Raw genomic sequence first — 144,179 nt, 5'->3', positions numbered from 1 at the left:
TGCAGAATGACTACAGCAAGCTAATTCACATATGCATTACCTCACATAGTTATTTCGTGGTGGAATACTTACTATCTAATCTCTTAGCATTTTCCTAGAATACAATATATTATCTATTGCACAATATGGTAACTACTGTTCTTTTGAACTTCTTCCTACTATGTATCTGAAATTTTGTGTCCTTTGACCAAAATCTCCCCAATTCTCTCCCCACCTGTCCCAGCCCCTGGTAACCACCATTCTACTCTCTACTTCTATTGAGTTCAACTTTTTAGATTCCATATACGAATGAGATAATGCAGTATTTGTCTTTCTGTGCCTGACTTATCTCACCTAATGTAATGTCTTCCAGGTTCATCCATGCCGCTATAAATGACAAGAGTTCCTTTTTTTTTTGTTAAGGCTGAATAGTATTCCATTGTGTGTATATATACTGCATTTTAATTATCCTTTCATTTGTTGATGGTCACTTAGGTTGATTCCATATCTTGACTATTGTGAACAATACTGCAATAAATATAGGGGTGTAGATATATCTTCTAAACACTGATTTTATATCCTTTGGATGTATACCAGTAGTAGGATTTCTGTAGTATATGGCATAGTTTCAATTTTTTAAAGAACCTCCATAGTGTTTCTATAATGGCTGTACTAATTTACATTTCTGTCTACAATTGTCCAGGGGTCCCGTTTCTCTCCATCTTACCTAGCACTTTCATCTTTTCAGTAATAGCCTTTTTAACAGGTGTAAGGTGATACTTTGTTTTAATTTGCATTTCTCTAATAAATAATGATGAGCCCTTTTTGGCTACTTGTTGGCCATTTGTATGGCTTCTTTCAAGAAATGTCTATTTATATCTTTTTTGCCCATTTTAAAATCAGGTTATTTGGTCTTTTGCTATTGAGTTGTTGGAATTCCTTATATATTTTAGATATTAACCAATTTTCAGATATATGGTTTATAAATATTTTTCCCATTCCATAGGTTGTATCTTCACTCTGATAGTCTTTGTGGCTGTGTAGAAGCTTTTTAGTTTGATGTAGTCCCACTTTTTTTTTTTTTTTTTTTTTTTTGGAGACAGGGTCTTGCTCTGTCTCTGGGCTGGAGTACAGTGGCACCATCCTGGCTCACTGCAACCTCCACCTTCTGGGGTTGAAGTGTTTCTCCCACCTCAGTCTCTAGAGTAACCAGGACTACAGGCACATGCAACCACACCCAGCTAATTTTTGTATTTTCAGTAGAGACAGAGTCTTGCTATGCGCCCAGGTTGGTCCTGAACTCCTGGCCTCAAGTGATCAACCCACCTTGGCCTCCCAAAGTGCTGGGATTACAGGCATGCTCCATCATGCCCAGCCCCATTTGTCTATTTTTACTTTTGTTGCTTTGTGTTTTTGGGGTCCCACCCAAAAATCATTGCCCAGACAATGTCACAGAGGTTTTCCCCTAACAGGGAAACACAATGGATTTATGTCTGTAATCCATGTTGAGATGATTTTTATATGGTGTGAGATAAGGATCTAAATTTATTCTTCATGTGGGTATCCAGTTGTTCCAACGCCATTTATTGAAGACTGTCCTTTTCCCATTGTGTGTTCTTGGCATCTTTGTCAAAATCAACTAATTATAAATGTGTGGGTTCATTTCTGGGCTGTATTCTGTTCCAGTGGGCTGTATGTCTGTTTTTATGCTAGTATCATACTGCTTTGATTACTATAGCTTTGTGTAGTAGGCTTTAAAGTCAGGCAGTATGATGCCTCAAGTTTTGTTCCTTTTGCTTAAGATTGTTTTGGCTATTTTGGGTCTTTGCTGGTTCCATATGAATTTTAGAATTGTGTTTTTCTTGTTTCTGTGAAGAATGTCATTGGTATTTTTGTGGAGATTTTGTTTAATCTGTAAATCACTTTGAGTATTATGGACATTTTAACAATATTCTTCCAATCCTTCAACTTTGAGTATCTTTCATTTTATGTGTCCAGTTTTGTTTATCAATGTTTTATAGTTTTCAGTATACAGCTATTTTACTTCCTTCATTAAATATATTCCTATTTTATTTTTTGTAAGCTAGATATTTCACTGTTAGTGTACATAAATGCAATTTATTATAAGTTGAATTTTGTATCCTGAAATTTTACTGAATTTGTTTATTTTAACCATTTTTGGTAGAGCCTTTAGGGGTTTTTAATTGCTGTCTACAGATAGGGACAATATAATTTTTTCCTTTCTTGTTTGGATGCCTTTTGTTTCTTTTACTTGCCTGATTGTTCTGTCTAAGACTTCCAGTCCTATATTGAATATAAGTGGCAAAAGTGGACATCCACGTCTTACTGGAATGTTGGCTCTTAAAGGATAAGCCTTTAACTTTTCCCCATTGAGTATTATGTTAGCTGTTTTTTGGTCAGACATGGCTTTTTTTCATATTGTGTACATTCCTTCTAAATCTAATTTTTTTGAGAGTATTTAGGAAAGAATGTCAAATCTTGTAAATACCGTTTTTGCATCTATTGAGTTGATACTATGGTTTTTGTCCTTCATCTGTTAATATGATATATTACATTTATTGATTTGTGTGTGTTGAATCATCCCTGTATCCCTGGGATGATCTTGTTAATGTGCTATAGAATTGGGTGTACTAATATTAGGTTTTAGATTTTTGCATCTATGTTCACCAGGAATATTTGCTTGTAGCCTGCCTCCCTCCCTCTCTCTTCTTTCTTTCTTTCTTTCTTTCTTTCTTTCTTTCTTTCTTTCTTTCTTTCTTTCTTTCTTTCTTTCTTTCTTTCTTTCTTTCTTTCTTTCTTTCCCTTTCTTTTCTTTTCTTTTCTCTTTTCTTTCTTCCTTCCTTCCTTCCCTCCCTCCCTCCCTCCCTCCTCCCTCCTTCCTCCCTTCCTCCCTCCCTCCCTCCCTCCCTCCCTCCCTCCCTTCCTTCCTTCCTTCCTTCCTTCCTTCCTTCCTTCCTTCCTTCCTTCCTTCCTTTCTTATGCTGTTATCTAATTTTGGAGAATAATTGATAGTAGTATTTCTTTAACTGTTTAATGGAATTCAGCAGTGGATTTACCGGGTCTTGGGGTTTTCTTTGATTGGGAACATTCATTACTGATCAAGTCTCCTTACTTTTTTTGGTTTGTTCAGATTTTCTATTTTCTTTTTACTCTTTAATCTTGGTATATTGCAGGTGTCTAGGAATTTATTCATCTCTTCTAGATGATCCAAGTTGTTGGTATGTAATAATTCATAATAGTCTCTTGTAATCCTTTGTATTTCTCTCCTATCAGTTGCAGTGTTTCCCCTTTCATTTCTGATTTTATTTGATTCTTCTTTTTCCTTAGTCTGGCTAAAAGTTTGTTGTATATTTTTTAAAAATAACTCAGTTTTGTTACTTTTCTATTTTTCTAGTCTCTTTCATTTATTTCTGCTCTGATCTTTATTATTTATTTTCTTAATTTGGGCTTAGTATTTTATTCTCTTTTGTGTCCTTTTGGTACAACATTATTTATTTGGGATCTTATTGTTTGATGTAGTTGTGTATTGCTATAACGTTCCCCCTTAGAACTGCTTTTGCTTCATACCATAAGTTTTGATATGTTGTGTTTTCATTTTCATTTGTCTCAAGAAATTTTTCAATTTTCCATTTAATTTCTTAATTGGCCCATTGGTTGTTCAGGGGTATGTTGTTTAATTTCCGTTTGGTTTTGAATTTTCCAATGCTCCTTCTGCTATTAATATCTAATTTTATACCATTGTGATTAGGAAAAGATATCTGATATGATTTTAAACTTTTAAAATTTGTTAAGACTTATTTTGTGGCCTAACATATGATCTATACTGGATAATTATTCATGTGTAATTGAATAATGTATATTTTGCTGCTTTTGCACGGAATGTTCACTATATGTCTGTTAGGTCCATTTGATCAAGAGTGTATTTTAAGTTTAAGATTTTCCTTTGTTTGTTTGTCTGGATGATCTGTCCACTGCTGAAAGTGTTGAGGTCTTCTTCTTTATTGTATTGCAATCTATCTTTCCCTTCAGATTTATTAATATTTGCTTTTTATATTTAGATGCTCTGATGTTGGGTGTATATCTATTTGCAATTGTCATATCCCTTTAATGAACTGACTCCTTTATCAACATGTATTATTGATTATAGTCAAAGACCTTTGTCTTTCTTTGCAGTCTATTTTGTCTGACCTAAGTCTAGCTATTCCTGCTCTCTTTTGGTTTCTATTGGCATGGAATATTTGTCTATCCTTTCACTTTCAGTCTTTGTATATACTTACAGGTGAAGCAAGTCTCTTGTAGGCATATTTAGTTGGATCATGTTTTTAATCCACTCTATCATAATATGTAATTCCATTAGATAATTTAATTCATTGACATTCAAGGTAATTATTGACAGTAAAAATATATGCCGTTTTGTCAACAATTTTCTAGTTGTTTTGTAGAGCCTTTGTTTCTTTCTTCCTTTCTTGCTATCTTTCTTTGTGGCTTAGTGATTTTTCTCTAATGGTATGTTCTGATTTCTTGCTTTTTATTTTTTGCATATCTATTACAGGTTTTGTTTTGTGGTTACCATGATACGTACAAAAACATAGTTAAAACAGGTTATTTTAAGCTGATAACAATTTAACTTTGATCGCAATAAAAATTTACACTTTTACTGCACTCCTCCCCCAATATTCTGAATATTTTTTGTCACAATTTGCATCTTTTATATTGCATATACCTTAATCCTTTTCTTATTTCCCTGAGATACTCACCGGCAGTGCTCATGGCAGCAGAATTATCCAGAGATGACTTTGCCATGATATATCTTGTTTTTATTATTATTTTCACATTGTTCTAGTATATCAACTTTGGAAACAAAATTCTATTTTTAGCATTCTGTTTTTAGTAGTGGTATTTTCATTTACAAAATAGAGTAATTCTCATTTGCTGAAAATGTCAAATGCTAGAAAAGACAGCATTTCTACACGGGATGTTAACATCGTTCTCGAACAGTTCTTGGCTGAAGATTCATTTTATGAATCTAAGTTTTCCTAAATAGATGATTCAGATGATTCTGCTATTAGTTCTGTTTAGAAGTGACTTCAAGAACAGTTTTTTATATTTTATTTTCACATTGAAAGTCAGATTTGCTTCAGCCTCAGAGTGTGTTTATGTAAAATTAGCTTGGCAGCAAGCTATACTCCTTTTCTAAATGACAAAAGGGTTAAATTATTCTGGCTATTATTTTTAATAGTTGTCTTTTAACCTTCATACTATAGATATGTGATTTATACACCATCATTATAGTATTATTCTAAATTTGACTTTGTAGTTAATTTTACCAGTGAGTATTGTACTTTCAGATGTTTTAATGTTAGTTATTAGCATTCTTTTCTCTCAACTTGAACTCCCTTTAGAAATTCTTGTAAGACAAGTCTGGTGGTGATAAATTACCTCAACTTTTGTTTATATGGAAAGTCATTATCTCTTCATTTCCAAAGGATAGTTTTGCTGGGTTCAATATTTTGGGTTGACAGAATTTTTTTTTTCCTTTCAGCTCTTTGAATGTATCAACTCACACTTAAAAAAACTTATAATTTCAGGGGTACAAGTCAAGGTACATAGGTAAATTTGTGTCATGGGAGTTTTCTGTGCAGATTATTTCATCACCTGGGCATTAAGCCTAGTACCCATTAGTTACTTTTCTTCATCCTTTCTTTCCTCCCACCCTTCACCCTCTGAAAGGCCCCAGTGTGTGTTGTTCTCCTCTACGTGTCCATGTGTTCTCATCATTTAGCTACCATTTAAAAGTGAGAACATGGGGTACTTGGTTTTCTGTTCCTGTGTTAGTTTGCTAAGGATAATGATCTCCAGCTCCATCCATGTCCCTTCAAAGGACACGATCTCACTCTTTTTTTTATGGCTGCATAGTATTCCATGGTGTATATGTACCATATTTTCTTTATCCAATCTTTCATTAATGAGCATTGAGGTTGATTCCATATCTTCACTATTATGAATAATACTATGGTGAACATCTGCATGTATATCATCTCACTCTCTCCTGGCCTATAAGATTTTTGTTGAGAAATCTGCTAAACATATTGGAATACCTTATACATTATTTACTTACTTTCTCCAGCTATTTTTGAGATCTTCTCTTTGTCTTTGATTTTTGACAATTTGATTATAAGTCTTGGGTTACTTTGGATTGAATATGATCGAAGATCTTTAACCCTTCTTTACCTGGATATTTACATATTTCTCCAGGTTTGGGAAGTTTTCTGCTATCATTTTCTTAAGCTTTCTGCTTCTTTTTTCTTTCTTTTCAAACTCCTATAGAACTGTTTTTCCTACCCCATTCAATTCAATTTTTCTTATTTTGCTACAGCCAGATTCTGTGATCTCTCACCTGATTTCCTTAGTTCTTGTGAAGGTATTTTTGTACATGGATAGTTGTTCAAATTAATTTTTTGTGTGTAGAGGGATGATCCCTAGGGAGTCCTTTTCCACCATCTTATTTCACCACTCTCCTATATCTAGGTTATATTTATTTATGTTACTTTATATCAGGTAAATGTTCAAACACAGAAACCTTAACTTTTATTAGAGTGGCCAATTAGATCTAAATTAATACTCAGTTTTACCTTTTCTTGCACATTGAATTCTGAAGTAGGAAAAAATAGCTACGATTAAAGTTGATCTAGTATTAACAATATTCTAATGGCATAAATTTAGAACTATATGAGGAAAACACAGTTTTTCCTTTGATTATTTCTTGGTAAGATCAAGTAATGTCAATCAATGTTTATCAAAATTCTGATCCTCTTATAAATGCAAACCTCCAGTTTCACCCTAAGAGTCAAAATGTCAAAAATAGACAGTCAGTCATAGTGACGCACAGTACATAGTGCTATAGTGAATTTTAGGGATGATTGGGACAGTTTCTCCTTATAATGGATATATTACTTACATTAAAAAAATAAGAGGGAAGGTTAAGATTGGCATCATGTCAGAGGCAATGCCGAAACTGAAATGTAAGAAGAACACACATATCAGAGAGTGATTTGTGGTGTTGGGGTTGGCAGATATTTGAGAACCAAACAAATTGTAAGAAACAAAGCAAGCCAGAAAATTGACCCAAGTAACCAATATCAACATAAGCTACTCACATAAGACACTTACACTGGTTCGAGGTAAATGCTTTTATCCCTAGTACTTAGAACTGCACTGTCCAAGATTGTAGCCATTAGCCTCATGTGACTATTTAAATTAAATGATACATTAGAAATCCAGTTCCTCAATTGTAGTAACTACATTTTAAGTGGTCAATAACTGCATACAGCTAGTAGCCTCTTATTGGTTAGTAGAGATATAGAGCATTTTAATCATTATAGAAAGTTCTATTACATATCACTGGCCTAGAAATATTAATTGATCCCATCATCAAACCTAATCTAGCATTTCCAGATTAAAGAAAAAAGCTCTGCTGGAGTAGTTCTCTTCTTGTCAACAATCATAAAACTAAACAAGATATATGAAGCAACTGTATTCAGGCACTGCACAACAGGCAGTAGAAGAGTGCAATCTTTGAGAGCTGGAAAACTGAAGGTGAGCTCCATTACCAGACCAGTTATCTTCCTGGAAATAATATTCTGACCACAGCACAGTGAGCCAGGGTCCAAGTAGAGCATGGCAGTCATGCTAAGCTGAGAAGTCCGCTGTCAAGAGTTCATGACAGCTTGAGTTATTAGAATATATGGAAAGAGACATATATAATAGCTGCTTTAAATTCTTCTATTGTTACACTAGATGAGTTATTTATGGGTCTTCTCTTGAGTTTTCTTTTTATAAATGTGTTCAAAGAAGGAGAAATATACTCTTCATAAATGAACAGAGGGAATATCAGCAGATTAAAACCATATAAAGAAATAAAAATTCTAGAACTGACAAGCAGGCTTGGAAGTTAAAATGAACTAGAATAACTAAAACAATTTTTCAAAGAAGAACAAAGTTGATTTCAATACTTTCCATAAGACTATGATAATTAATATACTGTGTTATTGGTGTAAGGGTAGACTTTAGAATCAACAAAACAGTAGCTTTTCCAGAAATAGAGCCACATACACAAGGTCAATGTGTTCTTGAAGACGTGCCCAAACATGTTAATCAATAGATAGCATATATATTTTCAAAAGATATTGTAAATGGGCGACCTATAGTAAGAGAAGAAAAATCGCAACCCTTCTTCAAGCCAAATAAACATTAATCTGAAATGGATTATAGACTTAAATACAAAAAATAAGACTGTAAGAATTCTTGAAAAAATAAAGGAAAATTGTTGTGGCATGAAAAAATAGCAATCATAAAAGAAAAATCAAACACTATAAATTGTACTTGATCAGGTTAAAGCTTTCTTTTCAAAAGGCACCATTAAGAAAATGAAAAGGCAAGCTACAAAATAGGAGAAAAATATTCACAATAGTCATATTTTTAGAAAAGGACTACTTTCTAGAATATCTAAAAACTTCTATAATACAATAATTAGAACATCAGCTCAAATTTTTAGAAGGGCCTGAAATTTTAAGATGGTTCTCCAAAAAAGATATATAAATGGTCATTCAGCACAGGAAAAGATGTTCAGTATGATTAGTCATCAGCAAAATACAAATTAAGACCACAATGAGAGACCTATGCAGACCCACTACTTTTTTTTTTTTTTTAATTTACAGTATCAAATAGTGTTAGGGCCTTGGAACAACAACAATTCTCATATTGCTGGTGGGAGTGAAAAAGGTACAGATACTCTGGAAAACAGCTGGGCAGTTTCTAATAGTTACATGTAAACATATCCCACGACCCAGCAGTTTCACTCTTGATGGTTACCTAAGTGAAACAAAAGCATCCCCCCACCACGCCCCGCAAACTACTTGTACACAAATAGCAATTTTATTTATAATAGCCGAAGAGTGGAATCAATTCAAATATCCATCAACACGTGAATGGATTTGTTGGTTTATGTACTTTTGGAAGTAGATGCCAAAATAGAGTATTGCAAGAGCGTATTGGGGGAAACACCTGTAAAAGATGAAAAGGCAAGAGAGCTGGAATTAGATAGAAAAATCTTTAAGAACATGATGTGGGCCTCACATCTGTGAAAAGCTAAGCCCTAGAATACAAGCTGTGTTCAGTCATTGCCCAGTGCCACCCAGAAAAAGGATGACTCATCTCAAACACTGAACAACTTGTAAAGAATTGCAACTTGAGGCTGTCAGTTCCCTGCACTCCTCACATTTGCTTGTTTCCCGAAGGGAGACTTGAGGAGCATACCTCCATGGCTGCCACAATGGATCAACAAACTGATATATTCATAAAACGTATTACTATTCAGCTATAAAATTTACTTATATGCAATATCATGAATATAAACTGGAAAACAGAAACACAAAAGAATGATATTCCTGCTAGTTATAAAGTCTTCAAATAACTACATATAAGTTACATATACATGTTAGTGAATTTCTCTCATTTGTATATTATACATAACAAAATGTAATTATTATACATAATGCATATGCATTATTTTGCTTGTCCGTTTTAATATTACATTAGAACCATTTTTCCACATTCACAAAATTTAAAGTATACATTATTTATGCAACAATATGTATCTAATATGTTTCAAAATTCAAGAAGATACTATCTACTATAAAAGTGTTTAGAAATAAGTGAGGCAATATTATGGGGTATTTAGGTTCCCCCCACATTTTTTTGATATTATAGATAAAGTTATAATGAACTTTACACTTAAGTCTTCATATTTCTGATAGTTTCCTTAGGGTGGGTCTAGCAGTATAATTCCAGACATGAACACTTATAGGTCTTTTGATATATATATTTTTAAATTGCTTTTTAGGAATATTGTACCAGAATAGCTGAGTCTGCATTATCATATATTCCCCAACTTAGAGGAATCACAATATTTTAAACATCTTTGCTACTTTGTTAAGCTTAAGAGTATTAAGTATAGAAATCTTAATTCTTTGAATTTCTTTTATTTTTAGTAAAATGGAATGTTTCAAATGTTCATTGGCTATATTTCCTTTTGTATGGAATATTTCCTTCTGTATGGATTATTTCCTTCAACTTTTTGCCTATTAGACTATTTTGCTCTCTCGGGGTCTTACAGTCTTACTGCTTTTCTGATTAATTTTATGATTTTTTAATATACTTTATTGCCATGTTTTATCATATGCTACATTGTAGGACATTGTTTAAAGCTATAATTCATGTAATTCAATATCCTTTGGGCATGAAAACAAACATCCATTTATTTTTTGACTTATCAGTTAGTCATTACTTAGTATTGCTGTTTTTATGATTTACCCATAATTTTATCTGAATGCCTTTACTTGCCATTATTTCACATCTTTTAGGGATTTTTATTATACAGATATCTAAATTTATGGCTACCACTCGAATTTCAGTGGCACCTCAAATTTTATTTACTTAAAAATATACTAAATTACTCTTCCTTCAACATTTTTCTCTCTCTAAAGCCCAGCTTTCCCTATTATCCTATATCCAATCAATTTATGTAATGTTTCCCAAAACTGTTCTGTTCTGTCTTGTCCTTCTACATTAATTCAGGCCCCCATTACTTTTAATCAGAATCCTATCATAATATTCCTACTTCCAATCTATTCTTTTCCATAATGTTCTATTTCTTTCTTTCTGGATTTATCTTCCTAATGTACTCCTTAAATTATTACAGAAGGAGGTTCAAAGTCTCTTTTGGTAAGAATTCTTTGAGACTAGGTAGTGCAGCTTTGGAAGCCAGATGACAATATACGTTATATAAGCAGGAAACAGCTGTTGTTTCCATTTCTCCAAGGCATTTGGCATTCTGAATGCTGTAGGGAATGTCTTATGATTTGGTCAATTCAAAGATTTTTGAAGTCTTTAGAAGAACTAAGCGACAACACTCCAGGCAATAAGGTAATTGAGTACCTCACTGAGAGCACTGGTGGCAGTGAGGTGCTGTACTCAAGTGGCTTGTTAAGTAGTAGACGTTTAGGATCCCTCCTTTCCCATTACCTACCAGGCCCCTCCTTCAGGGGAATTGTCTTCCATTTATTGTCAGACTATGATCAAAAGTCACTGAAGCCTGAAATTATTGGTCTTGTTATGGTAATTAAAATAAAGCATTGAAGATGGTCTGAATGTTGAGAAATGAACACACAAATAAAAATATTAAGAAAAACCAGCTTCACCTTAGAAGCAGAATAAATGCAAATATGCATAGATTTGTTTAACACACAAAACTGTTGGTGAGGCACAATAGAAAGGGAATATCTGATCTCTATAATGTAACGAAATAAAAATTGAAAGAGCCACAGGTATAGGTCAAATACGGCCTTAGGATGGAAAATACTGTGGAACCATATTAAGTGAGATTTCGGTAAGGGATTGAGGGAGAGTAGAGGAGAAACTTAGGAAGAGGGAGCTTATGATCTAAATTTAATTTGCAAATCCAAATCTGTATGTCTTGAAATTTTGGAGTACTAACCTGTCATTTCTTAAGTGGACTCTAGTTAGGCAGCTATAGACGTAAATCACAAAGTTGTTGTATCTACATTGCCTCATCTAGTTTATTCAGCATTGTTACATGAAAAACGGGATATGAAAATGAGGAATGCCCACTTTCTTGGTATACTGCATCAGACTTTAATTTGAGTACTTGAGAACAATGCTGCTTAGAGTATGGTCTATGGATTGATGAATACAACCAGCTCTGTTACACATCTGCAAAAAGATAAATGGTATACTTGAGAGTAAGCATTTGGATATTTTTAATAGTAATTAGACATTATTGTGACAACCAGGAGAATAGCTGGTGGATTTCTCCTTCTGAACAGGATCTATACCAGTTCAGCTGTTGAATTCATGGTACGGTTTTCATATGGTACAAACAGCATACTACTATGTCTTGTAAGACAGTGTTCTGAGATGTGATGTTTTCAGGTTAGTCTGTCATCTTGCATTCAAAAGGTACCCGAATATGAAAACAATGTAAACATTTATTTTTGAAACTTAATATTTCATTACCAGTTTGATTTTTGAATAATCAGACATTTTCCCAAATTTATTGTTTGCAACTAGTAACTAAGGAAAGAAGTTTTGAATTATTTATTTTGAACGATTTGTACATGGCAAAGCAAGCTTCATTGGAATCTCTGTCAAGCAAAGATACCCCTTTCTGCATGTAGCAGTAGTAATAAAGCAAGGAGTAAAAATGGAAGTGGTTCTGAAGGAATAGACAAAAAGATTTCATATATTTAATTCCATTTTGTAAATATATTTGAAGTGAGAAAACTACAATGTATTATTTGTAGAAATTGACTGGCTAATGAAGCAATGAAATCACCAAAACCTAGGTGGAATATTTATACAAAACATTATAAAATAAATTCAAACAAAATAATTTGAAAGAATAGGTAGCGAATTATGAAGTCAATAGATGTTTAGTGCTTTATATGTGAATATTAATAATTTAAAAGGCATTTCAATGAATAGTTTTTATGATTCTTCCCATTTTTAATGTATGATCTGATTTTTTATAATATTCTGTTTATTGCATCTAATAAAATAGAGATTTTATATATTTTTATATTGATTTCTATTGTATATTAGTGGCATTAGTCTATGATTGTCATGAATAACAAATAATATCATTTGATAATTTAAGAAGCTCTTCTTTAAGCAGCCTGTGTTTTAGCTTAGTGTTTCTCAGACTTTAATATGCATAAGAATCACCTGGTGAATCTTGTTAAAATCCACATTCTGACTCAGTAGATTTATAAAGCCTGAGTTTCTGCATTTCTAAAGAGTTGACAGATGATGCTAACACTGCTGATCCACATAACACATTTTAAGTATCAAGCCATTATATTTCTCTTATGTACTATCTCACTTTGCTAATATGGAAGCATTTCAGTGTCTCCAGAAAACAGTAGAACAAGAAACCAACAGATGATGAAAGTTTTGAATGTGGATATCTTTAATCTAATTTCACATAGGAATACTATCAGGAGATTTCTGGAATAGGGTCAAGATTCTGCATCAGCCCAAAAGGACATGCTCTTATGTTCTTCCTTTGGGTAGTCAGTAGCCTGCTCTGTCCAGCTATGTTAAAACTTTGACCTGTGAATCAGACTCAAGGGCTGGCTCCTCTTGACCTAGTGAAGGAGTCTCAGTATCCCTGGTGACTGCTAGCTAGCTGCTCCCATCTGTAAATATCTTCCTCTAGAGTGAAACTGTGCATAAAACAAGAGGCAGATCCAAAGGCTGAATGACAGCTTTCCATAGTGGTCACTGATTATAATATGTGATATCGACACACACAAAAGAAATGGTAGAGGGGGCTTACAGATTCCAGTAATAGCAATGTGGCATGGTCAGACTAAACCTCTAGCACAGACAACAAACACTAAGATACCAGATATAAAATCTAGGATATATGTGTAAAATCACCAAACTATATGAATGTGCTAGCTAGTGGTTAAAAGCTGGCAGAAACTGTGGAGGATTGATTCTTCATTTGAAAAACAGGAAAGACAAGACCCTAGTTACATGTGTAAATTTAAAGCATTTTTGTCTAGTACATTCCCTAAAGTCCCCATGGCTCAGGGCATCAGAAAACTGAAAATACTGTATCTTTTTTGGGGGAAATAATCATTTAGGATTGTTATGTGTTCTTGATGGATTGACATGTCTATGACTTTTTGTCAGTAGAAGATAGATGTGAGACTGGCAAAGCAGATAAAAATTAAGGGGCAGAGAATCTTGTAAGAGGTCATATAGGTAGGAGCTCCAAAATCTGCATGTGAAAGTCACCAAAATTCTTGGCTAATTATTAAACTATGCAATTGGAGGAAGAAATAGCAAGGTCTGCTGAAAACTCAGAAACTTGAAGCTGAAGAGGTTGAGCAGAGATTCTATCTGTCTTATTGGAATCTCTGTCATAGATATAAACAGGGAAGCCTGAATTTGAAGTTTGAATCCAGCCAAGTTAATTGCTTAGTAAAATGAGAATTATTCTTCAGAGGAAGGCAAAATTCAGAGTCTTCACCATGTATCCTCCATCAATGTACCCACCATGATGTTCAGTGTCCGAAAAGGGAGTTAAACATTCCAATCTTACACTTACAGGATTTTCAGAGACTGTGGGACAAAACCTTGTCCCTCATGAAACACTTTGCATATAATTTTATAGATAGGTTAAAAGCATTGAGAAAACCCCCTGTTAAATACTAATCAAAAGAAAACTTCAGTGGGTTTTATTAATATCAGACTAGTCTTCAGAGCAAAGATAATTATTAGGAATAAACATATCAATCCATCAAGAAGACATAACAATCCTACATGATTATATACCAAATAAAAGATCTTCATAATACATGAAGTACAGATGTGTAAACAAAAAAAAATGGATGTAACTAACAGAAGTCACAAATGCATGATTATAAGTGAAGACTTGAATTACCTCTCAGTAATCTATGGAACTAATAGAAAATTTGCAAGGATATAGAATAATAATACCTTCTACCAACTGGATTAAATAGATATTTAGAAAATATCCCATACTACTTCAGCAGAATGCATACTCTTTAAAACTGCATGTAAAGCATTCACCAAGGTATATCTTGAGTCATAAAACTAACTTAAAAAAATTTAAAAGCATAGAAATTATATAAGTATGTTCTCTGTGATAGAATTAAACATTAGCACCAAAAAGATAACCAAAAAACTCTCTCTTTTTTTTTTTAATTTTTATTGTAGGTTTAGGGGTACATGTGAAGGTTTGTCGTGTAGGTAAACTCATGTCATGAGGGCTTTTTGTACAGATTCTTTCATCGCCCAAGTATTAAGCCTAGTACCCAACAATTTCCACTCCTTTCCCTCCTCCCACTCTCTACCCTAAAGTAGACCCCAATGTTTGTTGTTCTCTTTTTAGTTTTCATGTGTTCTTATCATTCAGCTCTTGCTTATAAGTGAGAACATATGATATTTGGTTTTCTGTTCCTGTATTAGTTTGCTAAGGATAATAGCCTCCAGTTCCATCCATGTTCTTACAAAAGGCATGATCTCATTTTTTATGGCTGCATAGTATTCCATGGTGTGTATGTACCACATTTTCTTTATCTAATCTGTCATTGATGGGCATTTAGTTTGATTCCATGTCTTTGCTATTGTGAATAGTGCTGCAATGGACATTTGTGTTCATGTGTCTTTTAATTTAAACGATGTTTTTCCACATAATCTATGAGCAAAAGACTTTTCAGTGAATTATTATTTGTATTGAACTCAATAAAAATGAAAATTCAGCATAAAAATCTATAAAGTGCTGCTAAATCAGTGCTGAGAGGAAAACTCATAGCACTAAATGTTTATATTAGGAAGCTAAGTTTCAAATCAAAAAATTAATGCAGTGTTTGGTATATGTTTTCTACAAAGGGCCAGATTGCATTTATTTGTTTGCTTTTTTAGCCATATAAAGTCTCATTGCATACTCTCTGTATTTTGTTTAATAACTTTTAAAATAAAAAGAAATTAGCCTACAAACAATATAAAAATATTTAAGATTTCCCCTCAAGACTCAAGGTAAAGTGCAAAATAAATTCAAAGCAAGCAGCAGGAAGGGAATAAATGTAATACCAGAGATCATGAAGTTTTTGAAAAACAGAAAAACATTAGAATCAATCAAATCAAAGCCAGTTCTTTCAAAAAATTAATAAAATTAATAAACTTCTTAGAAAACTGACAAAGGAAAAAAAAAGGAGACCGTATATAAATTTCTACTGTCAGAAAAGAAATAAGGGATATAACTACACTTTCCATAGACAGTTAATAGATTAAGGAATACTAAGAAATATTCTACACACATGAATCTGAAACTTAGACCAATTCCCTGGCTGGGTGTGGTGGCTCACACCTGTAATCCCAGCATTTCAGGAGGACGAGGTGGGTGGATCACCTGAGGTCAGGAGTTCAAGACCAGCCTAGCCAACATGGTAAAAACCCATCTCTACTAAAAATACAAAAATTAGCTGGGTGTGGTGGCATGCACCTGTAGTCCCAGCTACTTAGGAGGCTGAGGCAGGAGAATCACCTGAACCCAGGAGGCGGAGGTTGCAGTGAACCAAAATCATGTCACTGCACTCCAGCCTGGACCATAGAGCAAGGCTCTGTTTCGAAAAAAAGAAAAAAAAATTAGACCAATTCCTTAATAATTGCAAACTTCCAAAACTAAATTAAGTAGATAATATGTGTAATCCTATAGCTATTTAAATTAGGGCAAAAGAAGTCAGAAGTCAATTAGAATCAAAATCCTTTCCAGAAAGAAACCACCAGGCCTAGATGGTTTCACTGGTACATTGTACCAGCATTTAAACAATTTCAACTCTCCGTAAACTTTTGCAGAGCACAGAAGAGCATTCTGCCAACCAATTTTATGAAGCCATCATTACTCTAATACCAAAAGCAGAGAAAGTAAAATAAAATGAAAACCACAATCCAGTATTTCTCGTACACATACTTACAAAAATCCTCCACAAAATTTTTAACAAATAGAATCTAGTAATAAAATCTAAAAACCCAAATTTTGATATTTATCCCAGGAATGCAAAATTGGCTCAATATTCAAATTTCGATTAATGTACATCTTAATAGTCTAAAGAAGGATAGACTCATTACTAGATGTAGAGAAATATTTAAATATTTATGGTAAAAACTCAACAAACCAAGAAGGGAAATTCCTCAAACTGATAAACAGCATAATAAAAATCCTACATCTAACATAATATTTGATGGTGGCAGACTACTTTACCCATAAAATCAGGTATAAGGCAAGAATGACCACTGTTTCCACTTCTATTCAACATAGTAGTGGAAGCCTTAGCTAGCACAATAAGGCAAGAAATGGAAACCAAAGGCATATGGAATGTAAAGGAAGAAATAAACAATGCTCTGGTTTGTAGATTATCTAATAGCCTATGTTAGACTATGACAGTCTGTAAAGAATCTCCTAGAACTTACAAGTGATTTAGCAAGGTCAAAGGATGCAAGGTCAACATACAAAACAATCAAATTTCTATACATTAGCTGTGAACAATTATAAATTAAAGTTAAAAACAATACCATCTACAATAGTCCCTCTCAGATATATAATATGTAGAGATACATAAAATAAGTACAAAATACATAAAACAAGTACAAAATACATAAAGTACAAGATGTACATGCTGAAAACTCAAAGTAGACTAAAATAAATGGTGACTAATACTGAGTTTATAGATTGAATGACTCAGCATTTAAATCTGTTAATTCTCTCCAAATTACATATGTAATGCAATTCTAATTGAAATCCCAATAGGATTTTTTTTTTTGTAGCCATAAATAAGCTGATTCTGATGTTTAAATGGAAGGGCAAAGAAACTAAAATAGCTAAATCAATACTGGAAAGAAGAAAGTTGTAGGAATCATGGTGTTTTCAAGACTTACCATAAACCTACAATACTCAAGTCATGATGATATAAAAATGCAGACACACAAATCTTGAAACAATGGAGAGTCCAAAAACAGACCCTTACAAATATGGTCAATTTTTAACAAAGTTATAGAATAAAGCCAGTGGAGAAAGAATGTTTTTTTCAGCATATGGTGTTGGAACAATTAGATACCCATATGCAAGAAAATCAACCTGAATATAAATCTCATACCTTACGTAAAAATTAACTGACAATGGATCTTAGCTCTAAGTGTATAATTTTCTTGGAAGAAACCATAATGGAATATCTTTGTGACCTAGGAAACATCTAAAAGTTTGCAAGTGTGACATTAGAAGCACAATAAAATTGATAAATGCAACTCATCAAAATGTAAACTTTCTGATCATCAAAATTCATTAAGAAAATACATAGGCAGGCCACAGACTGGGAAAGTATATTGATGCAGCATATATCTAAATGTACTGGTATGCAAGTTATACAAAGAACTCCCACAATTCAATATTAGAAACAAAAAACTGGCAACATTTTAGAAAAACACTTCAATAAAAGTATGTACATGAACAGAAGTTCAACATTAGTTCACATGAGAGAAATGAAAATTAAAATCACAATGAGATACTACATACTTACTAGAATAATTGAAAGAAAAACAACTTGCATAGGAATGTTTATGGTACTTTATCATAGAGCCAAATACTGGAAAGAGTCCAAGTGTACAGCAATAGGCGATGGATAAACCGATATGTTCATTCAATGAGCTACTACTTAGCAATAAAAGAAATAAACTATTGACTTGTACAACTACATGGATGAATCTCAGCAATAGTATGTTGAGTAAAGAGGCATTACACAAAAGAGCATACAGAAGCCCCTCCTTATTCACGGCTTTGCTTTCTGTAGTTTGTTACCTGTAATGAACCACAATCTAAAAATAATTTTTAAAATTCCAGAAATAAACATTTTTAATAGTGTTCTGCTCTGAGTAGCATGTTAAAATGTCCTGCCACTCCACTTTGTCCCACATGGGACATGAATCCGTCCCTTTGTCCAGTGTACCCACCCTGTACATGTCCTCCACCTGTTAATCACTTAGTACCTGTCTAGGTTGTCAGATGGAAAAACATAGCATATATGTGGTTTGGTGCTATTTGTGGTTTGAAGCAGTTACTGGAGGTCTTGGAATGTATCTCCCATGGATAAGAGGGGACTATTATATCCTGTGTGATTCCATTTATATAAATTTCTAGGACAGGCAAAACTAATAATTGTTGAAAACTAGGATAAAACAGAACTTGTCTCTGAGAATCAGGGTTGACTGAGACGGGGCATGAAACTTTCTAGGCCATTCTTTATCTTAAGAGGGATAAGAGGCAGATAAATGTTCCTTCCAAAACTTATAGAATGGTACATTTAAAAAACATTCATCTCATTATATGTAAAATGTATATGAAAAGAAAAAACGAAGATGGAACTTAATGTACGTGCATCAAAGTATTATGGAGTAACTATACCAATCCTTGTATTTTGAAACCTCCAAAGTTAGGTGGATTTATGTATTGATAGCAGGATACATACAGATATGTAATAAATAAACTATAATAGATAATGTTCATTTTAGAATCTAGATGTTGGGTATATAGTTTTCACTGTAATATTAAATTTTATATTTTGAACACTTTAGTAATTGTTTGAAGAAATAACATTCATCAAGCTTTATTAGACAGTGTAACTGCATTATAAAAGAAGAGCTAAGTTTTGAGGGAATTGTGAGAACACCTGTTAGGAAAGAAATTTCTCTGATATGGGGAAATATTAAGGTGGTTGATAATACTGCCCCATTGGACAACTCAGGAGGACTCTTATGCAACCAGGCAGCCAAGACAGGTGAGCCAGTGTAAAAAGATGCTATAAAGCATTTAACCTCACCTGCATCTTTTTATACCACTAGGTAAAACCTTTTATTTCCACAAGCATAATATCATTGGTTCAGAAAAATACTTTTCTACATGTTTGACCAAAAATCAACTTGTGCTTAGCCGGCTTTTTAAAATTCAGTGTTTTGAAGAAGTTTTACAAAGGGGAGTACATTCAGTAGTCTAGAAAATTTTATTTATATATATAACTTTTATTTAAAATTATTCTAACTCAGTACATATATATCACACATAAACAATAACTTAATAGAGTAATACCTTTTGAGTTTCTACATTACACTGAATACTTGAATATATGATCAAATAAAAATAGTTTTTATCTAATGCATCACTGGATCAGCAATCTTGGAAAGGTATATTTGTAATTTTCCAGGAAAATGGAATCTTTAAATTGATAATGACATATCTCCTTGTGCTTGTGGACAAGATTTCTATTCACTGCTTTATTTCTTTGATGTAATGATATGCACCTCCAGACTCCAAAAGATATATCAAGCAACTTTTTTAAAGCTTCTTTGATAAGTAGTACATTAACAAGCTTTCAGAAGTTCATAGTCATCTCCTCAACTGAAGAGTGAGAAAAGAGGAAAGATGAATTGTTTTGTAGGAGGCAAAATTTCCTGTTTTATACTGACTCAGTTTATGAATACAACCTTCTGAGCCTCTCTTTGGTTATACAAAATAATGGCATATGCCATATACATTAGTATAGATTACAAAGCTTTAAAAGTAGAAATTTGGTTTAAGTGATGTTTTTGTTTTCAGGGAAACCTAAATCTGTTGCTGACAGTGATAAAAGTTTTCTGAAGATGTCCATCAATATTTATGTGTGTTTGCTGTAAGGCAGGGTGTGTATTGTAGAAGCCTGATATACAAATAATTTATATGGAAGAGCAACAACGCACATTTACAGAGCTACACATAAATACATGTAAATCTAAATCTAAATTTACACAGAAAAATATGTTGGAAATTATATTAAATTTTTTTTTAGTTTGTGTGTGTGTGTGTGTGTTTCTTTCCCTCAAGTATGATGCTAAATGGGTCCATGGAGAAGGCCAGTTATAAGAAATAAAAGACATGATCTTATCATACCTAACCTCTCTAGAATTATTTACACCAGAAGGGTGTAATTTTTTTTCCATGGAAGAGAGGACGTGGAACACAATGGGAAGGAAGGGATAATATATGAGACAAGGTAAACAAAGATTAGCAGCTGGCAATGGAGGGCTGCTTCTCCACTGGATATACAAACTACAGTTCCAAAATACTTTGCAGTCAAGGATGGGGAGTCTGAATATTGTGACATAGGCTACTCAATGGAGAAATCACATGAAAAAGCGACCAGTGTTACTGTTCTACAACTCATCCACCTGAAAGTCATAGATTCTTAGGTTCTCAGCACAATACAGGGGAGTCAGAGACCACTAACCTCAGCCCAAGTGCAGCCCAGAAAACTTGAAAATAGGTTATAAGCTCAATATTACTTTATCTCTTTTAGTCTCCTCTCTATCCTCTGGCCCCTCCAGGGATTCAACCATAGATCCAACTTTAAAATGGGGGAAAAAATAAGATAATGAGTATCTTAGAGTTTTATTTTTTAAAAATTGTTAAGTGCATAGGATATAGGAATACATGATGGAGACACAATTGTGAGCAAAAAGAAGCCCAATCTCTACTTTCATGAAGCTTATGGGGACACTGAGGAAGACGAATATTTTAAAAACCTCACTAATAATTACAAATTGGGATTGTCTGAATGAAAGAACATGATTCTGTGAGGACATATTACACAAAACTGGTCTCAATTGTGGTAGTAAGTGACTAGAGGTGAAATCTGAGGGATAGGTAGGAATTAATGAGACAAGGGCTGGTGAGCAGGAAGTTTGAGGCAAGCATATTAAACCTCTATAGCAGGAAGGACTGAAAAATGACCAGACGGGGTGGAGAAAAGAGACTTTTTATAAAAACCAAAAAGAAAAAAAAAATTCTGGTACAAGTCTGGAGAGGCAGCCAGTGGACCATACCATCAAATCATTTTGTCCCTGCTAAGGATTTGGGTCTTCGTCCAGGGATCAATGGGCAGGTAAAGAATGTTTTGATTTCTGTCTTGAAAAGATTATACCTACTATAATTCCAGAAACGAACTGTGATGGACAGTTTGTCAGACCAAAAAAGACCAGTTGATAGGCTCTTAAAATAATTCCAGCAAGCAATGATGATGGCCAGGACTAGGGGGTCAGTGGAGGGAACCAAGTGGAATAGATTTGGAAACATTCTTAAACTGGTCCTTAAAGTTATGGAGGTCATCTGTAAACTTTGAAAGAACTGCTTTGATGGATCGATTGGAGGGTGGGGTGTACATTGAGGAATGAGTAGAAAATAAGAAAGTGGACCAAAAAAGAGTCTGTGAAGGGAAGAAGATAAAAGGGGCAATAAGAGGAGGATTTGAAGGAAGGTTCATCTGTAAGACTTGAATGCGTTCTAAGAAGGATCAATATCACAAAGAAAGGACAGTAGAATGCAGTTCCTGAAAAGATCAGGAAGAGTCAGAACAAAAGCATCAGTGGAAGAACTACATTTACTTTTTTCTATTTATTTATTTTTAATAGAAATAAAATACATATTATGTGCAAAATGATGTTTTGAAATATGTACACATTGTAGAATGGCTAAATTAAGCTAATTATTACTAGGTATTGCATTAAATCTATAGATCACTTTTGTAGTATGGATATTTAAATAGTATTCTTTAAGTGCATAAAAATGGGAAATCTTTGTGTCTTAATTTCTTTGATCAATATTTTATAGTTTTCAGTATATAGGCCTTTCACCTTCTTGCTAAATTTATTCCTAAGTATTTTATTGTTTTTGTGGCTATGAAAAATGAGATTGTATTCTCAATTTCTTTTTCAGATTGTCAGTGTATGGAGATGCTACTTATTTCTTTGTATGATGATTTTGTATCCTGCAACTTTACTGAATTTATTCTAACAGTTTTTGGGTGGAGTCTCTAGAGTTTTTGTTTTTTTTTTAAATATAAGATCATGTTATCTGAAAAAACCAATTTCCTTCTTTCTCATTTCAATACCTTTTATTTTTTTTTCTTGCCTAATAGCTCTGCCTAGGACTTCCAGTACTATGCTGAATAGAAGTGGTGAGAGAAGCCATCTTTATCTTGTTCCTCATTTTAAATAAAAAAGCTGTCAAGTTTTTCCTGTTGAATGATGTTTGCTGTGAGTTTATCATATGAAGCCTTTATTGTGTTGAGGCACATTCCTCGTATACTGGGAAAAACTAGATTTAGATGTTACAACTTATCTGATGAAATAGGAAAGAGGAAAAAGAGGAATATAGATATAGGTAAGTTTGCTGGGATTTTTATGATTTTTTAAATATTTTTAATTTTTGTGGGTACATAGTAAATGTATACATTTACAAGTTACGTGAGATGTTCTAATAAAGGAATGCAATATGAAATAAGCACGTGATGGAGAATGGGGTATTCATCTTCTCAAGCATTTATCCTTTGAGTTACAATCCGATTACACTGTTAGTTATTTAAAAATGTATAATTAAGTTATTGATAATAGTCACCCTATTGTGCTATCAAATAGTAGGTCTTATTCATTCTATTTTGTGGTATCCATTAACCATCCCCACCTTCCTCTAAGCACCCCCACAACCCACCCTTACCAGCCTCCAGTAACTATGCTTCTACTCTGTGTTCATGAATTCAATTGTTTTGATTATTAGATCCCCCAAGTAAGTGAGAATATGTGGTTTGTCTTTCTGTGCCTGGCTTATTTCACTTAACATAATGATCTCCAGTTCCATCCATGTTGTTGTTGCAAATGACTGGATTCCATTCTTTTTTTATGGCTGAATAGTGTGTATGTACACTCATCGTATATATGTACCACATTTTTTTATCCATTCATCTGCTGATGGACCCTTAGGTTGCTTTCAAATCTTAGCTGTGACAGTGCTACAACAAACATAGGAGTGCAGATATCTCTTTGATATACTGATTTCCTTTCTTTTGTGTGTATACCTAAGGGGGATTGGTAGACTATATGGTAGCTCAATTTTTAGCTTTTAAGGAACCTCTAGACTGTTTTCCATAGTGGTTGTACTAATATATATTCCCACTAACAGCCTACAAGTGTTCCCTTTTCTCCACATCCTCACCAGCATTTGTTATTGCCTGTCTTTGGATATAAGCCATTTTAACTGAGGTGAGATGATATTTCATTGTATTTTTGATTTGCATTTCTCTGATCAATGATGTTAAGCACCTTTTCATATGCCTGTTTGCCATTTGTATGTCTTGTTTTGAGAAATATCTTTTGAAATCTTTTGCCCATTTTTTGATCAGATTATTAGACTTTTTCCTGTAGAGTTGTTTGAGCTCCTCATATGTTCTGCTTTAATCCCCATGGGTAGTTTGCAAATATTTCTCCCATTGTGTGAATTGTCTCTTTATTCTGTTGATTGTATCCATTGCTTTGTAGAAGCTTTTTAACTTGATGTGGTCCCATTTGCCCACTTTTGTTTGTTTGTTTTGGTTGTCTGTCTGTGGGGTATTGCTCAATACCTTTTTGCCCAGATTAATGTCCTGGAGATTTTCCTCAGTGTTTTCTTGTAGTGGTTTCATAGTTTGAGGTCTTAGATTTATGTCATTATTTTGATTTGATTTTCATATATTGCAAGAAATGGTGGTATAATTTCATTTTTCTGCATATGGATATCCAATTTTCCCAGCATCACTTGTTAAAGAGACTGTCTTTTCCCCAGTGTATGTTCTTGGTACCTTTATCAAAAAAATGAGTTCACTCTAGGTGAGTGGATTAGTTTCTGGGTTCTCTATTCTGTTCTATTTACCTATACATCTGTTTTTATGCCTGTACCACACTGTTTTGGCTACTACAGCTCCGTAGTATAATTTGAAATCAGGTAATGTGATTCTTCTAGTTTTGTTCTTTTTGCTTAGGATAGGTTTGGCCATTCTGGATCTTATGTGGTTCCATGTAAATTTTAGGATTGTTCTATTTCTGTGAAGAATATCATTGGTATTTTCATAAAGATTATATTGAATCTGTAGATTGCTTTGTGTCGTATGGATAATTTAAAAATATATGTCTTCCAATCCATGAATACGGAATATACTTCCATTTCTTTGTGTCCTCTTCAATTTCTTTCTTCAATGTTTTATAGTTTTTATTACAGAGCTCTTTCTCTTCTTTGGTTAATTCCTAGGTAATTAATTTTATGTGTGGCTATTGTAAATGCGATTACTTTTATTTTCTTTTTTACATTGTTCACTGTTGGCATATAGAAATGCTACTGATTTTGAATGCTGATTTTGTATCCTGCAACTTTACTGAATTTGCTTATCAGGTCTAATAGTTTTCTTGTGGAGTCTTTAGGTTTTTCCAAATATAAGATCATATTATCTACAAACAAGGATATTTTGACTCTTCCTTTCCAATTTGGATGCCCTTTATATCTTCCGCTTATCTGATTGCTCTAGCTAGGACTTCCAATACAGTATTGAATAACAGTGGTGACAGTGGACATCCTTGTCATGTTCCAGATCTTAGAGGAATGGCCTTGAGTTTTTCCTCATTCAGTATGATACTAGTTCTGGGTCTGTCATATATGGCTTTTATTATGCTGAGTTACGTTCCTTCTATCCCTAGTTTTTTGGGGGTTTTTATCATAAAGGGATATTGAATTTTATCAAATGCTTTTTCAGCAAAAGTTGAAATAATCATATGGTTTTTATCTTCCATTCTGTTAATATGATGTGTCACATTGATTGATTTGCATATGTTGAGCCATCTTTGCATCTCAGGGATAAATCACACTTGGTTATAATGAGTGATCTTCCTAATCTATTGTTCAATTCAGTTCGCTAGTATTTTGTTGAGGATTGTTGCATCAATATTTATCGGATATATTGGCCTGTAGTTCTTTTTGATATGTCTTTGTCCGATTTTGGTATCAGGGTAATACTGGCCTTATAGAATAAGTTTGGAAGCATTCTTTCCTCCTCTATTCTTCAGAATAGCTTGAGTATAATTGGTAGTAGTTCTTTAAATGTTTGATATAATTAAGCAGTGAAATCATTGGGTCCTGGGCTTTTCTTTACAGGGAGACTTTTTATTATGGCTTCAATCTCATTACTTGTTATTGGTCTATTCAGGTTTGAATTTTTTCCCAGCTCAATCTTAGTAGGTTGTATGACTAGAAATTTGTCCATTTATTCTAGATTTTCCAATTTATTGGCCTATAGTTGCTTACAGTAGCCAGTAATGGCTCTTTGAATTTCTGCAGTAGCAGTTGTAACGTCTCCTTTTTCATTTTTGATTTTATTTGGATCTACTCTGTTTTTTCCAAAGTTAGTCTGGCTAAAGTTTTGTCAATTTTGCTTAGCTTTTCAAAAAACTGACTTTTTGTTTCGTTTATCTTTTGTATTTTTTTATTTCAACATTTAATTATGCTCTGATCTTTATTATTTTTTTCCTTCTATTAATTTTGGGTTTGGGTTGCTTTTGCTTTTCTAGTTCTTTAAGACGGATTGTTAGATTGTTCATTTGAAGTTTTTCTTCTTTTTTTGATGTAGGCACTTAAAGCTATAAACTTTGCTCTGAGTACTGCTGTTGCTGTATCCCACAGGTTTTGGGATGTTGTGTTTCCATTATCATTTGTTTCACAAAATTTTTCTATTTGCTTCTCAATGTCTTCATTGACCCACTGGTCATTCAGGTGCACATTGTTTAATTTCAATGTATTATAGTATCCAAAATTACTCTTGTTATTAATTTGTATTCCATTGTGGTCAGAGAGATATTTAATAATTCAAACTGTTTTGAGTGTTTTAAGATTTGTTTTGTGAGTTAATATATGGTCTTTCCTTGAGAATGATTCATGTGCTGAGGAAAAGGAGTATTCTGAAGCTCTTGGATCAAATGTTCTATAAATATCTATTATATCCATTTAGTCTATAGTGCAGATTAAGTCTGTTTCTTTGTTGATTTTCAGTTTGGAAGATCTGTTCAATGCTGACAGTAAGTTGAAGTCTCCAGCTATTATGGTATTGGGGCCTGTTTCTCTCTTTAGCTCTAGTAATATTTCCTTAATATATCTGGGTACATATATATTTAAAATTATATCCTCTTGCTAAATTGACCCTTGTATCATTATGTAGCGAACTTCTTTATCTTATCTTACACTTTATGTCCTGAAATCTATTTTGTCTTATGTAAGTATAGTGATCCTGCTCTTTTTTGGTTTCCATTGGAATGGAATATCTTTTTCTAGCCCTTTATTTTCAGCTTGTGGGTGTCTTTATGGGTTGAATGTGTTTCTCATAGGCAAAAGATCAATGAATATTGTTTTTTCATCCACTCAGCCAGTCTATGTCTTTTGATTGGATAATTTGGTCCATTTACTTCAGTGTTATTATCGACAAGTAAGGACTTACACTTGCCATTTTGTTATTTGTTTTCTGGTTGCTTTGTGGTCTTTTCTTTCTTTCCTTCCTGTCTTCCTCTAGTGAAAGTGATTTTCTCTGGTGATGTGATAGTTTCTTGCTTTTTATTTTTTTGTGTAATCATTGTATATTTTTTAGTTTGAAGTTAAAATAAGGCTTTCAAATACTATCTTTTAACACATTATTTTAACCTGTTAACAGCTTAACACTACTTGCATAAACAAACAAGCAAAAAGAAAACTAATAAAAACTCTATGCCATAACTTGTTCCCCCTACTTTTTAACTTTTTGTTGTTTCTATTTCTGTCTTACTGTACTGACTGTGTCTTGAAAATTTGTTGTCATTATTATTTTTGATTCATTCATCATTTAATCATTCTACTTAGGTTAAGAGTAGTTGACACACCACAGTTACAATGTTAGAATATTCTGTGTTTTTCTATATAGTTACTATTACGAGTTTTGTACTACTACAAGTGATTATTTATTACTCATTAATGGCCTTTTCTTTCTGATTGAAGTACTCACTCTAGCATGTCTCATAGGACAGATCTGGTATTAATGAAATCCTTCAGCTTTTGTTTGTCTGGGAAAGTCTTTATTTTCTCCTTCATACTTGAGAGATATTTTTGTCAGATATATTCTAGGGTAAAAGGCTTTTTGTCCTACCCCTTTAGCACTTTGAATATGCCATGCCACCCTCCTGGTGTGTAAGGCTTCCACTGAAAAGTCTGCTGCCAGGTGTACTGGAGCTCTATGTGTGTTATTTGTTTCTTTTCTCTTGGTGCTTTTAGTGTCCTTTCTTTATCCTTGACCTTTGGGAGTTTAATTATGAAACGACTCGAAGTAGTCTTCTTTGGATTAAATCTGCTTGGTGTTCTACAACCTTCTTGTACTTGGGTGTTGAGCTCTTTCTCTACCCCATCTTTAAGGCCAGTAACTCTTAGATTTGCCCTTTGGGGGCTATTTTTTTATATCCTGTAGGCATGCTTCATTGTTTTTTCTTTTTTCTCTTCTGACTGTGTATTTCCAATAGTCTGTGTTAAGGCCCACTAATTCATTCTTCTGCTTGATCAGTTCTGCTATTAAAAGACTCTGATGCATTTTTCAGTATGCCAGTTGCATTTTTCAGCTCCAGAATTTCTGCTTGATTCTTTTTACATATTTCAGTCTCTTCATTAAATTTATCTGATATAATTCTGAATTCCTTCTCTATGTGATACTGAATTTGAGTTTCCTCAACACAGCTATTTTGAATTATCTGTCTGAAAGGTCACATATCTTTGTTTCACCACTATTTTTCCCTGGTGCCTTATTTAGTTCATTTGGTGAGGTCATGGTTTCCTGGATGGTGTTGATGTTAGTAGGTGTTAGGTTCATTGGTTTGGAGGCAGTGGGCTGATGAAATTTCTATCTGGTATGTTCAATTGTGTGTATGATATATGATCTGAGGCTATCTGCTGAGAATGGGGAAGGAATTTCAGAATAGAGAAAGGTATCATTGCAGAATATGAGATAGTGAGTTGACGGTGACAACATGTTTAGACTGTATGGCATTACCAAGCATTTATTTGAGACTGGTAACTCTATCTCAAAATAAATCCAATTGCCCTGGTTTGAGACTTTATTAGCAGAGGACAAGTTTCATTATTTGATAGACCATAGTATACCCTCCTTCTATAAACTAGGGTGAAACCATTCTCCTTAGCATCTCCTTTTATATGTTACAAAATTATCCTTAGCATCCTAATTACATATAATCTGTATATGAAGGAAGAAAATGCCTCATTCTTCTCCTTTTATTATGCTTGCAGTAGTTGCTGGGATCTGTCCCTGCCCTAGTTTAGAAGTCTTCAAACATCAGCAAAGGCATTCTAAAGTGGTTACTTCATAAACACTCCTTGTATACTTTTGGTTTTGCCCTTCTTTTCCTCTTTCACACATCTTCATTTTATCTGTTTTCAGTTGTTGTTACTTTCCATGGTCATTTTCTTTTTTTATTTTTTTTCTCCTACAAAAAACAATAGGAAAACCACTCTGCAAATTATCATTTTGGAGAGGTTATTTTTATTTATAGAGATAATATCCTAGCAGACAAGAGAAGAAGGAAGAATGATCCAGAATGTTTTCCCATCTGATTTCAGTCAAATTCATATTGAAAGTTAAGTCTCACTATGCTGAATATCCATTTTCCGCAGCACCACAACTCTGCAGCTTTTCAAAAGCAAGTTCTTAAAAGTCCTGCAATAAAAGAGAAGACGCAAAGTATCTTGGCTCACTGCAACCTCCACCTCCCAAGTTCAAGCAATTCTCTGAAGAATCTTACTTCTAAGAACTATATCGAAAACATTTAAAAGTACTTCCTAAAAAGTTCTGAATGAACAATTCTGTACATATAAAAAAATTAGATATATGTGGGACAAATAATTTTTAAAAACATTCATAAATCCTGCTTAAAAATAGAGCATTCTGTTCTGACTTTTTCACTGCTATCTCTCAAGATATCCTCAGAAAAAAAATATTAAAATCAGAATTGTTTCAGTTCAAGTACTACCCACTGGAAGGTGACCCCAATTACCCAAAGAAGTGCTTAGCTTAACCTCCAAAATAATATGGCAGACTTTTAAAATTACATGTCTGAGACAGAACCATGGGGAAAGAACTAGTGTTCAAAAATGGGTTCCTTGACATTGCAGATGCAGGTTAAGAGCACTAATGCTTTTAACCTCACCATTTTTTAGTTCTGACATAACTTGATACAGAATAAATTGCAGGTCAGATGCAACAGAAACTGTCCCTTGATCTTGGTCCTGCTAAAAGGAACCCTGATGAAACTCTGGGTTAATAACTTTAAAATCTACTTTAGAAGAATGCAGTTCTTACTGCTGCCCAACTGATGACATATCCCCTTTTCTATGAAATGAGAGAAAAGATGTCACAATTGAATGGATGTTCATCATTCTCTACCTATGTACAATTCTAAGCCAAATAAAACAAGCAGCATACTCTGGTAGGTGGTGCTTAAGTTGTTCAGAGTTGTTAACCCCAAAGTCCTCACAAACCAACTTCCAGAATATAGGTTTTTATTTTAGTTGATCATGTAGGACTGAATCATTGAACCCCAAATTAAAACATGCCTCAGGCAACAAGTAAATTTCTATGTTACTACTTTCTAGTGCCTGACTGTAATGTGGGAAATGCCAAAAGCTTCTTGAATAGTTGAACTGTACATTTCAGCTAAATAATTAATATTATCAAAGTGCAGTTTCTTTTCTCTCCAGTAATGTCCTAACTTTTTTTTTTTTTTTTAGTCTGAGGCATTCCTCACAGTGCCCAGCTTTGAGAAAGCTGGAAAGTGAGATAATGGTAATATTCATGCAACAAAAGATTTTCTTGGAATTCAAAGGAACATGTAATGAATATTAAAATTTCATAAATATTATTATAAGCAGTACATTAATATACAAATATGCAAATAAACTAAGTTTATAAGAACCTGAACACTGAAAATATTTCATATTTTAATTTTGCATAAAAATCGTTTAAAGTCTTTGAGCAGAAAGACAATGTGATACATAGATTACAGTAAACAGTGCTGTGGGTCAGGTTTTAAAATATGAAGATCTGTGTGGCTACAACATGTTTTTTTCATTGGCAGAATAGAAAAAACAATTCCTGCCTAAATAGTAACCCCAAGGTTATAAAACCATGTAAGTGTTTTATAAAACCGTAGTAAGTGTTCTGATGACTGAAAAAAACACTACATAATGTGAAATATTACAGAATCTTCTCTGTTCTCTCATTATAACTTGATTTTAGGACCTTGAAAATACTTCCCCAAATGTAATCTCATTTCTGAAAAAAGAAGCAGGAACGGGAATTAATATTAAAATTTCATAGGTATTATAGAATATATCTATATATGTACGTATGTATAGTTATGTGCTACATAATAACATTTCAGTAAATGACAGATTGCATATACAGTAGTGGTCCCATAAGATTATAACTCTGTATTATTTTTCTTCTTGTTTTTGAGATGGGGTCTTTCTCTGTCACCCAGGCTGGAGTGCAGTGGCGCAACCTCAGCTCACTGCAACCTCCACCTCCCAGGCTCAAGCGATTCTTGTGTCTTAGACTCCCAAGTAGTTGGGATTACAGATAATGAAACACCATGTCTGGGTAATTTTTGTATTTTTTTGTAGAGGCAGGGTTTTGTCACGTTGATCAGGCTGGTCTTGAACTCCTGGCCTCATGTGATCTTTCTGCTTTGGCCTCCCAAGGTGTTGGGATTACAGGTGTGAGCCACTGACCCTGACCTGCAACACTATTTTTACTGTACTTTTCTATGTTTAGATAGACAAATATTTACCATTGTGTTATAATTGCCTACAGTATTCAATACAGTAACATGCTGTGCAGTTTTATGGCCTGGGATCAATAAGGTACACCATATAGCATGGTGTGTAGTAGGCTATTCCATCTTGGTTTGTGTAAGTACTCTTATGATATTTGCACAGTGATGAAGCTACATTGATAGCATATTTCTCAGAACATATCCCTGTAGTTAATTGATGCATGACATATATGTGTGTACATGTATGTACAAGTGTATGCACATGCTACATATAGCCTGATAGAGATAGTAACACCAACTAGTTATCAGATTTTTCTCTTCTTTTCTGCTCTTGCCTTCCTTTTGAGTGACTTCAACAACCAGGTCTCCTCTAAACCTCATTCAGTCTCATTTCCAATCTTTTCTTCCTGTTTCTGTCTGCCTTGGCCCATCACCTCTAACTGCAGTACTTCCCAGTTTCTCAACTTTGTGGGCTTTCTTGTCATCCATCTCAAAACTTCTGCATTTTTAAACATTCTCTCTACCTTACCATGCAACCCATATAATTCAACTACATGTTTGTCTTTACCCGTCTTAGGTCCTCTCTCTCAGTCTTTTCTCCTTTTCCAGATTGTCTTGCCTTCCAGGGACATTCTCTTGTGTCCTTATTCCCTACCTCCCCCAAAATCCCCTTTTCCTCTACTTCCCACTCAATGTACTCTCTCATCCTAAATACTGAATGCCATAAACAGTCATCTCTGTTCACTGACTCTCTTTTCTCAGTTCTTTATTTCCCAACCCACAGCGGTTTGGACTTGGCTATCGCACTGTCTCTGAATCTTCTCTACCAGTTGTCAAAATGATCACATATTACTAAGACTAACTTCTTTCTTCAGCCGTCTGACTTGATTTCTCTGTAGCCTGGACCACTACTTGTCACTCCTTTCTGAATTCCTGTGAACACTCCCTCGATGACTTTGCTTCCTAAGACAACTCCTAAATACTGGTATCGTCCCAGGTTCTCTATCTAGGATTGCTACATTTTTGTTTTCCTTTGGGCAACATCCATCTACACCTAAATGGCTAACTAATAAATTCAATGCAGAGAACTCTCAGATCTACATCTCCAACCCTGGTTTCCCTTGACCCCAGATCAGAATTTCTAATAGTGGTCAAGACATTGTCATATGAACAGCTGACCAAAAACTCAAACTACAAACAACCAATACTAATTCTATTTCCTCATGTTACTGACATCTGCATCCTACCTCATTCTTTCTTCCACTGCACTAATTTGAAGCTTCATCACCTCTTGTCTCTTAAAATATTATTTCTTGCAACTACAGATGCTCCTTGCCCTGTGTTGGGTTGCATCCCAATAAACCCATTGTAAGTTGAAAATACTGAGTTGAAAATGCACTTAGCACACTTAACTACAGAACATCATAGCTTAGTACAGCCTATCTTAAGTGTGCTCAGAACACTTAATTTACACTATAGTGGGGCAAAAGGCATCTCACACAAATATTATTTTATAATAAAGTTGTTGAATATCTCATGTATGTTATTAAATACTACAAGTGAAAAACAACGGTTGTATGGACAATCGAAATATGTTTTCTACTGAATGTGTATGACTTTTGCACCATTGTAAAGTCAAAAAATCTTGTGAAGCCATCTTAAGTCAGGGGCTGGCTGTGTTATGATAGCTTCCAAACTGATCTTTCTGTCCTCAATATAGCCACAAGAGTTATCTTACTAAAGCTTCATTAAAATCATGCACTGCTACTGCTCAAACACTGCTGTTTCCAAATTTTCTACAAAAATAAGGTCCACATTTGTTAGCATGATAGAGTATTCGAGGCCACTTACTTCATTTTAATCTCCTGCTAAAATATCCCCTTCCCCTACTCCCACCCCACACCATATTATTATTTGTCACTCTCCGAATTTTCTGGTCTCTGGGCTTTTCACTGTTTCTATCCATCTTTCTGCTGGATCATTCATCATGCTTCCCTAATCTCTTTCTTTACATTGAGGCTGAGACCCAAATTCAACTATGATCTCCTTAAATGGTTCCCAAACTACCCAAGTTGAATTTCATTTCTCTCTGTTCTGCACTTCTAGGACACTTGTTGAAAGTGTTCTAGAAGTGCAGAATAGAGAGATGAAATTCAACTGGGGAAATTAGGAAACCACTTGGACTTGAATTTTATTGCAAGTGTGTTTCTTTTCTCCATCAGATTCTTAGCTCCCTCAATGTAGGAAAAGTATCTTCTTTATCATTAAATTGCTTCGTGGTATCCATGTCCTGTGTAAGTAGAAATTGGACAAAATATATTTGATTTTTAAATGTTACTCAAGGAAAAAATTTTAGTAACCCTGAGCAATACCACCAAATGACCTCAGCAGATAATAACAACAGACTGTTCAAATGTGTGTAGACATGCCAAATGCGGAATTAAAACGTTTGGTTAATGCACATTATAAAATTTCCGTATGCATAGAATTCTTTAGTTTTTTAGGTTCATATTAGTATTGTCAATTAAAGCATTTAAGTAATTGCTCAATAAATATAAATATTTGTCAAAAAATGTGAAATGAATATATGGACACAGAGGTTCATTTTCTTGGCTTTCTGAAGAGTAAAAAATTACTTTGCCAAGGTGAGGGTTAAAAGAAAAATTTTCAGCCTAAGTTCCAGAGAATACAGCTCTCCTTTCACACCTGACTAATAAAATGCTGCAGGGTTTGCGTCCAAGAACTGTTTTCCTTATCCCATAAGGCAGCTACTCTCTAGAGGATGGCTTCATTTTCTCACAGCTGTCATCTTTTAACCTTATTTTAAAAATCAGATCTATGGAAGAAAAACACCTGCTCTTCCAGCAGGTGCATGAGGACGGAGCCAGCAGGAGTGGCTTCCCCAGTACCATCATTTCACATAGATTAGCCATGCCTGCAGAATGTGCCTTCACCATTCAAGTATCATTTAATCCAGAGTATGCATTTCAAAGCCAGTCCATTGTAACAATCACTGTTTGTGACATCCCATACCAGCCTAATTACTAAGTTGAAAATGCAGTGTATTTTGAGTTTCTGGTTAAGTCCACGTTGTTTTTCTTGCAGCCACATCCTGCTAGACAGCAAGGGAACATTTCATTAGCAGTGAGGATGCCTTTCATTTTTTCTTTTAATTTCAGCTTTTTGAAGAATTCTTCTTTGAATGAAAATGCTAGCAAAATTTGATTTCCATTTCAACTCGTTGTCACTTTGATTTATTTCTCTAAGCAACCAGTGAATGGGAACATAGAGCAAGCAATGAAAATTGCATCTCACTTTCTTTTTAAAAAGATTTCTCTCTCATTTTGGCTTTGAGGAAGCTTCTCCAATAAGTAGAAAGTATTGATGTATTGTAAGAATACTTGGTTAGTTCTGAAATCACAAAAGTCACTCACGGCAAGGGAATTTTACCTATTTTAATAAGACATTTTGTTTCTATCCGGAGTATGTGCGTGTGTGTGTGTGTGTGTGTGTGTGTGTAGAGTGTGTATGTACTTATACAGAGTCAATAGATATATTCATATACATTTATATATATATTTTATGTGTGTGTATGTATTTATAATTTGAATGTATATATTCACACACTGAAACAAATTTATGCTATCTTTATGCCAAACCAAATTTCAAGTAAGTTAAAATACAAAAGTATTTATTTATTTCAACTTATTTTTAATTCTTCTTACAGTCTTTATTATTCATTGAAGGTCTGTGCAAATCAGAGGGGAGGTAGAACAGACTTGGAAGTTAGAAAAATCTGGGTTAAAACTCTGGTTATATCACTTCCTGGCCCTTAAATTCTGGCCTTATTACTGTCCTCTCAGACTCAGTTGTTTGATTCATGAGGACTAATTGGTAGCATATGCAAAGAATTTAACACTAAACCTAGAATACAGAGCTATCCAGAAAAGGACTGTTATTAATCAAAGCATTATGTAACATTGGAAAATTCATAAATAACGTGTTTAGAGTATGGATGGAGTCTCCATCCTAGTTCCATACTATCATTTCACTGTGTGAGCTTAATTCCTAGGACTGTTTGACCAAAGGTAGAGTAGCAGCTTTGCTCTAAACATAAGGATCATAGGCACTCAGGGTTGTAAAAGAGATGGCTACCTACCTTCTTCTATGTAAACATCAAGTAAACTCTTCTCAGTTGAACAATTGCCATCCAATAAATACAGTTTAATTTTAATTGGTAAGAGGTCATGGAGAAACCTAAGAATGAGGACTGATTTCTTATTTTCCAGCACCTCTATATTCCATCCAACAGCTACTCCTATCAGCTATACCTCCAAGATACAATTGATAACATGTACCCTTCTCAACACTTGTGCCAGCACCCTAGACAAAGCCACAATTAGCAACAGCCCCTATGTCAAATAATCTTTCTGGGTTTAATTTTATCTCCCTATAGTCTGTTTACCCCACAGCAGCCAGAGTGATACTTGATGTGATTATTATGCATTGCATGCCTGTATCAAAGTATCTCATGTACCTCATAAATATATACACCTACTATGTATGCACAAAAATTTTAAATTAAAAAAATTAACATGGAAAAAATAAAAATCGAAAACATGGCATGATCTTAGTTGCAACCTCCTAATGGCTTTCCATTGTGCTTTAGAATAAAATCCAAACCCTGGCCATAGCTTGCCAGGTCATTTGAGATCAAATGCCTCTTCCTTCCATTCTCATTTGCCCACCTATTGCCTCATTCACCTGATCTGAACACTCACCTCCTCTCTGTTCCTTAAACCAGCCTAGTTTATTTCTGACTGACCCTTCTTGACCAAGCCATTTACATGTATCCCACAATTCTAATATTTATTACATCATGTTCTATATTGTTTATTTTGTTTATTATCTTTCTGAATGTAAACTCAGAAGGGACCGGGTTTTCCTGCTACCCACTGCGTCCCATGTTTGTAGCAGCATCTAGAACATAGCAGGACTTTGGTATTCATTCAGTTAATGGAATAGAAAGGCTTTACATTTTAATTACAAATATTTCATTAAGTCCCTCAAGGATAAATATCACATATCATCCAAATTTGAATCTCCAGCACACAAAAAAGTACTGTGCTCCCTCTCATGAGACAGTCTATGTGGGAAATAAGATGCAAATAAAAAAATAAATGAAGTAACTTTCAGAGGGTGAGAAGTATGGAGGACACAGGTATATTACTTTCCCAAGGCTGCTGTAACAAAGTATCACAAACTGGCCAAGAACAACATAAATATATTGCTTCAGAGTTCGTAAGGCTTGAAGTCTGAAGTTAAGGTGCCAGCAGGACTACGCTCTCTCCAGAGGATCTTCTCCAGCCCTTCTCCTAGCTTTCGGTAGGAGCTTGTGGTAACTCCTCGGCTTGTGAGAGCATGATTCCAATCTTCACATGTTGTTTCTTTGTGTGGGAATCATAGTCGACTTTCTTTATGCACTTGTGCTCTCCTCTTAATTAACTTTGTGAACATCTCAAGGTCAAAGACCATGTTGATACCTCTGGATGTATGCAGTAGTCCCTTAGTTCATTTTTTTTTTTAACAACAACAATATTTTATCATTGAGCTTAAGCCTTTTAAAACCAGGGGGAATGTTTCCTTTTCTTTTCTGGGCTTTACCGCTTCTTGACTTTTACCATACCATAATGTTCTCATGTGATTGTCATTCTTTCACAACTGTGTCAATAACCTAGATTATTATAAAGCAAATAATGTATTGATCTAGGACAGTGCTTGTCCTGGATCCTGGGTCTTCCCATATCGCTTCTTTCATTAACACCACATCTGTGTGTCAGACATACAGAATGAGAATATATAGCTAGAAGTAAATAGACTCATTTATTAGAGCAATCAGGAATAGTAGTCATGAACTTATTATTCTTATTAGAATGGATAGATATTTGGAAATGCCGTGTATTTCTACTGTTAATGGACCCCAAAGGAAGCTGGAAATAAATTGTTCATTAGGAGAAATGACATTTCATGTCACAGAGATTTTCCTTTGACCTATCCAAGCAGGTAAATTTAGATACTGAGAATAGTCACAGTGGGGTACATGGAAAAATTAACTTGTCAAACATCTATAATACAGAGATTGACAAATAAAACTTCTCCAAAGGACATTCTATACCTTTGACCTTTCTTTCACCTTTTAGGTAACTAACTTGATAATGGGGTTCTACTGTGTCATAAATTTGAGCTGTATTGCTGTAATCAGCCTGCCGTATGTTTCACTATCATTTCACTGCATTTAATATGCTATTGCTGATGTTTGCCTTTATAACTCTTTGAAATGACCTTTATGAAAGAAAATAGACTGGGCAGATGGGGAAGCGAGGACTTTTAAGTCACAAACTCAACACTACGTGTCTGAGAATAGAATTCCAGGGGCAGTTTTCTTTTTTCAGGATCTCTTGTGACAGTCTTCAGGGGACAAGCACATTATCCACAGAGCTATGCTATGCTCCAAAGTGACTGATCCTGCACAGGCTAATTGAGATACTCAAAATCTGACACTCAGCCAACCTTGTCAGTTGATAGTTTTACCAAGTATCCATAAGTCTGGAAACTTAGATGATTTCTTTATGTGTTTATGCATTTACAGATTGAAGATGTCCTTCTATATATTTTATTATGTTTTCCAGACTTTATTTACTCTGTCTTCTCTTGGAGTTTTGCTGGGCTTTCTAAAAAGTTGTAGAGATGCAGGCTCTCCTTAAGGAAAATTAACTTTTTGGTACGATTACATTTTTAAGAGTTTCTATAGGGTTCATTGAATCCTAAATTTGCACCATCTTTCTTGAGGGCAATTTGACAGTGTGTCCCAAAAGTCTTAGTGTTTTGCATCTCCGGTGAATTGGTAAGTCCATCTTTAGGAGTTCATCATAAAGACATAATCACAGATATGAATAAAGACACCAGTATATAAGTGTTTGTAAAAGTTCTGCTCATAAGAGGAAAAGGTATGAAACATAGGTTTTATTTAGCTTCAAGGCACAGAAAATTCTATTATATAGTCTCAAGGTAGCCTATTCCAGGTTTGCTTCAGTGGCTCTTTGATCTTATAGAGGAACCACTCTCTTTCTAGCCTCCTTCTCTGCATCCTCATTTGATGGCATTTCCTAAGTTTCATTTCTCTAGGTCATAAAGTTATAGCCATAGATCCAGAAACATGGCTGGGAAAACAAAAACAAGAAGATGGTAAATGGAGTCCTCACATTCATCCTGGGGAGGGGTGGCATTCCTCTGAAATCCTGTCCTAGCTGACTTGCCCTTACCTCTCAATTGCCAAAAGTGGGTCACATGGCAAATTCTAGCTGCTGCAAGGAGTCTGGGAAAGTAGGTGCCTGGAAAAACAGAATTTTCATGATTGATTTGGAGTAGTTTTGAATAATTTCCTATGGGCTAAGCATAAAATCATGATTAAATTAGCAGGAAAAGGAGAGAGAATGGCTATTGGATGGGCACTAACAATATTTGACACCTATGTGTCCCATAATTAAATATAGATGCAAGCAAACTTTTAAATGTTATAAAATATATTTAATGTCATGGAAGGTAATGGTTATATTAAAATATAGGTTTTATAATGTGCACTTTGGAAGATTACGTTAATAACGACAAAACCCTCCTGGACCCATTAGCAGGGAAAGAAAACATAAAGGCTTGGAATTAAAGTGATTATTATTATATTTTTATTAAAGTGAATTAAAGTGTCCAGTGATTATCTCTGGGTAGAGGGAATTGTTGAAAATCAGAGATGATAGTGCTAGTAGATTATGTTTGATCAAGTGATACTGTATGCCTGTCCCATATGTCAGCCTTTCTTCTACCCAACTCCTCCAAGAAACAAACAAACAAAAAATCTTATTAGGCTGTGTGTCTGAAATCCCAGTAGGCTCGTGCCCTAGGATAGAGATGTAAAGGATCTCTTCTAAACTCACTGCTCAATGAGCCCCTCACTTCCTCCACTCCTAGACTGCATCTTGGGACCTCCCATATTCTGGCGGCAGAAAAGACGACAGGAGGGAACAGGTTGGGCCTCCTAGAAGGCCCGAATCCAATTATGGCTTCAGCCTCTTGTGTGGAAGTGAGAAGAAAACCACACCCAGTTTCTAACCTTTTAAAATGCAGTGATTCTGGCACTAGGAAATACACCCTAAAATCAGCATTCCAGAATATAACCTATAATATTAATCCTCTGCTCTGGAAAGTGAGAAGGGAAGGGAAAAAAATGTTCCTTTCCTTGGCCCACAGGGTAATTTATATTTTATTTGAGTCTTGTAAATGTCCTACTATGAACATACTTTAATTCTGTAATAATAAAAAATATAGCATAAAACTTTTGATATAAGCTGCATATTTAATGAGATGTTATCTCTTTGTTTTGCACTCTGTGTTTCCTTGGTTATAAATTTTTGCTACAGTAAATAGGCAGTGATAGATACAGATGTAATGATAGATTTTGCATCTGATACAAGAAACAAAAATCGATAAGATGTTTATAACAAAAAGGAATAGTATCAGGAAAATCAATAGCCTAAACAAAATAAATTAAACATTATACACAAATTTCTTAGATTTGAGGTGAAGCTTAGAAGTAATCCACTTATGCCAATTTTTTTTACTTTCAAAAAGGAATTATCTCTACAACACCTCTGAGATAAGGTCATTTAAGTTCTACTTGGATGCTTTAAGTAACATACTATTCACTATTATTTAAATTAATATAACTTATATTGCCATGATTTATTCATTACCAGTCATTTACTCGTTGCGCTAAAAGCTTTCGTTTTAAGAACTAACCTTTTCTCCATCTCAAACTTGCAAATTCCTTCACAGTGTGTGCCTGGAGAGATGGATGCAGAAAGACAATGTTCTTTCTAAAAGTTTTACATTATTTATTTTTACTCAAATGATAAAAATTTCTACCTATATTTCTAATAGAGTATGTAAGCTCTTATGTTGTCACTATGAGGTACAATTCTAGTTTTTCCTGCTGATTACCAGATAATTTTCATGATTTTCTTTTTATGAAGAAAAGAACTTTCTTTATATGTGTCTTGTAAGTTCTCTTTTTTTAAATTAACTTTCCTAATTCTCCAAGTTAATTTTTCGTCTTTGCGTTACTGTTTATTCTTCTTGATGACTTTAGCTTTTACTTTTCTGTTATATTACTGTGTAAGCTGTATCATTATACAGGCCAAAAGTGCTTTTATTTTTTGTCTTTGCATAGCATTTTTGAATTATTCACATAACCTTTGCTACAGAGCTGGCTCTATTATGTTTCACCTACTCAAAATGTATGTGGAAGGTTCCATGTCTGATACAATTTTGTATCATCCCATGATGCTTAACAGAGACCCTTCTAATTGTCAGATTTGTCTCTACATAGGTGTATGTGAGAAGCAAACTATATCCTTAACCCATGCTGTAAATGTATGTATGTATGTTTGTATGTATTTGATTGATAATCACATATATAGTTCATGAGAAAAACTCTGTACTGAATCTAATAAAATATAACTGTTTATTTTCTTGAACCTTTAAGAAGCCTCAATACAAGCAACACTTAGACCCCTGTGTGGTCTTTTTCATCAGCTAACTCTTGATGTAGTTAATAGTTCTCCGAAAACTAGGCTTCTTGCTCCTGCTGATAATTTCTTAGAGGTGTTGGAAAAAGCTTTGAACAAAAAAAGGCAAATATTTCATAAAAGACTGTTAAATGAAAGAGTGATTCCAAAACTATGGAAACAATAAGGAAGTTTGAATCACAGCCATAAACCAGAGCACAGGGTTGATCCTGCCAAACTAATGCTCTGTACATATTGTGCATTTGCTAGCTCTTTCATATAAATAGGATCGTTCTAGAATATGCCAAGAAGGATGCTAATCTGTTTTTTCCTATAATGGTGCATTTGTTCCTAAAAGACAAATGCAAAACTACTTGTCTTCATTTGTTGTGCATCATCACATAAATATAGACACCCTGTCTGGTTTTAATTAGTAATTCAGATAAGATAAAAATTAAGCCAGAAATGCTGCTGATTTGCCATTTATCATGAAGATTCTAAAAGTCACTCACGACTTCTCCTCATAGCTATATCATGTACTTTATTAGGTACCACACAGTCTTGGAAGAATGTAGTATATATCTGTTCAAATTAAAGATTTTACACTTGGCCTCTCTCCTTCCAGTAAATATTTAGAATTTCAAATAGCCACAAAATGTTAATTTGGTTAGATATATCTCCTTCCTTTGAAAGAAATCAGTGAGGAAATAAGATACCTAAATGAATATCATACAGCAAATGAGAAATACATAAAATTGGGAAGTGCACTAATGGCGTTGCTTATGTAGTTGACCTAAAGGCAAAGTGTATAGGGCAGTACATAGTTTGTGAGATCACTCTCACACCTGACTTAAACCCCAGGTCTGTCACTTCCTAGGTGTGTGACCCCAGGCAATTTATTTAGCCTCTGCTTCATTCTCCTTGTCTGTAAGATTGGAATAATACCTTGCAGTATTGCAATGAGAATGAAAAAGGAAAATGTAAACAAAGCATGTGTACATGCTTGGCATGTATATTTTTATCATTATTGTTACTTTCAAATGTGGTCTCTCTCCTAAATTGACTTCCTGTCTTCACTTTTGTCTCTATATACTCTGTTCTCCATGCAGCATTAATAACCACTAAAAACCTTAATCCTACCAAATTACTTTATTGCTTAAAATGTGCCCATGGATGCATACTTTAGAAAGAGTACAGTCATTACCTTGCCTATGAGGTACTGAATGATCAGGTTTCTGTTTAGTTCACTTCTTCCCTCATGCCTTCTGCTCCAAGCACAGTAGTTTTTCTGTATCTTCTTTGTTTTTCTGTTTTTTAGTTTTTTTGTTGTTGTTTGTTTTGACACGGAGTCTTGCTCTGTCGCCAGGCTGGAGTGCAGTGACATGATCTCAGCTCACTACAACCTCCGCCTCCCAGGTTCAAGTGATTCTCCTGCCTCAGCCTCACAAGTAGCCGGTACTACAGGCGCATGCCACCATGCCCAACTAAGTTTTGTATTTTTAGTAGAGACAAGGCTTCGCACAGTGGTTCGTGCCTGTAATCCCAGCACTTTGGGAGGCCGAGGCTGGTGAATCACGAGGTCAAGGGATCAAGATCATCCTGGCCAACATGGTGAAACCCCGTCTCTAATACAAAACACATATTCCTTTGTCTCCTTGGGATGCTTATCCTCTGATTCTTCCCATGGCTTGATTCTTCATTTCATTCAAGTATCTGCTCAAATATCATATTTTCAGAGAATTCTTTCCTGGACGTGCCTCTATAAAATAGTCTCTCCTCCACCCCATGTAATTATCTGCACCCTTAACCCTTTTACTTCTTCATAGTGTGACCATTATCCGATTTTATAGCATAAATTCATTTGTTATTTATTAATCTGTTCCTCCAGAATTTATGCTCCATGAAGGCAGGTATTTTTTCTTTTGTTCCCAGCTATATTCCTGACAGTTGAGTGGTCCCTGGAATGTATGAGACAGTCAACAAACATTTATTAAAAGAATCAATGAGCAAATTAATGAATGAATTGTCTTTGGTTAACTAGTTTGGTAAACATACGGGGTTACTATAATTAAGATAGTTTTCTGAGGATATCTTCCTAAAGTCTATTAGTCTCCTATCAGCAGTCCCCCAGCATTGTGATTGATTTTGCTGTAATTAATTGACAAATGTATTATCATTTATCATTTGAGATTGTATATGTAGACAATGTAAGAGGGAGCAAAGATGTGCTAGGAAATGTTAAGATGAAAAAAGGAAGTGCAAATAATGTTAGATTAGGTTAAATTTAAAACAAAGGCATAAATAAGACAGAAGATATAGAATAATAAAATATATGGCCTATTCAGAATACCTAAGAGAAATGATCACTTATATACCAAATAACAGTATGTTTAAAAAACAAAAACAAAAAGTGAGACTCCAACACATTTATTAGTATAAATTGTAATTTTAACATGTCATTTTCAGGATTTGATATACAAATAGACAAAAAATAATTAACATAGGGTGGGCTATATTAATCCAATTAACCAAGTGGGATCTTTCAAAACTCCTATATTAATCATCCAGCTTAAATCAATTTCAAAGGCAGTAGAAGAGGCAATGTCAAATTGGCAAATACAGTAGGGAGGAATCCAACAACCAACTCTTTCAAACCAGTGAATATGGTCATCTCGAGCATCATCTCAAGCCGCTTGGCCTCCAAGTCATCCTGGAAGAAAAGAACTAGAATCTTCATAGATACATTTTAAAATGTCATTGTCTTAGTCTGTTTGGGCTGCTCTAACAAAATACCATAAACTGGGTGACTCATAAATAACAGAAATTTATTTCCTCAGTTCTGAAGGCTGGGAAATCATAGGTCAAGGCAGATTCAGTGTCTGGGTGAGGGCCTGCTTCCCGGTTCATAGATGGCCCCTTCTTGCTGTGTCCTCTCATGGTGAGGGGTCTTCCTCAAGTATCCTTTATAATATCACTAATCCCGTGGGTGAGGGAGGAGCCTTTATGTCCTAATCACCTTCCAAATATCTCACCTCCTAATATCATCACCTTAGGGTTGGGATTTCAACATATGAATTTTGATGGGACACAAGCATTGCAATCATAGCAGTCATCCTCATATAAACTTTCAAAGAAATAAAGACCATTAGGATGCAATATGAACAGAGGGACTGCTTCTGCAGGGAAGAAAAGGGAGTTCTCAAATGGTACCATTAAGCATAAGAGAGATTCAGGTAGGAAGTATTCAAATTCTACCTTTGGAGACAGTTGAATGAGAAGTGGGGCGATAGTGCTGAGAATATTTATTAACCTGAATTTTGATGCTGGGCTGTTCCCATCAGACAGTAGCAGATAGTAAATATGAGTAGCAATGACTGACCCTGATAAAAGGCATATGTATTGGAAAGAAAAAAATGTAACTATCCCTATGCACAGATTCCATGATGATCTAAGTGGAAATATCCATGTAATCTACAAAAAAGTTCCTAAAACTAATAAATGACCTTAAGTAGATTACAAGATACAAGATCAACACACAAATACCAATCATATTTCTATGTACTAGCAATGAACAATTAGAGACTGAAATTTTAAAAAAATATCATGTATAATACCTCCAAAAATTGAAATACATAGGTATAAATCTAACGAATCTACCAGTTCTCTAGACATAATACTATAAAATGCTGAGGAAAGAAATTTTTAAAAATCTAAGTAAATAGGAAGGCATGTCATGCCTTTGATTGAAATACTCAAAATAGTTAAGACATTAATTTTTGCCATACTAACTGACAGATTTGACAAAATCCCAACAGGAATTTTTATTGATATATACCATATAAGATGGTTGTAAAGTTAATAGAGCAAGGTAAAGAAATTAGAAAACTGAAACAGTTTTGTTAGATGAGTCACACTAATCATCTGAAGACTGAAAAACGGTAAGACAATTTGATACTGGTGAAGGAGTAGACACATATCAATGAAACATATCTGTTCTAATGAGCATGGTGTTCATAAGTAGATACTCACAAATGTGATCAGATTTCTTTTCACATAAAATTTACCACTTTAATGATTTTAAAGTCTACAATTCAGAAGAATTTCATTTGGCAATTGATTTTTTTTTTACAAAGGTGCAAAGGGAATACTGTGGAAAATAGATGGTCTTTTCAACAAGCAATGTTGGAATAATTTGAAATTAATATGCGACAATCTTGATTCAAACCTAATCCCTATACAAAAGGAAAAAGTCAAAACTGATCATAGAACTGTGTGTAAAATATAGGAGAAATCCCATCACTAGGATTTAGGACAAGAGTTCTCAGACTTGATAATCAAAAGCAGAGTCTATGAAATTTAAAAAGGTAACAAATTGGGTTTCATTACAATTAAAATTTTTGCTCTGTGAAATATACTGATGAGCGACTAGAAAGAAAACCTTCAGACTGAGGAAAACATTTGCAAGACATATCCAACAAAACATTTGTATCTAGAATATATTAAGAATACATAAAAAACTCTCAAATCTCAACAGTAAGAAACAACTCAATTTAAAAATAGACAAACGGCTTGAAAAGACACTTCATCCAAGAGTATACACAGATGGCAAATAAGAACATTAAAAGTAGTACATACTAACTAGAAACATATAAGAAAAGGAAATTCTTACACAGCCAATTTGGCACATTATAAAGCCATCTCAAAAGATAAATGCTTGAGAGGATAGATACCCCATTTTCAATGATATAATTATTATGCATTGCATGCATATATCAAAACATGTGCTCCAGAAATATATATGCCTACTGTGTACCCACAAAAATTCCAAATAAAATTTTTTAAAGGCCACCACAATCGATAAAGTAGTAATCTATTGTTTGTATATGAGACAATTTACTCTTTAGCCAGTCAATAGATGTTAGGGATCTTTTCAATTTTGGACTGTTATGAATAAAATAGCCTTGGACGTATTTGTACAAGTATTTTAGCAGAACTGTTTTAATTGCTATTGGAAAAATATCTAGGAGTGGGATTCCTGGGTCATATGGTAAATGTATATTTTACTTCACAAAATCAACCAAAATATTTTGCAAAGTAACCGTACCATTTTGCATTTCCAGAAACAGTTCCACATTTCTGCCAATACTAGGCGTTGTCAGGCCTCTTGATCACAGCCATTCTAGTCTGTACATATTCTAGTTTTAATTTCCTTTTCCCTGATAGTTAATGATGGTAGTTATCTTTGCATGTACTTATTTGCTATCTGAACTTCTTTGTTGAGGGTATGTTCAAAAATTTTGCCCATTTGAATTGGATTAGTAGCTTTTTAGTATTGAGTTGCAGGATTTCTTTACATTTTAGGATTATTTTAAAAATTCTTATTTTATAATAGTTTTAGATTCATAGAAAATTTGCAGAGATAGCAAGAGAGTTCCCATATATCTCACATCCAGTTTCTGCTATTATAAACATCTTACTTTAGTGTATTTGTCACAATCAATAAGCTGATAATGATATTAACTAAAGTGTATATTTCCTTAGCGTTTACTTTATCCCTTTTATCTATTTCAGGATCCAACTGAAGTTTCTACAGTACACTTTGTCATTATTTGTCTCCTTAGGGTCCCCTTGACTGTGGTAGTTTCTTAGACTTCCCTTGTTTTTGATGACGTCAACAGTTTTGAGGAGTGCTGATTAGGTATTTTCCAGTGTCCCTCAATTGAGATTTGTCTGATGTTTATATTGTGATTAGAATGGGGTTATAGATTCATCTGAGAATGTCTTTATTTTCCTCTTGAATCCTGAAGGATATTTCCCTGGACATAATTGTGGATTTCTTTGAGTTTACCCTATTTGAGGTTAGTTCAGGTTCTTGGATCTGTAGATTTATGTCTTTTATGAAACTTGGAAAGATTTTAGTCATATTTCTTTTAGTACTTTTTCAGTTCAAATCTCTCTTCTTCTAGAACTACGATGATACAAATATTAGCTCTGTTATTATGGTTCCAAAGGTCCCTGAGACTCTGTTTTGTTGTTGTTGTTGTTGTTGTTGTTGTTTGTAGGTACATAAGAGGTATACATATTTATGGAGTATATGAGATATTTTGATACAGGCATGCAATGTGTAATAATCACATCAATGTAAATAGGATGTCTATGACATCAAGCATTTATCATTTCTTTGTGTAACAAACATTCCAATTATACTCTCTGGTTATTTTAAAATGTATAGTAAATTATTGTTAACTATAATCACCCAGTTGTGCTATCAAATAGTAGGTCTTATTCATTCTATCCTACTATATTTTTGTACCCATTAATGATACCCACTTCCCACCCCCCACCCCCCAGATACCCTTTCCAGCCTCTGGTAACCATAATTCTACTCTCTATCTACATGATTTCAATTGTTTTAATTTTTTAGGTCTCACAAATATGTGAGAACATGCAAAGTTTGTCTTTCTGTATCTGACTTACTTCACTTAATGTCTTTCAGTTCCTTTCATGCTATTGGAAATGAAGGATCTCATTCATTTTTTTGGCTGAATAGTGTGTGTATGTGTGTGTGTGTGTATATATATATATATATATGCTATCATTGTATATATGCACTTTTTTTTAACTTTTAAGTTCATGGGTACAAGTGCAGGTTTGTTATATAGGTAAACTTGTGTTATGGGGGTTTGTTGTACAGATTATTTTAACACCCAGGTGTTAAGCCTAGTACCCATTAGTTATTTTTCCTGATCCTCTCCCTCCTCCCACCTGCCACCCTCCACCCTCCAAAAGGTCCCAGTGTATGTTTTTCCCCTTTATGGGCCCAAATGTTCTCATCATTTAGCTCCCACTTATAAGTGAGAACATGGGGTGTTTGGTTTTCTGTTCCTGTTTTAGTTTGCTAAGGATAATGGCCTCCAGCTCCATCCATGTTCCTACAAAGGACATGATCTCATTCTTTTTATGACTGCATAGTATTCCATGGTGTTATATGTACCACATTTTCTTTATCCACTCTATCACTGATGGGCATTTAGGTTGATCCCGTATCTTTGCTATTGTGAACAGTGCTATATTTATCTGTTGATGAACACTTAGGTTGATTCCAAATCTTGACTATTGTAAACAGTGCTGCAACAAACATTAAAGTGCAGATATGGTCCAATGCACTGATTTTCTTTCTTTTGGGTATAAACCCATCAGTGGGATTTCTGGATCATATAGTAGCTCTCTTAGTTTTTTGAGAAACCTCCAAACTGTTCTCCATAGTGGTTGTACTAATTACATTCCCACCCACAGTGTACTAGGGTTCCTTTTCCCCACATGTTCACCAGGATTTGTTATTGCCAGTCTTTTGGATAAAAGCTATTTAAACCGACGTGAGATAATATATCATTGAAGCTTTGATTTGCATTTCTCCGATCAGTGATGTTGAGCACCTTTTCATAAACCAGTTTGCCATTTGTATGTTGTATTTTGAGAAATGTCTATTCAGATATTTTGCCATTTTTAAATTGGATTGTCAGGAATTTTTATTTTAAGTTTGAGCTCCTTACATATTCTGGATTAGTCTCTTGTCAGATTGGTAGTTGGTAAATATTTTCTGCCACTCTATGAGTTGTTTTTTCACTTTGTTGATTGTTTTATTGGCTGTGCAGAAGCTTTCTAACTTTTTGTGATCCTGTTTGCCCATTTTTTGCTTTTGCTTATGCTTGTGGATTATTACTGAAGAAATCTTTTGCAGATCAATGTCCTGGAGAGATTCCCCCAAATGTTTTCTTTTAGTAATTTCACAGATTGTGGTTTTAGATTTAAGTATTAAATCAATTTTGATTTGATTCTGGTATATGGCAAGAGATGGGGATCTAATTCCATATCTCTCCCTGTGGATATCCAGTTGTCTCAGCACCATTGGTTGAAGAGACGCTCCTTTACCCAATGTATGTTCTTGGCAACTTTGTTGAAAATGAGTTCACTGTAATGTATAAATTTGTTTTTGGGTTCTTTATTCTGTTATATTGGTCTATGTGTCTGCTCTCATGCTAGTACCATGCTGTTTTGGTTACCTTAGCTTTACTATAATTTGAAGTAAAGTTATGTGATTCCTCCAGTTTTGTTCTTTTTGCTCAGGATAGCTTTGGTTATTCTGGGACTTTTGTGGTGTCATATACATTTTAGAATTATGTTTTTATTTCTGTGAAGAATTTTGATAGGGTTTTCATTGAATCTCTGCAGACTGCTTTGAGTAGTATGAGCATTTTAACAATATTATTTCTTGTAATCCATGAACATAGAATAACTTTCCTTTTTCATGTCCTCTTCAATTTCTTGTATTAATGTTTTATAGTTTTTATTACAGAGATCTTTCACTTCTTTGACTAAGTTTATTCCTAGGTATTTTATTTTATTTGTAGCTAAATGGGATTACTTTCTGTGTTAGACCATTCTTGCATTGCTTTGAATGAATACCTGAGATTGGGTAATTTATAAAGAAAAGAGGTTTAATTAACACCATGCTGTATAAGCATGGTGCCAACATCTGCTCAGCTTCTATGGAGAACTCAGGGAGCTTTTATTCATGGCAGAATGTGAAGCAGGAGCAGACACATTACATGCCAAGAGAAGGAGCAAGAGAGAGGTGTGGGGAGTCACACAGTTTTAAACAATTAGATCTCAAGATAACTCATTAACACAAGTATAGCACCAAGCCAAAAGGGATCCATCCCCATGGATTGCCACGATGTTGAACCATCCTTGCATCCCTGTCATAAATACTACCTGGTCATGATGAATGATCTTTTTAATGTGTTATTGAATTCAGTTTGCTAGTATTTTTTCAAGGATTTTTGCTTCAATGTTCATCAGGAATATCAGCTTGTACCTTTCTTCTCTCTTACTTTTTTTTGTTGTTGTTCTGTCCTTGTCTGGTTTTGGTATCCAGGAAATACTGACTTTGAAGAATGAGTTTGGAAATATTCCCTCTTCCTCTATCTTTAGGAATAGTTTGAGTAGAATTGGCATTAGTTCTTTAAATGTTTGACAGAATTCAGCAGTGAGGCCATCAGGTCACGGGGTTTTCTGTGCTGGGAGATGTTTTGTTAAGGCTTTGATCTCATTACTGTTATTGTGCTATTCAAGTCTTGAATTTCTTCATGGTTCAATCTTGGTAAGTTGTAGGTGTCTATAAATGTATCCATTTCTTCTAGATGTTCCAATTTATTGGCATACAATTGCTCATAGTAGCCACTAAAGGTCCTTTGAATTTATGTGGTGTCAGTTGTAAAGTCTCCTTTTTCATCTCTGTTTTTATTTATTTGGATCTTCTCTCTCTTTTCCTTAGTCTGGCTAAAGGTTTGTCAGTTTTGTTTACCTTTAAAAAAAAAATTTTGCTTCATTTATCTTTTGTATTTTTTGTTTCAATTTATTTCTGCTCTGATCTTCATTATTTCTTCTACTAATTTTGGGTTTGGCTAGTTCTTGCTTTTCTAGTTCTTTAAAATACATTATTAGTTTATCCATTTAAAGTTTTTCTAATTTTCTGATATGGGTGCTTATTGCTATAAACTTTCCTCTAAGTACTGATTTTTCTATTTCTTATAGGTCTTGATATGTTGTGTTTCTATTTTAATTTGTATCCGAAAATTTTTCAATTTCCTTCTTAATGTCTTCATTGACTCACTGGTCATTCAGGAGCATATTACTTAATTTCCATGTGTTTGTATAGTTTACAAAATTCCTCTTGTTATTGATTTCTAGTTTTATTCCATTGTGGTCAAAGAGGATGCTTGAGATGATTTCAGTGTTTTTCAAGTATTTTAAGACTTGTGTACTGAGAAGAATGTGTATTTTGCAGCTGTTGAATAAAATGTTCTGTAACTATTAGGCCTATTTGGTCTATAGTGCAGATTTAGTCCAATGTTTCTTGGTTGATTTTCTGTCTGTATGATCTGTTCTATGCAGAAAGTGGGGTTTTGAAGTCTCCAGTTTTTGTATTTAGTTCTAATATTATTTGCTTTACATAGCTGGGTACTCCAGTTTGGTCGCATATCTATTTACAATTTTTATATCCTCTTGCTGAATTGACTCCTTTGTCATAACATAATGACTTTGTTTCTTTTTAAAGTTTTTGTCTGGAAATCTATTTTTGTCTGACACAAGTATAGCTATTCCTGGTCTTTTTTGGTTTCTACTGCATGGAATACCTTTCTGCATTCCTTTATTTTCAGTCTACCTGTGTCTTTATAAGTGAAATATGTTTCTTGTAGGCAGCTGATTCTTTCCCCCACACCCCCTATTTAGGCACTCTGTATCTTTTGATTGGATAATTTAGTCAATTTGAATTCAATGTTATTATTTATTAATAAGGTGCTATTTTGTTGTTTTTCAGTTGTTTCATGGTCTTTCTTTCCTTCCTTCCTCTCTTCCTTTTTGTGAATGTGATTTTCCTCTGGTTATGTTTTATACATCTGCAGCCAGATGTATTGAAGCTCCTTTGTATGTTATTTATTTCTTTACTCTTGCTGCTTTTAGGATTCTTCCTTTGTCCTTGACTTTTCAGTCTGATTATTAAATGTCTTAAGGTAGTCTTGTTTGAATTAAAACTGCTTGGTGTTCTCTCACCTTCTGATACTTGAATATTGATTTATTTTTTAGATTTGGAAGGTTCTATGTGATGATGCCTTTCTACCCTAATCTTTTTCTCTACCTTTTCTTTAAGGCCAATAACTCTTAAATTTGCCATTTTGAGGCTATTTTCTAGATCTCATAGGTGTGCTTCATTCTTTTTTATTTTTTCTTTTGTCTCATCTATGTATTTTCAAGTAGACTGTCTTCAAAGTCACTACCTCTTTCTTCTGCTTAATTCTGCTTTTGAAGCCCTCCGCATTCTTCAGTATGTCAACTCAATGTTTCAGATCCAGAATTTCTCATTGATATTTTAAAATTATTTCAATCTCTTTGTTAAATTAATCTGATAGGATTCTGAGTTCCTTCTTTGTGTTATCTTGAATTTCCTTGAGCTTTATTAATAGAACTGTTTTGAATTCTCTGTCTCAAGGGCTACATATCTCTGTCATCTTGGAATTGGTCACTGATGCTTTAGCTCATTTGGTGAGGTCATGTTTTCTTGGATGGGCTTGATGTCTGTGTGTGTTCATTGATACATGGAGCTGGAGCTGGGGAAGGAGTGACACAAGCACCCCTGTGGCCACCACCCCTGGATCTGCCCCGAATCAGATTTGAAGCCAGCACAACAATGGGTCACACCTATGGTCCATGGTGACTGCTGCCAGGCTATCTAATGTTTACTCAAGATCCAAGGCTCTTCAGTCAGTGGTTGGTGAATCCAACCAGGCTTGTGTCCTTTCTTCAACAATGGCAAGCTCCCCACTGGTTTAGGGCAGGTCCAGAAATACCATCCAGGAACCAGGGCCTGAAGTCAGGAATCTAGGAATGTACTTGGTGTTCTACTCTGCTGTGGCTAAACTAGCACCCAAACCACAAGACAAAGCTCTTCTCATTCTTCCCTCTGCATTGCTGAAGCAGAAGTTGTCTCTCTCTGTGGCCACCATCACCCCAGGCCTATGGTGAGTATTGCTTGGCTACTTCCAATATTCATTCAATGGTGAAGGGCTCTTCAGTCAGCTTGCAGTAAATGCTTCTAGGCTTGAGTCTCTCCCTTCAAGGCAGTGTGCCCCCTTCTGGCCCAAGGTGGGGTCCAGAAAAGCCATCCAGGGGCCAGTGTCTGGAATCAGACCCCAGCAGCCTATTTGGTGCTCTTTCCCTGTGACCAAGCTGGTACGCAAGCTGCAAAACGAAATCCCCTTTACTTTTCCCTCTCCTTTTCTCAAGTGGAAGATTCTCTCCTTGTGGCCATCACAGCTGGGAATGTGCTGAGTCACACCAGCATGGCACTGAATCTCACTGAAGGCCCACAGCAAGTACTGCCTGGCTATTATTGATGTTTATTCAAGACCCAAGTGCTCTTTAGTCAGCAGGTGAGGAATCATGCAGACTGGGTACTTCCCTTAAAGGCAGCAGGTTCCCTTCTGTCCCAAGGCATGTTTAGAAATGTCATCTTGGAGCTAGGGCCTGGAATGGGGGCCTCAGGACTCTGCCTAGTTCCCTATCCTATTGTGCCTAAGCTGGTATGTATCCAAATTGCAAAACAAAGTCCTCCTTACTCTTCCCTCTTTTCCCCTCAAGCAGAGGGAATGAGTCTCTCCTGGGGCTAGGAGCTGTGCTGTTTGGGTTGGGGAAGGGGTGATGTAAACGTTCCCTTGGCTGCCCTCACTGCTTTCTTACTAGGTCATGTACATCCCAAGTTCACTGGCTTTGAGCCCAGCATAGAACCAGGACTAGCCCAGGAATTGTAGTCCTTGTGGCCTACACTGCCTTTCAAGTTTATTTAGAACCCCAGACCACTTTAGCCTGCAGTGGCGGGACTAACTGGAACTCAGGTTTCAACCACTGGGATGGACAATTCTCCTCTGGCTAGGGCTACTCTAAATTCTCCCTCTGTCAGTGCTGGCTCAATACTGCCTTGCGTTGCTTTCCGCTGTGACTGGCAGCAGTGAGTTCCAATGCAAAGTCCCATAACCATTGTGCTGTTGCTCCCTGAAGCATATAAATTCTCTCTCTGTGCCATGTGGCCACTGCCAGGGGTCGGGGGGGCGAGTGGTATAGCCAATTCAAGACTGCCTTTTCTACCTTCTTCATGGTTATGATGCTAAAACGAGGTACTGTGATTGCTCACCTGATTTTTCATTCTTATGAAAATGCTTTCCTGTGTGGATAGTTGTTCAATTTGGTGTTCCTGTCGGGGGTGGGGGGGTGGGGCAGGGTAATAGCTAAGGGGTTCTATTCTGCCATCTTGCTCTGTCTCCTCCCATTTTAAAAATAATCTATTTTCTCTCTTTTGTTCATATTGGATAAATTCATTTGTCTTCATGTTCACTGATTTTATCTCTTGTCACTCCCATCCTACTATTAATCAAATTTTTAAATGATGTGGGTACTTTTCAGTTTGTAGTTTCCATTGGCTCTTTTTAATAATTTTATGACTTTCCCCCAATTTTTTATTCCTGAGTTTATTTCACGAGATTTTCTGATTACTTTTTAAAGCATTGTTTATGATGTCTTCTTTGACATCCTTGTCAGATAATTTCAACAAACAATTGAATCATCTCCTGGGTTTAGCTATGAGTAGTAATTTTCTTAACTGTATTCTAGACATTTTGGATATTGTGAGATCCTATTTTACCTTCTTGTCTTTAGTAGGCAGTCCTCATATGGAGGTGTAACACTAGGGCTAATTGGGTATTTTCAACTCTTAACCCACTGATACCATAGAAAAGGAGGGGGGAGACAAAGTGTGAATTACTCCCACCTCCTACCTTCATTGATCATGAATGGGAGCAGATTCTTACTCTTCCTGGGCCCCCAAAGGGTTTGGGGAGGAAAGCCTGATGTTGCCTACTCCCATTAACGGTTTTAAGTTTATCACTGCTGGGTGGCAGTGAAATCTCTGTTGATGAAATATCCCACCCCCATACTACCCTGGTTGGAGAACTGGAGCACATCCCTGTTTAGCCCAGCAATGTTGGAAGATAAACTTCCTCCTTGGGCTCACCACCACCACCTGGCAGGGGAATCAGAGTACTGCCTGTTTCTGCTAGACTAAATGATGGACAGGAATATTAACTTCCCACTTTGCCACCCTGAAACCTGTGGAGGTAGGGGTGAATTTTTTTCATTTTGTTTGACTGAAGTTAGGTAGATACTAAAGGTTTATTATCATTGGACCACCCTTTTGCCAGTCCATTGGCTGGAAGAAAGACTTTACTGGAAGCCTTTTTTTTTTTTTTTTTTTTTAACTATGCCTGTTGGCTTTCAGGGTTGGAGACTTCTGCAGTGTTCTGTCCACAGATACATGGATGACAATAAAGAAACTGAAAGACTCATTGCGTTGTTTCTCAAGTCTCCAGATCTCTGGGCTGTCCAACTTTTTCCCCGCCTTTCAGAGTCCTTTCCTTGACGTTACGTCATGTCTAGGGTGTTTGAGTTGTACCAACTTATTTTTTATAAAGCCACCAAAGCAATTCAATGGAACAATACAGTGAAAATTCAACCATTTTCAACAAATGGTTTTTGAATAACTGAATACACATGAAAACAAAACAATCTCAACCTCTATGTTTCACCGTACACAAATTTTTGTTTGAGAAAAATCACAGAACTAAAAATAAAAGCTAGTATGTATAGCTTATAGAAGAAACCAGGGGACTATCCTTGTGCCTGGGGTTAGGAAACATTTCTCAGGCAGAGTTCTGAAAGCAATTACCAGAGAAGAAAAAAAAAAAAAGTACGCTATGCTTAATCAAAATTTAAACTTCTGTTCATCAAAATACAACTTTAAGAATCTTAACAAATACTTATATGGAATATGTCTGAAAATATTTATATTCAGAATAAACAAATAATTCCTACAACTCAATAGGAAGACAGCCCAATTTTAATAACATAAAGGATTTGGATTTTCAATCCTCTTAAACAGTTGTGGGGAAAAAAAGATTTGGATAGATACATGACAGAGGATGATACCATAAGCATATGCAAACATACTTTACTAGTTTTCAGAAAATTTGATATCGAAGCCATAATGAGACATCATTCCAACTCCACTAGAATAGCTAAGATTAAAAAGGCCATCAGTATCAAACTTCAGTAAGATTAGAGAACAACTATGACCCTTATATATTAGTAGTAAGACAGTAAAATGGTAAAAGAAGTATGGAAAATAGTTTTGACAGTTGGTATAAAGTTAAATATACACCTATTCTACAATCCAACAATTTCACTCTAGGCATTTACGTAAGAAAAAAACATATCTGGGTAAAGACTTGTATAATAATGTTTATAGCCACTTTATTCATAGTAGCCATACAAGTAGAAACCATGTAAATATTTGTCAATAGTAAAATCAAATTTGTGTGTAATCAAACAATGGAATACTTCTCAATAGCAAAGGAATACACAAGGAAACATCTCATAGACATTATGCTAAAGGAAAAGTCAAACATAAAGACAACATCCTGTGTGATTTCATTTATATAAAACCCTAGGACAGGTACTGCTAATCGGTGGTGAAACAAATCAGAAAAGTGATTGCCTTTGGTGGGGAGAAAATAGGTGGGAAGAGTATGAAAGGATTTTTTGAGGTAATGGAAATGTTATATATTTTGGTGGAAGTATGAGTTACACAGGTATATGCCATTTTCAAAATTCCTAGATTTGTACACTTAAGGTGTGTACATTTCAATATAGGTTTTACTTTAAAAGAAAAAAACTGTGAACAAATATTGAGATTTAAAAAATTAAAATGCTAGGACAACGAGTTGGAAGTTCTTGTTTAAACTCGTGGAGGGAAGATTAGGGCAAAAGAATATGCTGCTAATTTTAATAATGGGAAAAAAATCAATCTAATACCCTCAAAAATTGTCCAGGGAGAAAATGTGAATATATCCAGAAGAGACACATGCTAAGAGAGACAAGTATTTGCAAAAGGATTTGTATAAAGATAGTCCGTCTTTTCCAACCTAGGGCACTCAGTTTGGTCATTCTGTTGCTAATGACGATCAAAGTTTGAAGGAGGAAAATTGATTGGACATTGAAGGTGGGTTTGTTCAACAAAAGAAGGAAGAGACCTGCCCCAGAAGCTTTTTCCTCCAGAGCCACTTTCAAATATGTTTCATGTGTTCATTTTCATTTGGACGTAGAAAAGTCAAATCTTGCTCATGGTCTGTTTATGCCAGACTTTTCTCTTTATTATATTGTGTAACAATAAAAGAATTTTTGCTTACACCTGCTTTTTTTTTTTTTTTTTTTTTTTTTTTTTTTTTTTTTTTTTGAGACGGGGTCTCGCTCTGTCGCCCAAGCTGGAGTGCAGTGGCCGGATCTCAGCTCACTGCAAGCTCCGCCTCCCGGGTTTACGCCACTCTCCTGCCTCAGCCTCCCGAGTAGCTGGGACTACAGGCGCCCGCCACCTCGCCCGGCTAGTTTTTTGTATTTTACAGTTTCTTGATTAGGTGAAATAATTTCCTAGATCAAAAGGCTGTTAAATGTTTCACTGGAATAATGAAGACATTATTGGACTATTCACTTTCTAAAGTAGGATAGATACTTCGCTATGATGCTACCTCATGCTTTGCGATGGGCTAGGTAACTTCCCAAAGAGCATTTTCGTTCTGGGATTCCGTAGCGTTTTTAAAGAATCTGTTTCTAATTATCATTTGTTATGATAAACAGCACCTTGACCTCTCCCTTACATATAATTCAGATTTTGTCAGTACTTTAGGACATCAGTGCGAAGATTCATTGTCATGCTGTCAGTTAAGAGTAAATATCATATTATAAAAGCTGTGGTAAATATTTCAAGGATGGTCTATTAGTCGTATTAGTCGTTGGACTTACATTAGTCGTTACAGTTATATACATTTCCCTCTAGTTCAAGACAAAAATTGAATTTTTATACATAATAACTATGAAATTGTGGTACATGGAACACCATCTTATCCTCTAACCTATTGGCAAAATTTGCCTTCTAGATGTGCTACTAGCAAGTTAAAGAGAAGTATGGCCTGTCTCTGAGGTTTTCCTGTTTGTCTTGTTTTGCATTTATTTGTTCCTGCATAGAACTAGATTTCATTAGTGGTAATAATACTGCATTAGATGATATTGAAGTTCAACTTTCCATCATATTCCCATTAACCATGGCAGTTGGAGTTAATTCCATGTTCTCATGAGGTATGCTGTTTTTACAAATATAAGCTTAATTTGAACTATTATAACATTGCTAACATTATAATACTGCTAATAATTATAATGGAAACTGCTATATCCTCTTATAATTGTTACATTTTGGTTAGCATGCTGAACCACAATCACCTGCTAGATCATGAATAATAAAATATTAGATTGTATGTATAGCTATGATTTTACCTTTGAGAGAAGCAATTTTGTAATATATGAAGTTTATTTGAATGTGTACTTCAGCAGCAATGTACAATGGGCTTTAAATGCCATTATCTCTAGGACCTTCAGGAATGTTGTAAATTCTAGAGCATTCTCAAATACAATATTTTTAATATACAAAAATAAACTTATGATAGAGCATCCTTTCTCAGAGGGATCTAAACTAGAGGAACTGATTTCATATCAAAACTGCGGTCTGGCCCTAAGACTTTGCTTTAGAAAGTGCTGGAGGCTGTGAAAGAAAGACGTGAAAAACAGGCTTCACTAAGTTCTAAAACTGACATTCCCTTCACCTGCCAGGAGCATCAACTTCTCCCTCTGGTGACTTTGGTTTTCAGCATGAATAAAGGCAGTGGTTTTTCTTGTCAGTAATAGAAAAACACTTTATAGGAGTTCTTCCTCTTAGATATTTTGTTTTGAATGCTACAAAATTGTCTATTCCAGGTTTCAGGCATAAAAGTAGCTGCTAGAGGAAATTACCAGCATAAAGTTTTGTTTCCTGTGTAGCAAATTCATATTCCTATCCATTTATATTTAAACTTGTGATACAATAGTCAACTGGTAATTGTTTAAATAATTGTAAGCACCTAGACTTTTTTAGTTATAATGCACTTAAATGTACAATAACTATGGCAATGATACAAGCTAAGTACAGTAGAAATGAAATAAGATTAACTTTATTTACAATCACTTCAAAGCTCCAAGTAGAATTAGAATGATGGATTAAAAACACTCTATTGACTTTATCAGCTTTCTTTGACATTGTAGAACAGATTTCTGAGCTCTTAAAGGGCAGGCCTACCTAATGGGAGTGGTTCACTACCAAAGAGGACCTCAGGAAAACAAGAAAAAAAGCTTCCTCAGAGCTATTGTTCCCCTGAAGAAGCCTAGAAAATAACCCAAGCTTCCTTTATGGGGGGCAAAAAGAAGACATCCTGTCTGTGAAAATAGTGTATGGTCTTAACATGACTTCCCAATCGAGTCAACAAACGCTCCTTGAATGCTGCTATTCTATGTTATGCACAATGCCAAAATCTGACCCCAAATTTAAATAAGCCTCAACTGTTGGCCTCAAAGATTTCAGTCAATTAAGAGAGGTGAAACCTTTAGAACTAACTATAAAATAAAAGTGGTGACTATGTTTGAAAAAGCAAAAACGTGTGTTTATGGTATCCCAAATTACCTCATCAGTTCTCATTTATTTAAAGGCTTTTTCCTTCATCATATGGTTTTTAGGTTAACTGGAGAATTATAAGCTGTGCTAGAGAAAAAAAATTTAAGACATAGTTACACAAAACTAGCAGCATCTCATTTGCCAATAACAAACCCAGGTAATTTTAGTCCCTGATAAATTATGCAAAAGGAAATTGATAGAAAGTAGTATGAAGCAAAGATGTGAATAATGCAAAGTAGCTCAAGGAGATGAAAATGGAACAGGTTATTCATATTTCAAATGGGAATGCTAGCAATGATGGCTTTGGGCTCTTGCCATTTCCTTTAGAGCTAGAGATTACAAGATGGTTTTAAGTACCAGAAGTATAAATTACTTGTATACAGATTTCTCCTTTTCATCCTATATTGGATAAAAGTAAAACTAAGCCAACTGAAAGTGGGTGTTTTAGAATCTCAGACTCTCTTTTATCTTTTATCTGGTCTTGTCATGGTTGACTGTTCTAGCCACATTCTTTCAAACTGTTGATTGGGGCAGCTTCTCTAGACCCTTCTTCTGAAGTCTGATATGACTTTAATTTTTTATTTTTTATTAAATTGATTTATCAGGAGCCATCCTAAATTAAGCATAAGAATGGAATGCTACATAAATTAAATTCTAGAATTCTTAATGGACACCCGGAAGAACGCCATTTGGAATAATTAATCAAAAGTAGAATTTCCTATAATCCATTTTATAAATGAATTATGAAGAGGACTTATGCTGGTTTTGTTTCAACTGTGACTTGAAACACATTTATTCCCTTGGATGATTCAGGGTTGCTGTTCAAGTCAGAAATTTTAAAAGTGTAAACATTCTGACAAACTTTAAGATAAAAGTCATTGAATCTTACAAGATACTTTGTCCATAATGTACAACATATCTTGTCCATTATGTACAAAATAATTATCCATAATACATAGATAACTGACTCCAAATTCAACATTGCTTTGCATATGTCAGCAAGTGTTATCTTTTCATTTATGAAAAAATAGAGAGGCTTTTAAAAAAGTAATTACAAGAAAAACCTAATAGATCTGTTCCTATATTGGGTTATCTAGTGTCCTCTCAAAATTCATGGTCACTGGAACATCAGAATGTGAACTTACTTGGAAATAGGGGTTTTGCAGATGTAATTAGCTAGCATGAGGTCATATTGACTTAGGGTGGGCCCTTAATCCAATGACTGGTGTCCTTATAATAGAAGAGGACAGAGGAAAATGTCATGTGAAGATGTAGGCAAAGACTAGAGCACCCAGCAGAAACTAGAGAAGATGCCTCCATCAGATTCTCCCTCAGAGCCTCTAGAAGGAACCAACCCTGCTGATACCTTGATTTTGAACTTCTAGCCTCCAAAAAGGTAAAATAATAAAATTAGCTTATTCTAAGCCACCCAGTTTTTCCATAGTAATTGTTATGGCAGCCATAGAAAATGAATAAGGTTCCCAATTATTTTTATTAACCCAAATTCCCCAAATCTCATTAATATCTGGGTAGGTAAATGGTCATGCAATAACTCAAATTTAACTGGATCTTGCTCATACTTTCTGATGCAAGATGCCCAGGACCTTTGAAAATATGTTAAATGTTTCAAATATTTCAAAATATTTCAATATTTGAGGCCCTTCTCGAAATTAAGTGTTTTGGGGTATCCCCAGGGAGAATTTCCAGGTATTCACAAACAAGTCTGTTTCTAGCAGACTTGCCATGACTCTTGTGGGTGCCACCTTCTGCCTGGTACTGTCACTGAAAAACTAAAGAATACGTGATGCTACATATTCAAGGGTATCTGTGACAAAAACAGATGTCAGCCTTTCAAGCCTTTCTGTGTCTCAATGGAGATAAAGGGGTCCTAAACCATTACGGAATTTATTGAAACAGCCCTTTCAATGTTTAATTATGCCCTTCTCTCTCCCTACAAAGTAGGCAAAAGGCTATAAAGGAAACAGAGAAAATTCAAATCCTATCCATGACACTGAACCTATCACTGCCCTCTCCAGCAATTAAAAAATCAAACCTGCGTCAGCTTATCTTTCTCTCTTGGGATGAGTTTCCTTAAGTTTTAAATCTCCTTGCAAATGGACCTTGGTCAGTCCACCTGCCAGTTCAGCTATATGTGAATTCTAGCAGTGAATGAGACGAAATCCTCACAATATGTTTGGGTGACTTCAGGGTAAATTTAACTTTTTCTTTCCTCAAAAGAAAGGGTGTGTGTGTGTGTGTGTGTGTGTGTGTGTGTGTGTGTGTGTGTGTGTGGTTTTTGTTCTTTAGAATACTGTGTTATTTTCCATATTTTCTCCTAAATCTCCTGAGATTCTCTAGAGGATCTGATATAATCCTCCAGTTTTCCATACCTGTCTTTGTTTGTGCAGGGAGGGGAAAAAAGCTGATCAAAGAGGAAAAATATACATCTGTTCTGGGGCTTTGGGTGGGGAGTAGCAGCCACTATTCTCAAAGCAAATATTGCCCCAGCTACAAGCTCAGGTGCTGAGCATCCCTCATTCACATCAGCTGCTCCACTGCTAGTCCACAACTAAACCTGGGCACTGTGATGACTAAGCAGGAAAATATCTCCTGCATAATAGTCTTCCTGAGTTGTTTGCTTATTATGTAGCACCTGACATGGTGGAAAAAATACTAAAACTATCACATTTTGGTACCGATCAAGTACTGTACACTTTTAACAACTCAATGTTAGCATTGTAGCAGTAGGGAAGAGTGGCCTATGTGTGGTTACAGTGCATACATAAGGGACAGGACTAAAAGCTTCAGTGTACACTGGAGGAAGCTCCAAGGCTTGAACTCTGCTTTTACATTCCCTACAAGATTTGTCTCTGATTCTTTGTCTACTTTAAACCTCAGGCTCAGTGTAATAACTGCCATCATGTGCATTTGTTGTAGTCCTAGGTCTCTCCAGGGCTTGAGTCTAATTTTTTCCTAATGAGCCTACCTAGTTCTTCTAGAAGTTCATGGCACAGGGGCTCTCCTTGTCCACACCCGAAAATGAAGCCCGCTTGAAAGATTTTGAGACATGCATTTCACTTCTGCCATTATCCTCATCTCTTCATCTGCTCTCACTCTCCTGTTTTTACTTTTTTTCTGTAAACCTGAATTTTCACTTTCTCTCTAGCACCTTGGAATCATGTAGAAGAACTACTTGACTCTGTTTTCCTTTTTCTCCAGGACATGCTGTGCTGTGTAGCTCCTCCAAGCTCCACATCGTGCAAACAGGCAGCAATGTCATGCACAACATTTAGGCTTGGCCATGGTTCCTAAGGCCCTGGTCCCTGAAAATTATGAGATGGAGAAAATTTAGGAAAAATGGTAAATCAGAAATGAGCAAAATAAGAATTTGGAGAAATGAGAACACTTTATAATGCACTGTTTCCTAATGACTTAGATTTGTTCTCTTTTGTCTTGCTAATCAGGTAGACAAATCTCAAATGTAGGAGATCAAAGGGAGTAAGGCATATTTAATAGTATCTTATTCCTTGGCCACACACTGGTTTTCCATATGGTCAGGCATCCAATAGCTCAATACAGGATATAATTAATTTCTCTTAGGCAAGCAGATGATAGCATTTAGATAATTACTCTTCACAACTATTTTTGTAATTTACTTTCTAAGAACTGCCTAAAGAGAGCAGTTTATTGAACTAATGGAATAAACAATGAAAGGCAGTGAGGGTCAAAGCAAGGATTAATATTCTACTGAAATATGCCTGGTGCATAAACCGAAATACAAGATTCTTTCTTCCTACTTGTTGAGCAAGGGTGGTTGACCTTGTCATATCACTATAGAAGTTATCCCATCCCAACTGAATTCAATTATTTTATTTCTTGTGGTCTGCCTGTTGGGTTCTGCTACTTCTGTGGCCAATACTGTATGTCAATCCATTGTTGGACATTAACCTTGGCAAATGAAATGAGAAAAGACTTAGGAGACTTGGATTCTACTATATATCTCTCTGTGGTGGCTCTGTACTAGGCCAACTTAAGCTTAAGTATGTTCTCTAGATCATACTTTCTTGCATAAATCTGGTTTTGCGTAGGCCATGGAAGATTCTTTGTACAGTATTTGAAAGACAGAAATGAAGCAACTCTGAAGTCTTGTGCAGGGCACCAATCTGGCTCATGTGCAAGTGTATATGCAACCACATGTCAAAGGCACTGACTTCTGAAGATCCATAGTATTGAGGCTGAATATGTTCAGAGACAGATACAAGTTCCAGTTTGTCCTTATAGGTTTCAGTTGACCTATGAGTCTTGGTCCATCTTTGTAGGTTCAAGAAGGTCCTTGCTCTCACCTATATCCAGTTTTCCTTCCTGACTGCCAGTCTGGCTGACCAGTCAGAATCAAAGTAGACAACAGAAACAACAGCTTGTGTAGATGCTTCAGTAGCTCCCAAAATCACATACAGTGGAAACACTATACTAAACTGCACATTCTCTATAATTTGTAGCAGTTCTGCTTCTATGATATAACCTTGATTTGTATATTACCTAGTTAGGTAAGTGTAGATAGGCCTTAATTTCTAGGGTAAGGGTATACAATAGCTTTTTATTCTTCTCAATTCCTTTGTGAGGATCAATAAACAAATTTCATATTGAAATTTTTTAAGGATTGGAAACATACAGATAAAAATGTGTCTGTGAACAGACATATGTATATACATTTTTATGTACAAATTGGCATAGTTAGGGAGCTTGGCTTTATCTAGGAATAAATATAATTACCACTTTAATTGAAGCTCTTAAAGGCTCAAGTATACTATAAGACTTCTAAACAAGTGCCCTGAGTAATTTCCTTGACATAAGTAAATAATATTGCAGATTATTAAGAAAGATAATGGAAAACTCTGATGATATTTAGAAATACAAAAGATTATTCAGTTGAGAGAAGGCTATTTTTTTCTTTTGAAATCAAATTTTGCTCTGTGACCTAATTACATTCAAGTTTTGATGACATTAAAAGACAGTGATTCTTTCTGAGTTCTTCTTTCAGGACTTCCTGAAAGACAATCAAGATCCAAAGCTTTTCTCATCTCTCACCTATCCTGAATGGAGGAAATAACATCTTTGCACTTGCTTAAAAAACATGATGGGCACATATAGAAGGCGCTTTTCACATGGGATGTGATTTATACTGAGTAATGCTTGCTGGTGAAATGAATAATGACTCAATCAGATCATGGGCTGATCATATTGATCTTACCTGCCTTCTGACAAGTTTTCTTCTCCATTCCCAGACAGAAACTTCACCATTTTTCTTTTCTTTTTCTTAAAAATTTGTTTTAGTGTACCTTGGGTGTAACCCAAGTGTACCTGGTCTAGTGTACCTGGTGTTTGGACAGAGACTATAGACAAATGAATAAACTGGTGCTGTGATTAACAAAATAGGCAGAAGGTTAAGAGAAGCTGGTAATAGCAATGTATTTTTTATGTAATTACAACTATTAAGATTGATTAGTGTCTTCTGTTTGATAATACTGAGATCAGAGGCCAAACCACACAACATTGTAGACCATATGAGCTGAAGAATTTGAGTATGAATCAAGAGTATTTTGGACTCAGATAACTTTTAAGAGATAAAGATTATTCAAAATGCCAGTTCCTCAGATTCTAACTACTTAGAGAGTGAGAGAAAAAGTCAGGGTCATAGAAGACTTTAGTTATCCCTTAAATTAAATGCATAGGCAGATCTGCTTCTGATCAACTGCATTAGGTTATTAACTGGGAAAAGAATTGTGTGTTAATAAAGTCAAGGCAAGAATCTTCATTTTAAATGTATACTCTGTAATGTGTATGCTGTTATGTAAGAGATGTTTGTGATGGACAATGGGTTATGAAATTAAGTTGCAATGTACATATAACCCAAGAGTTTTATGTAATGGCATATTATTTAAAGACTGTTCTTAAGGACTAAGTGGTACTTCAACTACTTAGGAGCTTTGTGTGTGTGTGTATACATATATACATATATGTATATGTATAAAAACATATATACATGTATATGTATAATATAACCTGAAACTCTGGTCAGCTTTTTAAATAAGACTGATTAGGAAAAAAACCCAAAATTTTGTCTTGATGACCTAGTGTGGTTGTAAATGTTTGTATTTGCATGTTGATGTGTATTTCCTCAAGCAGAAGTAAGACCAAGATCATGGAATATTTCATAGTTCTCAAGATTGTACTTATAGCCTGTTAATATTAAGCAGCCACAATTTCCCCCTCTTAACTATGATAATGAACGTGTGACTCCATTGAGATATTTGAGCTGAGTGATATAATGAAATGTCTTCAATTTCAGGTCCTTCATGTGGGGGCAAAGAAGTCACTTGAGCAGTAAGAAAACTCTTCAGAGCAGAAGGTCAGTGTTGTTCACTCAAAGGTCATATCATTTAGTATAATTGATCTTAAATAGCTTGTATTTTAACAGACAATGGTCAGAAACAGGGACTAACTGAGCAGAACAGACAAAATGTAGATGAGAGGAAAGAGGCTTGGCCAGCCCCTAGAAGTTCCAACTGGCTCCTGTTCCAGCTCCAACCATTGTCTGACAGCAGCTTCATGAGACACCATGAGCCAGAGCTACCCAGTTTAGTCTCTTTGAAATGTCTTATCCCTGAAATTATGAGATAGTAACATGATTGTTGATGTTTTAAACCACTAGGTCTAGGGGTGATTTGTTACACAGCAGTAAACAACCAGAATAGTCATAAAGAAATCAAATAATGGTAATGAAGGAATCAAATACTTTTATTTGTTGCTCACTAAAATGAAAAAGTAATAACAGCACATTTAATTAAGAGAATATCAATTTTGTTATGCCTATCTTAAATTAGACATGGTAATTATCCAATATTTTTTATTTTTCACAAATTGCCAACTAGAAATACTGTGGGCTTTCCCTTCTCTGTTTTAATCTAAAAGTTATAAATCTTTATTGGCACCTTGGTATAAATATGCAAACCATGGGAGATATGTATATATGTATTTTTAAGTATATTTTATTTTTTTGAGTAGTTTTTGGTTCACAGAAAAATTAAAAGGTACAGAGACTTCCCATGTACTCTCTGGCCACCCCTCTTCCCCAGTGTATAACTTCCTTTATTATCATCATACTATTCACTCCCCCCGGCATAGTGGTGCATTCATTACAGTCAGTGGACCTACATTGACACATCATTATCACCCAAAGTCCCTAGTTTACACGAGGGTTCACTCTTGGCGTTACACATTCTGTGGATTTGGACAAATGTGTAATGTTATGTATCCACCATTACAGTATCATACAGAGTAGTTTAACTGTCCTAAAAGTCCTCTATGTTCTGCCTATTCATCCCTTCTTACTCTATAGCCCCTGGCAACCACTGATTTTTCTACTGTCTCAATGGTTTTGCCTTTTCCAGAACATCATATGGTTGGAATAATAAAGCATGTTGCCTTTTCAGGTGGCTTTTACTTAGTAAGATACATTTAATATTCCTCCATGTCTTTCTATGGTTTGATAGTTCATTTTTTTAGCAATAAATAATATTCCATTGTTTGGATGTATCAGCTTATTCATTCACCCAGTAAAAGACTTCTTGGTTGTTTCCAAGTTTTGGCAATTATGAATAAAGCTGCTTATAGCTTTCTTTGTGATTAGTTGACCAAAATTTTCAACTTTTTTGGGTAAATACCAAGGAACACTATTGCTGAATCATGTGATAAGATGTTTAGTTATGTTTACTTTTGTAGGAACTCTCAAACTGTCTTTCATTGTGGCTGTACTATTTTGTATTCCCACAAGTGGTGGATAAGAGTTCCTGTTGTTCCACATTGTCACCAGAATTTAGTATTTTTAATGTTCTGCATTTTGGTCATTTTTTAATAACTTTTAAGTTCAGAGGTGGATGTGTAGGTTTGTTACATAGGTAAACTTGCATCATGGGGGTTTGTTGTACAGATTATTTCATCACCCAGCTATTAAGCCTAGTACCCATTAGTTATTTTTTCTGATCTTCTCCCTCCTTCCACCCTCCATCCTCTGATAAGCCTAAGTGTGTGTTGTTCTTCTCCATATGTCCATGTGTTCTCATCATTTAGCTCTCACTAATAAATGAGAACACGTGGTATTTGGTTTTCTGTTTCTGCATTAGTTTACTACAGATAAAAGACTCCAGCTCCATCCATGTCCCTGAAAAGGACATGATCTCATTCTTTTTTATGGCTGCATAATATTCTATTGTGTATATGTACCACATTTTCTTTATCCAGTCTATCATTGATGGGCATATAGGTTGATTCCATGTCTTTGCTGTTGTGAATAGTACTGCAATGAACATGTGTGCATGTGTCTTTATGATAGAATGATTTATATTCCTTTGGGTATATATCCAGTAATGAGATTGCTCAGTTGAATGATATTTCTGTCTTTAGATCTTGGAGGAATTGCCACACTGTCTTCCACAATGGTTGAACTAATGTACATCCCCACCAATGGTGTATGAGTGCTCCTTTTTCTCAACTACCTTCCCTATATCTATTATTTTTTGTAGTAGCCATTCTGATTGGTTTGAGATAGTATCTCATTTTGATTTCCATTTTTCTAATAATCAGTGGTGTTGAGCTTTTTTTCATATGATTGTTGGCCTCATGTATGTCATCTTCTGAAAAGTGTCTGTTCATGTCTTTTAAAAGCGTTTTTGGTTTTTCTCTCCTAAATTAATTTCAGTTCTTTACAGAAACTGGATATTAGACCTTTGTCAGATGCATAGTTTGCAAAAATTTTCTCACATTTTGTAGGATATCTGTTGATACTTTCTCTTGGTGTGTAGAAGCTCTGAAGTTTAGTTAGGTCGCATGTATCAATTTTTGCTTTTGTTGCAATTGCTTTTGGCATCTTCTTCATGAAATCTTTGCCTATGTCCTGAATGGTATTATCTAAGTTGTCTTTCAGGGTTTTTACAGTTAAGTCCTTAATCTATCTTGAGTTGATTTTTGTATATGGTATAAGGAAGGAGTCCAGTGTCAATCTTCTGCATATGGTTAGTCAGTTATCTCCACACCATTAATCGAATAGGGAATGCTTTCCCCATTGCTTGTTTTTGCAGATCAGATAGTTGTTAGGTGTGTGGCCATATTTCTGGGTTCTTTATTCTGTTCCATTGGTTTGTGTGTCTGTTATTGTACCATACTATTTTGGTTACTGTAGCTCTGTAGTATAGTTTGAAGTTGGGTAGTGTGACGCCTCCAGCTTTTTTCTTTTTGCTCAGGATTGCCTTGGCTATTCAGACTCATTTTTGGTTCCTATGAATTTTCAAATAGTTTTTTTTTTTCTAGTTTTATGAAGAGTCCCAATGATAGTTTAATGGGAATAGCATCAAATCTATACATTGCTTTGGGCAGTATGGCCATTTTAACAAGATCAACTCTTCATATCCATGAGCATGGAATGTTTTTCCATTTGTTCGTGTCATCTCTGATTTCTTTGAGCAGTGGTCTGTAGTTCTCCTTGTAGACATCTTTCACTTCCAAGTTAGCTGTATTCCTAGGTATTTTTTTTTGTAGCAATTATGAATTATGAATGGGAGTTTGGACCCTGACTTGGCTGTTGTCAGTGTATAGAAATGCTAGTGATTTTTCCACATTGATTTTTGTATCCTGAGACTTTGCTAAAGTCATTTATCAGCTTAAGAAACTTTTGGGCTGGAACTATGTATGGGGTTTTCTAGATACAGGATCATGTTGTCTGCAAAAAGGGATAGTTTAATTTCTTCTCTTTTTATTTGGATCCCTTTTATTTCTTCCTCTTGCCTGATTGCCCTGGACAGAACTTCTAATACTATGTTAATAGGAGTGGTGAGAGAAGACATCCTTGTCTTGTGTTGGTTTTAAGGCAGAATGCTTCCAGCTTTTGCCCATTCAGTATGATGTTGGCTGTAGGTTTGTCGTAGATGACTCTTATTATTTTGAGGTGTGTTCCTTCGATTTGTAGTTATTGAGAGTTTTTAACAGGAAGGGATGTTGAATTTTCTCAAAAGCTTTTTCTGCCCCTATTGAGATAATCATGTGGTTTCTGTCTTTAGCGCTTTCTATGTGATACATCACATTGATTGATTTGCGTATATGGAACCAACTTTGCATCCCAGGGATAAAGCCTACTTGATCATGGTGGATAAGCTTTTTGATGTGCTGCTGAATTTGTTTTTCAGTATTTTGTTGAAGATTTTTGCATTGATGTTCATCAAGGATATTGGCCTGAAGTTTTCTTGTTTTGTTGTATCTCTGCCAGGTTTTGGTATCAAGATGATGCTGGCCTCATAGAATGAGTTAGAAAGAAGTCCCTCCTCCTCAATTTTTTTGGAATAGTTTTAGAAGGAATGATACGAGCTCTTCTTTGTACATCTGGTAGAATTCAGCTGTGAATCTGTCTGCTCCTGGGCTTCTTTTGGTTGATAGACTATTTATTACTGCCTCTATTTCAGAGCTCATTATTGGTCTGTTCCAGGATTCAATTTCTTCATGGTTCAGTCTTGGGATGGTGGAGTATTTAGGAATTTATCCTAATTGTCTGGATTTTCTAGTTGTGTGCATAGCAGCATTCATAGTATTCTCTGATGGTCGTTTATGTTCCTGTGGGTTCAGTGGTAATATCCCCTTTGTTTCCACTTGTGTTTATTTTAATATTCTGTTTATTAGTCTATCAGTCTATTTTATTAATTTTTTTCAAAAAACCAAAAGCAGCTCCTATATTTGTGAGTCTTTTGAATGGTTTTTTATTGTCTCTATCTCCTTCAGTTCAGCTCTGATTTTGGTTATTTCTTGTCTTCTGCTAGCTTTGGGTTTTCTTTTTTGTTGTTGTTTTTTCTTTTTGCTCTTGGATCTCAAGTTCTTTTAGTTGTGATTTTAGGTTGTTTCTAACATTTTTATGGGGGCATTTAGTGCTATAAATTTCCCCCTTAATACTACCTTAGCTGGGTTCCAGAGATTCATGTATGTTATGTCTTTGTTCTCATTAGTTTCAAAGAACTTCTTGATTTCTACCTGAATTTCATTATTTATCCAAAAGTCATTCAGAAAGTTTATTCAATTTCCATGAAACTGTATGGTTCAGAGCAATTTTCTTAGCCTTCCATTTTAATTTGATTGCACTGTGGTCTGAGGGACTGCCTCAGTCCCTCAGTTTTCAGGTTTTTTTTTTTTGCTTTTTTTTTTTCAGGGACTGCCTCAGTCTCTCAGTTTTCAGTTTCAGTTCTTTTGCATTTGCTGAAGAGTGTTTTACTTCCAATTGTGTTGTTGATTTTAGAGTATGTGCCATGTGGTGATGAGAAGAATGTATATTCTGTTGGTTTTGGTGGAGAGTTCTGTAAATATCTATCAGGTCCCTTTGATCCAGTGCTGAGTTCAGGTCCTGAATATCTTTAATTTTCTGTCTCAATGATATGTCTAATATTGCCAGTGGGGTGTTAAAGTCTCTCAGTATTATTGTGTGGTAGTCTAAGATTCTTTGAAGGTCTCTAAGAGCTTGCCTTAGGAATCTGGGTGCCCCTGTGTTGGGTGCACATATATTTAAAATAATTATACCTTCTTGTTGAATTGAACCCTTTACCATTATGTAATGCCCTTCTTTGTCTTTCTTTATCTTTATTGGTTTGAAGTCTGTTTTGTCAGATAGTAGGATCACAACCTCTGCTGCTTTCTCTTTTCCATTTGCTTGGTAGATTTTTCTCCATTCCTTTATTTTGAACCTATGTGTGTCACTGCATGTGAGATGGGTCTCTTCAAGAGACAATACCATTGGGTCTTGGTTCTGTATCCAGCTTGCCACTCTGTGTCTTTTAAATGGGGCATTTAGCCCATTTACATTTAAGGTTAGTTTTGATATGTGTGAATTTGATCCTGTCAACATGATACTGGAGGGTTATTTTGAGGACTTGTTAATGTGGTTGCTTCATAGTGTCACTGGTCTGTGTACTTCAGAGTGTTTTTGTAGTGGCTAGTAATGGTCTTTCCTTTCCATATTCAGTGCCTCTTTCAGGAGCTAATGTAAGGCAGGTCTGGTGGTAACAAATATTCTCAGCATCTGCTTGTCTGAAAAGGATCCTATTTTTCTTTTGCTCATGAAGCTTAGTTTGGTTGGATATGAAATTCTGGGTTGGAATGTTTTCAAGAATGTTGATTACTTGCCCCCATCTCTTCTGGCTTGTAGTGTTTCCACTGAGAGGTCTGCTGTTAGTCTGATGGACTTCCCATTTTAGGTGACCTGCCCTTTCTCTCTAGCTTCCTTTAACATTTTTTCTTTCATTTTGACTTTGGAGAATCTGATGATTATGTCTTGGGGATGATCTTGTGGAGTGTCTTACTGGGGTTCTCCACAACATATAAATGTTGGCCTATGTAGGTTGGAAATTCTCATGAATGATACATAGGATATATTTTAGTGCACTTCTTTCTTTAGAAATTTAGAAGATTGTGATGAAATGTATTTTAAAAATATTGACAAGTAGGATCCTAATAGAAATGTCCTGAATTTCAAGTATATCGAAACTGAAATTGTGGAAAGTGAGAAATAGGCACACAAAAGTGACTTTTACGAAGACTTTTACAAACAAGAAAGCTAAGGTTACAAAAGGATTGATGGGTGATAACTAATAATAGTTTATAATATGTGAAAAAAAATCAACAACCCTCAGTAGCTTCAAAGCTTCATATCTATCTATCCATTTCCCCAGAGGAAAATAAGGAGATAGATCAGATGGGTTCTCAGAAATAAAGAGATAAAAAGAGATGCAAGTCTGGAAGGATTGTGAGGTGGCCACATTCTCCCTGGGAAAATAGAAAGTATGGACTTCTAAGCCAAAATGAACAGTGACCATGCTTCCTAAAATGTATCTGCCCCATTTTGAAATGGTCAAATAGCAGGTGATGTTGGTTCATCTTCCTGAGAGACAAATGGGAAGAGGCAAAAGAGAATTCCTGATGTGGCATTATTTTAGCAGGAACTATAAGACTCACTGTGTTGGATGTAACTGACAGTGTCAGCAGGAGTAGGGAGAATTTACAGTATTGGAATGGGGTTGAGCAAGAGGTCCACAGAACTAGGGTAAATATGATGTTTTTGAGGTTAATATAAAGAAAGGGGAAGGAGGAGAATTTCTGAAAACCTTCATACTTTCATTGACTGCCATTGAACAGAAAAGTCACTTGCAGTAAGGTGAAAGTGAAGAGGCCCTTGAGCTGTAGCAGTGAATAGAAATGTTACCTTAAAAGAAGACAAAGACAACAACACAACAAAGAAAAAATATTATTAAAGAGGAAGAAGAAAACAGGTAATTGCAGGGGAGGGATAGTAATTACAATCCTTGATAATTTTACTGGTTTAGGAAAGTCCTCTACACTAACACAGAGAGAAAATGAGCATTTTTTTCTCCTTTCTTAACTGAGCTTAGAGGAATGAACAAAAAGCCCATGGCAAATACACAGGGGAAAGCTTGGGAAACCATCCACCCAGATTATAGGTCCTTTAATATTAATATTCATAACTGTCCTTTAGCAACCTGACTGAAAAACAGTTAGGGAACTGGTGTGTGTGTGTGTGTGCATGTGTGTGTCTTCCTTGATGGCTAGTTATTTTAGGTTTGCCGTATTTTTTTTATACTATTATTCTGTCATACCTATATATAGCAGTTTCTGTCCAGAGATTTTAAAATATTATACAAGTCATCTTATTTGTCTTCAATCCTTGGCAACCTGACTGAAAAACAGTTAGGGAACTGGTGTGTGTGTGTGTGTGCATGTGTGGGTCTTCCTTGATGGCTAGTTATTTTAGGTTTGCCGTATTTTTTTTATACTATTATTCTGTCATACCTATATATAGCAGTTTCTGTCCAGAGATTTTAAAATATTATACAAGTCATCTTATTTGTCTTCAATCCTTGGAATTTTATGTCAGTGCTACAGCTTCCTAGTCAGGTCCCATAATTGTAAAGATGTGTACTTGTATGCATTTACCCAAGGGGATTTTAGATTCTGATGATAAGAACTATCAGGGACTATTTTTAGAGAATGCAGCATTTCTAAAAATAAGAATTCCATTGAGTGAAGGCCTCTGCATTGCTGAAAGCAGTCTTTGGAGCAGAAACTCGATAATCTCTGAATGGAAAGGCCACGCAGTGACACGAGGACTGGCATTCTCTCCTGGGAGTTGGTAAGTGGAGCAGACAGCTTCAAAGTTAAAGGCAGATTCTGATCTATCTTTCTATACTGACGGCATAAGGAAGTGGGTCTATTACTTTTAGGATGGTGTCTAAAACTAGCTGTACATCATAATCATCTTCCAATTAGTAAGAAGGAAACCAGATTTGATGGAAAGTTTGGAGCTGAGTATCCAGGTTTTAACTCTTACCAACCTCCCCCAACTGCCCTTTTTAACAAAGGGACAGAGGTAGGAAAACATGAACCTTAGAGTTGTAACAAGGAACCTGAATTGCTAGAGAATAAGATGAAGGAGAAGAGGATGCATGGCAAATGAGGATAGAAAGGTAAGCAGACTATGTATGATGTGGTGAAAATTAGGAGTTTTATTCTGAGGCATAAGTTTCTGAAGAGTTTTCAGCCAAGAGGTTCTGGTCTACCCTTTGGAAGTATAGCAATTACAGTAGTCCTGAAGGACAACTAATAGACCCCCTGTCCAACCCATGAACATCCTTATGCTTCTTCCTACAAAATACACATGAACATCCACCTCCATCCCTTAAGTCCTTCTCTTGGCTCAGTAGGTTCAGTTCATAACATTAGTCTTCACTGACATCTTTGGAATTCCTTTCTCTCCCACATTTCATCCCTTGAATAAAAACTAATCTTTGAGCCTCAGCATGCACATTGGCTCCCTCTAATGTGGGCCAGATTGGGACTACGTTTTCCTTGGAGTCACCCACTGAATGGCAGAGTCTGAGGTCTCACCGCCTGTGCTGCTGCTGCCTACAGACCAGTTGTATGATTAGACCACAGTCTTCAGTGAGGAAACACATTTTTCCCCGTGGTATTTTTGGTCATATTTATGGAGTTTCTCAAGGGCAGTAGAAATTACTACCAAGCAAGCCTGACCTCTGTGGAGACAACTGAATTGTTGAAATTCATCACTAATCCACCAAGATTCCCCATATTGTGGTTAAACTTGACACAGAATTTTGAATTGAAATTTACAGGACATTTTCCAGAAGGTTTTACCTGGATAAGGCACACCTCAGTGTAATTCCTTTCTAGTGGCTCAGTACTACTAGATTGAAGGACTGCTGCATCTCATTTGGTGATGCTTTTTATTTCCTATTACTCCCAACTTCATACTTGAAGCACTGAGAATTACAAGTGAAGTATGTTGAAGAAGACTTCGGTTTCCTTTCATTTCTGTATTCAATTTAAAAAATTCTTTCATAAACCTAATGGATGTAGTTAACTCAATTAACATGGCTCAAATACACTGCTCAGACCCTGTAGAAATCAGATACAAGACCATGATTTTTTTTATTACATAGAATCTGACCAATGCAATCTTAAAATTATAGAAAAATTTAAGATATACAGAGTTATTGCAATAGTAAGAATATGTGAAAAAATTTACAGCACAAACCTGGTGAAGAAAGAAGGCATCCATGATTTTTTAATGTTGGTATCAGATTGTTGACCAATCAGATTGTTGACCACTAGTTAAGTCTTGTAACAAGTTTTGTAAAGAGCTTGGTTATCACATTGCTGTTATGTTACAGGTCCTGGTAGAGCTTCAGTGCTTGTTGTCCTAGTATTAACTGAAGGTAAAATGAAATATACAGATGTATGTACTACAGTTCATAAGACAAAAGTGGTGTGGAGTTTTTAACATCAAACAACTTTTGTATTTGGAGAAAAATCATCCTAAAATGTGGTTGTGCTTCAGATATTGCAATGGCCATAGAAATAACTGGTATAGTCAATAATACTGGGGTTCCTGATGCTATGACCTCAGAAACAAAACTTGAGACAAGATCTAACTGGCCATTCATTTTAGCCAACAGAGTGAACTGATGAGTAAGTCTAATGAAGCTTCCATGGGAGTATTAAAAAGCAGTTTCACCATGTCACAGGCTTCACATACTTGTAATTTCTGTTGGGTTACATCAACATATTTGGATACTTAGCAAAAGATTCTTGCTGTTTGGCACTTAAAATGTACATTTCTCGTATGTTTTCTACTAGGAATTTTATAGTTTCGGATAGTAAAGCTTCTTGACTTTGGTCTTGGGAATTATTTCTGGATATGACACAAAAAGCACAGGCAACAAAAGTAAAACAGGCAAGTGTGACTATATGTATGTAAAAAGCTTCTACACAGCAAAGGAAATAATCAAAAGAGTAAAACAATAACTGATAAAATGGTGGAATGAGGGTTAATATTCAAAAAATATAAGAAACTCCTATAACTAAATGGAAAAAAAACCCCAAATAACTCATTTTAAAAATGGGCAGAGGACCTGAATAGACATTTCTACAAAGAAGACGTAACAATGGACAATAGATATATGAAAAGGTGCTCAACATCACTAATCATCAAAAAATGTAAATCAAAACTGTGACGTGATGTCACCAATCAGGATGGCTATTATAAAAAACAAAGACAAGAATTGGAGAGGATGTGGAAAAATCATAACACTTGCACATTGTTTCTGGGAATATAAAGTGGTATAGCCACCATGGAAAACAGTACAGAGATTTGTCAAAAAATACAAATAAAACTAACATATGATCCAATAATTCCACTTTGGAGTATACATCCAAAGAAATTGAAATTATGGTCTTGAAGCAATAGCTGCACTCCCGTGTTCATTGCATCGTTATTCACAATTGTCAGAATGTGGAAACAACCCAAACATCCATTGATAAATAAATAAAGAAAATATGGTCCAGCTGTGCTGGCTCATGCTTGTAATCCCAGCACTTTGGAAGCCCAAGGCAGGAGAATGCTTGAGGCCAGGAGTTCAAGACTTGCCTGGGCAACATAGTGAGCCCTCTTCTCTACAGAAAATAAAATAAAAACTATTGGCTGGGCATGGTGGCATGCACTCCTAATTTCTTGGGAGACTGAGGCAATAGGATCACTTAAAACCAAGAGATTGAGGTTGCAATGACCTATGATCATACCACCACAATACTCCAGCCTGGATGACAGAGCAAGACCCTGTCTCTCTCTTGAAAAAGAAGGAAAAAAAAACGAAACATGATATATACTGGTTTGGGTCATAATGCCTAGAGACACACACCTAAACACCATAATCCCTGAAGTCTAAAATCACAGAATAGTCGCATCATGTTAGGTGGAGTTATTATCTTGTTACTTTCTTTATTTGGAATAAATATCGTTTAAAGACACATATATGGGTGCCAAGTTGATAAGGAATAGACTATGAACCTCTCTCCAAATACAAGGGCAGTGATGTGGTTTGGCTGTGTCCCCCACCCAAATCTCATCTCAAATTCCCACATATTGGGGGAGGAACACGGTGGAAGGTGGTTGAATCTCTCTTCTCTTGTCTGCCGCCATGTGAGACATGCCTTTCACCTTCCACCGTGATTGTGAGGCCTCCCCAGCCACGTGGAACTGTAAGTCCACTAAACTGCTTTCTTTTGTAAATTGCCCCGTCTCAGGTTTGTCTTTATCAGTAATGTGAAAATGGACTAATACAGTAAATGGGTACCAGTAGAGAGGGGCACTGCTGAAAAGACACCCAAAAATGTGGAAGTGACTTTGGCACTGGGTAACAGGCAGATGTTAGAACAGTTTGGAGGGTTCAGAAGAAGAGAGGAAAATGTGGGAGAGTTTAGAACTCTCTAGAGATTTATTGAATGGCTTTGACCAAAATGCTGATAATGTAGTACTAGATGGAAGGATTGCTGCATCTTGTTTGGAGATGCTTTTAATTTCCGATTACTCCCCACTTCATACTTAATGCACGGAGAATTACTTCAGTTTCTTTTCATTTCTGTGTTCAATGAAATTCAGGCTGAGGGGGTCTCAGATGGAGATGAGGAACTTGTTGGGAACTGGAGCAAAGGTGACTCTTAGATTTTAGCAAAGAAACGAGGCATTTTGCCCCTGCCCTGGAGATTTGTGGAACTTTGAACTTGAGAGAGATGATTTAGGGTATCTGGCAGAAGAAATTTTTGAGAAAGCATTTGAGAGATAACTTGAGTACTGTTAAAGGCATTCACTTTTAAAAGGGAAACAGATCTTAAAAGTTTGGAAAATTTGCAGTTTGACAATGTGATAGAAAAGAAAATCCCTTTTTCTGAGGAGAAATTCAAGCCACCTGTAGAAATTTGCATCAGTAACAAAGAGCCAAGTGTTAATCACCAAGACAATGGGGAAAATGTCTCTAAGGCATGCATAGACCTCTGTGGCAGCCTCTTTAAGGGTTTAGGAGGAAAACGGTTTTGTAGGCTGGGCCCAGGGTCCCTTTGCTGTGTGGAGTCTAGGGACTTGATGCCCTGTGTCCCAGCTGCTCCAGCCATGACTAAAAGGGGACAAGGTACAGCTCAGGCTGTTGCTTCAGATGGTAGAAGCCCCAAAACTTGGCAGCTTCCACGTGGGGTTGAGCCCGTGGGTACACAGAAGTCAAGAATTGAGGTTTGGGAACCTCTGCCTAGATTTCAGAGGATATATAGAAAGGTCTGGATGCCCAGGCAGAAGTTTGCTGCAGGGGTGGGGGCCTCATGCAGAACCTCTGCTAGGGCAGTGCAGAAGGGAAATGTGGGTTGGAGCCTCCAGAGTCCCTACTGGGGTATCACCTAGTGGAGCTGTGACAAGAAGGCCACAGTCCTACAGCCCCCAGAATGGTAGATCCACTGGCAGCTTGCACCTTGTGCCTGGAAAAGCCACACAACACTCAAGGCTAGCCTATGAAAACAACCAGAAGTGGGGGCTATACCCTGCAAAGTCACAGGGGTAGAGCTGCCCAAGGCCATGGGAGCCCACCTCTTGCATCAGCATGACCTGGATGTGAGACATGGAGTCAAAGGAGATAATTTTGGAGTTTTAAGATTTGACTGCCCCACTGGATTTTGGACTTGCATTAAACCTGTAGCCCCTTTGGGCCAATTTCTCCCTTTTGGAATGGCTGTATTTACCCAATGCCTGTACCCCCATTGTATCTAGGAAGTAACTAACTTGCTTTTGATTTTACAGGCTCAGAGGTGGAAGGACTTGCCTCAGATGAGACTTTGGACTGTGAACTTTTGGGTTGATGCTGGAATGAATTAAGACTTTGGGGGACTGTTGGGAAGGCACGATTGGTTTTGAAATGTGAAAGTAACATGAGATTTGGGAGGGACCAGGGGCAGAATGATGTGGTTTGGCTCTATCCCCACTCACATTCCCACACAATGTTGGAGGGACCCAGTGGGAGGTGGTTGAATCATGGGGGTGGGTCCTTCTCATGCTGTTCTTGTGATAGTGAATGAGTCTCATGAAATCTGATGGTTTTATACAGGGGAGTTTCCATGCACAAGCTCTCTTGTCTGCTGCCATGCGATACATGTCTTTCACCTTCCATCATGATTGTGAGTCCTCGCCTGCCACATGGAACTGTAAGTCCATTAAACCTCTTTCTTTTGCCAATTGCCAAGTCTCGGGTTATCTTTATCAGCAGTGTGAAAACAGACTAATACACACAGTGAGTATTTTAAAGACTAAAGAAGTGAAAATGCAGGAAAAAGATACAACAAATCTCCTATGCCAAATTATTCAATTGTGTCCAACTTCTGCCCCTTCAAACATAGCAGCGTGCTTGCCTGCAAATGCCATCCTTTGTTGGAGAATACAAATAATCCGACAAGCTCAAAGAGCTTCTTAACACTTGGTGATATTGATGTTCCTCCAGTGTTAAAAAACACATTAAATAGTAAACTAATTTTGGTTATGAATTTTACTATTGAAGAAGATACACTGCTTATATACACCACTAAATCTAACAGAAAAACTAGCTCATTTCATTTTGGCTAAAATGGATGACACTTTCAAAACTGTCCGCACTATTTTTATTAATTATATACAATTCATACCCTTGTTGGATCTGAAGATCCTAAAATAATCTACTTACTTACATGTTAGTGACTGAAAAAAGTAATGTACCTTATAAATGCTTATTTGAAGATCGGGTGGACTTTGCAGAGGAAAATAGGTTTCAATTAAATCCCGAAACCATGACAGATTTAGAATTAGGTGTAATCAATTCTTCTAAAAGTGAATTTCAAGATGTTACAAATGAAGTTTTTTTCCATTTAGACCCAATGCCTTTGGTGGGAAATTCAGATGAGTCAATTGGCTATGCAACATGGCAACAATGAAAACTTCAGTTTAAAATGTGTTATTGCCTTCATGGGCATTTCTTCCAGCTAATGACATTCCAAAAGCTTTTACTTAAAGCCACATTTACCTCAAGAAGCCAGTGAAGTTACTTTCTGTTTCAAAAGCAGTTATGTGCACAGCAGGGTAAGAAGACACCTAGTATTTCTGTTTGATCACCGGAATTGTTTTTTGCCAAATCTGTAATCTGTATGAGTGCATGTGAAATATGTTATCATTAACTGTGGTCACCACACAGTGCAATAGATCATTAAAACTTATTTCTTCAGTCTTACTGAAACTTTATATCCTTTGACCAACACTTTTGTTTTCTCCATCCCTCCCTTTTTCCCCCTAGCCTCTGCTATCACCTTTCTACTGTCTCTATGAAATTCTTTTTAAGACTCCACATGTGAGTGAGATCATACAGTATTTGTCTTTCTTTGTCTGGTTTATTTCACTTAACATAAGGTCCATCTATGTTGTCACTAATGATAGAATTTCCTAAGGCTGAATATTATTTCATTGTGTATATAGACTACATTTTCTTTATCCATTATTCCACTGAGGGATACTTAGTTGCTTCTACATCTTAGTTATTGTGAATAATGCTAATTATTCCCAATAATTCCTTTGGATATATACCCAAAAGTGGGATTGCTGGATCATATAGTATTTCTATATTTAGTTTATTGAGGAAATTTAATACTATTCTCCAAAATGGCTGTACTAATTTACATTCCCACCAACAGTGCACAAGGGTTCCTTTTCTCCCACATCCTTGCCAATACTTGTTATCACTCCTTTTTTTAATAAGAGTGATTCTAACAAGTGTGACATGATATTTCATTGTGGTTTTAATGCACATTTTCCTGATTGGAGATATTGAGCATTTTTTTTCATATATATGTTGGCTATTTATGTAGCTTCTTTTAAGAATTATTTGCTCAGATCCTTTGCTCATATTTTAATGAAGTTATTTGTTTTCTTGCTATTGAGTTGAGTTCCTTATATATTCTGGCTATTAGCCCATTTTTAGATGCATCATTTGCAAATATTTCCTCCTAATTATTTTCACACTCTGTTTATTGTTTCCTTTGCTGTACAGAATCTTTCTAGTTTGGTGCAATCTAATTTGTGTACTTTTTGCATTTTTGTCTGTGCTTTTGGAGTCTTACCGGAAAAAATTCATTGCCCAGACCAGTGCCATGGAACTTCTCCCCTCTGTTTTCTTCTGAGAAAATTAGTTTCAGGACTTATGTTTAAGGCATCTATTTTCAGATAATTTTTGCATATGGCATAAGATAAAAGTTTAATTGCACTCTCCTGCATGTGGATATTCAGTTTGGCCAACACTGTTTATTAAAGACTGTCCTATCCCAGTTGTTCTTGGCACCTTTGTTGAAAATCAGCTGACCATAAATACTTGAGTTAATTTCTAGGCTGTCTATCCTGTGCTGTTGGCTGATATATCTGTTTTTCTGGCAGTACTATGCTCTTTTGATTGCAATAGCCTCCATAATATATTTTGAAACCAGGAAGTATGAGGTCTCCAGCCTTGTTTTTGCTTAAGATTGCTTTGCATATTTGGTGTCTTGCAGTTCTATATGAATTTTAGAATTTTTTTCTTGAAAAATGACATTGGAATTTTGGTGGAGATTGAATTGAATCTGTAGATCATTTTGTGCCATATGGGCATTTTAACAGAATTAATTCTTCTAGTCAATAAACACAGGATATCCCTCCATTTGTTTGTGTCTTCTTCAGTTTCTTTTATCAGTGTTTTATAGTTTTGAGCATAGAGGTCTTTCATGTCCTGGATAAATTTATTTCCAAGTATTTTTATTTTTTTGTTACCATTGTAAATCAGACTGTTTTCTCAATTTCTCTTCCAGATAGTTTGCTGTTAGTGTATAGAAATGCTAGTGGTTTTGTATGTTGATTTGGCGTCCTGAATTTTTACTGAATTCATTTATTATTTCTAACTAATATACTTCCTGGATTGGGATTCCTCCTTTTTTTTTTTTTTTTTTTCCTTTTTCTTAATTGAGGCAGAGTCTTGCTCTGTCTCCCAGGCTGGAGTGCAGTGGCGTGATCTTGGCTCACTACAACCTCTACCTCAGCTTCTGGAGTAGCTGGGATTACAAGCACCTGCCACCATGCCCTGCTAATTTTTGTATTTTTAGTAGAGACAGGGTTTTACCATGTTGGCCAGGCTAGTCTCAAATTCCTGACCTCAAGTGGTCTGCCCACCTCAGCCTCCCAAGTGCTGAGATAACAGGCATGAACCACCGTCCCCGGCCTGAATTGGGATTTCTATTTGCTTCTCCTAATTTAGGAAGTTTTCTGCCATTATTTCTTTCTCTTTTCCTTCTGCTGCACTAATAATGGATAATATTCTGCTTGCTGGTGCCACATAAGTTTCCAGGCTGTCTTCACTCTTTTTTTACTTTTCTCCTCAAGCACAGAGATTAAGAGCCAGGTGCTCCAGCAGGGACTGTACAATTTGGGCATTGTGTATGTAGTACAAACCTCTCCTTGGGAAAAATCTGGGGGTTCCTTCCCAAGCATAAGATTCTGTGCTCAGAATGGAGTTAGTGAGTGTATCTCCACTTTTCTTAAGTGTTTTAATTTGGATAATTTTTCATTTGTCCATTGTATGGGAGTTTCTCTAGGAGAGAATTGATCAGTATGCAGGAGTTTACTTGGTGTGTCTTAGGAGGCTGCTGAATATCCCACCTCCCAATTTCTCCATTTTGCTGATGTCCTTCATGTCTGATAATTTTTGATGACATTTATTGTGAATTTTACTTCTTTGGGCATTGCATGTTTTTGTGTTCCTATAACTTTTCTTGAGCTTTGTTCTATAATGTACTTAAGTAACTTGTGAACATTTTGATCTTTTCAGCCTTAGAGACTTGTTAGGTTGAAACCACAGCATTATTTCATCTAGAGCTAATTATTACCAGTACTGAGGCAAGATACTTCTGACTGCTTCACCTAATGGCCTATAAAATGTGATACTTTCCTGACTGGCTCCATAAATAGAAACTATTCATGGTTTTTCTGATTAGAAAAACCACATTCTGTTGCCGTTAATCTTTTCATTTGGTTATTTCCAAGTGTCAGGCAATTTCCTTATCTGAATATACTAATCAATACTCAGATGAAAAATTGAGGGTGACCTTCAGATCTCTGTACTGCTTTTCCTTTCTGGTGGTCTTCCCTGTGAGCTGTAGCTGATTTTGTTTTCTTGATTCTCAGCTCCACTTTAATTCAAGTTCTTTAGGTAAAGTGACCAACTATTCCTGTTATCATGGGATTTGGGTAGAAGGGGATTGTCAGATTCAGAACTTTGACTTTTCAGATGGAAAAGTCCAGACAAACTGGAACCAGCTGGTCATCTTACTGCCAAACTCTGCCTTGGTTCTGCCTCCTTTTGGTGGTGCAGTCTTGGAAACTCTCTCAAAACTGTCAACTGGAGGAATTATAGGGCTCAACTACTTGTTTCCAGTGTCTTAGGAATCACTGTTCTTCATTGCTTGATAACCAGCATCTTAAACCATTGTCTCATATATGTTGTCTGCCTATTATATTTTCCCCCTTTAATTATATGAAGGGGGATGATGAATCTTACTCCATTTTGGCTGGAGAAAATAATGCTCATTCTATTTTGATTATTCTTTCCTACCGCTTTCCTGTAAGTGCTCTAATCAAAGTTACCAGCCAGCTGTATACTTCAAAATCCAGTGGTCAGTTCTCAGGTGCCATTTTACTTTACCAAATAGCCACAGTTAATGTTTGCTTACTAATTTTCTTTAAAACACCTTTTTTCACTTGGCTACCAGGATATAATTTTCATATTTTCCTTTTAACAAGTAAGTCTTTCTTAGTTCCCTTTGCTGGAATTGCCTCATGTTCTCAGTCTCTAAATGTTAGTGACATCTTTTCTTGTCACTTTATACTCATTCCCCAGGTGATTTCACCAGATGCACGGTTTTATGTATTTTATGTATTTTTGTATACTAACTCCTAATTTATAACTATAGCTCTCCAAAGCTGTATACTCAGCTGCCTACTCAAATTTTACACATGGAGAAGGCATCTGACACTCAATATTTCCAAAACTGAATTCTAAATTTCCCCTAGTCTCTGAACCTGCTGCTTTCAGATCCATGTTTCTTAGTAAACTGCAATTCTGTTCTTTTGATTGCTTATGCTAAACCACAGCATCATCTTTGACTATTTTTTTTCTATATACCTGATACATCAGCAAATCTACTCAGTTTATTTTCTTGCCTTTCACCTACTTCCATCCTAATTCAAGTCATTCTCTCTCACTTGGATTACTGCAAGAGCCAGTCTCTCTGCTCCTTTACTCCTGAACTCCTACAACATATTTTTCAAATGTTCTCTAAATTATTAGTTTCAAAATGTGAACTAGATTGTGTTACTTCTTTGCATAAAATGCTGCAGTGCTTCCTTTCCCACTTCAATTAAGATACAGTCTTTGCTTTGACCTTTAAGGAACTACAGGACATGACATAACCAAATGGAACTAGGGCTACCACCATTCTCTTTAGTCAATATACAATTACCTCTTTTGTTTCAAACTCGAAAACCCCACTCCTATCTTCAGATCTTTCACAACTAGAAATTGCTGTTTTCTGCCCAGGGCACAAACATAATGGAATGAGATGGCTCACCACATTACTTCCTCGAGGTCTCAGCTCAAATGTTACCTTATCAGAGAGATTTTCTCTGACTACTTTCGCGACCACAGCATCTTTCATCTCCTTCTATTATACTACATTTTCTTCATAGCACATGTCACTATCTGATATGTTCAATATACATTAATTTATTTGCCAATTGCACTGGACTGGAAGTTGAAGAGCGCAGGAATTTATTTGCAGATACATTCCTAGTGCTGGCAGTATTTGTTGAGTGAATGAATGAAATTCTAGTTAAAAACCTTTTTTCTTTTTGAGACCAGGATTTTTTTTTCATATTTTTCTGCTTTTATTTTAGGTTCAGAGGGTACATGTGCATGTTTGTCATATGGATAAGTTGCATATTGCAGGGGTTTGGTGAACAAATTATTTTTTCATCACCCAGGTAATGACCATAGTATCTGATAGGCAGTTTCTCCATCCTTGCCCTCAAGTAAGCCCCAGTGTTTATTGTTCCCTTCTTCATACCCATTTGTACTCAATGTTTAACTCCCACCTAAAGAAAGAACATGCAGTATTTGGTTTCCTGCTCCTGTGTTAATTTGCTTAGTATTATGTATGCCCTCTAGCTCCATCCATGTTGCTGCAAAACACATGATTTTGTTATTTTTTTATGGCTGCATAGTATTCCATGGTGTGTGTGTGTATATATATATATATATACACACATATATATATATATACACACACACACATATATATATATATATATACACACACACACATACACACACATATATATATATACCATATTCGCTTTTTCCAGTTCACCACTGCTGGCATCTAGGTTGATTCCATGTCCTTGATATTGTGAAGAGTGTGGTGATTCACATACACATGCGTGTGTCTTTGTGGTACAAAAATTTATACTCCTTTGGTTATATACCCAATAATGGGATTGCTGGGTTGAATGTTAGCTGTGCTTTAAGTTTTTTGAGAAATCTCCAAACTGCTTTCCACAGTGGCTAACCTACTTTACATTCCCAGTAGCAGTGTATAAGCATTCCATTTTATCTGCAGCCTCATCAGCATCTGTTATTTTTTCACTTATTACTAGATTTGCATTTCTCTAATGATTAGTGATGTTGAACACTTATTTTTATATGCTTATTGGACACGTGTATGTCTTCTTTTGGGAAGTGTCTGTTCATGTCATTTGCCCATTTTTTAATGAGGTTGTTTGCTTATTGAGTTGACTTCCATATAGATGCTGAATATTAGACCTCTGTCTGATGTATAGTGTTTCAAATTTTTCTCACATTCTGTAGTTTGTCTGTCTATTCTGTTGGTAGTTTCTTTTGCTGTGCAAAAACTCTTTAATTAGGTCCGACTTGTCAACTTTTGTTTTTGTTGCAATTGCTTTTGGTGTCATAAAATTTTTGCCAGGGCCTCTGTCCAGAATGGTATTTTCTAAGTATTCCTGTAGGGGTTTTTTTTTTAAATAGTTTTAGATGCTATATTTAAGTCTTTAATCCATCTTGAGTTGATTTTTGTATATGATAAAAGGAAGGAGTTCAGTTTCTGTCTTCTGCATATGGGTAGCCAGTTACCCAGCACCATTTATCAAATAGGGAATGAACTCCCTATTCTGTTCCATTGGTCTATGTGTCTATTTCTGTAACAGTACCGTGCTGTTTTGGTTACTGTAGCTGTGCAGTATAGTTTGAAGTTGGGTACTGTGATTAGGATTGCTTTGGTTATTCAGGCTCTTGTTTGGTACCATATGAATTTTAAAATTGTTTTTTCTAATTCTGTGAGAAATGCCATTGGTAGGAATAGCATTGAATGTATAAATTGCTTTGGGGAGTATGGCCATTTTAACAATATTGATTCTTCCTGTCCATGAGCATGAAATGTTTTTTTGGTTTGTTTTTGTTTTTCATTTGTTTGACATCTTAAAGACATTTCTGACCCACAATCTTAAACAGTGTGGCTGCTACCACATGATCCCTGATTACCAAGTACGTTTTCCTGTCCTATGTAGAGGCATTCTTCTGTGCCTCTCTTTAATACTCCTGAAAGATATCAATTAGTTAAGCTTTATGTGTGCATGTCTTTTATTGTTTGTTGGAACATTAAAAGAATCACAACACAGAAGAGCTTTCTTCTCTTGATCTTAAGAAAAGGCTTCTTCCAAATGAGTAGACAACTGAGTTTCCAAAGGAGGAAGAAGAATGTTATTTTCAGCTATTTCCTAATGTTTTGATTAGGACAAAATGGTCTTATTCTTTCTGAAAGAGTTTTTCTCCTTGCCACATGATAAAAGCATTCTCTCAATGAGTCACCAAAAAATCATACGTTTTCTCTATTTGGTTTGTAGCAGAAAACATAGCCCTATTACTTTGATTCCATTCCTTTTATCTCCAGAATTTTCTTTCACCTTAGATCTTGTAATCTATGAAGCATTGAGTTTAAATATTTTATTTTATTTTATTTTTGGTTAATAAAAATCTTCTCCCTCGATTTTAGCCTTAAAAGTTTTTACCAAGATAGTATGTTAATAAGAATTTTCTGGCCCAGAAGGGCATGGGTTCTTCTGTTGTAATGGATGATATTTCTTGTATCTCGCATAGAGGTGGTCTCAATAACAATGATCATAAGAGGTGACAGACTCAACAATATGTTGGCTCTTTCACATAACACTGGGAAAATTTTTGGAAAACACTTACAGGACCTTTCTGATGTGGAATCACAAACTAGTGATTCATTCATATGCGAATGTTAGCCCCCAGATGTGGGTGCTCGACATGTCATAGTCCCTAAGGCTGCATGTTTTATTATACCCACTGCTGCTTACAAATATGTATTGCCAACCTGGACCCTGCAGGCATTTGTGTCTGACCCAGAAGACCCACAGAGCTTCAATCACTGCTGCTCTTGGTCTTTCCTCACTAGGCTTCAGATCATTTACCATTTACCTTTATTTTACCCATGACTAGAGTTAATTTCAGGCTGTTGACCATACCTCAGTTAGGAGACTCCATAGCCACTCTCTATAAACGTCAGCTAGAATGCTTCCTTCTAGCATTACAGCAGCTCTTTCTGAACAAAACTTATTTTTAGAAATGCAGCATAGTGATTTTTTTTTTCTAAAAGTAAAGTTTGAATATCTATTTTATTTAGAAGCCTTGGGGACATTATGGCTGAGGAAATACATTCTTCAGCCAAAGGACTTGATCATATTGTCCTTACAGATGACAGTGGGTATTTTGCTAGAGTAAGGATAATAAAATTAGACTTGTCATCCTTGTTTAGGAAACTGAGAAGTAAATGTGTAGCATAACGGTGCTGGCTCAGGCATTTAGATCTGAGCAAAAGGAGCAATAATAAGATTCCATTTTTTAGTAGCAGGTACCATCTGGCCTTAGTGCCTATTCTGGACAAAGTCACTACTCAAGGTCACAGTCTCAAGTCTTTCTTCTATAAATGCCTTGCAATACGTAGTAATTTTAGCATCTGTTTTAGACTTCCACATAGTTATTCTCTTTTGCATCCAAAACTCCCCACTACAAACTGAGTCCTGTTTCAATCTTTGCTGTATCTAACTTACCTTCCAGGAAACATCACTTAAAAAAAAGTCTTGATCCTCCCCTTTACTGTTGACACTGCCTTGATATCGGGACTAATCTGCTGGATGAAAACACAAGGATTTATTGTTAACAAATTTGTTATCAGGCAGGCAAAAATTTCAGGCAAGCTACCTGCTACAGAACTAAGACCTAAGCAGGTTTGGAGCCTCAGTGTGTACCCTTTATTTATACACTTTTTAAAAGTCCCAGAAGTTTAACAATATGCCTTTTGGTCATTGCCATGGCTTGGGTTACTTTCATAACAAAGAAGTCTTTCTATATAAATTCTCAGTTTTCAGAGTGTAAGCTTTTACGTTTATTCATGCTCTCCCACCCCATACTCAGGAACTTATTCAAGTAATATAAAATATGAAAAAGTAGCTGGAGCACAAAGGTAATGCCCAGTTAACAAGTCCCCACACTTTATGTCACACAAAATGTGTTTTTTAGTTCATGCACTGTAAGCAGTGTGTCTTTTAAAGGAATTGTGGCCTCCACTACACTTCAAGCTTTCCACAGGCTCACAAGTTCATGTACTACAATTCTTTGTGCCTGAACATTAGCTCACTAATCACGCCTTCCCTGTGGATGTGTGGACAACAAGGACCCATGTTTATTTTGTCTGTCAATTCTGAACAATGGTATTTTCTACAATAATTTTATGTGAGTCTATATAGTCCAGGCTTTTCTTGAAAAACTGTATTTTATCTTAAGACTTTATAGACACAACAAGTGTAAATAGGTAAGAAAAACTGAACTCTTTATGACAGAATCAACCAGAAACACACTAATAGACAATACAAGCTAATTTCGGATATGCGTATGTAAGTGTCATTGTAGGAGTGCAAATTGCACTCCCTATTTGTATAATCAATAGGGAGTGGGGAGTGTGGGAATTCAGCGTTAACCACAAATTTCCTTTCACTAGTGCATTGATGAATGCCTACATACTGACCGGGTAAGGAAAATTACATTTTTTTCTCATCACCCTGGTTCTGGTATTTCTTTATTTTCCTCTATACTCAGAGAAATTCAAATCAAATTCAAATCAGATTCATAACCTTCTTGCATTAGGAAATATATATCAACTAAGATCGGTCAATCTCTGTCTTCAAGTGCTTATAGTTTAGATGTTTTAAGGACAATTTTAAGAGATCTATTCCTATCTCTGTTTGCTAATGCACAAATATGAACAAATGTACCGATTTCAGGTCATAAATCTCTCTTCTACTTGATATGTTGTATCTTTTTTGTTTTCTGTCATACATTCAGAGGAATTTATAATCCTGCTTCTTTTCAGAAACAGGAAAAACACTAGTGTCAGAGTTGTAAAGAGCAGAAGAGTTACTTTTTTTTATTTTTTTGAGATGGAATCTCGCTCTGTTTCCCAGGCTGGAGTGCATTGGCACGATCTCAGCTCACTGCAACCTCCACCTCCCAGATTCAAGCAATTCCCCTGCCTCAGTCTCTCAGGTAGTTGGGACTAAAGGCACCTGCCACCAATCCTGGCTAATTTTTGTAGTTTTAGTAGAGATGGGTTTTCACCATGTTGGCTAGGCTTGTCTCGAACTCCTGACCTCAGGTGATCCGCCAGCCTCAGCCTCCCAAAGTGCTGGGATTACAGGCATGAGCCACCATGCCTGGCTGAGAGTTACCTTCCTATAAACATTTTTCTTTAAAGCTCTTTACCTTATACTTATTTCTATATATTAATTCATTATTTCCTAAATTCCTTTCCTTCTGCACTTGGCCCCCAACAGCAAGTGGTGGGACCTGGAATATAAAACTGTCAAATTTGTACCTCTAGAGTACTCTACTATTCAACTATTTTGTTGCAGGGATCAGAATCTACCTTCCCAGTATTTGTAGCTTCTTACATTGTTCACACACTGTTATAGCTTAAGAAAGATGCCAGTCTTGCCTAGAAAATCCTGACACTGTGAGAGTCAGGTAATATCCTGGAAAAAAATATTTTAGAAATATGATTAGCTATGATATTACACCTGATCTTCTAGTTTCTTCCTACACTCTCATCACCTTGGAAACCCAGATAACAAGAGATGAGAGGTTTCTAGTACTTATCTAGCCTAAGAGCTTTTGCATCATGTACTGCATCACAATTAACAACCTTGCCAAATAAGCCATAGATAGATTACTGAGTCTCCCAGTGCATGAGTTAAAAACCCCAACTCTCTTATATTTTGTATATTAGAGAAGAGAAACCAGCATTCTTCACTTTTTTCTGTACATTTGTATGCAGGTAACTGGCTCTAAGAATACACAATTTCAGACTCACAAAGAGGCACTCTTAAGTGATAAACTGGAAACAAAGGGAATATTATGTGCTTATTTTATATGTATGACACATAACCTATATACTATTAGGTTTTGAGGAAAGGATGAAATGTCATATCTCTAAGAGAAAATGTAAAAAGCACAAGTTCAAATGTGTCTGCTCCTGTTAAATCTTTCATTCTATTTTAGTATTATTCATCCAATTAGATTTGAATATGCTTTTGTTTCTTTGTAGTACTCATCGCTCTTTATGACTCAAATGCTCATTCTTGGTCCACTTACAGCCTTTCTCAGAGGGAGAAACCCTTTCTAGATAGGTGGTATCTGGTAAGGCTGTCTTGCCAAAGACTCATAAGTGATTGTATAAAAGCAAAATCTGCTTACTTCTCAGGCTAACCTTTTCTACTCTGAGTTTAATAGAATTGACTTCATCCATCTGTATACTAAGACTAAGGCTATACCAGTGATTTTGTGGCTGTGTCAATTATTTTTCAGAAATTTTAACATATCAGAAAAACTCATGACAACAATCATTGTGTACCTCACAAGAACCTCCATTTTTAATCATCTGCCAATGAATAGCTTTAAACACACTATGTTCCTTGCACATCTAAAATTTATGTTCTTTGCAATGAGTCACCTGTTGTCTGTCTCACAGGCACTTTGAGCACTCGTCATGACTGTTCATTGACATTTCTGTGTTGGAATTAATTAAAGTATTGAGGCAAATTTAACTTTTCCACAGTATGGCAAATAGGGACTAAAAATTTGTGAGTAATAAATGTGGACCATCGATCACAGGGCCACACAATATACATTTAACAGATGAACGGCTAACTGTCAAGGTTATAGTCTTACCTTGTTCTGGATAAGAAAAAGGAATGTTCCCATGACAGGAACTGCTAATGAGTAGAGCAGACTGTGTCTCCATAACACAAGCTATTGTTGATTTATGTTCTTGATTTCACAGGGCATTCATTGACACCAAACATTTTTATCAAAATAACAAACACTTGTATCCCATCCTCTATGAAAATGTGTCCAAAAGAGGCTAGCCTACTTTAATAATCAGTTTCTAAAAGAATGTGGAGGTAGGTTCAGGATATTATCTGAAGGATTTATCTCCAACAGATCTATCGAGGGTACTGAGCCCTCCGTGTCTAAATCTGATTTACTGCTTGCTCCTACCTTGAGAGCATTGCCTTGTAATTTTCAGCTGCTCTCATTTTAGCTTTGGCTCCACTTTTCCATATGTCAGATAACTCATAAATCATCCTCCTATCTAAATCTCTATCCATTCTTTTGCTTTCTTAGCCCAATTACCAGCAATTGGTCCTAAGAGGTATAGTAACTGAGAATACCATCTCTTTGTCTGCCTTATATCAACAACCTATACCCAGGCCACTATCCTGGAAAGTATCTCTGACTCTCCTAGAACTTAAAGGAAGAAAGAATCGGAATATTTAAAACCTGGGAATTTGGTTCATTTGTCAGAAGAACATCCCTCAACAGTCTAAGAAGAATAAGCCACATAACCTATTCTATAAGATTTCCAGTTCAAGAAGGAAGTTCTCAGTCAGCCTAACTAGAAAATTAAGTGGGACTCAAGGATTTTACCTAGACTTTAGAGTGGGTTCATCTGATTACACAAAGAAGCCTAAGACAAGATCAAAAACATAAACTTCACAACAGGAGCTTTGTACTTTCTCACTTGAATGAAAGGATGTGAACAATAAATTTTGGCTCTGAGTATTTTTGAGGTACTTTGTCCTGTGGGACTCTCTGGAATTAGAGAAGAATCATAAGCTGATGTGGGGGCCTAGAAGCAATAAGAGAATCCTTCACATGCAGCCTAAAGGCAAATAAATGTTCAGCATATCTTGGAATACACAGACCAGACAGGATGAACTTTCACAAGCTGAAGAGAGAGGAGGACAGGAATCTCAGTATCTGTGTGAGCAACCTGATGACCCAAAGGGACCACACAGGTCATACCTTGGAATCTGAAAACGAGAACATTAACTGAATATCAGTTTTGGTAGAAAATGTCTTTGTATTTGTCACTAGTCAGTATTCAACTGCCTAACTACCTTTCAGTCTTTTTTGTTTTGTTTTTAGTTGTCCTTGTAATTATTTTTGCTTTTTAAGAAAAACGTTCAATATCAAAATGAATGCCCTTTGGATTTAATATGTCAAAGACATTATAAATAAAATCATATTGATAAAGCAGGAATAAAGTAGGTCAGCACCAAGGTAGCTTTTAACAATAGTTTGAGAGGAGAGGATTCTAGGAAGATGGTGGAGTAGGAACCTCTAGGAATACATTGCCCCATTTAGACAACAATTGCACTGGCAGAATCTGTCTGATGTATTTGGGAACTCTAGAGTCTGCTGAAGGCTTGAAACTTCCAGGGGGAGGTCTTAGAAAGTAAATTGTAGTTAATATCTGTTCATTTTCAGCGTTTATCATGGTAACAGACACTCATTCCCGCATCTTAGCCACATGGCAAGCAGCTGTGCTCCTGTGTTCCTGGAACAGTTTGCAAACAGCTTGCTTGAGCGAAGGTGGGTAAAAAGGAACCTGTCTTTGAAATACCTACACTCTGTGCTGTGGTTTCTGATTGCTGCTTCTGCTGACACAGGTGTAGACCGAGATGCTCCTGCATTGTAAATTCCTATCCTAGCTGAAGTGACTTCTAGGAGAGTGAAACAGCTGACACCCTTTTCCACCTACCTTCATTTTTCTTTTTTCCTTTTGGGAGCCAGAAATTGAAGAGAAGGAAATTGAATACAACTGCATATGTGGGGAAAATTAAAAAGTAACCATGCATACCCACAGAAAGGCTCAAAAATGGCCTCCAGAAACAGTGTAAATGACAGCAAACCTAGGATGGGGCAGAATGTGATTTCCAGAGATTTTTAGATTTAAATGTATAGTTTTCAACAAAAAATTCACAAAGCATATGATAGTTTCACTCTGTTTCCCCATGCAAATCTCATCTCTAAGCCTGGTGGAAGGTGACTGAACTGTGGGGGCAGACTTCCCCTTTGCTATTCTCATGATATCTGGCTGTTTGATAAGTGTAGCGCATCACCCCACTCCCAACTCCCTCTCCTCCTTGCTTCTCCTTCCACCATGATTGCAAGTTTCCTGATGTCTCCCCAGCCATGCAGAACTGTAAGTCAATTAAACCTTCTTTTCTTTATTATTTACCCAGTCTCAGGTAGTTCTTTACAGCAGTGTGAAAATGAACTAATATACAAAATTGGTACCAAGAGAGTGGGACACTGCTATAAAGATAAAATGTGGAAGCAACTTTGGATCAGTTTGGAGGGCTCATAAGAAGACAGAAAGATGAGGGAAAGTTAGAAACTTCTAGAGATTTGTTGAATGGTTTTGACTAACAGGCTGATAGTGATATGGAAAATGAAGTCCAGTCTGAGGAGGTCCCAAATGGAGATGAGCAACTTTGGGAACTGGAATAAAGGTCACCCTTGCTATATACCTTAGCAGCATTTTGCCCCTGCCCTAGTATCTGTGGAACTTTGAACTTGATGATTTTGGGTATTTGACAGAAGAAATTTCCAAGCAGCAAAGCATTCAAGAGGTAACCTGGCTTTCTCTAAAAGTGTACGCTCATATGTGTTCACAAGAGAGGGTTTGACATTTGAACTTACATTTAAAAGGGGTGCAGAGCATAAGATTTGAAATTTTGCAGACCATGTGGTAGAAAGGGAAAAACCCATTTTCTAAGAAGAAATTCAAGCTGGCTGCAGAAATTTGCATATGTAATGAGCCAAATGTTAATAACCAAGACAATGGAAAAAATGTCTCCAGGGCATTTCAGAAAGTTTCTTGGCAGCCCCTCCCACACAGGCCTCAAGGTCTAGGAGGAAAAAATGGTTCTGTGGGCTTGGCCTAGGACCCTGCTGCTCCAGTTCCAGCCATGGCTAAAAGGGGCCAATGGACAGTGGACCAGGACTTCAGAGGGTGTAAGCCCCAAGCCCTGGCAGGTTAGTTGTGCGGTGCATCCTACAGGTACACAGAAGGCAAGAATTAAGGTTTGTGAACCTCTGCCTTGGTTTGAGAGGATGAATGAAAACATGTGAATGTCCAAGCAGAAGTCTGCTGTAGGGGCAGAGCCCTCATAGAGAACCTGTGCTAGGGCAGTGCAGAAGAGAAATTGGGTGTCAGAGTTCTAAAAGAGTCTCCACTGGGACACTGCCTAGTGGAGCTGTGAGAAGAGGGTCACAGTCCTCCAAACCCCAGCATGGTAGATCAACAGCCTGTACTGTATACCTGAAAAAGCCACAGGCACTCAACACCAGCCTCCAGCCTTTGAAAGTACCCATGGGGGCTGTACCCTGCAGAGCCACAGCTGCCCAATGCCTTGGATGTGAGATATGGAGTCAAAGAAGATTATTTTGGAGCTTGAAGATATAATGCCTGCCCTGTGGGATTCTGGACTTGCATGGGGCCTGTAGCCCCTTTGTTTGGGCCAATTTCTCCCATTTGGAATGGGAACATTTACCCAATGCCTGTACCCCCATTGTATCTTGGAAGTAACTAGTTTTTGATTTTACAGGCTCACAGGTGGAAGGGACTTGCCTTGTCTCAGATGAGACTTTGGACTTAGGTAATGCTGGAATGAGGTAAGACTTTGGGGAACTCATGGGAAGGCATGATTGGTTTTGAAATGTGAAAGGAACATGAGATTTGGGAGGGCCAGGGTGGAGTGATATGGTTTGGCTGTGTTCCCAACCAAATCTCATCTCAAATTTATAATCACCACATGTTGGGGGAGTGGCCTGGTGGAAGGTGACTGGGAATGAACTTTCCCCTTGCTGTTCTTGTGCTAGAGTTCTCATGATATCTGGTTGTTTGTTAAGTGTCTGGCACTATCCCTGTCTGCCCCCTCTCTCCTGCTGCCTTGTGAAGTAGGTCCTTGCTTCTCCTTCAACTTCTGCCATGACTGTATATTTCCTGAGGCTTCCTGAGCCATGTGGAACTGTGAGTCAATCAGTTTTAGGTAGTTCTTTATAGCAGTGTGAAAACAGACTAATATAGCATAAATTCACAAAGCATACAAAGAAACAGGAAAGTATGGCCAGTTCAAAGCCAAATAAAAAGATTAAGAGAAACTGTCCCTGAAAGACTTGATGGCAAATATATTAGACAAAGACTATATATATATAAAATATATACACATATATAATACATATACATATATATTTGCCAAAAAATAAAATACACACTGATGTATCATAGATGTATACAGTGTAGAATTAGTGAATCAAGCTAATTAACATAACTATTACCTTAGATATTTGTCATCTATTTCTAACAAACTTTGTACCATGTGACCAACATTTCTGCAGTCCCTAAAGTGAGTCATTTGTAGACACAATATAATTGAATCATGTGTTTTTATCCATTCTGCTAATCTCTGTTTTGATGGGAGTGTTTAATCCTTTTACATTTAAAGTAATTACTGGTGAGGGACTAACTTGTATCATTTTGCTCTTTGTTTTCCACATGCTTTATAGTCTTTCCCTCTGATTTCTTGCCTTTCTATATTCTATTCCATTTAGTTTGTTTTGTAGTAATATACTTAAATTCCTTACTCATTTTCTTTGGGGCATATTTTACATCTATTTTCTTTGTGGTTACCATGAAGATGGGTTTATACTAACCTAACTTTAAAACATACAAATCCTCTGCTCCTTTATAGCTGTGTCCCCATCCCTTTTAGTTGATGTCACAAAACTACATGTTTATACATTGGGTGCACAGAAACAGACTATTAAGTTTTAAGTTATATAAAACCAAATCTGGCATTGCAAACAAAAGTTACAGTAATACTAGATTTTAGACTAATAATCATTCTAAAAAATTTATTCATTTAAACAATCATCTAGAAAACAAAAGTGGAGTTATAAGCTCCTGGTACAATAATGCTACCCTCTATAATTATCCATATTTACCTTTATTGAGAATTTTATTTGTTCATATAGCCTTAAGTTACCATCTAGTGCCTTTTCATTTAACTCTAAGGACTCCTTAGAACATTCTTATTGCAGGGTAGGTCTAATGAAAACCAATTTCCTCAGATTTTGTTTATTTCTGAATGCGATCTCCCTCACTTTTAAAGGACAGTTTTGGCAGATGCAAAGTTTCTGATGAGAAACCTGCTGATAATCTTATTGAGAATATCTTGTATGTGATAAATTGCTTCCTTCTTGCTACTTTCAAGATTCTCTTTTTGTTTTGTCTTTCAAAAGTTGGATTATAATGTATCTTGGTGTGAGTCAACCTAGACAATGCCATTCGGAACATAGGCATGGGCAAGGACTTCATGTCTAAAACAACAAAAGCAATGGCAACAAAAGCCAAAATTGACAAATGGGATATAATTAAACTAAAGAGCTTCTGCATAGAAAAGAAACTACCATCAGAGTGAACAGGCAACCTACAGAATGGGAAAAAATTTTTGCAATCTACCCATCTGACAAAGGGCTAATATCCAGAATCTACAAAGAACTTAAACAAATTTACAAGAAAAAAATCAAACAACTCCATCAAAAAGGGGGCAAAGGATATGAACAGACATTTCTCAAAAGAAGGCACTTATGCAACGAACAGACACATGAAAAAATGCTCATCATCACTGGCCATCAGAGAAATGCCAATCAAAACCACAATGAGATACCATCTCACACCAGTTAGAATGACAATCATTAAAAAGTCAGGAAACAACAGGTGCTGGAGAGGATGTGGAGAAATAGGAACACTTTTACACTGTTGGTGGGACTGTAAACTAGTGCAACCATTGTGGAAGACAGTGTGGCGATTCCTCAAGGATCTAGAACTAGAAATACCATTTAACCCAGCCATCTGCCGTTACTGGGTATATGCCCAAAGGATTATAAATCATGCTGCTATAAAGACACATTCACATATATGTTTATTGGGGCAGTATGCACAATAACAAAGACTTGGAACCAATGCAAATGTCCAGCAATGACAGACTGGATTAAGAAAATGTGGCACATATACACCATGGAATACTATGCCGCCATAAAAATGGATGAGTTAATGTCCTTTGTAGGGACATGGAGGAAACTGGAAACCATCATTCTGAGCAAACTATCGCAAGGACAGAAAACCAAACACCACATGTTCTCACTCATAGATGGGAAATGAACAATGAGAACACTTGGACACAGGGTGGGGAACATCACACACCGGGACCTGTCATGGGGTAGGGGACTAGGGGAGGGATAGCATTCCACTGAGGGGTATATATCTTAAAGTCTCTGAGAGGTCCGCATGGGGATGAATACAAGAAGGTGCACTGCATTGTTGTTTGTGGTACCAGTGAGTCTGAGGCAAGTGAAATGTGAATGCATACCATGGAGTACTGTGTAGTCATTAACAGCAACAGACTAAACACACACATAGTGATATGAATGGGCCCCAAAACCACATTATGCTGATTGTACAAGAAAACTAGAGAAACCTATAATATACTCTTTCTGTGAACTAAATACATGCATGCATGTCACAATATGTGAAAAATTTGTGCAAATACACATACACATTAAATATGTTAGAATATTTGTAGTAAGGAAGGAGGAGAAAGGAAGTGAGTCATGAGGATAAGAGGGAATAAACAAATAAAACAAGAGAGGGGTCTTGCACAGACCAATGATAATGACCCATTAACGAGCCTGTAAGAATGAATAGCTCAAACTTCTGTATCTGAGTTTACAAATAAATAATAAATAAAATATGTTTTTGTCCTATTTTAAAAAAAGAAAAACAATAAAACAAGCTTACTTCTTTGACTAGATCAACAAAATTTGCAAATCTTTATCTAGATGTCTAAAAAAAAAAGACTAAAATTACTAAAATTGAGAATTAAAGTGGAGCCATTTCTTCCAGTTCTACAGAAATAAAAAGGGCTATATCATAAAAATTTTATGTTTACAAATTGAATAACCTAGATGAAATGGGCAAATTTCTAGAAACACAAAACTTGCCAAGACTAGATGCTGACAGGGATGCAGTGAACAGGAAACTCTTCTACACTGCTTGTGGGAATGTAAACTAGTACAGCCACTATGGAAAACAGTGTGGAGATTCCTTAAAGAACTAAAAATACAACTACCATTGGATCCAGCAATCCCACTACTGGGTATCTACCCAGAGGAAAAGAAGTCATTACTCGAAAAAGATACTTGCACACGCATGTTTACAGCAGCACAACTGCAAAACTGTGGAACCAATTCAAATGCCCTTCAATCAACGAGTGGTTAAACTGTGACATATATATATATACACACACACACGTGCGTGTATATATGTGTGTGTATATATATATTATGTAATACTACACAGCCATAAAAAGAAATTAATTAACAGCATTCACCGTGACCTGGATGAGACTGGAGATGATTATTCTAAGTGAAGTAACTCAGGAATGGAAAACCAAACATCATATGTTTTCACTGATGTGTGGGAGGTAAGCTATGAGGACGCCAAGGCAGAAACAATGATACAATGGATGTTGGGGAATTGGGAGGGAAAAGTGGGAGAGGGGCAAGGAATAAAAGACTACAAATATGGTGCAGACCAAAATCTTACAAATCATGTAACCAAATACCACCTGTACCCCAATAACGTATGGAAAAATAAAGTTTCAGTAGACCTATAATTGAAATCTCCTGACAGTAAAAAAAAAAAAAAAAACAAACCTTAATATCAATCCTTTTAAACCAGGTCGGGTGTGGTGGCTCACACCTGAAATCCCTGCACTTTGAGAAGCTGAGGCAGGAGGATTGCTTGAGCCCAGGAGTTCAAGACCAGCCTGGGCAACATGGTAAGACCCTCTCTCTACAAAAAATACGAAAATAGCTGGCAGTGGTGGTGCATGCCGGTAGTCCCAGCCACTCCGGAGGCTGAGGTAAGAGGATCACTTGAGGCTGCAGTGAGCTGTGATCGTGCCATTGCACTCCAGCCTGGGTGACAGAGTGAGACCCTATTTCAAAAAGAAAAAAAAAAAAAACCTTGGGCCGGGCACAGTGACTCGCCTGTAATCCCAGCACTTTGGGAGGCTGAGGCCGGTGGATCACGAGGTCAGGAGATTGAGACCATCCTGACGCACACGGTGAAACCCCGTCTCTACTAAAAATACCAAAAATTAGCCGAGCGTGGTCGCGGACGCCTGTACTCCCAGCTACTCGGGAGGCTGAGGCAGGAGAATGGCGTGAACCCGGGAGGCGGAGCTTGCAGTGAGCAGAGATCGCGCCACAGCACTCCAGCCTGGCGACAGAGCGAGAGAGACTCCATCTCGAAAACAATATTTTCCAAAAAGTTAGAGGAGAAAACACTTCCTCGCTCATTCTATAAGGCCAGCATTACCAAAGCTGGACAGAAAGACACTACAAAAAAGTAAACTACAATATATTTGATGAAAAAAATCCTTAAAAATGGATTATACACCATGATCAATGAGATTTATTTCTTGAATACAAGACTGATTCAACATAAAAAATTCCATCACTGTAATACAACAGATTAAGAAATGAAAGAATAAAAACCACGATTATCTCAATTGATACAGAAAAAGCATGTTACAAAATTCAACATCCTTTTATGATTAAAACACTCAACAAATTAGAACAAGAAGGAAACTGCCTCCACATAACAAATTATACATAAAAATCCACAGCAAACATCATACTGAATGGAGAAAGAATGAAAGTTTTCCTTCTAAGATCAGGACCAAGGCAAAGGTGATCACTAGCAACACTACTCTTTGACATAGTTCTGAAGTTGTAGCCAGAGCAATTAGAAATTAAAAATGAAAACCAAAGGCCTCCAAATTACAAAAGAGTAAGTAAAATTACCTCTGTTTGCAGATGAGATAATCTTACATATGGAAAATCCTAAAGATTCCACCAAAAACCTGTGAGAACAAATTCAGTGAAATAGCAGGCTGATACAAGCTAATATACAAAAATCATGCTAACAATGAACAATCTGAAAAGATAATTATAAAAATAATTCTATTTACAATAGCATTAAAAGAATATAAATCTTAGGGATTCACTTAAGGATGTGAAATACTTGCCAAAATAAAACTGCAAAACATTACTGAAATAAAGAAGACTTAAATAGATAGAAACACACCCGGTGTTCATCAATAGAAAGACTTAATATTGTTAATAAGTCAGTATCACCCAAACCAATCTATAGATCCAGAGCAATCTCTATCAAAATCCAGTGTTTTCTTTTTGTAAAATAGATAAACCCATTCTAAAATTTATATGGAATTTTAAGGAAGTCCAAAGAGACAAAACAATGTTGGAAAAAAAAAAAAAGAAAAGAAAAGCTGGAGGACTCACACTTTGACTTCAGAACTTCATATAAAGCTACAGTGTAGTACTGGCATAAAAACAGACATGTAGACCACTGGAATAGAATAGAGAGCCCAGAAATAAACCCTCACACATAAGGTCAAATGATTTTTTGGCAAGGGTGTTAAGACCAAATGAGAAAAGAATAGTCTTTCAAGCAATGGTCTGGAAAAATTAGATATCCACATATAAAAAGAATAAAGTTGTACATGAACTTAATACTGTATATAGAAATTAAATCAAAATGGATCAAACACCTAAATCTGTAAAATTATTAGAAGAAAACATGAACACATTATATCTGGCAATTATTTCTCAGGTATGACACCAAAGGCACAGTTGACAAAATAAAAAGATAAGTTGGATATCATGAAAAATTTTAAATGTGCTTTAAAACACAAAATCAATAGAGTAAAAAGTTACCTTTTTACCACAGAATGAAAGAAAACATTTTGCAAATCATATCTAATAAGGGATTAACATTCAGAATATAGAGAAATCCCCAAAGTTAAGCAACAAAAGCAAAGGACTTGAATAGACATTGCTCCAAAGAAAATACAAAAAGCACATTTAAAGATGTTCAACATCATTAATCATTAGGGAAATGCAAATCAAAACTAAAACATACCACCTGACACTTATTAGAATGGCTACTACCAAAACCAAACAGAATAACAAATGTTTGTTAGGATGTGGAGAAACTGGAATACTTTTGCAAGAAATGTAAAATAGAATGTAAAACAGTATGGCAGTTTCACAAAAAAAAAGTAAAAATAGGGTTACCATATGATCCAGCAATTCTACTTCAGTGAATTTACCCAAAAGACCTGAGAAAAGGATCCCAAAGAGATTTCTACACCCATGTTTATAACAGCATTATTAACAGTAACTACAACATGAAAGCATCTTAAGTGTCCATCAATAGATGAATGGATAAGCAAAATTGGCATATACATATGATGGAATGTTATTCAGCCTTAAAAAGGAATTTCTGACATATGCTATGATGTGAATAGACCTTGAAGTCTTGATGCTAAGTAAGCAAGCCAGTCACAAAAAGACAAATGCTGTATCATTCCACCTGTATGATATATTTATAGTCAAAATCATAGAGACAAAGTAGAATGGTGGTTTCCAGGGGATTGGGGGAGGGAGGAGGTATTGTTTAATACGTATAGAGTTGTAGTTTTATAAGATAAAAATAATTGTGGAGATGAATGCTGATGATAGTTTCAAAGTTATGAGTGTATATAGTAACTCTGAACTATACAATTAAAATTGGTTACCATGGTAAATTTTATGTTATGTGAATCTTGCCATAATTAAAAAATATTTGGGACTGGGCACAGTGGTTCAGGCCTATAATCCCAGCACTTTAGGAGGCCAAGGCAGGTTGAGCACCTGAGGTCGGCAGTTCGAGACCAGCCTGGCCAATACGACAAAACCCCATCTCTACTAAAAACACAAAAATTAATCAGGCGTGGTGGCAGATGCCTGTAATCCCAGCCACTCAGGAGGCCAAGGCAGGAGAATCACTTGAAGCCAGGAGGTGGAGGTTACAGTGAGCTGAGATCCCGCCACTTCACTCCAACCTGGATGACAAGAGTGAGGCTCTGTCTCAAATCTATCTATCTATCTATCTACCTACCTACATTTGTCTCAAATATATCTATATGAAAAATGCTATGAAAACATAACAGCTGAACACAGTGTAAGGACTAATATAGAATTAATGTTATAATGATTTGAAAATCAAATGTTTTGAAAAGTGTAGTTGATTGATTGCTCTTTCTTAAAAGTTGTTTATACAAGTCAACTCAATAGGGCACTAGAAATGTTTCAACTTCAATTAGTCAAGAAGAATTTTGACTTATAGTAACTCTAAACATATTTAGTTGATACTGTAAATGACTTTCTTAAGTGCTTAGGTCCTCGTGCATTGCAAAGAACTTCTTATATAGGTTTATCTCAACTTTTAAAAATAATGGTGGCACATGACTTTCTCCACACACTTATATCGTTTCAACATCATCATTTTTTTCTCCTATGGAGAAAAGCCCTAGAAGTGATACAAGTGGTTTTTGTTGAGATGGAGTCTTGCTCTGTTGCCCAGGCTGGAGTGCAGTGGTGCGATCTCAGCTCACTGCAACATCTGGCTCCCAGGTTCAAGCAATTCTCCTGCCTCAGCCTCCTGAGTAGCTGGGATTACACATGCTGATTACATGGCTAATTTTGGTATTTTTAGTAGAGATGGGGTTTTACCATGTTGGCCAGACGGTCTCCAACTCCTGACCTCGTGATCTGCCCACCTCAGCTTCTGAAAGTGCTGAGATTACAGGCATGAGCCACCACACCTGGCCGTCAAGTGATTGTTTTGAATGAGCTTTTCACTTTAGCCAGATACCTTAATGTAAAACAGGCATTAGAGTCACATAACACATTTCTTACGCTTTCCAGAAGATCTGATCCCTTGCAAAATGGTGTGTTTGGTACACTATTGGTTTCTCTTTTTACAGTATATGTCATCTAAGGGAGGAGAGACATGGTTCTGCTCGTACAGAAATCGTGCTGATAGGGAGCTCCTGTTCGATTTATCTACCTTTACAAATTAAGTGTAGTAATGTTTAGTACAGTGGAGTATAATATGTAGTTCTTAAATACTAAGGGAACTCAGAAGTTTGTTCAAATGATTAACTATAACAATAATGTTCACTTATCTAATCCTCTGCAGACTATAATATGGAGGGTATTACATTTAACAACCCTCCTTATGATCTTAAAGAGAAAGTTGTCTAACTTAAGTACTTCAAATTATTGTATTACATTTCTGTTTTGCTCTTCAGCTATAGTAGATTCGTTTTTAGCTTTAGTAGTCTCATTTTCAGTTTTCCCATGACACTGGAAACTACATTACACAGATGTTTTCTCTCCCAAGTACTCAACAAGTAAATGTATATTTGGCATCTGCGCCATTCTCTTTAGCATTTCACTTCACCAGTTGAAGGCCACCTTATCTGAATTGTGAAATGGAGAGGAAGTGACTGAAAAATCATGTGGGACAAATCACAAAGAAAAACAGCAGGCAATTACAAAAGACATCTAGGAACAGGTAGTCAAATGCTTCATTTCATCCTAGGAACCTTTTGGTGTGCTAAGAGCAAGTGGCTAACTTGAAGAATAGATAACCTCGTCTTAGCTTACTGTATTCAGGCACTCATGGGTGGTGGTGGGGGATATACTTACTATCCAGAATGGGACAAATTGCAATCACAAGCATTATTACAATTGAAAAGTTTGCATTTCTAACATTTCCACTATCTTTAATTTTTTCTTCTTTTGTTTTGACAATCCCTGTTAAATAATAGAATACTTACACCAATTTAAATAAATATTTTATAGTAATAAATGTTTTTAAATATTAATACATATATTTAAGAGAGGTTGTCAAAGCAAGAAATTGTAAAGCCTGGTATTACTAGGTCACCTCTCATGAAACTTGGGCTGGTTGATCTAATTTACTCCTTGAATTTCAAATTACTGAATATCTCAAATCTTTTACTTTAAAATACAGCTATGTCCTTAACTTCAGACCATCTGCTGAACATGTAGATACCCTTGGAAACTGCAAGTGTAAGAATGAAGTGTTCTAGACCTTGGAGTGGAATGCTTCAGCTGAGAGTCATTTCAATGGTCTACAGAGAGGTGGTCAACATCAGAACAAGAGTAATGGCAGTGAGGATGTAAAGGAGAATATGAGTGAAAAAATGTGCACCAGATTGAAATCTTTTGACTTCAAAAATTTTCTTCTATTGGAAAAATGGAGAGGAAGAGTAAAGGGTCTATGATGACACACAAGTTTCTGACTTGGCAACCTGAATAGGTATAAGAATTATCCTTTCTATAAGATTACAGAATAACTAATGAGAATAATTTCAGAGTTTGGGACTGAGAAGTGTTGAGAACCTCCAGGTAAATATATCTATTAAGGACTAGCATATGGGGCTGGAAGTCTAGGAGTGAATTCCAGGCATGAATTGAAACCATGATCTTGGGAGATATAACCCTGTGAGAACATGTGGAAACATAATGAATAGAAAATGCAACACAGAATCCCTTGTTGTTTATTTCTTTGTAGTCATCTAGTTTGTTTTCAATTTGTTGCAACTGCCTATATATTTCAAAATATATAGTCAGCTTTTATATATGATTAGTAAAATGAATTAAAAATGATTTACATCAGACTTAGATGAGGTACCTCTACTACTAATCTTTTATAGTCATGCAATATGGCCTTGTAAGAAAAATGAGGTCATGTATATATGTACATACAGTTTAAATTGCTAGGTGGGGTTTGTGATCTAATTTCTGCCTATCAATTGCCTGGTCCAAATTTTACCAGGCCACTAGAATTAACATTCCCTTTATATCCAGGGATTCAAATAAATCATTAATATCATCAGCAAACTTACTCAGGCATCTTCAGTATTACTGCCAAGGCACTTAGCCATGCTAAGTAAGTCCCTTAGCGTCCCTTACCTGCAGAGAGGCAATGGCATGAGTTAAGTTAAATGCAAAGGAGACTGCCTAAAAGATCTGAATGCATTCTTGTTCAGGCATATAATCAATGTTTGTTTCCAAAATGGATAAACAGATGTGGGTATCCCAGTAGCATTGGCTTTGTTTCTTCTATAAAATCATTAAGAGCACTATCATCTATGATAGCGTATCACTGCTCTTGAATAAATAGGCCCATTGAGGGCAATAAAAACAATCAGCATTTTCCTCATAACCATGCATGCACATGTGGCCCACCTTGCATTGAGCATTAGCTTCTATGGTGAGAAAAATGAGATTGATGGGCCATGACAGTTTCCTCTAAAGTTTATGAATACACCAGGGATAATTAATATCCAATTTGATGAACTATGGACAATAAGGATTTGACACTTTCCAAAGAGAACTTGCAAATATTCTAGGTAATTTACTTTAATGTGTTGCCTCTTCCAGATCTGTGGATATAGTATCTTACTTGCCTTATCTTCTAACATTTGGATAAAGCTGACCACTTCTTCCTATTGACTACTCTGATTCCTTATATCCAATTCTGATATTGTAAGTAGCATATACATATTATCACTGTTTTCCGTTCACTTTCCTCTAGATTATGAATAGCTTAAAGAAGGGACTATGTCTTTCTTTTTAGTTCCCAGCATAGAGAACGCAGCATAGAATAGGTGATAAATAGCTGTTCGTTAAAATAAAAATGAAATACATGTTTCATGAAACACTGAAAATAAAATTTATATTAAAAGCTTATGGTTAGATATTATCTCAAAAAAAATAGAACAGATAGAAAAGTAAAACATGTTCAAACCTCAGAAATAGGAGCCAGTTCTAAAATATTTTATTCATATTAATGTCATTTGAGGAAATCAGTTTGTTGCAAAGTGGTAAAAAGGAGTTTTTAAACATATTAATGCGACTATATTTTCTTCTTTTTTTGGTCTTTAGCGTTCAGAACTGTAAGTAAAGGGGAGCTGGAAGAGTATCTTTTTTATTATGATATATGTAAAATTACTTTTAATCAACTGATTTTTAGACATAACTGAGCTAATTTTTCTGACAAAAACTGCTTATGCAAAAGAACCCCAAATTGCGGTGTTTTGGATGGCTAAAGAATGTGCTGATATGTTGATTCCCTGGGCCATCAAGCTGGTGCATCCTCAGTGTGATTGATAAATATTTATTTCTACAGAGTCCAAGACATGAGAATGGTCTTGTGGCATAAGAGTAAGTCATGACGTCGACGTAAAACATTTTCTTGTGAATAGCAAAACCTGTTATAAAAACTAAATTATATTGTCCATTTGTGTATGAAAAGAGAAAAACTTCAAAAATCTTTTTTGGGCACCATGTTTAGGCACAAAATTGAGAGTATTTGTTTTGCATGCATTTTATCTTCTTAATTATCTACTTACACGAAGTCATTTATACAATAGGTATTAATGGAACTGGAGATTGATATCAGTATAATGGTCAAATAGCAGGTGTAAATTGTTATTTCAAGCCACACCTCAAGAAAGGCAGGTATGTATGCAGGACAGAGCTCTGGGTGACCTTGGACTGACCCAGTTCTCTCCCCCTTTCTCATGTGAAGTTCTCAAACATAAACAGAATGTGCTGGCAGTGCAGCTTGCCGAGAAAAGAAGAAACAGGCTCGACCAGCCTAGGCGCTATTCCTGCCCCTCCTGGGACAAGATGTCCTTCAACATTTTAGCTTAGCAAATTATGTTATCCCTGGGATATAAAACCTAAGGTACACTGCTTTCCAGGATCCTTCAGCTGCAGTGCAGGTGGGGCACACATGAGATGTCAGACACCCTGGGCAGCTTTTCTGAGCCTCAGAAAAGCTCCTCATGAATTCTAGGTCTCTGCTTCCCCTTACTCCCTATCTGTGAATAATAAAACTGCTTCACATAACTTGTATGAGTATTATGTCTCCCCTGACTCATACAAGTGGTAAAAATTGCAGACCCAAATGCAGTGAACTGCAGTGTTAAGACTTCTCTTTCTGGTGATGGGCATAGTGATGATCTTTGCTATTCTCCATTCAGTGGGAGTTTTTCCCAGCAGATGGTAACCAGTGCACAGTTCACACGCTTCACAATGCAGAGGAGGGGAAGCTGAAGGTTGAAGAACCAGAGGAGGTCATATTCAAGCAGAGGTCAAGCACTGGGAAACTAGGACACCTTGCAATAGTATATAAATTCGAGGTTAGGACCCAATTATAGATTGGAAAATCAAAGATTTAATTCAGAGATCAGGGAGCTTGTTTTTAGTAACCAGTTATCAGGAAGGAGTCAGAAGTCTAGAAGAAAATTAATTGCGCCTGAAACAAGGAAGAGGCATGAGGTCCAGAATTCAGACCCAGAGAACATGTCATAAGGAAACCAGTGCTCAAAGTGCTAGCATAATCCAAAGGCAATGATGTTTTCTTGACACTTTCTGCCACGACAGGGATCAAGGTTCATTCTTATATCCTACTATTTATTTAATTTGGTTCATCTTTAACCTCATTCTCTAATACTCACTTTCCTTATCTCTCTGGGGTAGCCTCTTTGGACCACGAGACTTTGAAGATGTCAAGCATTCACATTTGCTGCTGCCTCCAAAACCTCGCCCCTAGACAGTTGCACTGTTCATTTTCACATGGTCTCTGTTCCAACATCACCTCCTCAGTGATGTCTTTGCTAACAACCCTAGAACTAGAATATAAATAGAACTAAAATAGAACTAACACAGCGGTCTTCAGCCCTTACTTGTTTCATTTCCATTCATAGACCTTATCCCTATGATACTGCATTGAATCTTTATTTGTAAACAGAAGCTCTATATAATGGATAATTTCTCTACTTCCCACCTATTCCCAGAACCTGGAAAGAAGCCTAACACATTTATGTTTTTAAACGAATACATTAATAAACATTTTAAGTAGAAGCTACAGCTAGCTGGAAATTTACATAAAAAAGAATTACAGATAATTGTGTGAGTTCATCAAGAGTCTGTTCATAAGTAGGACAGCCATTTGCCAGAGTTGAGAGAAGTAGTCTCATTATACAATTATAGGTCTAACAAGGTCTTGATAGTGCCGCTGTTTACACTCAAACTGTCATCGAAACTAGAATACTTTAAGTAAAATATTTGGGAAAGCTTGCATGAGATAGGAGCAAGTAATAGGTGAGTTTTGACAATGTTACCACCTGAACACTTGTTTTGACTGGTGCTCTATCCATTGAAACTGTCCAATCTCTAAAGCAATGGTTACGAACTCAAATGCTTCAGGAACCAGCCAGATGATTAAAATGTGTGGCATGGGCATCTGTGAAGACTATATATAAAAAGCTAGATTTCTATGTCCTATGTTCTATGCTATGCCATTTGGGGCTGTGCGGTGGCTCATGCCTGTGATCTCAGCACTTTGGGAGGCTGAGACGAGTGGCTCACGAAGACCATCCTGGCTAACACAGTGAAACCCCATCTCTACTAAAAATACAAAAAATTACCCGGGTGTGATGGCGGGCACCTGTAGTCCCAGCTACTGAAGAGTCTGAGGCAGGAGAATGGCGTGAACCCGGAAGGCGGAGCTTGCAGTGAGCCGAGATTGCTGCCACTGCACTCCAGCCTGGGCGACAGAGCAAGACTCCGTCTAAAAACAACAACAACAACAACGCTGGCCTGGCCAGGCATGTGCCTGTAATCCCAGCTCCTTGGGAGGTTGAGGCAGGAGGTGGGAGAATCCGCTTGAACCCCAAGAGATGGAGGTTGCAGTGAGCTGAGATTGGGCCATTGCACTCCAGCCTGGGCAACAGAGTGAGACTTGGTCTCTAAAAACAAAAACAAAATGCAAGCCCAATAGTGTCATTCTGCTACATTTTAAAGAAAAACCATGACTCTAGATTTTTATGTAAATTTTTTAAATGTTGACAACTAATCCAAACATTGTCAAATATCATGTCAGCAAAACAAATAACATCTTCTGCCAAGACACTGTCTTTGAGCTTCTCTTAAGCCCAAAATATGATCCATCAAAATATTGTAAAATGTATTGGAGGTTCACTTCTCATGTCTATGCATGAGGAACTAGCCTAAAAAGAATTTAAATTTCTTTAGGATTTTCTGACAGGGTACGGTGCCTCATGCGTGTAGTCCCAGCTACTCAGGAGGTTGAGGCAGGAGAATCACTTGAACCTGGGAGGTGGAAATTTCAGTGAGCCAATATTGCACCACTGCACTGTAGCCTGGGCAATAGAGCAAGACTCTTGTCTCCAAAAAATATATAAAATAAAAATGATTTTCTCATACTTATGGGCAATGCAGAAATTTTTACCATTTCCTTATTTTGTTTTGTTTCAATAAACTGTGAGAGAATTTGGCCAGAAACTTCTCTGCACCTTCATGGAATATTGAACAGAAGAAAAAAAATTAAAAAGCAGTCTCAAGAGAGAAAACATAATGGATTTGGGATGTAGATGAAATATTGAAGAAAAGGGAAAGAGGAGCTAGAAAAGAAGAAAATAGATCAAGGTGAAGCAACTGTATAGGAAAAACAAATAAATTATTCAAGTGTTAAGACTTTAAAAAGTTGCAATTTAAAATAATAATATGGTTTCCTAGTGGAAAGAGAAGACTAAGTTATGGGAAACCAATTTGCTAAATTATAAGACCCCATGATGAGACCATTATCACTCTTATAAAATACACATTAATTATATTGAACCTGGTAGTTGCTCTAAAAGATGAACAGTACAAGAACTGTCTTCTTTAAAAATTAAGAGTCAGATTCAAACTCTACCAATTTTCTTATCTGCTAGCTTAACAGAAGTCAGGTTGATATCTAAACATATATCAATATAACATATAATAGAATCTTTAGACACTAAAATTATGACAGATTTGGATATTATCAACCAATATGGAAAAAATGAGATAAATTACAATAAAATATCATTATACTAAATAGCATTTATGTAAATGTTAATTGCCTTATAATCTGAATTACCTGATGTCAAAGAGATTCACACTGTCTGCTTTAAGGTGAGAATTTGTAAAATGGAGCTTCTGCCTTGGCTAATTAGGATGGTGATCTCAGAGGATAGAGTTGTGATGAGTGAGAAACTTGGGGTTAGAGAGAATCCTAGGGGGATGAGGTATTCAAATTGTTAGAAGAACATTAAGATATAAGGAGAGGAGGGAAAAAAAAAGAATAGTGGTCAGGGATGCTAAAGAAGAAAACATATAATGGAAAATTAGCCAGAATATAAGACAAGAATAACTAGAGTCATGGGGGAATATAGAACATTTCATTCCTGCATTTTAGAAACACCAGTGTGCTTTTGTTTATCTTATGACTGGAGAACAGTTTTGAACAGAGGTCAAAATCAGTGAACCAAACTCTGTACAAAGCTGCAGAGAATGTTCTCCCAACCTAAACAGAGAAATCTGGAGAAACAACAAAATTATAGAGAGATTATCACAAGGTAACCAACTATTCTGAAATTTGAAAAGGGACAAACTCTTCCAAGAATAAAATGGGACCCAAAAACTGTTTCACCTGTTACTAAATACAAGAGGAAGAGACATTTAAGTCTGCTGTCACTTGTAAGCTTCTGCCCAGAAGGGTAATCTGGGTGCTTAGAATAATCATTGCTGTCAAGTCAGGAAGCTGTACAGAATACCCTTGGTGGAGCAAGCCTATAGGGATGAAGGTAGCTGCAAGGAGGGGTTGTCAGACATGAAGTCCTGCTTGCATCTTTTAAGGAAAATGCCTTAAGCAACTGGAAGAGTGACAACATGGCCACTTGGATACACAGGCAAAGCCACTGGGTGAGGAGTAAAAAATTAAGAAATCATTCTGAATATAAAATCCTAGAATACTATGTGGAGATCTCCTAGTGAAATGAAAGAGTTGGCTAACTCTCAAGAAAGACCAGTGGCAAATTGTTGCAGACAAGGAAATTGGAAAGAAATACTGAGAAAACTCTATTACCAAGGTTCAGGCATGTTGAGATTTTCTATGACACAGGCTGGACTAGAATAGTAATGAAACATTCTTATCCCTAAAGGGGACAAGCATAGCACAGAGCACCAACTAATAGCTGCTTATCATTAAGAGGGAAACAAGAACACACAGAAGCCTGCTTGCAGTGGCATTCAATGATGGCTAAAAGCTAGGGGTAGATAACTGAGAAGTGCTAGCCCACCACTAGAAGAATTTGAAGCCTATGCTCTATCTAAGTAATCACAACAAAAACAAAATTCAAAAGCAGCTCAAAAATCAATATTAACCATCTGATAGAAGAAAAGATACTCAGATCTTCAAGTGTAAATTATGCTTGCCTTAATCTTAAATGCCGTACTCTCTACCCAGCATTCAGTAATTATCCAGCATTATAAGACACACCAAAAGCAAGAGATAAAATTTATCATCAAGAGTCAAAACAATCAAAAGATCCAGAGGCAGAGATGACCCAGGTATTGAAACTATTGGGTAGGGTCTTTAATTATAAAATAATTATGATGAACATGTAATAGATACAGTAAAAAAAAAAAAAAAAAAAAAAAAAAAAGGTAAAATACACAAACTGGTAGCAGATAACGGAGAGAAAAACTTTAAATATTATTGGGGAACCCACCCCCAGTGTTTCAATGTAGTTTCTTTCTATTAAGTGTCATCCAGCTGAGAAAGAGTACAGTGAGGAATTTTACAGCTGGGCCTCTGGGGGTGACATCACATATCAGTAGGACCATGTTGCCCACCTGAGCCACAAAACCAGCAAGTTTTTATTAAGGATTTCAAAAGGGGAGGGGGTGTATCAACAGGGAGTAGGTCACAAAGATCACATGCTTCAAAGGGCAAAAAAGGAGAATAAGATCACATGCTTCTGAGGCCAATAAAGATCACAAGGCAAAGGGCAAAATTAGAATTACTGATGAGGGTCTATGTTCAGCTGTGCACATATTGTCTTGATAAACATCTTAAACAACAGAAAACAGAGTTTTAGAGCAGAGAACCAGTCTGACCTCAAATTACCAGGGTGGGGTTTTTTCCCCACCCTAATAAGTCTGAGGGTACTGTAGGAGACCAGGGTGTATTTCAGTCCTTATCTCAACTGCATAGGACAGACACTCCCAGAACGGCCATTTATAGACCTCCCCCAAGGAATGCAATTCTTTTCCTAGGGTCTTAATATTATATTCCTTGCTAGGAAAAGAATTTGGCGATATCTCTCCTACTTGCACGTCCATTTATAGGCTCTCTGCAAGAAGAAAATAGGGCTATATTTTGCCCGACCCCACAGGCAGTCAGACTTTATGGTTGTCTTCCCTTGTTCCCTGAAAATCACGTTATTCTGTTCTTTTTCAAGGTGCACTGATTTCATATTGTTCAAACACACATGCTCCACAATCAATTTGTACAGTTAACGCAATCATCACAGTGGACCTGAGGGGATGTACATCCTCAGCTTACGAAGCCAACAGGATTAAGAGATTAAAGTAAGACAGGTGTAAGAAATTATAAGAGTATTATTAGAGAAGTGATAAATGTCAACGAAATCTTCATAATTTATGTTTCCTCTGCCGCAGCTCCAGCCGGTCCCTCCATGCAGGGTCCCCGACTTCCCGCAACAAAAATCAAATGAAAATGGTAAAAATAAAAAATGATACAAGAGATGAAGAAATCCTTTGGTGGCCTCATCAGTTAACTTTAGATGGTTAAGAATACAGTAAACATGAAAATAGGTAAATAGATGTTACCCAAACTGAAAAAGAGGTAAAAGAGTGAAAATAATGGTTTGAATGGTCTCAAAGGAACTAACCTAGGTATATTTGAATTCCTAGAATAAAAAGTTATAAGAACCTGGCAGAAGAAATCTCTGAATATTCAAAAACCAAAAATAATGAAATATATCAAAACACATATCCAACAACCTCACCTCAAAATTATTCAGGCTAGAGGATGAAATCTCTATTCAGTCAGAATTTCCTCCAAGTTGAAGATAAAATAAAAGTATTTTTCAGATAAACAAAACTAACAGAATTCATTGCCAGCAGATTTGTACTATAAACAATCTTCAGGCAGAAAGAATATAACAGTCACAAATTTCAATCAATACAATGAGAGCTTCCAGAAATGCTAAGAATGAGGACTATTGTAAGAGATAATTATTTCTTATTTTTAATCACTCAGAAAGATAAGTTACTAGATAAAAGCAGTAATAGTAACAATATATTATAAGTTTCAAAACATATAAAGATAAAATTCATTTAAAAATAGCTAAAAGGTAGACAGGGAGGTACTGGAAATATTATGAAAGCTTATGGTATTCATGAAGTAGTATAATATCTTTAATGTAGACTGTAATAAAGTATAACACTAGGAAAAACACTAAACATTTCAAAATGGATAAATTGATGAAAATAAAGTACAATAAAAATATAAGTGAATCCAAAAGTGGGAAGACAATTTAACAAAGCAATAATTACTAAATGGGACAAATAGGGCACAAATAGAAAACTTAAAAATTAAATGCAAATACTTCAATAATTTTAATGTGTCAAAACATATGAAACGGCAGAGACTGTTAAATTGAATTAAGCAAGACTCTTTTACAATGTGCTGTTTACAAGAAACACTTTGGTTTAAAAAGAAACCATAAATATATTTTTTAAACCATACAGATGGTTTTAAAACTGATAGAAAACATATGCCAAAAATCCCACTAATACAAAATAATTTTACAACGTATATTAATAGCAAGTGATGTAGACTTCTGAGCAAAGAAGAGTGCCAAGGATAAATAGGGACATTACATAATAATGAAGGGACCAAATGATCAAGATATAAGGTAAATATGGATCAAACAACAAACTGTCAAAATACTGTTAAAACTGATGGAACTGAAAGAGAAAGAGCCAATTTCGCAATTGGAGTTGGAAATCTTAATACTTCTCTCTTAGTATTTGACAAAACTAGTAGATGTAACATCATCTTATAAAAAGAAAGAATACTCATCTTCCACAAACTCTTTTAGAAAATAGAGGACAACAGAACACTTCCAAACTCATCAGAAGTCACTATTTACCCTGATGTCAAAGACAGACAAATGCATCACACACAAAAAAACTTGATATCCCTCATGAATATAGATACCAAAATTCTAAAGACTATATTAGCAAACTAAATCTAGCAACATCAAAACTATTACACACCATGATCACATAGAATTAATCCCAAGAAAGCAAGACTGGTTTCACATCCAAAAATAATACCTTATCTTAATATAAACTCAAATGATCACTTCAACGGACATAAAGCATTAGACAAAATCCATCAATCATTAATGATTAAAAACTTTTAACATAGTAGAAACTTTCAAAAATATCCTCATCTTGATAAAAAGAATGTACAGAAAAATCCTCAGATATCATACTTAATGGTGAAATGCTGAATGGTTTCCCATTCACACTGGGCGAAATAAAATGAAGATGCCTGCTCTCATTTCTTTTCAACCTCATGCTGGCATCCTAGCCAGTGCAATAATGCAAGCAAAGGATTGGGAAGGAGGAAACAAAACTGTTTTAATTCACAAGTGATAATATTGTCTAAAAACTAAAACAGAATTTATGAAAAGATATTTAACAAATTTTTCACTGGATTTGAGGACACAGTTCACGCACAAAAAATCCATCATATTTCTATATACTAGCAATGAATTGGAAACTGAATTTAACAACAGTACCTTTTACAGTAGCATCATAAAATGAATTAGGAAAAACATCTTGAAAGACTACGGACTGGATGATTAAGTTTATATGACATTCTAGAGAAGGCAAAATAGAGAAATCAGTGGTATAAAAGGGCTTGCTGGAGGTTGTAGAAGAGGGGCAAGGGAACTTTTGGGGATGGTGTAAATATTTACCTTGATTTTGATGATACATGACTATAAAAGTTTATCAATGATTTGCATGCTACGTACTACAAAACATTAGTGAGCAAAATGAAGAAGACACATCAATGGAGATATACGACCTATACATTGACGAGAAGACAGAATATGGCCACAATGTCAATCTATAAATAATTGTACACAGTCCTAGTCCCAATCCAAATTATATTATTTTTGTAGACAGTGATGACAGAAAAAAAAGACTGGGAATAACCAAAACAAATAAGTTGAAGATTTTGTACTACTTGATTTCAACTGACCATAAAGCTAAAGTAATTAAGCATGGCATTTGCAAAAGAATACATATATAAATTAATTGGATGGACTGGAGAGTCCAGAATTAATCCCACCCATACATATCACTTAGGCAGTTTAATATAGAAGTGATAGGCTTTTCAATAAATGGTGCTATGCTATTTGGACACTCACATGCAGGAACACTGACCTCAACACATATCTCACATCATGTGCCAAAAAATAACCCCAAATAAATACAAATCTAAATATAAAACCTAATGGTATAATACTTTCATAATCAAAGTGAGAAAACCTTTGTTATATAGAGTTGGGGAAAGATTAAGACCCTAAGAGGATAAATCACAAAAATATGACAAATTGGACTTTATCATAATCTAAAACATCCATTCTTTGAATTAATATGCTACAGATATGGAGAAAACAAAATACATATCTGTTAAAGGATTTGTCTCAAGAATATATAGAGAACTCTGGAAACTCAATAATGAGTACACAACACAATAAAAAATGTGCATACTATTTGAATATAGCCAAGTAGTCTACCAAAGAAGAAACAGAGATGGTAAATATGCACATGAGCTCAACACCAGTAGACATTAATAAAATGCATATTAAAGTCACAAAGAGCTCCTTACTAATCTAATAGCATAGCTAGAAAAATACAAAACAAACCTGACATACAAAATGCTGGTGAAGATGTGAAGCAACTACAACTCTCATGCATGACTGAAAAAATTCAATATGGTACTGTCACCTTGGGAAACAGTTTGGGAGTTTCTTATATTTAAACATATACTTGAGATACAGCAACCCTACTCCTAGTATTTATCTAGACAAGGGAAGATGTATGTCCACCAAAAATCCTACCTATGAATTATATAGAAGCTTTATTCATAATCACAATCTAAAATCTATCCACTGGTGAAGTGATAATTTATGATGTATCCATACAATGGAATACTACTCAGTAATAAAAATGAATCAACTGTTGATACACGCAATATTATCCATGAATTTTAAAACCATGCTGAGTGAAACAAGTCAAATTCTATCTACTGTATGATTCAGTTTATATGACATTCTAGGGAAAGCAAAACAATAGAGGAGGAAATCAGTCGTATTCGAGGGCTTGTTGGAGGTGATAGGAGGGAGACAAGGGAAATGTAGGGATGATAGAAATATTCTATCTTGATTGTGGTAATACATGACTATAAAAGTTTATCAATTTTATAAAACTGTACTCAAAGTGGGTGAATTTTATTATATATAAACTACACAGCAGTAAACAGAAGTGAGTCTATGGATGAGCCCGTTTTTTCAAGCACAAAGGAAGATTATATTAAAGAAATAAAAGCTTGGCCTTGGCTTTTGGGAAAAGTAAGAGAGACTCACAAGAGAAAGGTTATGGCCGGAGATGGATCTAAACTAGGAAGAAGTATTTGGCTCTTTGTCTCAGCAAAGCTAGTGGACAAAATGCAGATTTGAGCTGTAACTTACTTCAAGGGCTTCTCATTGTGGAAAGCATTCAGAGAACAATTCAAAATTTGACAGATCTTCAGTGAAGGGAAGGAGTAAGAGGTTGCAGGCAAAGACCTTGATTTGTATCTTTGGAAGAAAAGTCTCCCTCATTTGTCCTCCAGCCTATCTAAGGCCATTTAACAGAAAGGGTCTTCCGTTCATTCATTTCCAAGACATAGGGAATGCTAGTTTCCTAGGGCTGCTATAACAAAGTGCCACAAGTGGATGGTTTAAACAACGAAGTTATTGTCTCACAGTTCTGAAGGCTAAAAATCGAAAATCAAGGTGTTGGCAGGCCATATTCCCTGTAAAAACCTCTTCTCAGCTTCTGCTGTTTTCTGGAAATCTTTGGTGTTCCTGGCTTGCAGCTGCATAACTGCAAAGCAATTTGCCTTTGTCATTTCATGGTTCTCCCTGTCTGCCTGTGTTTTCATGTGGCTTCTTTATAAAGATACCAGTCATATTGGCTTAGGGGCCCACTCTACTTCCAGTGTAACCTCAAATTAATTAATTGTATTTGTAGCAAGCCTTTTTCCAAATGTCATTCTGAGGTACTGGGTGGGGGGGGGTGGTTAAGACCTCCCTCTCTCCATCTAAATCCATATATATATGATATAAATATATCTATTTGATGTATTTAATAGCTGTGGGTAGATTAAGCACTGAGATCTTCTATTCTGCTATCTTGCTGACATTCCTCCTTAAAATTAATAAATTCTAAGGATAAATTGAAAACAATGACAAACTTCCAGGCAAAAAATGTTATTTACAAACAAAAACCACAAGGCATCAGGTTTCTTGTTAGTCCTTGATGGTTTGCCACTTTGTATTTCTTGAGTGCTGTATGACTATGCCTACTTCCCACTACAACATACTTAAATCGATAAAATTAATTTTCTAGAAATGAGATTGTGTCACTTTGTAGTCTGGTACCTATAACTTTACTAGATTTATTATAGGTTTTTAATACTTAGGATTTAAGCAAATATTTATTCCCAACTCCAAACAGAATATGTTAGCGTGAAATCAAGCATTGAAGGAATGTATCAGCACATACTCCATCTGAGAAAAATACTTAGAAACCAACATATGTCAAAAATAGACACGTGGTATTAAGCAAAGAGCACTGCAATGCCTGTGAAGTGAAATCAATACATACTCAGTAAACTACCTAGAAATGTGTGACCTAAGTGCCAAAGGATGCTTAAGGATTCCTTAAGTATAAGAAACCCACTATCAAGTAAATATTGATTGAATGTGTTTTTCATAATGGATATTGAGATTAGGAACACAATAATTAATTAAAACATTTATTGGAGTTATAAAATTAAGAAATAGAAAAGGAAATGAGTAGCAATTTGATCAAGCCACAAAAAATAAAGATAAACCATAAACCAACACAAAATGAATAACAACCATTAATAAATCATTCATCAGTAAAGTATCTAGTCATTGAGAGTTCTGGTAAATAGGACTAATTCTCCTGGCAATAACAACTAAGGAGGGTCAAGCCAGAAAAAAATAAGGAAAAGATAAACCATAAACCAACATAAAATGAATAACAACCATTAATAAATAACAATTCATCAGTACAGTATCTAGTCATTGACATTCCTAGTAAATAGGACTAATTCCCCTGGTAATGACAACTAGGGAGGCTTGACAAAAGCACCTTTTAAAAAGTTTAGAGACCTTACAAGAGACTCACAAATTATCAGGCTGAGAACAGAAAAAGAACCATTGCTCAGAGGTGAGCCAGAATTGGTTTTGCCTCAGAGGCACAGCTCAAACATAAGTCCTGGCTAAGGACCAGAGGTATACAATGCATGTGTCTCAGTCCTGAGCCTCTACTTCCTGTGTACCCCAAACATTGATACTTTTGCCGTGAGACCATTTTCTAACTTTTTGAATGTCACTGAGAGTCTTAATTGCTCTACGGGGCAGAAAGAATAAGGTTTGTAGTTTGGTGTCTACCAAAGACAAAGACACCAGTATAACAGTCCTGCTCTGAACTGGTACCCTGGAGAACTATTTTCTGAACTGACAGTACAGTCTATGCTCTGGCTAGTATTCTAGTTAAACCGTAAAACCCTCAGCCCTTGGTTCTCAGCCTGCTACTGCCCTCATATGTCTTACAACAAAGGGCAAAATTCTCCCTTGAAGAAGCTAACACCATTCCTGGATTCGAAATTATTTCTAAAAATATTTTTCTAACAATATACCCAGAAAACATTACAAATTACACATGATGATTAAACAAAATTAGCCAGAAACTAGAGAAGGAGGTGCAAAGGCACTCCAGACAATGGAATTTTCAGACACAGGCTAACAACTGTCTCTATTTCAAAGATAAATAATCAAACTTGAAAAAAATTAGCAAAGGCACTGAAACTTATGACAAATAACATTAAAACATCAAAAAAAGAAATTGTAGAAATAACTGAAATTAAGAACAAATGATTGAGTATTTAACAAGAGGTGTGACAAGATGCAGATAACTTTGTGAACTAAAAGGTTAAAAGAAACTACCCTAAATAAAGTATTAGAAAAAAAGATAAAAAATACAGAAGGAGGGAAATTGACGTTCTTGTTACAGTTAGAAGATCTAAAAGGCATTGAAATGGAGTCCCAGAGGATGAGAGAGAGAATGCAGAAGCAGTGTTTGAAGAGAAAATGGCTAGGGATTTCTAATAACTAATTAATTCATCAATTCACAGTTTCAAGGAACATATATTTAAATTTATGATGTGTTTGAGTGTGTTTTAAAAATGCACAAAGACATAATATAATAAACTTGATAAAACCCAAGACAATTAGGAGTCTTAAAAGGAGCCAAACAAAAGATAAGTTGCCCTAAAAAAAAAAAAGACAAACAGCCAACTTCTCTCTACTACCATTTGAAGCTAGGAGACAAGAAATATCTTTAAGCTGATAGATAGTAACTGATAAGCTAGAATTCTGTGCCCCATGAGAGTACTTGTAAATAATGAAGGCAAAATACAGATATTTTTGGATCGAAAAAACAAAATCTAGAGCATGTATCAGCAGCAGACCCAAACTGAAAGAAATTCTCAGGCAGAAGAAAAATGATCCCAAATGAAAACTTTGTTATATTAGATGACTTCCAAAAATTTTTACTTGTATAGGTATAAATTTAAATCTTAATACAGTTAAAGATAAATGTGATAAATTATGACCAGAAAATTTTCATTGGATAAAGTAAAATTTTAAAAACACACATTTAAACACTGTTTTTGAATATCCCTTTTAATTTAGGAATTTTTCAAATAAAATCTGACAGTTACAACTGATATGAACTATTGACAATGAAAATATTTGGGGGAAGAGGTAAGTCTCTATTGATAACAACCATCTTTGCTCTAGTTCCTACTGTTCTGAACTATTTTGGGAGAGAAGAAGGAAGTTTAAGAGATTCTTTTCCAAAATAGCTCCCACTAGCCAACTTCCCATGAAACTTACCTTCAGCTAAACATACCTGTTTGATTTTGAGTTTGAATGTAGTATGTTCAGGATATTATGAATGAGTGAAACTTCAGAACATCTGTTTTACCAATATCATTTCAAAGAGACTAAAAACTGGATATCTTTCAAAAATCACACAATTCTACACACCCTTCCAACATTCTGTAATAGAATATCTGAAGATGGGGCCCATAAATCAATGTTTCTAAAAATCTTCAAGTATTTCTTATCAATCCAACACTAGATTGTGAACAGGTATTTGGGAACCACAGTTCCAGATGCATTTCTAACAATTTACAATTCTGAAGCTCTTGCTAGTTTAGAATGGTTCTACTGATTTTCATCCAATTTAACAAACATGTATTAAGCACATTTTACATGCCAAGATTAGTGCCTGTTAGGGGCTTAAAAGAAGAAGCAAACAAGATTGTTGCCCCGGAGGTGCTTTCAGCTTAATTGAAAGAAAGATTTATAGGTTAATTACATACCTATAAAGGTTATGATGAATGAAAGCATAGAATAGGAGAAAGTAGGGGAAGAGATGGAGTCAAGAATATATGGAGGAGATAGCACCTGATAAATCTTGAAGGGCGAATGTGTGATTAGTTGAATGAGAAGGAGACATCAGGGAGAACTGTAAAGGATGAATTTTCCAGACACTGAGAACAATATTAAAAACATGCTATTTTTTAAAAATTATACTAATTTATAGGCCCATAAATTTAGGAGTGAGCCAACTTCCTCCAGTAAAGATGTTGAGATATTCCATCTTGAATCAAGCAATTAACCCATACCAAGGATTCATGAAACTCTGTGCATTTGGCTATACATGGTGAATTTAAACTTTGAAGCCTTCTCAACTGAAATCTTTTAACTACTCTCTTCCCATCTATCTTGAAACCACTCTCTCTTGATTACAGCCAATATGAAGACCCAGAGACATTTTTAAGCTCAATAGGTAATGAAAGGATACAAATAATGATGATGATAATGATGCTAAAAATGACTTCACACATAAACAACATTGCCAACTTCTACCACTCTGACTAGAGCCTGGATCAAAGACCCAGAGGGATGGGAAGAACTTGAAAAGGTATTGGAATGGGACCCAACAGAGTCTAAATCTGACAAATCTCAAACAAACACTGAAGGAAGTCAAAAACAGGACATTGACAATTTTCAGTCTACAGGCTAAATGAGTTATGTGTTTATTAAGTTCTCTCTTACAGTGGTTAGAATGAAGCTATGACACCAGAGACTTGCATTTTCAGTGCTACAGAAGAGGTCATTGCTATGGCTATGGTTTCCATGATGTGGACGCCATAAACCCATGGAGCTGCACCAGCATATGATTATGCAGCTCTGTTGCAGCATGTCAAAATTACTTTTTGCTGTTTTACTTTGAGCACCAGAAAACTGTAAACCAACAATCACAAATCACAGGAATTATAAAATAACTTCCACTATTCTTATATTCATATTATAATTTTTTACATAACATTAGGAGAGAACTACAGAACTTAATATTCCACTAAGGTAGGTGTTTTCACATGTTCTACATCTTCCTTGAGTCAATTTCTTTGGCCCACTTCAGGGTGCACAAGTTTTAATAGCAAGGAAAATGTTAGCCATATTTCATGTTCTGTTGGAATCTGACCAAATATGATTCTTCATTGTAACACTGACAGATTTGAGTATATTATGTTCTTCCTAATAGAAATAATGGTATAATAAATGGGAACTTTATATCAGTATTAGGTTTACTAATAATTCCTTAGAGTTTAATATTATGATAATTAATTAAGAGCAACATGCTAGTTTCCATTATTTTTCTGAATGCTTAAATAAGTATAACATTTGTGTTATGTTACTGCCTCATTGCGTTTGCCATGAAAGTGACCCTTGGAGGAATAAAACAGATCCACATAATATAAGCTCAGAATTGCTGGTAGTATTAATCACTGTTTAGTATTGTGACTCTTATTCATAGTAAATAGCCCAGCTGTTTAGCCAAATGTTTTTAACCTAGGCCAAATAATTTTTAAACACATGTTATGGTTTCTTTTTAGAGTCTCTATTGTATTCATAGTCATGCCATTTCTAGCATCAGTATTATTTCTTTGCAACTGACCAATAACATTAATCCTTCAATGTGTGTACTTTAATTCAATGAGCATTCTTTAAAATACTGCTGTGAAACTCATATGTTGGGTTCTCTGGAGCACACACACTCCTATCAATATACTATACCCTCAAAAGAGTTTATGATCTAGTTAGGGAAAAAGTGCTTAACTCTTCAGTACAAAGTAGAATATTATTCAATGTTTAAAACATTATGTGTTGTAATATATTATCCAGTCCTGTGCATTGTAGACTTGGTTAGAGTCATGCTGTGTTTAGACAGCACTGGAGTACTGAGAAGAAAAGGCAATGATTTGGGAACTCATCGATTGGTGATACCAGCCCTATGAATTCTTCATTGACCCATAAACCCCCAAATTATGCCAGAGATAAAAAGGTCTTTCAGTCAATCCTAAGCTCATATTATTTTTTTCTGTTTTGGATAAAATGTGTGCTACAATGCTTGAGTTTTCTATCTGTTGGTCCTCTGTCTTCTGAAGCCAGTATGACTCACCTCTGACCATAAAGCCTTAGCAGGACCATAGGTCACTTTATAGTATGCTTTCATATGGTTGGCCTCTTTCTGGCCCTATGGCTTTCATTCTACATGTACTTCTGATTGTACTATGCAACACATAGAGGTGTATTTCTCTACAGGTGGGAGTAACTAAGCTACAATAAGGCACACAATCCAACCTCCTAATGATCTCTTTTCTATTAAAAACATGTTAACTGTAATACTTGTGAAAATAGAAATATGAATTATCATTCCTTGGTACAATTTTAGAATTGACAAATCAATAAACAAGAAAACTCCACTTATACTTGAAACCTCCATCCTATATACATTCTTAAGATGGCATTACACATAGAAATGATCTAAAATGCCTTAAATATTATTTCATTCAGATTTTTCTGCACACATGATCTATTCCACCATCAATAAGAGAAAGTTCTATGATGCGTAACGTCAGGTCTAAGACCCTACAAAGTCTCTGGTTTTGTCATTCAAGAAGTGCTGTGTCAGTAAAAATCTCCAGTTTTGGCTGAATTGTTCTTCATGCATAACTGACTTTTACAGAAATTACAGGAAGTTTAGTAAGTGTGGATCAGAGCGCACAGCCTGAGCTGGTGTGGCCTCGTTACGCCAGCAGGACATGCTTGGAAACCTGAATAATTTGGATTGTCAGAATTCCTGGAGTATCTACTTTCTGGGTTCCTTTGTCAGCTAGAGGGAAGAATAAGAGCCAGAGTTGGGACAGTATTTTAATGGATTCATATTTATGCCATTACATAATGATCAATTTGTTATTTGTTGCTTAACCAGAGCAATAATTAGGAAAATCTAGAATCTCTATGAGCCTCATCAAAAGATATATTAAATAATGCATTGGGATAACCTTTCTATACTTATAAGAGGCTTCAACCCTCCTACATATGTATTTAAAATAAACTGAAGCCATTAGTTACATAAGCATCTATCTGAAAATGCTGTAGACCCTGTCATGTGTCCTCAGCATGGCACTAGTGATTCCTGTGTTTCCTGCTATTAAGGGGCCTACTGTCTCACTGGGTAGTTAGTACTGGATTTGAATTTTTATATCATCTGTGATAAATGTTTATACCAAACAGAAGGAAGTCAATGAGTTAAAGGTAAAAGAAAAGACTCAGTGATGAAGATGCCATCCTAAGTTATGCAGACCCCCAAAATGTACTGAACCTACACAGAAGACCCAGAACTTAGAAACCTTTTTTTTAAAAAATGGACATCTAAACATTGGAATAATGGCAATTAACATTATTTAAGAGTCATTATTGTAAATCAACACTGAATTCAACAGCCATCTGCTGAGATGGAAATTCCATTGCTACAAGCTACTGAACCTCTCTGTGCCTGAGATTCTTCATTCTGCATGTGAAAATTAACTGAATTAGAATATGTAAATAGCACAGTATAGTTTCTGACCCAGATAAATTGTTTTTATTGTTAATTGAACACTTACTTTGTGCCCATCATGATTTTAAGCAATTTACATGTTTTATTTCAGTCAACAGTTGCAAAGACCCTATGAGGTTTACATGAGAAACCAGAATATAGAAATAACGCAGCTTTCCAAAAACCTTAATTTAACTTTATTAAATAATGATTTGGACTAAGGCAGTTTGACTGTGGAATGGATGCTTTTAACCAGTGTACCATGCTGCCCAAGCTTTCTGACCTACATCACTTCTCCTTATTGAGTACCACTCTTTCCTAAGGAAAATGTAGCTGCAAAATATAAAACAATTAGTTCCTACAGATGCAATTGTCATTGGTGTGTGCTTATCAAAATAACAACACTTCTATAGGTAGATTTCTATTGGTTACGTGGATACTCATGTTGCAAACTATGCTGCTTTGTATTAAATCCATATTTGTTTAAATGTAGTTAGAGTGTGTAGTCTGTTACATAAAAATAAAGTAATCTATTTTTGTAAAAGTTAAATATTTTATTTAAATATCTACACATAGCCTGTGTTCTATCAGGAAGAACCTCTGAAATATTCATCCTAGTGGAAAGAGTTTCTGGCCAAAATGAATCAGGATAAAAAGTTTTCCTAGACAGCAGAGGACCTACAATATTCCCTAGCCAAAGAAGTAAGAGGTCCTGTCCCAGGGAGTGAACAGGAAAAGAGAGCAGATATATTTTGAGGAATGTACAAGTAGGAGGTGCAGTCAGAAGGTTAGATAACACAAGCATGAATAGACTGTGACTAGAGTCCAGAAAGACACCCTACAAAACTGTGTTTAGCGTTGAAGAAAACTGCTGAAAAAAAAACAACAAAACCTGAAGAAGGAAAAAAGATGGCAGGGATTAAATCACAATATAGTAAGAATAAAGCCCCAAATTCTGAACAACATGTCACATTCCAGCCAAATGGTGAGCCAAAGGTTACAGTAAAAGCCATTGCTACCTTGGCTTTCATGTGGGATAAAGAGACAAATGGAACCAGTGACCCTCATGAGGTTAAGGTGGGCACAACGTCAGTGTCTCTAATTCCACCTGCCCAGGATTCCAGAGTGGAAATACTGGAGGAAAAGATTAGGGCACTTGAGAAGCTTATGCCAACAAAGCGTGAAATACTAAACAAAGCAAATGTAAGCAAATGTTGAAATATGTGAGTTATTCAAAATAATAAAGATTGTGCTTTTTTGTATTTGTAGAGGACCTTTCATATTTCTTATCTTTGCTTTTGGTCATCTGTGGCAAAACAATCATTTAGGGTTCTCCCATGATCATGATGGCAATGGCTGCCTCCTAATAGTTCAGTTTTGTACTCTGCGCCATTTTGTTTATTCAGTAATAAATGTGCAACGATACAAGTGTATCATATTTTGATCTTATTAGTTTATAAAATGAGTGGAAAATTAAAGTGCTTGATCCCAGAAATTAAAACCCTAGATGTCATGACTTGTTGTTATATTTGGGGAAGATGGACATATCAGTAAGTGTTCTAAAAGTGATTTCAGTTTCATGTGAAGACACAATTTAAAACAGTAACAAAATCAAGAGAACGCATATGCAGTATGTGTTAATAATTGTATCTAAACACATGGGTAAAGTTAGGGCTTTTTTTTTTTTTTTTTTAAGATATGGAACATTCTCAACCAGTCCCCTCATCCCATTATATGTCTCCTTTCTCCACAAACACACAAGTTTACTTTCTCACATTCCAACAATAGAATGGAATGTTTAAAATGTATTTTGTATAAAAGTTGGGGATGGCCTAGAATTCAACCAATAAATGCTCATACAAGATTAGATTTGGGCCACTTCATAGTTGCTCCCCTATTCCAAATCATAAAAATAACTTTAGATATGAACTTCAAAATGTGTGCTATTAGTAAGAAACTGCTGTAATTACAGAGTATCTTAGAGGACAAGTTGATGGGGATCCTTTATATCTTCCCAAGAGTATTTCTTCAAAATAAATTTTATGTAATCACTTGAATAGCCTTTTAGTTATATCTGAGAATATAAAAAGAACCAAGTTTTTAAAACTATAATGTTCCAAAGAATAGACAGTAATTCCATTTTACCAGCTATAATATTCCTCCTTTTAAAATAAATAGATAACTGAGAAAGACTACTAAGCACTCAGACTTCAAATTTAATTATGGTAAGAAGTCTGGAGTATTAGATAACTTTGATTCAATGTAAATCAGATGAATAGAACCTTGGAATCAACTGGTAGACAGGATAGTATTGTCAATCTGTATAATTTCAGTTATTTTGGAATTGCAGAAGATATTTTTTACTTTTAGCTAATCTTTCCTGTTAGATTATGTTGGGCCAAAGACACTGAAACTAACTGATGTGGAGTTAAAGACATAAACCTGACAAAAGCTAGCCAGTTGAGTCACACCGTGCTTATGGAAAATAAGGAACTCATCAACCCTTCCTTTTACTGACTCATGCTCTAGTTTCTCATTTCGTGATAACCCAAAGCCAAAGAGAGTAGTTAATTATGTTACTGATATTAAAAATGGAATCAAAGGAGACTTTGAGACAGTAATTGTGACACTCCTGTACCAGAAGAATAAACCAGTACTCAGGCTTAATTAAAATATAACATACGCATGTTACTGCAAACCTAAATTAAAAGCTTCTCATAAAACTAAATTTAAGCCATTATTTGTTACTCCAAGGCATACCTTTGCAATCAGTTTATAAGATATCCTATAGTTCTCACCATCATTCTGATAGCAGGAACTGAGACATGTGTCTGTGGTTTCTCATTTAGTTTTGCTTAAGCAACAGAAACTTAAGAAATTTAAAACTTTTTAATGATATCGTTATAATATAAATTAAACATAATAGCTAACATTTTTAGAGCTTACTCCATGCCAGAGATCATTCTGAGAACGTCCAATCTTTGAGATACATGCCATTATTATTCCCATTTCGAAGAGGAAAAACTAAGAGATAAGTAACTTGCTGAAGAGCATACAATCAGTACACTGCAATTTGCCTCCTGAGATAGTGTCTTATCCACTATGATAAACTCATAGGACTACTCTCTTTTAAATACTTTACCTTGAGTCCAAACATCGACGTGACTAAACTCAACTTCCAAGGGGAACACCCATCCAAGTTTATGGCCTCCTCAGTTCCTCTGGGCTTCATCTCAACTATCTACCATTTCAGCTGTCTTCCCTTTGGGGTACACCCTAGGCCTACTGTCCCCTAAAACTCCTCTACATCTAAAAATCCTAAAATATTTCAGAATCACAATCTCTTGATTTTACTCACTCTGTTATTTATACAAGTTCTTTAACCAGTCTTGAATTTTTGGTATGCTCCTATTTATTTGCTTTTCTGTCACTGAATTTTCTTTCCTTGTTCATCCTATTCCTTGTGATCAATAAACTAATAACTTTTTACTCTTTTTCTTTCCCTTTGTTATCCCAATAAAACCTTTCTTGTGGAGTAATTCAGAATTTTCTTGAATACCAAACTGATTATGCCACATACAAGCTTAAAGATAATTAATAGTTCCACATTTCCTTCTGGATAAAATACAGACTTGTTAATATGGCACCTAGTACCAGATTCAGCTGAATATTAACTTATTAAATAAATGAATGAAACTTCCGTAGAATATTCTCTGTTCCTTGCATGCCTTGATAAGTTCACTTGTGTATTTCTATAGCGGTCCTTACTTATGCTCCTAATAGTACTTTTATGATTGTCAATTTACTTCTTTGGCTTCCATAATTGGGTTTTAAATTCCTTAAAAGCGAGGGCGGAGCAAGATGGCCGAATAGGAACAGCTCCAGTCTCCAACTCCCAACACGAGCGACACAGAAGACCGGTGATTTCTGCATTTTCAACTGAGGTACTGGGTTCATCTCACTGGGGAGTGCCGGACGATCGGTGCTGGTCAGCTGCTGCAGCCCGACCAGCGAGAGCTGAAGCAGGGCGAGGCATTGCCTCACCTGGGAAGCGCAAGGGGGAAGGGAATCCCTTTTCCTAGCCAGGGGAACTGAGACACACAACACCTGGAAAATCGGGTAACTCCCACCCCAATACTGCGCTTTAAGCAAACAGGCACACCAGGAGATCATATCCCACACCTGGCCGGGAGGGTCCCACACCCAGGGAGCCTCCCTCATTGCTAGCACAGCAGTCTGTGATCTACCGGCAAGGCAGCAGCGAGGCTGGGGGAGGGGCGCCCGCCATTGCTGAGGCTTAAGTAGGTAAACAAAGCTGCTGGGAAGCTCGAACTGGGTGGAGCTCACAGCAGCTCAAGGAAACCTGCCTGTCTCTGTAGACTCCACCTCTGGGGACAGGGCAATAACAAACACAGCCGAAACCTCTGCAGACGCAAACGACTCTGTCTGACAGCTTTGAAGAGAGCAGTGGATCTCCCAACACGGAGGTTGAGATCTGAGAAGGGACAGACTCCCTGCTCAAGTGGGTCCCTGACCCCTGAGCAGCCTAACTGGGAGACATCCCCCACTAGGGGTAGTCTGACACCCCACACCTCACAGGGTGGAGTACACCCCTGAGAGGAAGCTTCCAAAGCAAGAATCAGACAGGTACACTCGCTGTTCAGAAATATTCTATCTTCTGCAGCCTCTGCTGCTGATACCCAGGCAAACAGGGTCTGGAGTGGACCTCAAGCAATCTCCAGCAGACCTACAGCTGAGGGTCCTGACTGTTAGAAGGAAAACTATCAAACAGGAAGGACACCTACACCAAAACCCCATCAGTACATCACCATCATCAAAGACCAGAGGCAGATAAAACCACAAAGATGGGGAAAAAGCAGGGCAGAAAAGCTGGAAATTCAAAAAATAAGAGCGCATCTCCCCCGGCAAAGGAGCGCAGCTCATCGCCAGCAACGGATCAAAGCTGGACGGAGAATGACTTTGACGAGATGAGAGAAGAAGGCTTCAGTCCATCAAATTTCTCAGAGCTAAAGGAGGAATTATGTACCCAGCGCAAAGAAACTAAAAATCTTGAAAAAAAAGTGGAAGAATTGATGGCTAGAGTAATTAATGCAGAGAAGGTCATAAACGAAATGAAAGAGATGAAAACCATGACACGAGAAATACGTGACAAATGCACAAGCTTCAGTAACCGACTCGATCAACTGGAAGAAAGAGTATCTGCGATTGAGGATCAAATGAATGAAATGAAGCGAGAAGAGAAACCAAAAGAAAAAAGAAGAAAAAGAAATGAACAAAGCCTGCAAGAAGTATGGGATTATGTAAAAAGACCAAATCTACGTCTGATTGGGGTGCCTGAAAGTGAGGGGGAAAATGGAACCAAGTTGGAAAACACTCTTCAGGATATCATCCAGGAGAACTTCCCCAACCTAGTAGGGCAGGCCAACATTCAAATCCAGGAAATACAGAGAACGCCACAAAGATACTCCTCGAGAAGAGCAACTCCAAGACACATAATTGCCAGATTCACCAAAGTTGAAATGAAGGAAAAAATCTTAAGGGCAGCCAGAGAGAAAGGTCAGGTTACCCACAAAGGGAAGCCCATCAGACTAACAGCGGATCTCTCGGCAGAAACTCTACAAGCCAGAAGAGAGTGGGGGCCAATATTCAACATTCTTAAAGAAAAGAATTTTCAACCCAGAATTTCATATCCAGCCAAACTAAGTTTCATAAATGAAGGAGAAATAAAATCCTTTACAGATAAGCAAATGCTTAGAGATTTTGTCACCACTAGGCCTGCCTTACAAGAGACCCTGAAGGAAGCACTCAACATGGAAAGGAACAACCGGTACCAGCCATTGCAAAAACATGCCAAAATGTAAAGACCATCGAGGCTAGGAAGAAACTGCATCAACTAACGAGCAAAATAACCAGTTAATATCATAATGGCAGGATCAAGTTCACACATAACAATCTTAACCTTAAATGTAAATGGACTAAATGCTCCAATTAAAAGACACAGACTGGCAAACTGGATAAAGAGTCAAGACCCATCAGTCTGCTGTATTCAGGAGACCCATCTCACACGCAGAGACATACATAGGCTCAAAATAAAGGGATGGAGGAAGATTTACCAAGCAAATGGAGAACAAAAAAAAGCGGGGGTTGCAATACTAGTCTCTGATAAAACAGACTTTAAACCATCAAAGATCAAAAGAGACAAAGAAGGCCATTACATAATGGTAAAGGGATCAATTCAACAGGAAGAACTAACTATCCTAAATATATATGCACCCAATACAGGAGCACCCAGATTCATCAAGCAAGTCCTTAGAGACTTACAAAGAGACTTAGACTCCCATACAATAATAATGGGAGACTTCAACACTCAACTGTCAACATTAGACAGATCAACAAGACAGAAAGTTAACAAGGATATCCAGGAATTGAACTCATCTCTGCAGCAAGCAGACCTAATAGACATCTATAGAACTCTCCACCCCAAATCAACAGAATATACATTCTTCTCAGCACCACATCGTACTTACTCCAAAATCGACCACGTAATTGGAAGTAAAGCACTCCTCAGCAAATGTACAAGAACAGAAATTATAGAACAAACTGTCTCTCAGACCACAGTGCAATCAACCTAGAACTCAGGACTAAGAAACTCAATCAAAACCGCTCAACTACATGGAAACTGAACAACCTGCTCCTGAATGACTACTGGGTACATAACGAAATGAAGGCAGAAATAAAGATGTTCTTTGAAACCAATGAGAACAAAGATACAACATACCAGAATCTCTGGGACACATTTAAAGCAGTGTGTAGAGGGAAATTTATAGCACTAAATGCCCACAAGAGAAAGCAGGAAAGATCTAAAATTGACACTCTAACATCGCAATTAAAAGAACTGGAGAAGCAAGAGCAAACACATTCGAAAGCTAGCAGAAGGCTAGAAATAACTAAGATCAGAGCAGAACTGAAGGAGATAGAGACACAAAAAACTCTCCAAAAAATCAATGAATCCAGGAGTTGGTCTTTTGAAAAGATCAACAAAATTGACAGACCACTAGCAAGACTAATAAAGAAGAAAAGAGAGAAGAATCAAATCGACGCAATTAAAAATGATAAAGGGGATATCACCACCGACCCCACAGAAATACAAACTACCATCAGAGAATACTATAAACACCTCTACGCAAATAAACTGGAAAATCTAGAAGAAATGGATAATTTCCTGGACACTTACACTCTTCCAAGACTAAACCAGGAAGAAGTTGAATCCCTGAATAGACCAATAGCAGGCTCTGAAATTGAGGCAATAATTAATAGCCTACCAACCAAAAAAAGTCCAGGACCAGATGGATTCACAGCTGAATTCTACCAGAGGTACAAGGAGGAGTTGGTACCATTCCTTCTGAAACTATTCCAATCAATAGAAAAAGAGGGAATCCTCCCTAACTCATTTTATGAGGCCAACATCATCCTGATACCAAAGCCTGGCAGAGACACAACAAAAAAAGAGAATTTTAGACCAATATCCCTGATGAACATCGATGCAAAAATCCTCAATAAAATACTGGCAAACCGGATTCAGCAACACATCAAAAAGCTTATCCACCATGATCAAGTGGGCTTCATCCCTGGGATGCAAGGCTGGTTCAACATTCACAAATCAATAAACATAATCCAGCATATAAACAGAACCAAAGACAAGAACCACATGATTATCTCAATAGATGCAGAAAAGGCTTTTGACAAAATTCAACAGCCCTTCATGCTAAAAACGCTCAATAAATTCGGTATTGATGGAACGTACCTCAAAATAATAAGAGCTATTTATGACAAACCCACAGCCAATATCATACTGAATGGGCAAAAACTGGAAACATTCCCTTTGAAAACTGGCACAAGACAGGGATGCCCTCTCTCACCACTCCTATTCAACATAGTGTTGGAAGTTCTGGCTAGGGCAATTAGGCAAGAGAAAGAAATCAAGGGTATTCAGTTAGGAAAAGAAGAAGTCAAACTGTCCCTGTTTGCAGATGACATGATTATATATTTAGAAAACCCCATTGTCGGCCGGGCGCGGTGGCTCAAGCCTGTAATCCCAGCACTTTGGGAGGCCGAGACGGGTGGATCACTAGGTCAGGAGATCGAGACCATCCTGGCTAACACGGTGAAACCCCGTCTCTACTAAAAAATACAAAAAACTAGCCGGGCGAGGTGGCGGGTGCCTGTAGTCCCAGCTACTCAGGAGGCTGAGACAGGAGAATGGCCCGAACCCGGGAGGCGGAGCTTGCAGTGAGCTGAGATCCGGCCACTGCACTCCAGCCTGGGCAACAGAGCGAGACTCCGTCTCAAAAAAAAAAAAAAAAAGAAAACCCCATTGTCTCAGCCCAAAATCTCCTTAAGCTGATAAGCAACTTCAGCAAAGTCTCAGGATACAAAATTAATGTGCAAAAATCACAAGCATTCTTATACACCAGTAACAGACAAACAGAGAGCCAAATCAGGAATGAACTTCCATTCACAATTGCTTCAAAGAGAAGCAAATACCTAGGAATCCAACTGACAAGGGATGTAAAGGACCTCTTCAAGGACAACTACAAACCACTGCTCAGTGAAATAAAAGAGGACACAAACAAATGGAAGAACATACCATGCTCATGGATAGGAAGAATCAGTATCGTGAAAATGGCCATACTGCCCAAGGTAATTTATAGATTCAATGCCATCCCCATCAAGCTACCAATGAGTTTCTTCACAGAATTGGAAAAAACTGCTTTAAAGTTCATATGGAACCAAAAAAGAGCCCGCATCTCCAAGACAATCCTAAGTCAAAAGAACAAAGCTGGAGGCATCACGCTACCTGACTTCAAACTATACTACAAGGCTACAGTAACCAAAACAGCATGGTACTGGTACCAAAACAGAGATATAGACCAATGGAACAGAACAGAGTCCTCAGAAATAATACCACACATCTACAGCCATCTGATCTTTGACAAACCTGAGAGAAACAATAAATGAGGAAAGGATTCCCTATTTAATAAATGGTGCTGGGAAAATTGGCTAGCCATAAGTAGAAAGCTGAAACTGGATCCTTTCCTTACTCCTTATACGAAAATTAATTCAAGATGGATTAGAGACTTAAATGTTAGACCTAATACCATAAAAATCCTAGAGGAAAACCTAGGTAGTACCATTCAGGACATAGGCATGGGCAAAGACTTCATGTCTAAAACACCAAAAGCAACGGCAGCAAAAGCCAAAATTGACAAATGGGATCTCATTAAATTAAAGAGCTTCTGCACAGCAAAAGAAACTACCATCAGAGTGAACAGGCAACCTACAGAATGGGAGAAAATTTTTGCAATCTACTCATCTGACAAAGGGCTAATATCTCAGAACCTACAAAGAACTCAAACAAATTTACAAGAAAAAAACAAACAACCCCATCAAAAAGTGGGCAAAGGATATGAACAGACATTTCTCAAAAGAAGACATTCATACAGCCAACAGACACATGAAAAAATGCTCATCATCAGTGGCCATCAGAGAAATGCAAATCAAAACCACAATGAGATACCATCTCACACCAGTTAGAATGGCAATCATTAAAAAGTCAGGAAACAACAGGTGCTGGAGAGGATGTGGAGAAATAGGAACACTTTTACACTGTTGGTGGGATTGTAAACTAGTTCAACCATTATGGAAAACAGTATGGCGATTCCTCAAGGATCTAGAACTAGATGTACCATATGACCCAGCCATCCCATTACTGGTTATATACCCAAAGGATTATAAATTATGCTGCTATAAAGACACATGCACACGTATGTTTATTGCAGCACTATTCACAATAGCAAAGACTTGGAATCAACCCAAATGTCCATCAGTGACAGATTGGATTAAGAAAATGTGGGACATATACACCATGGAATACTATGCAGCCATCAAAAAGGATGAGTTTGCGTCCTTTGTAGGGACATGGATGCAGCTGGAAACCATCATTCTTAGCAAACTATCACAAGAACAGAAAACGAAACACCGCATGTTCTCGCTCATAGGTGGGAACTGAACAGTGAGATCACTTGGACTCAGGAAGGGGAACATCACACACAGGGGCCTATCATGGGGAGGGGGGAGGGGGGAGGGATTGCACTGGGAGTTATACCTGATATAAATGATGAGTTGATGGGTGCAGCACACCAACATGGCAGAAGTATACATATGTAACAAACCTGCACGTTATGCACATGTACCCTACAACTTAAAGTACAATAATAATAAATAAATTTTAAAAAAAAAGATAATAAAATAAATAAATAAATAAATAAATAAATTCCTTAAAAGCAAGGACAGCATCACTGATTGTTTTATTTTCAGCATAGAGTATGATTCCTTGTACCCAGTATGTTCTAAAGTATTGAGTATATGAATGAATAGACAGCTGTTCCTGCTAGGGATCAGAAAGTAAATTTAGGGTGTTGTGTAGAGGGTTCATTCTGTTGAGTATTGATCACAATTGATTTTTGTCTAATTAGGTAGACACTCTTATTTATCAGAATTGCAAGGGACATCAATTCTTAAGAGAAAGGGTGCCAAGTCAAGGAATTACACTTTCCAGGGGGTTAAAAATGGCTTATACATTGTGATATTTTGATAAATGGATACCTAATGGAATGATTAAATCAAACTAATTAACATAAAAAAGGCTTAGAGCCATGTTCAAGGAGTTTTGTGTGCAGGTAACATGATGTAGAGAATGTACAAATGAATGGAGAACAGCATGACTGTGGGCCGCTGCATATGGCTGGACGGATAGTACATGGCACAGTTCTACAGACAGTTTTCCAAACAGATAATGATATGCACAGATCTACCTGAATGTATGTAGTTTTGCAATCCTAATTGTAAAAAACTTCATTGCAGAAAATAAAGTATTCTTAGTTGAAACCATGGATGAGAATCTTGGAGAAAGAATATTTTTAGGAAGTCTTATATGATGTATTGTGTAAAACTTCTGTGACACTCTTCAGGATATAATAAAAGTTTATGATATTCTTCACAGCTTTCAGATTCAGACATAGTTCTTTAAATGGGACACACTGACAGTGACCCACAAGAGCTCTGGAGTTTATGTGGGTTATACTTGTCTGGACAATTTGATGATAAGCATTTGAATAATTATTACAAAGGTAGTTTGAGACATCAGATTTTTTTCTTAAAACACAAATATCACCTCATTAGAAAAGCTCTACCTAAAATACTTTGATATCCACGTACCCATTCAATACACATGTATTGAGTGACCAATACAGGGAAGGCAGTATATTGAATACTTTGAGGCATTGGATGGTAGATTAGAGATATTTGTTATATTGCTAAATAAGTTTAATAATCTAGTGCGGGGGAAGATAGAACATGTTTAAAAGCAACTATTGTAATTTCAATCAGGATAGGTGCCATAAGGGATAAATAAAGCAAGAAGTACAGGGAAATCAGCAGATGGAGAAAAGTTCCAGACATATTGAGGAGGTTTTATAGAGATAATATCTGAGCTTTATCTTAATAATGGTGGAAATAAGGCAGGCAGAAAAGGGAGAGAAATGCCAGTCAGGGCACCTGACTCATAGAATCAAACAACTTTTCACTGCAGGGAACAGAAAATGGCCCACACTGAGATCTCAGTAACTGCTTTTATCACCAAAGATCAACTATTCCCTCATCAACCCCAAATGAACTGATTTCAGTGTTGACTTGAATGATTTTAGTTGATGAATGATTCAACATATAGGACACAAAGATTTACAGAGTTATTGGAAACCTAGACCTTATTTTATCAGAGGAATGTTTAAGATACTGATTATTCAAGGTTGGGGAACTGAAAGCAGAAACGAGTTTGCCCTGGATTAGTAATATAAAAATAAATAAGAGCTGCTTTAAAGAAAAAGAAAGCAGAGGGAGAAAATGGATTGGAGTGTGTTTTATCCATTGTTTCTTTAAATCATATAACCAGAAGAAGAATAAATCATAGAATACCTCTAGGCAAGAAAAATAAAATGAAAATTTGTGGGTGTAAAATAATTCCTCTGGCTCACAATTTCAAAGGGAAAATAAACCCTTCAGCCAATGAAATCCAGCATATCTTGGTAAGTAGAGAAAAGCATAAAGCAGCTCATATGGTAAAATTTGTAACAGTGCTAGAAAGAGATTTTCACCTCAATGGAAAGGTAAATACACGTATACACACACACACTTAAGAAAAAAGAAGAGAGAGATCCCATAGCCAGTAAACAGATTGAGTATAATGACAAGGAGTGAGAACTATCCCATTATGTATACAAAAATATAAATGAGATCATCATCAGACTGAAAAATATAGTGAGGTTTACACAAAGCATGTGCATTTTGTTGGCTATTATTGAATTGTTCTTCATGAGAGAATCATGAGTTTATATAGCATACATACCATTTGAAATATGTATCCATCTGCTTCAGCTGCATCAAAGTATTATATCTTTCCCAGGATGGTGACCAACCAGCAAAACATACTGACCTAACCATCTTATTCATTCTAGGCTACCCCTGTGCTGGCTGCAGAGTAGTGAGGAAGGAATAACTAGGACCCAATGATCAACCTAAGATGTCTTCAAAGCACACTAACCTTTAACTTTAAAAATCAAAGTTTATATGTGTATATATAGTCATAAGATGCAGTAATTCTCCCTTAATTAAAGGTTTTGTTTTTTATTGGTTTTAGTTACCTTTGGTCAACCACAGTCTGAAAATATTAGATGAGAAATCATAGAAATAAGCAATTCGTAAGTTCTAAATTACATGCCATTTTTAGTAGCATGATGAAATCTTGTGCCATCCCTCTCTGTCCCACCTGGGACATGATTCATCCCTTTGCCTAGCATATCCACACCATAGATGCTACTCGCCTATTAGTCACTAAGGAGCTTGGTTATCAGATCAATTGCTACAGCGCAATGCTTGTACTAAAGTAACCCTTATTGTACCTAACGATGGCCCCAAACTGTAAGAGTAGTGATGCTGGCAATTCAGATATGCCAAAGAGAAGCGCTTTAAGTGCTTTAAGTGAAAAGGTAAACGTTCTCAATTTAATAAGGAAAAAACATCATATGCTGAGGTTAAGGTCTACAGTAAGAACGAATTTTCTATCTCTGAAATTATAAAGGAGGAGAAATAAATTCAGCAGGAATTAGAAGGGAAAATGATGGCTACTTTTGCCATCACACCTCAAACTACAAAAGTTATGGCCACAGCGTGAGATGAGTGCTTAGTTAAGATAGAAAAGGCATTAAATTTGAAGGTAGAAGGCAAACAGAAATGTGTTCAGTTGACAGCACTTGGGTTTGGTACTATTTATAGCTTCAGGTACCTGCTGAGGGTCTTGAAACATATTTCCTGTGGGTAAAGGGAGACTACTCTGAGTCTAAGCAGTTGAAAAAAGGTCTTTTGTATTCTTTGTAAACAAGTCACTCTCCAATCTTTGCCTGAGAAAATCACAGTGCTTGTAAAAAGATGATGTGCATACCTTACAGAGAAAAGAAGGTCGATGGAGAGATCTAGAGTCATTCTCAGTTGAACTTGCTTTCAAGTACCCCACTTTTTGAAATCAGCTTTACTGAAGTATGATTTACAAAAGTAAATGCACTCCTTTTAAGTATAAAAGTCAAGTGCCCCATGTAATGTGAAGACTTCTGAGCAATTACTTTTAACACTGTGTTAGTCCATTTGGGTTGCTAGAGCAAAACACTATTTACTAGGTAGGTGGCTTATAAACAATAGAAATTTATTTCTCACAGTTCTGTCAGCTGGGGAGTCCAAGATCAGGGTGCCAGCATGGTCAGTTTCTGGTGAGAACCCGCTTTCTGGTTCATAGATGACTGTCTCTTCACTTTAGTCTCTCATGGCAGAGTAGGGCAAGAGAACTCCCTGGAACCTCTTTTATATGGGCACGAATCCCATTCATTAGAGCAGAGCCCTCATAATCTAACCACTTCCCACATGTCCCACCTCCATATACCATCGCATTTGGATTTAGATTTCAATGCATAAATTTTGGAGGAATACAAATATTCAGTCTGTAGCAACCACTGTTCATCTATGGTTGGTGCCTTTAGGTTTATATCAGTAGAAAGGGCACAGAAGGGAACTGGAATGTACTAAACACCTAATTCTTACCTTATGGCTTCGTATCTATTTTATCTTCCTAAGAAAAATCTTGTGAACGCAGCAATATTATTTCCATTTTGAACATTAAAACAAATAGAGTGCAAGAATGCATGAATAATACATGAATACAGGGCATGGCTTGAATCCAGATCTGACTAGCTTTAAAATCACTGCTTTTTATTTATGGCCTATTACTCTCTGTTGACACCAAGGCCACCACATCCACCCATAAGCATTCTCCTCAGTTCTCAAAAAGGCTAAATTCTCAAAAGGCCTAAGCAGAGAGTGAGAATGGGACAGCAGGAATTCCTTGGTGAAGAAACTTAGAAAGAGGCAATACAGTAGATGAACACCATCAGAGTACCAAATGGACAAGCTGAATCTATTCCCCATGACCAATTATCCTGTGTCAGAGGAAGATGAGTTACAGACATGGGCCAAAGAAAAATATTTAAATAATATAAAACTCAGACATTTAAATATGGAGATTTGAATGTATCCATATTTAATGTGACTCAGACTTATGAAGCAAATGTCTACAAGGGAATTGGGATTTCTCTCTTCCTAGTTACATTTTATACTAACTAGTGTATTTTAGCAGCTTTTCAATCAATTTTATGTTACAGTGTTATAGGCTGAATTAATAATTTGTTAACATAGTCACACGGGTAGATATTTAATTACTAATGGAACTCTAAGAATTTGGATGAAGAGACCTTGATTTTATGCTACCATTTTCTAAAACATAAAATACAATGACTGTGAAACAACTTTCAAACCAGACAATCCTAGCACTCCAAGATTGTCCAAGGACTAAAGAAACTAAATAGAATTTCTGATAGGTTATAAAATTTGGCAGGAAAGAAGGAAATAGAGGAAGTGATAGGAGTGGATTCCTTGTCCTTTTCAGAGGTGACCAGTCCCCCATCGGTGTTACAGGTGTACTTACTGGAGACCAGTCAGAGCACAGTGCTTTTTATCACCAACTGGGTAATTGCATCAGTGAGACCTTGGGTACAGTTACAGCAAAGAAGTCTGAAAAAAGAAGCTAGACCTCTACTAAGAATGAACTGCATAGGGTAAGGTCCCTTTTGTCCTTTGACACAAAGTAACTTAATTTTGTTGAATCTACAACAAAACAACCCAGATGGGATTTGATTCAGATGTTCTTCCCATTTTAAATTGAATGTAAACATCAATTTTAGGTTTTCGATGAAGACAAGCATAACACAATTTTGAGCATCTTACTATTGGGGCATCAAACATTTCAGCTACTCCCTAGGCCCAATTTATTTTCAACTAGGATTTAACTCATCAAAATCCCAGCTGGGTTGTTTGATTTACTTTGTTTGCAAAAATAGAGAAACTGATAATAAAATGTATAAGAAATGCAAGTGATCCAGTATACGCAAAACAATTTTGAAAAAAGAAAAAGGAACAGAACCCAGTTGCAGATTCAAACTTGCAAATTTCACAGTTACTACCAAGTTATAGTAATCAAGATAGTGTGGTACTGGCATAAAGACAGATATGTAATCAATGGAATAGAATTGAGAGTTCAGAAATAAACCCATACATTTATGAACAGTTGATTTTTTGACAAGGTTGTCAAAACAGTTCAATGGGAAAAGGATAATCTCTTCAACAAATATGATGGAACAACTGGATATGCACATACAAAAGAATGGATTTGGACCCCATCTCAATCATACAAAATATTAACTACAAATAGATAACGAATTGAACTTTAAGAACAAATAACTGTAAAACTCCTAAAACTTAAACAGGAGCAAATCATCGTGACCCTCGGTTAGGCAATGGCTTATTAGATATGACTCAAAAAGCAAAAGTGACAAGAGAAAAATTGATGAATTGAACTTCATTAAGATTAAAACTTTAGCAACCATTAAGAATGGGAAAAAAATACTGGCAGAATGGGAGAAAATATGAGTCACATATTTGACAAGGGACTTTTATCTAGAATACCTAAAAATCCTGTACAGCTCAGCAATATAATAACAACCCAATTAGGAAATAGGCAATGGATTTGAAAATACATTTCTCTAAAGATACACAAAGAACCAAAAAACATGTTAAAAAGATACTTAACCTCAATAATAATTAGGAAAATGCAAATCAAACCACACCAAGATACACTAAGATGGCTAAAATATATAAAGGACAATGTAAGTGTTGACAGTTCCCATATGTTCCATAAGTTCCCTTATGACTTAGCAATTCCACTCCTGAGTATATATCCACAATAAATGAAAACATATATCTATATATTAACTCAAAAGTGAATGTTCGTAGTAGCATTATTTATAATAGCCAAAGAGTAAAAACAACCAAAATGTTCATTAATGAACAGATAGTAAAATCTGGTATAATCCTACATCGAAGAGTGTTTAGCAATAAAAAATACCAAAACATGTGACAGCATGGATGAACCTTGAAAACATGTTAAGTAAAAGAAGCCAGTCAAAAAGGACCAAATATTATATTGTATGGTTCCATTTATGTGAAATGTCCAGACTAGGCAAATCCGTAGAGATACAAAGCAGATTAGCAGTTGCCTGAGGCTGGAGGTGGGGGAATGGGGAGGGGGAATGGGGAAGGGGAATGGGGACTGACTGCTAATGTGCACAGGATTTCATTTTGGAGTGTTGTTGTTGGAGTGTCGAAAATGTTCTAAAATTATATTGTAGCGATGGTGTACAATTCAGTATGTTCCAAAACACTGAACTGTATATTTTTAATGGGTACATTTTATGGTATATGAAATACATCTCAATAAAGTCCACTGAGTTGTAGGGATATACCTGAAATTGATTGCAATATGCTGTTTGGGATGTTTGTTTGGACTCTGAAATCACAGTGCCTATGTCTGAGTCATGGTGCTGCCATATACTAGCTTTGTGACTTTAGGTGCTTAATGTCCCTGTGCCTCAAACTCCTATATCTTGATGTTGTGTTAAGAATCAAATGACTTAATGTATAGAGACTCTTAAAATAGCAACACAGATTTAGTGAAAGTAAATAATTATGGTGATGATGTTTTTGCTGATGAGATCATCTGAAACTTCCATTAAATTCCCAAAAATGTGTGTGATTTTCATCGCTTAATGAGAGCACCAGGATTGTCTTTCTTTTCTCTTTTCTTTTTTCTTTTCTTCTTTTCTTTCTTTCTTCCTTTTTTCCTTCCTTCCCTCCTTCTTTCCTTCCTTTCTTCCTTTCTTTTCTCTCTCTCTCTCTCTCTGTTTTGTGTGTTTTGCTTTGTTTTGTTCTGTTTTTTTGGTAGGGACAAGGTCTCACTATGTTGCCCAGAATAGTTTTGAACTCCTGGGCTCAAGCGATCCTCCTACCTTGGCCTCCCAAAGTGCTGGGTTTACAGGCATGAGCCACACTGCCTGGCCCCAGGGAGTTTTCTTTAGTCATTGATATAATAACTAAACATAGGAAACACAGTGCTCTTAATGTAAACTAAAAATCCACTTCCCTTATAGAAAGAAACTAAACATGCAATTACCCACATAACCCAGCAATTATATTCTCAAGCATTTATCCCCCAAAATGAAAACTGTGTTCACACAAAAATCTGTACAAGAATGTTTACAATAGCTTTATTTGTAATATCCAAGACTTGGAATCACCCAAAATGTCCTTCAACAGGTGAAATAACTGTGGTATATTCATGCCATTGACCACCACTTAGCAATTAAAAGGAGTGACCTACTGAAACACACAACAGTAGTGTCACCCAACATGAATGAATCTCTAGGGAATTACGGAGCATAAAAATAAAAACACCTTAATCTCAAAAGATTAAATCCTATATAATTCCTGTTATATCAAATTTTGAAATGACAGCATTTTAGAGAGGACAGATCACTGATTGACAGGGTTCATGGATGGGAACAGAGAATGGGTGTGTGTGGTAATTAAAGTGCAAGAGAAAGGATTTTGTGGCATGGGAACTATTTGGTACCTTTACACTGGTAATGGATACATGAACCTATACATGTGACAAAGCTGTATAGAGCTTAATCTACACAAAAGTACAGAGAAAACTGAGGAAATCTGAACAAAAGCATTGATTGTATCAATGTTAATATTGTTGTATTATACTATAGTTTTTTGCAAATAACTATCATTAGGAAAAAGCAGAAAAGTGCATAAGAAACCTATTTTTTTGTTTCGCAACAGTATGCGAATCTACAATTATTTTAACAAAAATTTTATTTTAAAATATCTAGTTATCTTCTCCAATAAGTCTGGGTCACACTTCTGTCTACCTTTCCTGATTACAAGCTATACCTACCTACCATCTTGTGAAAGGGAAATAAATCTCGGGACCCCAAAATTAGTAAGCCAAAGGGAAAATCAAGCTGGGAACTACATTGAGCAAACCTGTCTCCCATTCTATTCCTAAGTAAGATAGCTACAAAGATTTTAAAAGCTACATACTGCCCTCACAATTTGCCCATGAGGAAATTTTCTGTGGACAAAGGAAAGACAGAGCTCAAAGTCATTCTCTGCTCAACGTGAGACAAAGGCATATCTGATTGCCTCCTTTGCCCTACTGTTTCACTAAGCCAGACTAAGGTATCAGTGACTTTTCCTATAAATTGTATATTCTGTGAAAGGCTAATCGGAAACTCAAAATAATGCAACCCTTTGTCTCTTATCTACCTATGACCTGGAAGCCCCCTCCCCATTTTGAGTTGTCCCATTGAGTGATGTCCATGTCTCCCTAAGATATATAAAACCAAGCTGTGCCCCAACCACCTGAACACACATCAGGACCTCCTGAGGCTGGGTCAGAGGCACATCCCTGACCTTGGCAAGATATACTTTATAAATTGACTGAGACCTGTCTCAGATAGCGATGGTGGGTTCACAATCTCTAGTCCTAGTCTTCATTATTTCATTTGTATTGAATCCCTTCAGCACAGGTAAGCTTTGAAAAGTTTGTTTTTCTTGATAAAGTTTACTTTTCCCTGTCAAACTGTGAATCCACTTAAAGCACAGCACCATCACTTAACCTGGATTTTATGCCCACGACTTACTTTTCCCTAATGAGATACTTAAATGCTCCATGAATTATGCAAATCATGACTATTAATTTTATCAGTCAGATAGTCTAATGGCAAAAATTTGTCAGGAAGATAAAATTGTGTTTGTATGTTTTGCAAATTTAATAACTAAGCTCCACCCAGTTTGCTCTAAATAAACTGTTCTTTCTAGATATTAGCACCAAAAATAAAAAGACTGTGATCAAAGGAGGTGAGATGCAGGCTTTTTCTTTTCTTTTTTTTTCCTGAGACAGGGTCTTACTCTGTCACTCAGGCCAGAATGCAGTGGTGGGATCATGGCTCACTGTAACTTCAGTCTCCCCAGATCAAGCAATACTCCTGCCTTAGCCTCCCCAGTAGCTGGAAATGCAGGTGTGTACCACCGTGCCTGGGAAATTTTTTTTTTATTATTTTTTGTAGAGACAGGGGTTTCACTTTATTGCCCAGCCTTGTGTTTAACTCCTGGGTTCAAGTTATGCTCCTG

At 36.0% G+C, this 144,179-nt stretch overlaps 1 long non-coding RNA gene across 2 annotated transcripts; it reads right to left on the bottom strand.

Moving 5' to 3' along the window:
* Window positions 1–29,035: 29,035 nt before the first annotated feature.
* LOC135971668 (uncharacterized) lies at window positions 29,036–87,925 on the bottom strand. 2 transcript variants are annotated; one of them, XR_010587919.1, is made up of 2 exons: window positions 87,845–87,925; window positions 29,036–29,228 (listed from the first exon to the last, which is right to left on the bottom strand). It is a non-coding gene; the product is annotated as an uncharacterized lncRNA (long non-coding RNA). The 2 variants fall into 2 exon arrangements; XR_010587920.1 differs by lacking the exon at window positions 87,845–87,925 and adding an exon at window positions 74,819–74,986.
* Window positions 87,926–144,179: the final 56,254 nt, after the last annotated feature.

This window comes from Macaca fascicularis, chromosome 7 (genome assembly GCF_037993035.2).
Source record: "Macaca fascicularis isolate 582-1 chromosome 7, T2T-MFA8v1.1".
NCBI lineage: Eukaryota > Metazoa > Chordata > Mammalia > Primates > Cercopithecidae > Macaca > Macaca fascicularis.
The sequence above is the reverse complement of the archived record's forward strand: the minus strand, read 5'-3'. Positions and strand labels throughout refer to the sequence as shown.